The sequence below is a fragment of the Coenobita brevimanus genome, chromosome 105 (assembly GCF_032717465.1).
Source record: "Coenobita brevimanus isolate Jiangsu-jjx chromosome 105, ASM3271746v2, whole genome shotgun sequence".
Taxonomy (NCBI): Eukaryota; Metazoa; Arthropoda; class Malacostraca; order Decapoda; family Coenobitidae; genus Coenobita; species Coenobita brevimanus.
The window spans coordinates 26,160,143-26,302,644 of record NC_137058.1 but is presented as its reverse complement, the minus strand read 5'-3'; the positions used below and the strand labels follow the sequence as shown (position 1 = coordinate 26,302,644).

General features: G+C 41.3%; 4 protein-coding genes, 1 long non-coding RNA gene and 1 other non-coding gene across 6 annotated transcripts; 3 read left to right on the top strand and 3 right to left on the bottom strand.

The window, feature by feature from the left end:
- Window positions 1-1,075: 1,075 nt before the first annotated feature.
- LOC145416278 (glucose dehydrogenase [FAD, quinone]-like) lies at window positions 1,076-15,017 on the bottom strand. Its single transcript, XM_080285276.1, has 13 exons — window positions 14,873-15,017; window positions 13,684-13,889; window positions 13,113-13,302; window positions 12,588-12,725; window positions 11,540-11,661; window positions 10,937-10,993; window positions 10,189-10,302; window positions 9,445-9,601; window positions 8,190-8,350; window positions 4,386-4,563; window positions 3,797-3,870; window positions 1,949-2,100; window positions 1,076-1,250 (listed from the first exon to the last, which is right to left on the bottom strand). The coding sequence occupies exons 1-13, from the start codon at window positions 15,015-15,017 to the stop codon at window positions 1,076-1,078; spliced, it is 1,869 nt and encodes a 622-aa protein (XP_080141402.1).
- Window positions 15,018-50,132: 35,115 nt separating this feature from the next.
- LOC145416353 (uncharacterized) lies at window positions 50,133-63,653 on the top strand. The gene is made up of 3 exons (XR_013900244.1): window positions 50,133-50,265; window positions 55,905-56,037; window positions 63,518-63,653. It is a non-coding gene; the product is annotated as an uncharacterized LOC145416353 (long non-coding RNA).
- LOC145416352 (BLOC-2 complex member HPS3) lies at window positions 58,002-79,509 on the bottom strand. Its single transcript, XM_080285350.1, has 19 exons — window positions 79,447-79,509; window positions 77,587-77,807; window positions 76,279-76,880; window positions 75,254-75,441; window positions 74,507-74,694; window positions 73,267-73,407; window positions 72,712-72,881; window positions 71,553-71,665; window positions 70,498-70,737; window positions 69,703-69,868; window positions 68,749-68,847; window positions 67,346-67,450; window positions 66,597-66,713; window positions 65,131-65,334; window positions 64,688-64,777; window positions 63,563-63,784; window positions 62,754-62,930; window positions 60,476-60,590; window positions 58,002-58,183 (listed from the first exon to the last, which is right to left on the bottom strand). Exons 1-19 carry the CDS (start codon window positions 79,473-79,475, stop codon window positions 58,002-58,004), a joined length of 3,369 nt encoding a protein of 1,122 aa, XP_080141476.1. The 5' UTR covers window positions 79,476-79,509.
- Window positions 79,510-79,830: 321 nt separating this feature from the next.
- On the top strand, window positions 79,831-79,949 carry LOC145416355 (5S ribosomal RNA). Its single transcript, XR_013900247.1, has one exon. It is a non-coding gene; the product is annotated as a 5S ribosomal RNA (ribosomal RNA).
- Window positions 79,950-81,942: 1,993 nt separating this feature from the next.
- Window positions 81,943-91,297, top strand: LOC145416288 (tumor protein p63-regulated gene 1-like protein). Its single transcript, XM_080285286.1, has 7 exons — window positions 81,943-82,356; window positions 82,914-83,026; window positions 85,663-85,864; window positions 86,181-86,357; window positions 87,783-87,965; window positions 88,192-88,325; window positions 90,720-91,297. Exons 1-7 carry the CDS (start codon window positions 82,223-82,225, stop codon window positions 90,926-90,928), a joined length of 1,152 nt encoding a protein of 383 aa, XP_080141412.1. The 5' UTR covers window positions 81,943-82,222; the 3' UTR covers window positions 90,929-91,297.
- Window positions 91,298-94,328: 3,031 nt separating this feature from the next.
- On the bottom strand, window positions 94,329-141,807 carry hyd (E3 ubiquitin-protein ligase hyd). Its single transcript, XM_080285313.1, has 36 exons — window positions 141,684-141,807; window positions 138,425-138,625; window positions 137,838-138,081; window positions 136,640-136,857; window positions 132,839-133,017; window positions 128,422-128,627; window positions 127,288-127,473; window positions 126,715-126,891; window positions 124,554-124,672; window positions 124,167-124,349; window positions 123,540-123,712; window positions 122,752-122,918; window positions 122,097-122,277; window positions 121,578-121,732; window positions 120,880-121,159; window positions 119,138-120,080; window positions 117,157-117,433; window positions 116,697-116,852; window positions 116,249-116,374; window positions 115,027-115,173; window positions 113,162-114,276; window positions 112,468-112,796; window positions 110,990-111,225; window positions 110,526-110,685; window positions 109,635-109,828; window positions 106,260-106,481; window positions 105,738-105,937; window positions 104,253-104,469; window positions 103,661-103,894; window positions 102,969-103,208; window positions 102,385-102,550; window positions 99,451-99,586; window positions 98,209-98,418; window positions 97,316-97,463; window positions 96,631-96,861; window positions 94,329-95,000 (listed from the first exon to the last, which is right to left on the bottom strand). Exons 1-36 carry the CDS (start codon window positions 141,743-141,745, stop codon window positions 94,788-94,790), a joined length of 8,631 nt encoding a protein of 2,876 aa, XP_080141439.1. The 5' UTR covers window positions 141,746-141,807; the 3' UTR covers window positions 94,329-94,787.
- Window positions 141,808-142,502: the final 695 nt, after the last annotated feature.

Here is a 142,502-nt window from a genome sequence, read left to right as displayed (position 1 = left end):
CAGCCTTCCAGGCAGTGGAGGAGAGGGTGAGGATGAAAGGAGCGAGCATTTTATAGCTGGGTACTATAAGCCTATTGCACCAGTTAATATTCTCGAAGTTAGGGCATTATGGGGTCATATGCAGTGCCTTATGGATAAAAGAGCGTTATTTAAAGGTTCTCGGTACAGCATTCCCAACATAATTTACATTTTTTTCATTAAAAAATGTATGGTGTGTGTCATCCTTAAAATCTCCCACTTCGCAAGCTGTAAGGAAGCATGTTTCTGAATTTTCTTGCAAATGAGACAAACCAATTCGTTAATAAAATGGACATATTACAAGTGTTTCTGTAGCATAAAACCACACCACAGAATGAAGCTACATTATCAGTGACGAACTTGCGTCTTCAAAGTGTGATGAACGTCGCTAATACGTTGCGAGTGATTTGCTGTTTCGTACTTTTCAATATGAAAATAACCTTGATTACGTTTATATCAGATTTCAGAAAATGTATAATGAACATACTTCTCGTAACAATAATGTACAATGAAAGACACAACTATCTTCCCAGTTCTGTCCAAAGATAATTTACACCTGGCGAAATAAAGTGAAACCCCTATCTCTACTAGTGTATGTTGCAAATGGTTCGATTATTCCGCTATATATTCGTCAGACTTTGGGAAGACAGTTGTGTCTTTCACTACAATACACATCTTACTTGTGACAGGAGGTTTGAGTCCAATCAAGGGTCATTGGTAGACATCAGGAATGGCATCCGGTCATAAAGTGCTACACGCCCCAAAACCAAAAAGTCCTCTATCCAGAGGCAATGCCTTATAGCGGCGTAAAAAAAAAGAAGAAGAAGAAAAAAAAAGTTACTCTGCTTTGTGTTGCACCAGTTTGTGTTCGAGCCCCAGGGTTATAGCCCCGATAACCCTTCCTTTAATCCAGCCCTCCTCACACCGTGCACATTCGGTCATGATTAGGGAAATTCAGACTCAAACTTCAAAATATTTCAGGGATGCATCTGCTTTTTGTAGGCCAGGCGCCTGCAACAATGGTATTTCCAAAACCATCTAGAACCAGAATACAGTCCTAGGTGAGGTTTGTGTAGTGTGGCGTGTCCCCTGCAGCCGTCTGTGCCCAATCCTGTTTGATGAAGTCAGCAGCTCGTTCAGCGATCATGATAATGGCGGCCATTGGATTGCCAGACACCACCACAGGCATCACTGAAGCATCCACCACGCGTAGCCCACCTATACCACGTACTCTGCATATACGGAAAAGAGTTGATAGTTGTAGTAGTAGTAGTAGTAGTAGTAGTGGTAGTAGTAGTAGTAATGCCAGCAGAAGTAGTAGTAGTAGTAGTAGTAGTAGCAGTAGTAGTTGTAATTGTAGTAGTAGTAGTATCAGTAGCAGCAGCAGTAGCAGCAGCAGCAGTAGCAGCAGCAGCAACAACAGTGGTAGTTGTAGCAGTTGTTGTTATTGTTGTTGTTTTAGTTGTGGGTCCAGGTTCATCAGAACTGTCAACCCAGTAAACTTCAGGCTGAAGTTGCCCTGTTCCTGCAGCACACAATCCCCGTTTTGGAGGATAAGGAGGGAACTGGGAAATGTTTGTATTGCCAGGCAGCTCCACCTGCTCTATCAGTGCCACCCACAGACCTATACACAGGCATCCCTCTCCACCACCATCTTATGCAATACGGTGTACTAGTTTTACCTTGGCCCAGATTTTCGTCCTTTTTTCACCCTCTTGCACGTAGCTCAGTGGCAGAAAAAAGACAGTGTTACAGCTCTACATTTCCATGGCACTTTTCGTGATTAGCACCATTTTCTTGAGTTAATCAATTGGTACAACTCTGCATTCAAGATAGAGAGGTGGCAAGTTTGGGCCAACTTAGAGTAAAGTGATATATGAAGAGGAAAAGGAGTATAATGGGTAAATAGAGGAGAATGACAGTCCTTTACCTGAGTCTGTGATCAACGACACCTAGGGCATCGGATTCTGGGCCCATCTTACACGTGCCGGCGAAGTGGTAGAAGGTGGATGCCATGTGCCTGACGTAGCATCGCCAGTAGTCATCGCTGCCGGTAGAATGTCCCTCACAGTGTCGTAGAGGCTGCACAAAAACAAGGGGAGGAGCTCTGAAACTACTACATAAATGGATAACAAGGGCCCATAATCTCGTTGTTTATGGAAGCTCCCTCATACCTCTTCCTAAGCGATATATTTTGCTTATTACTCCTTACTCTCCTTTTCTGTCATTTAAGTCGCTGCAATACCACCACACTCAGCATATATAAATAACATACAAACTGATATCAACCACCCAAATCCAAAAACAAATCGCTAAGGAAGAGGTGCTAGGTAGCTTCCTTGACCGACAGGAATATTAACCTAGATCAGTAATTGGGGGGAAGCTAGGATGGGTGTTATGAGCAGAGGATTGTTGGGATGGAAGGCCTTAATCACAGCCGCCCGTGTGTTTCATATTTCAGGTGCACTTAGTCATCCAGTCATACGGGCAACATCGAATCGAGTTCAGTGATAAATGATTGGGCAACATCACACCTTCGCTCGGGAGTAGATGAAGCAGTTCGAGTAGTCAGTCCACAAAATCATCAGAAAAGCCGTGTTTTGACATTAAACCAACCTTTTCCTTACCAACTTAGGCCTAATTCAATGTTAACCTACCCTAATACCTTATTTTTGGGGGAAGGATGACGAAGGTACGTTGTTAATAACTAAGTGTACCCGAAGAAAAAAGTTGCCAGTCTCTCGCCATGACACTACTACAAGGGCGTGGGAATCTAATTGGCAGGGTGTCGCTTCCAGAACCTCCAACGTTTATGCTTCACCTTATATCGTGCATACAGTACTTGGGCTCATATTCTCGATGATTAAGGAAGCTCCCTAACACCTCCTCCTTAACAATTTAATTTTGGATATTGCTGGCTAATATCGTTTTGTGCGTTATTTCTGCTTAGTATAGCGATATTAGAATGTTTTAAATAACACAGAAGAGGATGGCAAGGTTACTTATAACGAAAATAAATTGCTTAGGAAAAGGTGTCAGGGAGCTTCTTAACTGACGAGAATACTGGCTTTGGTCATGTGTTTGAATCAGAAATTGCAAAGTGGAATGCAGACCCCGAATTTTTAATGATAATTTTTGAAGTCCGTGATGATGGCGTATCTGGCCTTCCCATACGTCTGCAGACTGCATTCTGTAATATGAGATGCACGCTGACCACACATAATAACAACAGGTCTTCCATAAATGACCCTCAGCAATTAGGGGTTTGAATTCCACTTTGCGTTTTCAGCATACGACCTTTAGCTTGAAATTCAAAAGTTTGCAGGGACAAGTTTTTGGCACATGCGTATTTTAGAAGCAAGTGACTGCAGTTACTGGAATTCACTGGGACGCTGACAATGAAGTGTGTCTGATGAAGAATGAAGTTTATGGACACTAGCAGACTGAAAACCGGCTCTTTCGATGAAACATGAGTGAGGGTGGTAGAGACTGAAGCAGAGAAAGAAAGCTCGAATGAAACTCGGTTCTGATTTTTCACTAAGCTCAAGGGAAACGCAGTCCTCGTCTCAAACACTTAACAGTTGGAAAATATGGAACGTTCTCAGAATACCCCCTCCCCCTCAGACCCTCGAGTTGTCCCCGGAATGCCCCTTAAATTTCCCTCAGATCCTGGCATGGAACCTTGCACCCAGAATCGTCCCCAGAATGTTCCTTCCCCTTCCCTTTCCCTTCTTCCCTCTTCCCCTTCCCTTCCCTTCCCTTCCCCTTCCCCTCTGACCTTGGCGTGGAACCTTGCACCCAGTGTCTTGAGGAAGGGTTGAGTCTTGCCCAGCCGCACTGCCAATTTCACACCTACGGGAAAAGAACTACATTACGACTCTCTCATTGAAGGTCGGGATTCAAATACTGTATAAACCAATGAATAAAGAAACAAACCAACAGGGATTCAAATACTGTATAAACCAATGAATAAAGAAACAAACCAACAGATAAAAAACAAAAATAAAACAAAACTTGCACCCAAATTTCTGTTATAGAGTGCACTGTTATCGGTAAGGACAAGGAGAGTGAAGAATGTTCCTGTGTCTCTTAGTCCTCTTGCAAAAATACATCCTATTCTCCATTTTGGTAGATTTCTGAGACCCGAAAATATCAGAATGGCGTTACCTACACTCATTTTACACTAACTTGGCCTAAAAATGTCCTCTTTTTATCTTGTATGCCGTGTTATACCAGTAGATTAACGCTCACATGAGGTGCCAGTCACGAAGAACTGCCGTGAAAAGACTGTAAGGGCATTATTGCACAGGAGATAAAGAGTGAGAGCGTGAGATATTGCAGAGAACAAAGCCAGGCCTTGCACAAACCGTTGACAAGCGTGTTGAGGTCGTCGGGGTGGGAGAGGTAGGCGGGGTCGATGATAGGGGCGTGGTGTGGGTGGCGGGAACGCAGCGTCACTCTCCCCTTACTCTTGGGACGCATTAGGTACGGCATGACGCTCACACCACCACGACCACCCAACGTCCAAAAGTGCTCGAAAAACGTCTGAAATGAGAGAGAGAGAGAGAGAATGTAAGTATATAATGTAAAGTCGCCGGCACAAATTCGCTTCAGTCTTCCCTGCATATGAGCCTGTGCAAACTGGTAACACTGTACGGTAAAGAGTTGATAGATGTGGTTTAAATATCTCTAACTATCTGTCTATCTACCTACGTATCTATCTATCTACCTACCTATCTATATCTACCCATTTACCTATCCATCTACCCATCTACATATATCTAACTCAAATTTCTTGCATGTAACTCACTATCAGGCCCATACCGTACAGAGATGTGTGGAGCGAATTTCTGCTGTCGATTGTACAATATAAAGTGAGTCCTCCATTAACACGCCTAGTTATTTCTGGCAGGTTTCAGTGTTAAAGAAAATCGCTTCCTAGAAAAATAAGAAAATCATTATAAAGGCCTGTTTGCTTCAGCTCTCTCTCTCTCTCTCTCATGCCTACACACCTTGCCAACACACAATTTCATAACACACACACACACACACACACATGGGAGACGACTACATCCGCCTGGAGTGACGTCAAACTCAACTTAGTCCCGTCACACCTGCTCCTCACTCTCTGTCTGTCTGTCTGTCTGTCTCTAGCCTAATGCATACAGGATGGTCCATATATTGCGCCTCTTTGTTGCTTGGCTGGAGAATTCTTGTGTGTTGCGGGAACAGCTCCATCAGCTAGGGCAGTGTCTGTCGTACTTAATTTTCTTCCCATAACAACTTCCATGCTTTGTGGTGTGTGTGTGTGTGTGAGAGAGAGAGAGAGAGAGAGAATTCGACGGGTGTGTGGCAAAGTGTGTGTGTGTGTGTATGTAATTCACCGGGTCGGTCAGGATCGCTTGATGGTCGTGATCGTCAGCATTTTACCCTCCCGGAAGGGAGCTGAGAGCTCATATAGTCCTATCTAAGGGCAAGGCTGTGACCTTCACACACTCACACACCCCTCAAGGGGGACAGTAACCACCCACTTCGTCAGTGAAACTTTTCGCAACCTGAGCGAGGCGCGAACTCCCGTCTACCAGATGGCAAGAGAGAGCGTTACCACTGCACCAGCGTGTGTGTGTTCTTACCTTACCTAATTGTTCTTACCTAATTGTATCTTTACAGGAATGAGTCAAGCTCGTATTGTCCCGTGTCTTAGACCATATTTATCGTACATATCCTTAAATTTGTGAATTGTTTTGGCACACACTATTTCATTCGGTAGTGCATTCCATTGATCAATTGCTCTGTTTGGGAAACTGAATTTCCTTACGTCTTTATCACCTCTCTTTTTATGCATTTTTTTGCAGTGTCCTCTTGCTGATGCTTCTCCATATGTTAAGTAATCATTTATGTCTATTTTCTCCTTTCCTGATATCCACTTATATAACATTATCATGTCACCTCTTTTCCTTCTCTCCTGTAGTGTTGGTAGATTCAGTTTATTTAGTCTTTCTTCATAGCTTAGGTCCCTTAAGCTTGGTATCCATCTTGTAGCGGCCCTTTGAACTTTTTCAATCTTGTCTATATGCTTTTTGAGATGAGGACTCCAGACTACTGATGCATATTCCAGGGCTGGTCTAATGAATGATGTTATTATCCTTTTTAGCATGTCTTCATTTATGTATGTGAATGCTATTCTCATATTTGCAAGCAGTGTATACATGTTCCGTACCTTCTCGCTGATGTGGTCAGCCGGAGATAGTCTGTTGTTGATAATCACACCTAGGTCTTTCTCTCTTTCTGATGTGTATAGGGTTTTATTTCCTAACTTATAATCCCAATCAGGTCTTTTTCCACTTTTACCAAACTTGATTACATGACACTTGTCCACATTGAATTCCATTTGCCATGTACTACTCCATTCATGAAGGTTATTTAATTCTTCTTGTAGCTCCCTGCAAGAGTCTGTGCTAGTAATTCTCCTTTGTATTTTTGCATCATCTGCAAACATATTCAGATAGCTCTCATTTCCAGTGTTATTGTTTATATCATTTATGCACACTAGAAACATGATTGGTGCCAGCACTGAACCCTGTGGTACTCCACTAGTCACTTCTTTCCATGATGAGTAGTTTCCTCTTAATACTGTCCTCATTTCTCTTTTTATGAGAAAGTCTTGCATCCAACAAAACAGTTTGCCTCGAATTCCTCCTTGATGGTACAGCTTCCATAAAAGTCTTTGGTGTGGTACTGTGTCAAAAGCTTTCTTGAAATCTAAATAGATACTGTCCACCCATCCTTCTCTTTCCTGTATTGTGTTTGTTACTCTGTCATAGTAGCTCAACAGATTAGTAACACATGATTTTCCTTTTCTGAAACCAAACTGTCTTTCTGTTATCATACTGTGTTTTTCTAGATGATTTACCCAAGCTTTTCTTATAAGTTTTTCTAATACCTTGCTTACAACACTAGTCAGTGATACTGGTCGGTAGTTGAGAGGATTTTGTCTATTTCCTTTCTTGAATAAGGGGACTATATTTGCTTTTTTCCAAATATCAGGTAGTTTCCCTTGACTCAAAGATTTCTTGAAAATTAAAAATAATGGTTTACTTAACTCCTTTGCACATTCTCGTAATACCCAACATGAAATTTCATCAGGACCACTTGCTTTTCCTCTGTCTAATCTACTTAACTCCTCTTGTATTACTTTTTCTGCTATTTGTATATCTGGTAGTATGTGTGGACATGCGTGTTCCACATAGTCCCTCTCAAAATTTTTTTCTTCTGTAAAAACTAATTGGAAATTCTTATTTAGTGCTTCACAAATATCTTTCTCTTGTGTATAAGTGATTCCCTCGTCCGTGATGGATTGTATTATATCTTTTACTTTGGTTTTGCTTCTGATATAGCTGTAAAACAGCTTTGGTTGATCACTACTTTTATGTGTGTGAGAGAGAGAGAGAGAGAGAGAGAGAAAATTCGACGGGTGTGTGGCAAAGTGTGGCGTAATATATGGACAACCTGCATCCTGTACACAGAAAATGAGTATACAGTATATTAAAGTGATTAAAAGAACGACAGACTAATTAACCCCTTTAGTCCAGGAATGTTTACGTTTATTAAAGCTAAAACCAGACACAGTATTCAGAAAAAAAAAAAAATCACTGGTTGAAAGGATTTATGTGAATTTTAATAACTCACTCGGCCCAAATATATCCTTCATTTTATTGTAGTTAATGTCAGATGATTTTTAAAGATTATTGGCACGATGTCCTCGGAGTGAAGGCATTAACCCCTTCAGATCGAGGACATACTCTATACATTATTCCGGCTGACACTAACGATTTTATTCAGCTTAGGAATGACCGCTCAGGGTGAAGGGGTTAAAACTCAAAATAAACGCTTGGAAGACTGTTTGGGACAACCGAGGTCACTTTACACTCATTCAGGTCATCTACAGCCATTTTGCTCTGGGACAGGTCGCTTCAGGCCAATTTAGGTTCATGCCAGTCATTTGCATCTACTTATATTCATTCAGGGCGTCAGGTTAGTTCATACCCCCATAATGATTCCATCAGGTCCAACCAGGAGGTAGAATTAGCATACTGAGGGTGAGGGAGATGGCAGAGAATGAGGGAAGAGATGGGGTGATGGTGAGGGATGGTGTTGGGGTGTGTGGTCACCTTAGAATTAATCCCGAGGGCGGTTGATGCGAAGGGTCCCTCCTGCGGCAGGCTGGTTGACAGGAAAAACAGCTGCACATCCGGCCACCGGGGGTCACCACCGTCACCATCCACCTTGGCCCACAGGTGCCCGAAGTCACCCAGCGGCGTGGTGAACGGACCTGGCAGACGAGGAGGACAAGGGGTTAGATTCTCCAACATATTTACGATCATCTACATGTCCTAACTTCTAACATGGTTTCTTCAGTCTCAAACTTACGGTCAGGCGCTGACATGGAGCCTACACATGATGGCACTGTGCACCCCGGATGGAGCTAAGTAGCTGCGGCGACTACTCAGCGGCCAAACCTCTTACTCTTTCCCTGTACCTCGCCTTGAGAATGACCTGGTCCGACCCTGGTGAGGTGCTGTCTACTGCAAGGGAGTACCGGATCCAAACACAGTGTGTGTACTGTACTGTACCTGTAGCACGGCCCTACAGAAGCAATCCCTTATCTATGGTCGATGGTCTGCTCGGTCAGACACACCGGGGTTAAGTAACAACAACAAGAACCTGCAGTTAAACAGAGGATGAAGAAAGCACGTAAGATGAGTTTCTTCAGTTTGGGGAAAACTCTTGAGGTGAAGGCGTTGTTGAGCCGTGTTTCTAGATCCTTCACTCTCAAACGTCTCCTAAGCTGAGTAACAGCGTTAGCGTTAGCTTCATTGAAAACAAAAAGACGTAACTGGGTTGAGAGGAAACAAGCGTAATGATGTTAGGACCTACAGTCGATCCAAAAAGTATCGGTGCAGACGTCATGAAAGTCTATCACACAGCGGCTATTGCAAAATCCCACATGATTCTACCTCACGTTAATACCTATGGCTGCGTTAGACTGTCACATGTATCACTTGCTTGACACTGGCGGTGCTGTACGTAATTGCTGACCATCACTACTACCACCACCACCACCGCCATCACCATCACCACCACCACCACCACCACCACCACCATCATCACCACTACTACTACTACTACTACTACTGCTCTGTATATATATTTATTAGCTGTCATCGACCGTTTACTGTATATGTATGTAAAATCGAAATAAAGATAAAGGAGTGACTGGCTACTTCTACTGCTACTACCACCACAACTTTTACTACTACTACTACTACCACTACTACTATCACCACAACTTTTACTACTACTACTACTACTATTATTGGTCACATTCCTTCTCTATACACAAACCAAGTACTGCTTATTACGAACCTTTGCGATGGTGTACGTAATCGCTGACCAATTTCGGATTAATGATGTCGGTGGCAGTCATGGGCAGGGAGGGAGGGAGGGACCAGGAGAGACCGTAGACACACATGTGGTCCTGTAGGTTCTCCCCAACGCCTGGTACTTCACTTACTACGTTAATCTGGAATAATAATAATAATAATAATAATAATAATAATAATAACAGTAATACGTAGAGCAAACTGTGGGAGAGCTTCCATTAACTTTTATTAGTACTAAACTGAATAAAAAAGTCTAGTAACCAAATAATAATAATAATAATAAGGCATAGAAAACGACACCTGGCTGAAGGGTAACTCAGAGAAATCTATAATGGGAAGGAATGAGGTATAAGATGTACAGCCTAAAACTGCCCTTTCCACATCTTGAACGCTGAGGTGGAGCATTAGATTAACGTTAAAATATGGTGCTAGTCACGAAGAAGCGCTATGAAAAGGATATAATGCAGCATCGCCTTTTTCTTTCTGTCATTGAGAAAAGAAACTTATGACAATTTTGTAGTCACTAAGATTTTTTTTTTTTTTTTTGTAGGAAGAACAAGGGGATGGGAAGAATGAGGTCTTTTCTCTTCTCGGTCATCCTGCATAAAAACCTAAAATCTAGCTTAACATAAGGGACGGGTCTTAAGTCTGTGAATTTGGGAGGGTAATATGTGTGTGTGTGTGTGTGTGTGTGTGTGTGTGTGTGTGTGTGTGTGTGTGTACTCACCCTGTGCTGATGCAGTACATGACTAGGGCCAATTCCGGACAACATCAGCAGGTGTGGGGAGAATATCGCACCTGCACTCAATATCACCTCCCTCGTGGCACGCACCTCACGTACCTGGCCAGTACACACACGTAATTGCATTGCGTTATACTTCCTTCATCTTTACACTCTCTGGCTCCTATGACTCACTCTGACATAGCAGGTGGGGGGAGAACACCGCACCATCATTCAGTATAACCTGCGCATCCCGCACCTCACGTATCTTTATACACAATATTTCCAGACTATTAACTCTAATGAATCAAGTAATCTAGGTCAGCTGTTTCGTAACGTGCTGTGGCAATGTAACCAACAATGAGCTTTAAAATGCCTAAAATATCATTAAATGAATGTCCATCACCTAGACACATGAGATTACCTAAACCAACATATCACTTTCCTTTACCACACATAGACATTCATGTTTATAGCACTAACACGCACATATACAGTATAATAATACATATAAATATATAACACAACCACAGTAATGACACGTATTATTTAATGTTACCCAACAATAAAATTAACCTGGCCACAAGATCTGTAATCATTTCATAATATACTAAAATTATATATCAATCTACAGTACATAAACTATACGCACTGTATTATAAACCAAGAGAATATTACAGACTGATCGAAAACACAGTTACAACAATTCAGAATGTTTCCGACTGTGGCTGTGGTTGGAGCCGTATCCTCTCACCTTGCCTTTGTGTTCGTACTGCACTCCCACCGCTCGTTTTCTCCTGTCGAAGATCACCTGAGAAAACAAAAAAATTTAGATATTTATACAGTATAGCTAGATATCAAGGCATTTATTCCCATACAGCTATATCTGGAGATCTATTATACGATTAATGATTATCTGTCTGTCAGTCTATCCATCTACCTATTACATTTTCTGTTATGTAAAGACCTTATCCAATTTTGGCGATGCGAATAATAATATCACTAGGCTTCATCGTCGAATGATTGTGCTTACATAATATTCTTAAATGTTTCTTAGGCTCGTAGGACTGCTTTCCTGAGTTCTGAAAGACACTGTTCTCTAACTCGTAATATACTATTACGTCGTGGATTTGTATTTAATATATTGAACAGCGCGGTCAGGAAATGCAACTACTTCACATATCACACTTAAGGCTTGTCCCTAACTTTCTCTCTGACGTATCTTATCAAAGACAATCATCTATGGCTAGAGAAACACCCCAAGCCTCTCTCAGCCTAGGAATATTAGCCAGGAGATGAGACTGAAGTAGAAGAGGTGAAATATTAGTCGGTCTTATGTCCATGCGTGTCCCCCTACCCTGCGGACGGTGGCATGTGAGAGGACGTGAAGGTTGGGTCTCCTCATGGCGGGGTGGAGGTAGGCCCGGGCTGCATGCCATCGTTCACCGCCCTTGATGGTGTAGTCCGTCCCCGCAACACCTGTAACACCATTACACCACATCATAATACCATATCACACCACACAGCATATACACCACTTTATAATCCAATATCACACCACACAACACTTTCTACATACCATACCATACCATTCAGCACTCTAAAACCACTACTTGTATGCACCAAGCCAGAATTCTCCACACAAATCTCACCATACCACATCGATACGTTACACATTACTTGTACCCATCACATCGCACTACATCAAAACTCTCACCACATCTCACCACACCACACACCAACACCATACACCCCTCGTATAACACTGCATATCACATCACCTCATATCAGCACTTTCTACACACCGGACCATTCGACACATCACACATCAAAATTCTCACCACACCTCACTATACCATATCATCCTTTTTTTTTTTTTTAATGCAAGGAAGAAGGAGCAAAAAGCCAGGAGTCAGCAAACCGTTCCTTCCAAGAAAAAAAAAAAAAGCAAAAACAATACAAAGGAGAGCCAAATTCAAGATCCTTCATTTCGAGATGACTGGACACACTGCGTTTCAAAGACTGGAGATCATAGGAAGTAGAAAATACAGACAGAGGGAGACAGTTCCAGTGTTGACCTGTTGCATAAATGAAGGACTGGAGGGAAGGTCTGATGTGTTGGCTAAACTGTGGAAGGCAATGTTAAAGATGGCGTGGTTGGAATGAGTGACGGAATGAGAGGCAGCAGAGAGAGGCGGAGGAATGACTGCGGGATAAAACGACTGACAGAAAATGTATGGTGGATTAACAGACAGACAGATGTAAGAATTAACCCGACTGAGGAATGCAGTGGTGAAGACGGCGCTGTTGGTATGAATGAAGGAACGAGTAGACTCATAAAGAATGACTGGAAAACTGAGTGCAGGATAAAAATAACTAAATAAATAACACAAGGAGACTCCAACCTATTTGCTCCGGTCCATTAGGGTCGATATGGTCAAAGCCTAGTGTATTTGCCGCCCTGATAAAAGCACTGGTGAAGATGGCGTTGTCTGCTCTCTGAGGCTCCACCGTCAGGGGGCCAGACCGACCGTGATAGGACTCTGGGGGAAAGGAGGAGTACAACCTATGAGAATGGACTTTATAAAATTGCCTGTAGGACGTAACAGTGATTTAATTCATGAAGGAGGAGGAGGAGGAGGAGGAGGAGTAGGGTAAGAAGAAGAAGAGGGGGAAGAAGGAGAAGAAGAAGAAAGCCAAGGATAAAGCTAAAAGCCACGGTGTGACGAATATACACACAATGCCGGAAATCGCTATGTTTATCAATAAAATCTCCTGCCTGTGTCCCAGTGGGCCTCTAATATAACCCACTGACTTCTTGAAGCGTTGCCCAGGGTTTTAATAAATACTAAATAAAAAGGACTATAATATCTACTAAATGATAATCAGTACTAATAAACAAGTAAATAAATAAAAAAAAACACCCTCACCTGTGTCGCCCAAAGGTCCTCCAGTATACCCCTCAGATTTTTTGAAGTAGGGCAGGACCGATTCGTAGTCCCACCCGGCGTTGCCCAGGGCGGCCCAGCTGTCGAAGTCCCGCCTGTTTCCACGCACGTACAGCATACCGTTGATGGAAGAGGACCCACCTAATACTTTTCCCTGCGGTACTGGGCTAGTCTGTGAGGGAGGGGGAAGAGAAGCAGGAGTAGAAGAGTGGGGGAAGAAGAGTGATGTAGGGAAAGATGGGTAGGGGTAGACAGGTGGAGGAAGAAATAGGGATGGGGAAAGAGGTGAGTGTGTGTGTGTGTGTGTGTGTGTGTGTGTGTGTGTGTGTGTGTGTGAGAGAGAGAGAGAGAGAGAGAGAGAGAGAGAGAGAGAGAGAGAGAGAGAATATGTTTTGTAAACTACTGAAATGCAATACTTATATCCATTCAATTATACCTTCAGTATCAAAGCCTGCGTTGCTCTATACAATACTGTCAAAAGCCAGAAGTAATAAACTGATACGTCACTGGTGTGTGTGTGTGTGTGTGTGTGTGTGTGTGTGTGTGTACTTACCCTATTATCATACGCCAACAGTGCATGCTTCTGTGGGTGGAGGGTAAGGTCCCAGGTGGTGTCGGTGGAGAAGTAAAAGACTCGACTGAATCCTGGCACCAGACTCTCGGGGGGCGGCGCTCCCCCCGCCTCCAGCACCAGCACACGCCACTCACCCACCTCAGATAGTCTACCCGCCAACACACTGCCTGCTGTACCTCCACCAACTGTATGTACAATAACACCATGAATACTACTACACTATACAAAAACAGTACCACAACACGCTACCACATCGCATAACACCACACTACATTACCACAATACGACACCAGCAGACCACACTACAGGATACCATAATATCACCACACAGCATAATCGTACCACAACATTACCTCACTCACCACACCATGCCACACCTCAGCACAAGCACTCTACAAATCCATACCGTCTCTGTACTAAAACAATACCACATTATCACCCTATAATTATCGCCACCACATCACCACCTCGCTTACCTCACCACAACACCACCACACCACACACTACAACATTAAACACTCCCATCTTAGTCAGTCGCCTCCCTCCCCCAACACTGCAAGCTTTACCACCACGAACTGTTTAAACAACATCATATTAACACACTTCATCACACCTAGTTACTCCACAATACAACATAACACCACACTCTCAACACTACAGTCCCTTTGCTTTCATCTGACGAAACTGGGACACTCTCACGCTTTGAATACCCAGTCGCAGTTGCCTGATATTCAATGAGCGTTAATTACGAAGTGTGAGTCTCCTTGGTTGCTATTCACTATTTGTTCTAACCTGACGAATATCCCTGGCCCCTTTCAACTTATTTAATGGCCAAGTATAGATCGTGCAGCCAGATTATTAGTAGATTTAACTATTAACCAAGGAGACTCATTCCGACTTCATGCACAACTAAAACTCACTGAATTTCATGCACTCACGGCTTTGCATTCAGGTTGTGGAAGTGGGTCGGTTCCGCCTGGTTAAAACACACCAACCAGGGCACATCACAGCACACTATAACACTACTGTACCCTGCCACACCACACCACACACCACCACACCACACCACACCACACACCACGCCACCACACCACACTACACCTTAGTACACACCATCACACCACACCACACTACACCACACCGCACCCCACCAAGCTCTTCATCTTACCTATAATGAAGTCGTACTGCGCTGAGACGACCTTTGGAGGGGGGTAGTTCTCTGGCTGTGGTCCTTCGGGAAATATAGTCAGCAATATCCGCACTACTGGCACTAACACCGCCACCACTAGACGAGGAGGCACAGTCTCAAACATACTTATACACACACACACACACACACACACACAACTCTCTCTCTCTCTCTGTCACACACACACACACACACACACACACACACACACACACACACACACACACACACACACACACACACGTTCTAGAGAAGAATATCCGTAGCTGAAGACGACACTGCAGACAGAAAAGATAAACATTAGTTATCCCAGATTTATTCCTATTTGCTATCCTTCCTAGCCCTACCCCGTGATGTAGTGGTTAGCAGATCCATCATTCAGCTGGAAGAACCCGAGTCTGATTATGTGAATTTCGTTAACAGACTTCACTGATCTTCCATTAATCCTAAATGAGAGTCCGGACACATGTTCAATATGGACAGTTGGTATTAGGACCGAATTGATGACATGTGAAGGTGTGTGGCAAGTAGGACAGCTGGACCTACGACAACGGTCCATCAAGACTGTCCTCCCTAAGCCGTGCACACCTACTGTACACCCACGCACCAAACACTGCCAAATGATGGCTGACTTATATAGAAAGTTTTAGAGCATGACTTTACATGCATACATACAGTACATCATCCAATCCTACGCTGCCCGATAAGAAGCGTAGAAGCCCGGGGCTAGGCAAGTTGGTCCTGATATTTTAGATGAGAGTGACCAGTCTCACTCATCCCTGAGTGTCACTGCGTGAGCAATAAACCCCAACCATCCCTTGGATATAAACCTTCACCGGCTCATTTCGACTGGAGCGCCGTAATTACCCGCTAAACCACCAGGCGCCAAAAATTTGGTTATATGGTTACCTCCCAACGTAGTAAATGGTTTCCTGGTATACAGGAAACCATTTGGCTTGTCACTCAGTGTACAGTCATCCACAGGCAGAAGGAAGAGGAAAGAATGAAGGAAAGAACAGAAGAGGGAGTGTAAAGTCACCCGTAGGCAGAAGGACGAGAAAAGAATGAAGGAAAGAAAGACAGAAGAGGATGGAAAGAAAGAAGGATGGAGGAGAGGACAGGGCATACACCTGAGAGCAGCACTACGCCAAGTGAGTGGATGATGAGCACCCCCACCTACCACAAAGCATGATTTTACAAACAGGGACATTCTAGTGATATAGGCTTCTTGAGAGATTTAGTGTGCATATTATGCGTTAACATTGTTCTATATGACATTTGTATCGTGTTAATACCTAGTTTGTGCATCCCACGTACAAGGGACAGTAAGAATGGTCATAATAAATCGCTAAGGAACACGTGTTACAGAATCCCCAAAACCACTTGCAATGCGACTCGTACACACACACACACACACACACACACACACACACACACACACACACACACACACACACACATATATATATATATATATATATATATATATATATATATATATATTTCCGGGATTTGCATCACAGTCTTCCCATCAGCAGTGCTCTTCATTACATAACCTCCCCCTCCAGCTGGGGTTTCACCAGGCACATGTTACACTTTGTTTGTGCACATTTTTACATCTGGCAGTTTCAGTTTAGTTATTATACAGACTCTGTAAATTACTTCATACTAGTGGGAAGTTCACTACGCTCATTCCTCCTCTATTACCACAACCTATTCTCTCTCTCTCTCTCTCTTCTGTGTCCCCGTCTATGCCTTGTATCTATCCTACCCTCCCCATCCCTCTTATAACTTATCCTCTACCCGCCCTTGTCCTTGTCCTTCCCTATCCTTGCCCACAACCTCCCTGCCCCCACTTCCCCCGCCGTTCCCCGTCTAGCGGTAACATCCACCAACTTCACTATAGTGTGTTTGTTTCAACCTGGCAAAGCTCTCTGGTCTCTTTTAGTTCAGGTGATGGCCAAGTGTCGTCAGAGTGGAGGATAAACATGACTATGCTGTTTTTTACTCCATCTTGGTCCAGATTATCGTCCTTTAGAAGTTGTTGTTGTTGTTGTTGTTTTTTCATGTAGTTCAGTGGCAGCAAGACGGTGATATATTTCCACGTACTATCCATTGCACTTTTTCGTGACTAGTACCACATTCTAGCGCTAATCTATTGTTAAGACTCAGCCTCCCATCTGGCGAAATCATATAAATTATAATGGTGTAAAGATTAAGAACTCTACTCACGCTGTGCAGTTCAACTACATGAGGGCTATTCACGCGAACAATTAATTTTTCCTGAGTCCCATTCTTCCCTTAGAACACAAGCCGCAGTAATCATGTTCCATCAAGGTCCCTAACTGTACTGCTGGGTGAAGAGGGTCAGTGAGAAACCAACATGTCCACCTGTCTGACCGGCACCAAAAATCAAACTTGGGTCTTTCCAGCTGTGAGTTGGACAAGCTTACCAATGCAGATTCGACCTCCCCCAGTTGCAATAGGAGGAATTAAATACTCTCCAGATCTTCTTAAATGCCTTCCTAATGTTGTTAAATACCTTCCTTATCCTTGTTAAATACATAAAAGTCAAACCATTAGAGAGACGCGTTACGCCAGTTAAACCCTTCAATCTGAGGACGCATTTTCTACCTGAAAGCGTTAGATACAGCGTCTAATAACTCTTTCCGTACTAGATACCTTTCCTAAGATACAGTAAATCGTCCGGGGGCAGCAAGAATAAAAAATGCGTCAAAGAAATGGAGGGGTTAAGACTGGTTGTGTTTCACTGCTTTACTAACATATGCTGTATTATGATTTGTTTATCATTTTCAGTGACGGTAGCATAACATCGTCTCCCTACTCCCTTTCACCAATGACTTCTTCGTCAGGAGTAAGATTATAGCAATACACGTCACCGTATTTAGGGCGCTGATTAAAAGCTGAGTGGCCTTCAAACAGACTAGCTTTTCCCTCTTCAAAAAAATTTTCTCCTCTTCCTCCCCTCCCTCCTATTTCACAGCTCTTATCTATTTTGTTGACTCCGCTGCTTTGAATTTTTTTCTTTCCTCACAGCCCTTCTTTAATCTTACCTTAAATCTGCCTAGTTCTGACTTTTCTCCTCTTTTTCACAGTTCTTTTCTATCCTGACGACTCTTCTGTTTTTGCTTCTGTTGCTCTATGTTCTTCTTTCTTAACAGCTCTTCTCAGTCCTTGGCTACTCTGCTGCTGTTGCTTCTGCTTTTGTCTTCTTTTTTTCACACCACTTTTTTACCTACCCGACTCTGCTTCTCTTCTTTTACCACTTTTTTTTTTTTCTCTCTCTCTAATTACAGTTCTTCTCAGCCCTGCCGACACTACTGATGCTTTCTTCTCCTTTTACAGTTCTCTATCTTGAAGAGTCTGCTGCTGTTGCTTCTGTTGTTTTTCCCCTCCAAACTCTTCTCTATCTAACAAACACCGTTACTAATGCTTCCTTTGTCAGCTCATAACGAACTCCACTACCGTTGCCCTTCTTGCTTTAAAACTCTTTTCTATCCTATTGACTCTGCTGCTGTTAATTTTGCTTCCCCGATCCTTCCACACAGACAGTACATACAAAACTGACTCTGCTCAGCTGCAACCCAGAGTCCCATACTCATTTTTTCCCGCGTGATCATGACCTCCACAGCGTGCATCCTTGTCGCTCATTGGCGCAGGAGTTTCTTTTTCGTGAGTCTCATTGGCCGAGCGGCGGAACGCGGGCGGGGATGCGTTTATAAAGGATCCTATTAGATTTAAGATAAACTAGTCCCTCTTCCTTTCAGTTTTAAGATTACCAGGTCTCCTTGCAACGCAGGCGGGGTGCATGTACAGTATGAAGGATCCTATTAGTTTAAGATAACCAAGTACCCATGAAAGTGATTTATAATGAAAAATTTTGCTTTTTCGTGTATCATCATATTAATATCAACTGTAGTTTGGTTCTGAGGCATTTCGTAGCCGTTGATTGTAGATAAATTTACAAAAAAAGCTCATCAGAGTTAATATATATAGTATGAGACATCTAACTTGCGTCTAAGATTGCTTGTTGCTGCTTTTCTGTTCTCCCAAAAATCTACTAAATGATTTTCAAACAAGTTAAAGTTAAAAATAAAAAATATCACCCACCACCACCATCATCATCATTATCAACATCATCATCATCCTCATCATCATCATCCTTCGAGCCTAACTTAATGATATATGAAAGTAATTACAAGATGTAGCCGAGTTCAACGAAGAAGAAATTAATTTATGAATACCTTCGCGGAGGCTCGCACAACAGCACGCGCCCTGCTCGCTTCCTGTGTCTGTTTACACGTGACGTCACTGGGTCTGCACGTGACAGCGCCATCAGCACGTGTCCTCCTTGCCTGCCTGTCTGTCTGTCAATCTGCCTGCATTCCTTCCTGGTTGTCGTCCTGCCTTGCTGTCTGCGTGCCTGCCTCTGTCTGCCTGCCTGCTGCCTCTCTGTCTGCCTGCCTGCCTGCCTCCCTACTTACCAGTCTGCCTATCTACTTCCCTCTCTGTCTACTTCCCTGCCTGCCTTCCTACCTCCCTCCCCTGCCTGCTTGCCTGCCTGCCTGCCTGCCCATACATGACACTGCCCTCACCACGCCTGTCCGTTGTGGTGTAGGTCATGTCTCTGTCATTCTACCGGTGATGATGATGATGATGATGATACGAAAACCACGCTGTCACCACCACATCATACCAGCACTCTCTCTCCCTCCCTCTCTCTCTCTCTCTCTCACACACACACACACACACACACACACACACTACCGTACGCTATCACCTACACCACATGTTGATACCAGCACTGACTCTCTCTCTCTCTCTCACTACGGTATCACCTACACTACATGTTGATACCAGCACTGACCCCCCCCCCTCTCTCTCTCAGCCTAGAAAAATATCATCTGTCAGTCTAAAAAATGAATGTTGAGCATAGAAACGTGCTAGATTCTATATATGGAGAGGTACAAAGAAATAATTATACAAAGGGTACAAAATAGTAACAATGATAATAATAATAATAATAATAATAATAATAATAATAATAATAATAATAATAATAATAACCAATACTTTCCGCTCCGTGATTATCTGTACAGGGTCCAAATCCTTTCATGTGTCATCTTTTTGCAGTTAGTACTTGAAATCATTCTCTCCTCCTTCCTGGTATATCCTATAAAAACACGAAGCGGTGCCCTGGCACAGTAGACCCGTCCCCAGCCGTCATTTTAGTGCTGACGTATAAACACAACAGGATCTCTAGTCAAAGATGTCACACAACAAATATGGTGTAAAGCGGGTGAAAAGTGGCGATCTTATGCCGATCTGAAATGTTAGGCCCGACCCACCCACCTGACATTGACCCCCCTACCGTCAACTAGGGGGTGATCCCCCTGATGTTATGAAACGTGTTATAGGATGCAGATTTGAAAGATGCACCTTTAGGTGTTGGTGTCAAGTCGATATGACGAATTTGAAAGGAGTTATGGCGAAAAAAACGATAAAATAAGAAATGAGGGGCCTACAGCCTGGGCCTTGGCCCAGTTTGGTCCAAAATTTAATCAAGTGATCAGATGGTCATAGCCCATCATCCCTGTATTTTCAGTGAAAATCGCACCTGTAGCTTTCGCGTAATTTTGTTAACAGACAGACAGGCAGATAGACAGACAAACCAAGCCCCTCCGGGGCGGGGAAGGGTAAAACAGTCATAGTTACGAGAAAACCAGTTTGTGAACTGAAATATAAGGAGAAGACTTTCTTATGCAGGAAGAAGTAGAGACAAAGGAAGCTTAACCACTATACTTTCCTTGCTATTCCTGAAAAAAAAAGTAACAAAGATTTTTTTTAAATATGAAGAACAAGAGATATGGGTAACCTGTGTGCTTTAATTCCCTCGTCCCTCCTGCAATAACCTGGGATATTTTTCCCCTCGTACCTAAAACTTGTTTTTGCAGGATGAACGAGAAATGGGAAGGTCCTATACCCTCCTTGTCCTTCCTGCAAAAAACAGTTAGACCTGTAATACCCCCTCACTTTCTTCCTCCCTCCTTCTCCCTCTCTGGTAACTAAAGATTTTATTTGCAAAGCAAGAGCTACAGAAATTTTCCATATTCTCCCTTCCTGGAATAAACAAAAACAAATACCATTAAACAAGTCTTCATCTCACCTCACGACCGACCTTCATTGCCCCCTCCCCCTCTCTTCCCTCCCTCCCTCCCCCATCACCCACACCCTTCCCTTCTCCCTCCCCCTTGACGTCATCATCATCATCATCATTATCGCCATCGTCACCATCTTTCCTAGAACTAACTATCATCATCATCATCATGATCATCATCATCATCATCTTTCCCAGAACTAATCATCATCATCATCATCATCATCAGCAGCAGCAGCAGCAGCAGCATCAGCATCATTCCCAGAACTAATCATCATTATCATCATCATCATCATCATCACCATCATCATCTTTGCCACCACTAAAACGGATACTGAAGAACTACAGTAGCACCAGCCATAATATGACCATATGGCACTAAGGCTGAAGGAAGTGAGATAAATAATTATATTAATGTATGACGTGAGGAGCAATAAGAAAAGTGATATTATGGAAACAGAAACCGTGGGAGAGTCTCACAGGAAATCATTAAGTTGTGGGGGGGACAGACAGAAAAAAGAAATTATCAAGGCGAAGGAAGAAGTAGGCACAAAAGTTGGTTCAGACAACATCGACTTTACAGTATAGTACCCTGTGCTTTTAAAATAATTTCTGTATTTTATGCATAATAATATTAGTACACTGCATAATGATTACGCATTAAAATGAGCATGGCAATTTATGTAGTTACGTACATCATTAGCATATATATGACCCCCCACTATTGCTGGATATCCTTCGTGTTCAGACGGAAACCACTGTCTGCCAATCTTTCCTAAATAACTGCCCTGAAACTGTGCAGTCTTCATATATAGAGCAAAACAGCAATTCACGAAAGAAGAATGAATCGAAAAATGCTTGTGTGACCACGGCTTTAGTTTATTCTTGCTGTTTCTATCGATTTTTTTTTTTAAGTTTATTTTTTTCGAACTGGGGGGGGGGGATTATACATAGCCTTCATTAACCTGTCAGTGCGAGAGGTTCTTCTTAAACTGAAATAAACTGAACTGTCTGAACGTACAAGACTTCACTAACGACATCATCCAGCCCAGTAATCCACCAACGCCAGTAATCCACCAATGCCAGTAATCCACCAACACCAGTAATCCACCAACGCCAGTAATCCACCAACGCCAGTAATCCACCAACACCAGTAATCCACCAACGCCAGTAATCCACCAACGCCAGTAACCCACAACGCCTGTAATCTACCAAAGCCAGTAATCCACCAACACCAGTAATCCACAACACCAGTAATCCACCAACACCAGTAATCCCAGTAATCCGTCCCAACCAAACAAGCACAACAGAAGGGCGTGACGGAGGGACAGGAAAGAACCGTAACAGGGAAGTAGTTACGGAGGAAGCGAGAGTAATTAAAGGGAGATTCCGTAACGCCTCTACATTACCGATTTAATCTGCACATTGCGCCTCAGTATGTCTTGCGTGTTACTGATGCACACTGATGTTACCATCAAAACGATATAAGTGGCTGAGATGACGATGTTAAGGTGTATTATGCAAAATAAATCGCTAAGGAAAATGTGCCACGAAGCCTCTTTTGCTACCCCTGGCGAAAAAGAATTACTGGGAAATGCTCCATAGACGCCTTCCTACGGGTAAAATAAATAGGCAAATAAATAAATGAGGGCTATGAGGTAGGAATGAGGCTCCTTGGTTACTAGTGAAATCAACCTTCCAATCAGTTATGAGGTACGAACGAGTCTCCTTGGTTACTATACTCATTTCACTCTAATTGATCTTGATTTAGTCCTTTTGCAGCTTTTATCACGTAGTTTTGTGGCAGGGAAAGACAACAGTACGTCTCTACATCCTTTAAATCGCACTTCTTCGTGACTAGCACCATTCTCTAGTGTTAACCCTCTACAATAGCTCAGCATTAGCGAGGGCGAGATGGCGTTTTTAGGTCATGTTATGAATAAAAAGAATATAGTGAAATCAACTCCAGTCTGACTACACTTGGCCACCCACTGAGCTGAAAGGGGTTAGGGATCTATGTCGGGTCAGAGACATGGCGGAACAGAGAATCCCTTTAAATGAAAAAAATCGGGCTTTTAATAATGAGTCCCTTTAAATGATCAAAACCGGGCTTTAAATACCGAGTCCTTTTAACGAAAACCAGACTTTGAATAGAGACCCTTTAAATGACGAGAACCGGGCTTTGAATAGTGAGTCTCTTTAAATGACAAAAACCGGGCTTTGAATAGTGAGTCTCTTTAAATGACAAAAACCGGACTTTAAATAGTGAGTCCCTTTAAATGACAAAAACCGGGCTTTAAATAGTGAGCCTCTTTAAATGACAAAAATCGGACTTTAAATAGAGTCTCTTTAAATGACAAAAACCGGGCTTTGAATAGCGAGCCTCTTTAAATGACAAAAACCGGGCTTTGAATAGTGAGTCTCTTTAAATGACGGCAACCGGGACTGAAAGGGAAAGTGTAGGGTGAGGAAACCATTGGAGTGGAGTTGGTACTGACGGTCTGACTTAACAAGCAGGAAGCCACAAAATAACGAAGGCAACCACAATACACTCCATCCCCTCCACTTAGCAACACGCTCTCTCTCATTCCCCCTCTCTACCCCCCCTTCCCTCACCCCTTCCCTCCTCTCTCCCTTCCCTCCCTCACTCTTATCACTCCCTTTCCCCTCAACCCCCCTTATTCCCATCTTACCCACCTCCTCTCTCTTTCTCTCTGCGTCCAGTTCCCCCCTTCTCTCACCCTCTTTACACACACACACACACACACACACACACACACACACACACACACACACACTCTCTCTCTCTACTTTCTTGGGTAAAAATTTCACAAGACTCATGTACTATCAATGTCCTTAAGTAGAGTACTGTACTGCTTTTACTTCCTGCAGTGGTGGTGGTGGTGGGGGGAACTGACAGAAAATGCTCTCTTGCAAGGAAAAGAGTATTATTATTATCATCATCATCAATAATAATAATAATAATAATAATAATATTATTATTATTATTATTATTATCATTATTATTATTATTATTATTATTACCCTTCTCCGCCCCGAAGGGGCTCGAGAACGGGTATTATTTTCACTCGGTTTGTATCTGTTTGTTTGTCTGTCAGTATGTTTCCAGCAACTTTACGCGAAAACTACAGGTGCAGTTTTGACTAAACTATGACCTTCTGATCACCTGATTAAATTTTGGGCCAAATTGGGCAAAGGCCCAGGCTGTAGGTGCCCCCCCCCAAAAAAAAAAAGTCCTTTCGCCATAACTCCTTGCAAAATCGTCATATTATCATGAAACCAAAACCTGAAGGTGCAGCTTTCAAATCTGCATCCTATAACATGCCTCATTACATCAGGGGAGTCGCCCCTCAGTTAGCGGTAGGGGTCAATGTCAGGTGGGTCGGAACTAAATTTCAATTGGGCATAAAATCGTCAATTTTCTCCCGATTTTCTCCAAATTTGATATGTGTAATCTTTGACTAGATATTCTGTTGTATTTATACGTCAGCACTAAAGTGACTGCCAGGGCCGGGTTTGCTGTGTCTTGGCACCGCTTCTTGTTATTATATCGAGATGACACAGATACGATACAGTGTGGTAGACATGACTGAGCTGAGCATCATTTGGGTTCTCTCCTCCCTCCTCACTGCTGAGAAACTATATTTGAAACTGCCTCTTGGCTATACGCTGGAGGCCGTACTGTAGCGTTCTCAGCGTGGACGGGTTTTATTCTTTTTTTCACGCTTACTCATTCACTCGGCCCTCTCTTGCAACACACACACACACACACACACACACACACACACACACACACACACACACACACACACACACACACACACACACACACACACACACAAGAAAGTAAGTTAAGCCACAATTCTATATGCAGCGGTCAACCACAGCCAACCCACATTGTTAAAGACCCGTAAGTGTGTGAATGAGGAAATTCATTGTAACAGTCTACCCTCTCCCGTTTACAATGCTCTCTCTCTCTCTCTCTCTCTCTCTCTCTCTCTCTCTCTCTCTCTCTCAGTAAACAGTCTAATCTCTCCTGTTTTATGATCCACGAATTTTTCATTTTTTATAATTTTTAATCAAGCCCCTTCCAGACAATTTTATGAAGTACAACTGCAGTGATGAGCAGTAATAGTAGTAGTAGTAGTAGCTGTGGTGGTGGTGGTGGTAATAGTAGTGTAGTAGTAGTGGTGGTGGTGGTGGTGATGGTGGTAATAGTAGTAGTAGTAGTAGTAGTAGTAGTAGTAATAGTAGTAGTAGTAATAGTAGTAGTTGTAATAGTAGTAGTAGTAGTAGCAGTGGTAGTGGTGGTGGTGGTGGTAATAGTATTAGTAGTAATAATAGTAGAGGTGGTGGTGGTAATAGTAGCAGTAATAGTAGTAGTAGTCTAGCACTACCACCCAGGATGGCAGGCCTTGGCATTATAAATCCAGCAGCCGTGGCAAGCTGTGAACACAGAAATTCACCCAGGCTCACCGAATCCTTGTCACAGAAGATCTGCGCCCAGGTTGAGACGAGTGAAATCGACCACCAAAGGCAGAAAGACATAAAGACGCAGATAAGCAAGGAGAGTGAAGCAAGACAAAAAGACCAGTTGCAGCACATAATTGAACATCTAACACCAGACCAGTGCAGAAGAGCTGAAATTGCACAGGAGGTTGGGGCATCGAACTGGCTCACAACCCTGCCTCTCAAGGCAAAAGGCTTTCACTTCAACAAACAAGAATTTATTGACGCCGTAGCCTTAATTGAGATATGGGTGGCCAGTAGAGAACCTACCTCAACACTGTGCCTGTGGCACTGCCTTTGATGCAAACCATGCAATGTTATGCAAGAAGGGAGGCTTTGTTTGCATCCGACACGATGAAGTACGCGACCTAACTGCCAAAATGCTACAGGAAATATGCCATGATGTCACAATTGAGCCAGCTCTGCTACCCTGGACAGAGAGCTCTTCACCCACAGAACAGCAAACACATCAAATGATGCAAGAGTGGATGTCAGTGCTCGAGGTTTCTGGACATGAGGGCAGAGGGCATTCTTCGACATCAGGATATTCGATCCCATGGCAGCGTGTCATCGTAAACTGTCTCTCGAAGCTGCACACAAAAGGAATGAACGAGAAAAAAATAGAAATTATCAAGAAAGGGTCGAACATGTGGACCACGTTCGATTCACTGCCCTTGTGTTCACGACATCAGGTGGGATGGGTCCAGAGGCAGTGAGATTCTACTCGAGACTGGCAGAGGTTCTTTCTGAGAAGAAACGTCAACCGCAGAGTTCTGTTATGGCCTGGATGAGATGTCGACTGTCATTCTCCCTCGTGAGGTCTGCTCTGCTATGTCTCAGGGGCACAAGATCATCAGCCCTCAGGTCTGTCTCTCTGGCGGGTATGGATTACGAAGCTACAGTGGTCGATAGTCGCATAGACCAGCGACTCCAATAGTTTAATGTCTTTATTTACACTGAAATATCACTAAATATAAAATAAAAATAATAATAGTAATAGTAGATGGATGGTAACCACAGCCGTTGGCGTGCTTGGCGCCAACGGATTGTAATATGAGGGTGTGTTAACCTTCACATTACAACTCCAAATGGTGGACTGTATTAGCAAGGTTGGCTTTGATCTTCACAATATAATTCCCCGATGGATGAAGGTGATTTTGTAAAAAAAAAAAAAAAAAAAAAGTAGTAGTAGTAGTAGTAGTAGTACCAGTAGCAGTGGTGGTGGTGGTGGTGATAGTAGTAGCAGTAGTAGTAGTAGTAGTAGTAGTGGTGGTGGTGGTGGTGGTCGTGATAGTAGTAATGTAGTAGTAGTAGTAGTAGTAGTAGTGGTGGTGGTGGTGGTGGTGATAGTAGTAGTAGTAGTAGTGGTGGTGGTGGTGGTAGTGGTGGTAGCAGTAGTTACAATCGCAGGCTCATCTACATCTGGACCCAACGGACTGACAGAATAAGCTCCTCTTCTCTCCACTCCAACCCACTGGGGGACGGGGGGGGGGAGTAAGTAAAGTAAAAATTAAAGTAAAAAATAAGTAAAGTAAAAGTACATCGCTGAGGAAGAGGTATTAGGGAGCTTCCTTAATCGACAAAAATACGAACACTTATGTATATTTCATAGCTAAGATGCAGGGAAGTATAAGCAAACAGCTGAAATAAATCGCTAGGGAAGATGTGCTGCGGAACTTTCTTAACCGACGAGAATAACACTTAGCGAAGATGCTGGGAATTATACGCAAACAACTAAAATAAATCGCTAAGGAAGACGTCTTAGGGAGCTTCCTCAACCATTCTAAAAAAAAAAAAATAAAATAAAATATTATACATCGTCACGCGGCAGCCAACCCACTGGACTTCCCACACCTTGAGGCAAAGACACTCCCGTCGGTCAAGGAAGCTCCCTCATACCTTTTCCTTAGCGACTTATTCTCCATACAACGCCTTCCTGCTCTCTTGTGTGTTGTTTTTATTCTTTAGACACAGACATGGAGGGCAAAAATAAAAGACACGGGATTATTAATGAGCTGTATGCAAAAGTAAACCGGTAAGGAAAATGTGTTAGGGAGCTTCCTTAACTGACCGTGAAGCGGGCGGGTAGCTTCCGTTCCGATTTATTCCTAATTTTGCTCCGTGACTCTATTCTGGCGTTAATGCATGTAATTTATGTCTATATTAAACAGATATACGAAGCAGAAAGGATGATATTAATAGGAAGTTTGGATAATAAATCGTTAAGGAAGAGGTGTTAGGGATCTTCGTTACCGATTTATTTTTTAATCTGCTTCGATACTATATTCTGTGTTAGGCATGCAAATCTATCTCTATTTTAAAAAGATATAAGATGCAAAAAATCAGAACATTATTGGGTAGTTTGGAAAACATATCGTTAAGAAAAAAGTATAAGGGAGCTTCTTTAATTGACGAGACGATGGACGCAAGACCTTATGAGGGTGCACAGTGTGGGCTTAGAAATCTTGGGAGAGATGGTGGACACAAATAAAATACAAAATAAAGAAGGTTTGCAACATTGGTAAGGGGGAAATTAACTCTGTTGAAAGATGAGGGAAATGCAGTGATCTGTGTTGTTTGTTTGATGATGATGTTGGTGATGACGATGATGATGATGATATTGATGATGTTGTTGATGATGTTGTTGTTGGTGGTGGTGGTGATGAGTCTGTCACGGAACAGAATGAGACCTCCATCAATAACAAGCTTTTGACAAGGTGCAAAGAAGGAGCGAATACGCTCTTTTATCTAACACTGGACGAACCTTCCAAAGACGGTCATCAATACTGGGGTGGTTGTTGTCTATGAAATGAATAAACCGCATGAGCAGTTGGTAACTGTCCCTGGATATGTACTTGGGAAATAATAGGGAATAAATCTGAGGATCTCGAGTCCAGTAGTCACGAATATTTTGCTTCTTCACATGATTATGGCATCATAAGAGTGCAAGTAATGGGTACATTTCTGGTACACTGGTATCATACCAGCGTTTCATTTTATTGTGTGGAGAAAGAGGATGTTTGTCCTTCATGAACTGATAGTATCTACCGGTTTCTTGTAGGCTACCAAATAATTAAGAATTTCACCATCAAAAAACAGAAGAAAATACTCCATTTCAGAACTGTTTATGTCTACACCAACAGCCCTTGTCATTCCATTTTGAGTTGCATCAAATCTATAGCAATTTGGTATGAATCTATCACCATTTGTCCATATAAACCCATATCTATCAACACCACCAGTACCACCAGGCCTAACGGGAGAGTTACTAGGGTCCCACACCCTAAGGTCATCTTCATCATCATCATTTAGGTCTAAGTCATCATCACTCTCATCAGTCATGGCAATAAATCCAGGTATACCATCCCCTCACTGTCACTACCACTCACCTGGTCATCACTATCGTAGTCCAAACTAAAGGATAACGTACGTTTTACGCCAACACTACTCACTGATACCTCAGAGGTTAATGGACTCGGTATATCACTGGCTGAAATTTCTTCGAAATCGATGGTGTTATCCTCTCCCTTCTCTTCACTGAGTCTACCAGTCACTTCAGAGTTCTCCAAGCTGCTGTCCACTTCTTCCGTCTCATCTGAAGCCGATAAATGAAGACTTCCTCTCGACTCCATGGTAAACAGTAAGTGCGCGTCCATACGTGTACTCAAACAAGTGTTGGCAACATGTAAGCAACACAATAACGAATACGCTGCAAACATGTTGGGAATTTCAGCGTCCAGTTCATGTTGGCAACATCATGAAGTCTCAGCTGCTTTGTATGGACACACTTGTCCCATCACATCTGCTGCCAGTGTTCGAAGCTGCACTGAAACATGTTTGCATACATCTGGCCAAATACTGCTGGAAACATGTTCCCGAACATGTTGCCAGCCGTGTTGCCAACATATGTTTGAGTACACGTAGGTAAACACTATCACGCTGTCGAAGCCCTACATGTGTGCAGACGTGAAAAATGACTCGACCACATGTACTGTTATTATAGCTTGTTTTTGAAGCATTTTAGGCATATATTAGTTTATAGAAATTTATGCTATGATTTATAAGTCATTGTTAGTTAATTACTCGAGCGCAAAATGTGAAAATTTAAAAAAATAAAATCCACCCCAAAACCCGGGACATTTGTACCAGCAGGTTTGTTTACATATGACTTCAGATTCAGAGTCCAGACCACTCTCAGTGCAACCTCAGTGAGTGCAATACGAGCGTTGGGTGATTGTGAGTATCAAATGATATCACACGTCGCCTGAGGCTCTTTTTAATCATATGATCTAACCCAGTATCCATCAAGAGAACTCTTCATATGATCCTACTCGAATTTTAAGTGTTAAAGTGAACAGAGTGTAGGCTACATTTGCTGCGGCAGCCGTAACGTGAAATACCCAATGTTGGTTCCGCCTGTGAGATTAGTGCCGGCCTTAAGGTTATTACCAAGCATCCCAAAGAGTTTCATCTCTTCCAACAGGGTGAGACAGTCTATCTCTCTGTCTGTCTATCTATCTACCTATCTACATCTATGTCTGTCAGTGCCAAGGAACCAACGATTAACTCAAATCACTCATCACATCCTGCAAGGTGAGACTATGTGTTTATTTGTTTATTTTTCTGTCTATCTATATATACCGGTATATATATATATATATATATATATATATATATATATATATATATATATATATATATATATATATATATATATTCCACCGATCACAGTGTATCATCGCTTCCTCCAAGGTGAAACGGTCTGGCTTTGTATACCTATGTACCTATCTTTCTGTCTATTAGTGTATCCAAACTTGACCCAGATTTTCTTTTTGCAGCTTATTTCATGGCCCTTAATAGAGTAAGACAATAGTAGGCCTATGTCCTTCCCGTAGCACTTCTTCGTGACTAGCATTACATTCTTGCCACTCAGAATTACAGATGGGGAGATTGCAATTTTAGGCCAAGTTAAAGTAACAGTCCCACGGCTCTACATCCTTTCCACAACTCTTCTTCATGACTAGCATCATATTCTGGGGTTAATCTATTGCTACAACTCGGTGTTCAGGATGGAGAGATGGCAGTTTTAGGCCAATTTAGAGTAAAACGAGTGTAGTTACTTCTGAGGGTTGAATGTTGTTAGGCCTGTACAAAATTTAACACTTACTACTACTACTGCTTTCACCACCATCACCACCACCACCACTACTACTACTACAACTACTACTATTACTACTACTACTACCACCACCACCACCACTACTACTGCCACCACCACCACCATCACTTCTAGTCTACTACTATTACTATTACTACCACTGCTAATACTACACGTACTATCACCACCGCTGCCATAACTACTACTAGGACTACTAATACTAATATTAATAATACCTTTTCTACTACTACCATTACTACTACTACTACCATACTACTACTACTACTACTGCTACTACTACTAATAATAATAATAATGATAACTAGAACGACGTAAAACTGTCCAAGGACAATTTTGATCAAGAAAAACTTACCACAGCCATTGCCTACTAGAAGCTGAGCTGTAAAGAGTCCTTGAAGTCAAAGTCACTGATCTTGTGCATGTCACCTTAAGTCATCAAGATCTATAAGTCCATCAAGTTTGGTGGCTCTAGCTTTGTTCTTTCATGTAAAATCAGGTGACTTCTCTGTCTTCCGGAGTCTTAAAATTTTTTGAACCATAGGCGATCTCAGAGAACAATGATCTGATCTGGACTATATTAAACACTGCATTCTGGCCATGGCCCAGGTATATCCCATCAAAATGTCATCCTTGTAACTAAGTGGTTCTTGAGCTTTATGGTCACTTTTGTTCTGGATGCTATCCGGGTTCCGAAAGTGGGATCAGTATGATACTTGGTCAGATGAAGCGGCCAATCAGTACTATAATATGGCAAAGAAAGAAGGCTGTAGCTCAAACGTAATGCCAATGGCAGCGATTTACATCTTCCCTAGAAGAAGAATAATAATGAAAAAACATTAAAAATTCCCTCAGGGATGTGGGAAGCTTTAATAATGATGCTAGTCAGGTTACCCTAAAAGTATCTTTCAAAATGGAGTTTTTATTTATTTTTTATTTATTATCTTTATTTATTTTACTATTAATAACATATTTTTCCCTGACCCAGAGTTTTGTGCTGCTTTTGGTGATGAAGGTTTGTGGGAATCGACGCCATTTTCCTGTTATTGCTCGATTGTTAATTATTATCCATTCACACTTCGTTCTCTCTCTCTCTCTCTCTCTCTCTCTCTCTCTCTCTCTCTCTCTCTCTAGCCATACTGATGGTTTAGTTAATGGATATAATGAGTAACTCAGGAACAAATGAACTCCTCCATGACGGTTATTGAATTATTTAGGTTATTCTTGCTACCTCCAGACGATTTTGTTTATCTTTGGAAGGATCAGTTGTAGAGACGGGGTTAAAATGGGTTTAGAATGAGTCTCCATTATTCACTAGCTGGTGTCTCTTCCTAACCACGCCATCTAACAGGAAAAAAGAAAAAGAAAATGCGTCATAGGACTGAAGAGGCTAATGCATACGCGAACTCGCCCAGCCAACAGACTAAACCTAACACGACCTACGTGGAATTAACACAGAAGGACGTAATACTAGGTCATCTTAAGGTAAAAAGAATATAGGCGTTGATTGAAGTCCTTTGTCTGCTTTTTTTTCCCCCTAGCTGAGTGGCGATATAAGGCAGTACTACGGCTGAGTGTCCTTTGCATAGAACTTCTTCGCGACTAGCGCCGTGCTCTAGTGTTCTTGTTACAACTCATTGTTCATGATGGTGAGAGAGCAAATTTACGCCTAGTTAAACTGAATAGACTCTAGTTCACAGACTAACTTAACCCAGCCTAGCCTTGCCTAACCGAACGTATTCTTGGATAGATTTGGTTAGGGTGTTAGAAAGTGAACAAGGTCATGTTGTTTGATTAGGGTGTTAGACCGTGAACAAGGTTAGGTTGTTTGACTAAGTTATTTTCGATGTGTTTACATGATGTGATTAAACAAGTCAGTGTGCTAACAAAAATTCCGGTATATTTCGATTCAGTACTTAATCACAGGCATAAAGTTCTTGATTTAATGGAAAAATAAAGGCGAATGTTAAAGTTCTACCAGTATTAAATCAAACAAGCATGACCAGGAAGGTATGGAGAGGTGGCCTATAAACTAAGCCCCATCCTTGTTGTTGATGGCATGTGTGTGTAAGGAATGAAAGTGTTGGCCTTGTGTGGGAGTGTGTACCAGCATCACAGGATAATGTCAAGATTAACAGTCAGTGTACAGGATATATACGTATCGTAAAAACTGAATATTTTATATGTTGATGTGTGCTACTTGGTTTGGATGGGTGTCCTCTCTCTCTCTCTCTCTCTCCCTCTCTCTCTCTCTCATATATATATATATATATATATATATATTTTATTTATTTATTTATTTATTAATGCAATTAAATCACTTAATAACACATGATTCACAGATATGATAATATCCACAAGGAAATGGGAACACGAAATATCCCGAGCGCTTTTGTGTATTCACGTCTTCAGGGGAGAGCACTCGTATATGTGCGTGTGTGGAGGGTGGAGGGGCGGGGACTTGCACACGTATAATCATGCTCAGGATTTGTGTGTGTGTGTGTGTGTGTGTGTGTGTGTGTGTGTGTGTAGATTTGCACACGTATATTTTGTAATCGGTATTTCTACGTGACATCTTCATAGTGTTAGAACTCTGAAGAAGTATAACATATATCTGTTTTCTTCACCAATAAAGAGAACATATTCTTGATATTACACAGATTTCGCTGGTCAGGTATTTTTTTCAAGAATGGTGGTAGGTGGTGGCGACCATCATCCACTCACTTGATGTAGTGCTGCCTACTTCCTTAGCTTTTATCATTCTTTTTCTGTGCCTGCCCTCCTCTCTTCCTATTTCTCCTATCTTTCCTGCCACTTCTTATTCCTTTTCTTTCCTTTACAGGTGGCTTTACATTGAGTGACAAGCCAAATGGTTTCCTGTAAGCCAAGAAACCATTTACAACGTTGGGTGGTAGCCATATAACCAAGCCATACGTGCTCCCTACGTGTCAACAAGTGGGTTGGTGGAAGGTTGGTGCCCCTCCCTGTAAAACAACTAACTCAGTGTCAAATGGCCACCCTTTGCGGGATTGTGGTGTCTGGCAATAGATAGATAGATAGATAGTAATTGTTTTCATCATCCAGACACGCGAAACAAAATTGTTCCGAATGATGATGATGATGACGATGATGGTGGTGATGGTATTGGTGATGGTGTTGGTAGTGATAATGATAGTTGTGATGATGCTGTTGATGATGATAATTGTGGTGGTGATGATGATGATGATGATGGTGGTGGTGGTGGTGGTTGTGATGGTGATGGTGATGATGATAATGATGGTGGTGGTGATGATGGTGGTGGTAGTGATGATAGTTATGATGATGATGGGTACGAACGTCTGATCTTCATTCCTACTGTAGGGTGATGTAGATGCGTAAATTAGGACAAGAATTAGTGCTGATCGGTATTGCCCGTGACCCCTCATCCCCTTTTTTCATTTAGGCTTAATAAACACAAATTCATACAAAGATTTAAAGCCAGTGTTTCTCTCGGCTTTGGTCTAAAAATGTACCCTTCATACAGATTGCATGCAAAATTGAATACCTTTTGACTGGTATGAATTAGTGCATGAAACTTATACTTGTTACTCTAGCATGGCCCAAAATTCTCAGCTCTCCATCCAGAATTTTGACTCCTAACAGTATATCACTAGTAGAGTGTAATGCCAGTCACGAAGAAGTGCTCAGAAAAGGTTGTAGAGCCATATCACTGTCTTTTCTTGCTACCACTGAGCGTCATGAAATAATCTCCAAAAGCATGAAAATTTGGGCCAAGTTAAGGTGAAAGAACTACAGACTAAACAGAAGCAGAGAAGTGGAAAGAATCTTAACTCTTCAAGGTAGTTCTGGCTCGCACTTAGTCGGTCACTATTGCGTGGCCTTTGTTAGAATAGAGCACTAGAGTTGTCCCGAATATTAGAGGGTTATTGTCTCCACACCTTGCCCAGCTGTGGTAGTACTTGCAAGGTCACTCAAGTTATTAACACAGACAGAAGGCGACATTCCCGCACTGGATGTTATTAGTCAGTGTTGCACGAGCAATTGTCTGCACATATCCTTACCAGCACAACAGATCAGTAATAAATGCAACCTCAGGCTCACATGAATGTGAACTCAGTGGACTGCAGGCCCCTTGCCCAGGATAGTTACCATTCTGCAAACCACCATCTTATCTTTGGGGGATAGGGAGTGAGTTAAGCGACGTTTGTACAATCAGGCAGTGAAGCCACCCGGCTATATGGGTGCCACCACGTGAAGGCGTCCCTCTCCATCACCTTTCAGTACTCCATAGATAACACATATCATAATGCCCAGTGTTTGTTACGGATGTAGTTAGTGTTAATGGCAGTGTATTAGCAGTATGAGTAGATAATTGTGAAATCGTGTTAGATAAAACACATAACAGATAAGCCAATCAGTGGGTGTGTTGCAGGTGAAACATCAGAGACAAAGGACAGGTATGTGACCTTCGCATCCCCCTCACTCCTTTCCTACCCTCTCACCCCCACCCCCTCACCTTTCCCTACCTCCCTCCCTCTCTCTCTCTCTCTCTCTCTCTCTCTCCTTTTCTCTTTCTCCCATTGTTCCTTCTCTCCCTCTCATTCCTCCTTCTGTCGTTCCCTCCCTCCCACTCATCCCTCTCTCTCTCGCTCTCTCCCCCTTCCACTCCCTGCCACTCGTCCCCCTCCCTTTCTTTCCCCCACTCTTCTCCCTCCCTTTCTCTCTCCCATTCCTCTCCTCCCTTTCTCTCCCCCACTCCTCCCCCTCCCTTTCACCCACCCCACCCTCTTCCTTTCTCTCCTCCATCTCTCTTTCTCTCCCTCCCATTTCTCCCCCTCCCCCTGTCTATCCCTCCCACATCACCCTCTGCCTTTCTCCCTCGCACTCTCCTCTTTTCTCTTATTTCCCCCCCCTCTCTCTCTCTCTCTCCACTCTTCCCTCCTCCTTCCTATCCCCTCAGTCAACCCTCTCCCTTTCTCTCCCTCTCACTCTTCCCTCCCTCTCACTCTTCCCTCCCCCTTTCTCTTCCTCTCCCTTCCCTCCCCCTCCTCTCCTACCCCTCCCCTCCCCACCCCTTCCCCTTCCCCTCCCTTTCCCTCCCCCCTCCCCCCCTACGTGCAGACATACCCGGTGGAAATCCCGATGCTTAACCGACCTTCGTACCGGCCATGACCCCTTCACACACACACACACACACACACACACACACACAACAGGCATCATAGCAAGTATTGAAAATCTTTAGCCTCGCGCGCACACACCACACACACACACACACACACACACACACACACACACACACACACACACACACACACACACAGGGATGGATTCTACACTACTTTCACTCTAAGCTGGCCTATATCTGTCCAAAATACGACCCTAAATATATAAATAAATAAAGCATTAGAGGAAGTGTTCACAATAGTCTTGTACTTGACATTTCTGAACACCTCCTCCTCAGTGATTTATTCTGTACATTTCACGATAAAAGATACCACACATGAGATACTTTTTTTATGCAAAGAAGAAGGAACCAAAGGCCGGGAGCCCGCAAACCGTTCCTTCCAAGGAAAAAAAAAAATACGAAAGAGATAACCAGTACCATACAGTCTTAGTCAAAATTTTCAGTTAAAAAGAAAGTTCCATAGGCGTTAATAATAAAAAAAATATACTGATTATTACCAAGTTAACTTGGCCCAGATTTTCGTCCTTATTGCATCTTATTTCGCGTAGGTCAGTGACAGAAGACAGTACTATGGTTCTACATCCTTTCCACAGCACTTCTTCGTGACTAGTATCATCTTAATGTCTGCAACTGTACACCCTTTTCATAGCACTCCTTCGTGACTAGCATCATAGATCATCTGTACGTCCTTTTCATAGCACTTCTTCGTGACTAGCATCATATTAAACTCTGTAGCTCTACATCCTTTCCAAAGCACTTCTTCGTGACTAGCATCATATTTAAGTGTTTACTGTCTCGACTCAGAATTAAGGGTGAAAAGATGGCAACTTTAGGCCAAGTTAGAGTAAATGGGCATTAAAAAATTTATTATCTAGTACAAGGCGGTCTATTGTAATTTTGTTTTCATTTCTTATTGTATTGATATTTCTTTATTTTTTACTGCTATTTATTTATTAATTTTCCGTGGGTAGTTACAGTATATATGATAAAACTCAACTACAGCACTTCCTTCATTTAAACTGGTGGCCAGGAAGTGTTTAAAAAATGCACACACACACACACACACACACACACACACACACACACACACACACACACACACACACACACACACACACATAGTATGCGGCTGGACAAGAGGCCCACCAGATATAAGGTAACTTGGTGGTGGGATGAGGATGTACAAGCTTCAGTTAAGGAGAAAAGAAGGCTTTTCCGGGAATGGAAGATGAGTGGTAACAGAGAGGAATACTTGGCTGCCAAGCGTAGAGCTAGAAGAGAGGTATACAGGGCGAAGTCTGAGTCACAGAGACTCTTGATAACCTAAATCGTGTGGAAGGGAAGAATATGACATTTAAGGTGGCAAATCAGGTTAAGAGGGATAATCGGGATATTATAGATGAGCAATGTGAGAAGAATGATGAAGGAAGGGTAGTGGTGAATGGGGATATTAAAGACGCATGGAGAGAGCATTACAGCCAGTTGTTGTGTAAAGAGTTTGACTGGAACAGGGAAGGTTTGGAGCCAGCAGATACAATGTTTGGCCCTTGGCCATTGATTGATGCTGCTACTGTGAGTGAGGTAATAGGCAGGATAGAGGTGAGGAAGGCAGCAGGTGTGACTGGGTTGACTGCTGAAATGTTAAAGTCCTCAGGAGATATAGGAGAGAGGTTAGTCACTGACCTGATAAACATGATTATATATGAGTGTGTTGTCACAGTTGATTGGCTGAAGAGTGTAATTGTAAAAGGGTACGAGGGGATGGATGATGCCCTGGAAAGAGGAAATTATAGAGGTATAAAGCTTTTAGATCAGATAATGAAGGTAATGGAGTGAGTTCTAGAAGAAGTGATTAGAGAAAGAGTGAATACTGATGAGATGCAGTTTGGGTTTATGCCAGTCAGGGGGACCACTGATGCCATATTCCTTGTTGGACAGCTTCAGGAAAAATATTTTGGGAAGAAAGTGGAACCGTACTTTGATTTCTTGATTTGGAGAAGGCCATTGACAGAGTCCTTAGAGAGGTGGTGAAGTAGGCAATGAAAAAGCTTGGGATCGAGGAGTGGCTGGTTAGGATGGTTATGGCCATGTATGTGGGTGCTCGCATCCAGGTAAGTGTGAATGGAGATTTGAGTGATTAGTTTTCCGTGAATGTTGGTATGCATAAGGGGTCAGTTTTGAGCCCCTTGTTGTTTATCATGATACTTGAGGCCCTCTCACGTGACTTCAGAAATGGACTCTCGTGGGAGATGTCGTACAGTATGCTGATGATTTGGTGTTGATTGCAGAGAATGAAAGGGAGGCGGAGGAAGGATTTAGGAAGTGGAGTGATGGTATGGGGCACAAGGGCTTAGGAGTAAATGCAGATAAAACAAAAGTGATGGTATCTAGGGTTGCTGGCGGTACGTCAAAGAAGACGGAGAGTGGCCATGTGCAGTTTGCCACAAGGGTTAGGGAAGTAACTCCATCTTGTGATAAGTGACGGCATAAGAGATGTAGTGGTATCAGAGGTAGACTGCGAGATAATGCTGATTTCATGTGTGCGGTGTGTCGGGGAGAGCAGGTGGAAATTGTCAGGCGTGATAGGACTGAACTTGCTGGTGAGTCTCTTGAGTGTGTAGAAGAGTTTTGTTATTTAGGAGACATGTGGTGGGGGTGGTGCTGGAGCTACCTGTATGGCTAGGGTGGGGAGTGGTTGGAAGAAGTTCAGGGAGCTGTTGCCTCTATTGACATTGAGATGTAAGCAACATGTGTTAGGAATGTAATGCTGTACTGTAGTGAGACCTGGCAGTAAAGGAAGAGAGTATTCGCAGGCTCAAACATACAGAAATGACAATGATTAGGTGGATGTGCAGTGAGTCCCTGAGTGCGAGGACTAGGGCGGCTGGGTTTACGATGGAAGAGTTGAGAGTAGGATGAGGTGGCATGTTCGAGCCTTCAAAAACGATATATATATATATATATATATATATACAGTATACTGTACACACACACACACGTTAATATGAAATGACTGGACGCTTGTATTTTTATGAAGACTATGCATAGTTTTTTTTTTTTTTTTTTAATGATTTATGCCAGTATTTTCGTCAAGTAAGAAAACTTCCTAGCACCTCCTCCTTAACGACTTATTTTGGGTTATGGCTGGTTTATACCCTTTTGTATGTTATCTATGCAGAGTATGGCGGTATTGGAAGGATTTATAGGACAAAGAATAGGACAGCAAGGTGTAATAAGCAAAATAAGTCACTTTGGAAAAGGTGTTAGGAGCTTCCTTAACCGACTAAAATACAGGCCTTGAGAATTGGAAAATGTGAGTACGTTTAAGTACTTGGGTAGTGTGATGAGTAAGGATGGAGGTTTGGAGGGTGAAGTGCGTGAAAGGGTACAGCAGGGAAGAAAGGTTGCTGGTGATAAGAAACAGGGAAGTGAGCATGGAAGTGAAAAAGTTACTACATGACAGTATTGTGATACCAACTCTAACGTACGGAAGTGAAGCTTGAACGTTGTTGGAAGGACACAAGTCAAGAGTGAGAGCAGTGGAAATGAGTTATTTAAGAGGAGCCTGTGGAGTCATATAGAGAGACAGGCTGACGAATGAGGATATAAAGGAACGTTGTGGTGTGGATGTGGATGTGATAGGAAGCGTTATGAGGAACACACTGAGGTGGTTTGGCCATGTGGAGAGGATGGAGGGTGAAAGACTGACGAAGAGAGTGTATGTGAGTGAGGTGGAGGGGGGAAGAGAAAGGGGGAGGCCGAGGATGAGATGGAGGGATGGGGTGGAGAGGTATACGAGAGAGGGGGGTGTGAGTTGGGAACAGGGCAGTGAAATGGCGGGGGACAGGGTGACTTGGAGGCGATTTGATTGTGGCCACCCCAAACGGGATTGAAGCGTCTGGCAATAGATAGATAGATAGAACTGGGTCCGATTCTCGTTGTTTAAGAAAGCTTCCACACATCTTTTCCTAAGCGATTTATTTTGATTATTACACCTCGTCCTGTTCAGTGTTACATAAATCCTTCTAGCATTGCCACACCCAGCTTAAATAACATACAGAAAAATATTAACTTGTCATATCCAAAAATAAATTGCAAAGGAAATGGTGCTAGGGAGTTTCCTTAACCGTCGAGAATACGGGATCCAGAGGAATTGTATTAAAAAGAACATACAATTTAAAAAAACATATATTGTCCTAATTCTTTCCATTAATTAACTAAAGCCAGTTTTACTCAGTTATTATTTTGTTATATATTCATATTAAATATAGCCCCTAAATCTATCTTTCTTTTTCATTTTCAAAAACACAGTGCTGAAAAATGTGTTTCTTCTAAATTGGATACATTTTTTGACTAAAAATTGTACACTCCTTGGTTTCGAGGTCTGTCCTAACACCGCTTCCCATTCGATTTAGTTTGCTGTCGCACTATATTATCCAGTTTTATATTGCTGATAACAACTATGCTGATATTAATGGGATATAAATAATGTACAAGGGAATGGTAAGGTGTAATGTGCAAAATAAATCGCTAAGGATGAGGTGTAACGAAGCCTACCACGCCATACAGAAAATGACGTTAAGGTAGAAGTCGTGGTAGTGAATGTGTGTGTGTGTGTGTGTGTGTGTGTGTGTGTGTGTGTGTGTGTAAGGATAAGTGAGTCCGGGGCAGGTGTGTGTGTGTGTGTGTGTGTGTGTGTGTGTGTGTGTGTGTGTGTGTGTGCGTGTGTGTGTGTGTGTGTGTGTGTGTGTGTGTGTGTGTGTGTGTGTATAGGTAAGGATAAGTGAGTCCGGGGTAGGTGTGTGTGTGTGTTCGCGTGTGTAAGGATAAGTGAATCCGGGGCAGGTGTGTGTGTGTGTGTGTGTGTGTGTGTGTGTGTGTGTGTGTGTGTGTGTGTGTGTGTGTGTGTGTGTGTGTGTGTGCAGGAAGTAAAGTCTTGGATCCTGATTGGCACGTAAAATTCAAGAACTCTTGCAATTCATGTTTTTGTGTGGGGCATGGGAAGTTGTTGCAATAGCACTTCGTCCTTCATGCAATACTAGTATTTGTGGTGGTGATGGTGGTAGTAGTAGTAGTTACGAGCGAGGGCGAAGCCCTCTCGAGTCTCTCAAGTAGTGACATTTTCTCACATATGAGCTGCCCTATCCGGCCCGGCCGTAACGCTTGAGAAGCTTATATCTCAGCAACCACAGGGCCGATCACTGCGTCGTTTGCACCATACGATAGCCCAGTTCTTTAAGATTTGTTTTTGACAGGTTTCATCACACCCCTGTGATGCACGTGGCACGTGACACGCGCCAAGTGCAGCATGTCGAAAATCTTCCAAAGAGGGCCACAGGCCAGACAGTTTGTCGTAAAGGCATGAAACTTGGTAGGTAGACAGCCATTAATATACTCTAGGCATCCTCGGGGTGTAAGGCCACATTTCAATGCTTTTCTTTCGCCGCTAAAGGCGTTTTATTGGGAGTAGTGGTGGTGGTGGGTGGTAGCAGCAGTAGTAGTAGTGGTGGTGATGGTGATGGGTGATGGTGGTGGTAGTAGTAGCGGCAGTAGTAGTAGTAGCAACAGCAACAATCATTCTCTCCTATCATCCTCTCGTTACTGATACTCTTTAATAGAAATACCAAGACACAGGGGGAAACTTCTCCCTTTCTCTCTCTCTCTCTCTCTCTCTCTCTCTCTCTCTCTCTCTCTCTCTCTCTCTCTCTCTCTCTCTCTCTCTCTCTCTCTCTCTCTCTCTCTCTCTCTCTCTCTCTCTCTCTCTCTCTCAGCGTCTTTAAGGCAGGTAATTACTATGGGGTCAGGTGATGTGTAGGGAGGATGTCTGATTTCCACCTTCCTTCACCCTAAAATTATTGACACGCAGGGACTTTTATTTATTTATATATCGGGTTGTTTTTATATTTATTTTGATTGATTTATTTGCATATTTGTTTATCGGGTTTATTTTATTTTATTTATTTTATTTATTGGGTTTTTATTTGTTTATTTTTATTTTTTATTTATTTCTAGGGTTTTGTTGATTTTTATTTATTTATTTATTTATCGGATTTCTTATTCATTTTATTTATTTTTATTTTATATATTTTATTATCTGTATTTATTTATTTATCGGTTTGTTTTATTTCTGTTTTTCTTTATTATGTACAGTATTTATTTATTTTTTTGTTGATGTATATTTTTATTTATGTATTTTATATATCCATTTTATTTTACTGGTTCTTTATTATTTATTTATTCATTTTATTATTAATTGTTCTTCTTTATTCTTATGTATATTTATTTACTTATTTCTTTGTATTTATTTATTTATTCATGTATTTATCTATTTAATTGTGTATCGTGTGAATCCCGTGCTGGTGGCTCAGGGTGGCAGGGCAGGGTGGGTAAGGCGGCACATGCACCGGGCTGGACCACTTTCACTGCCTGTCCCACGTAGGGCCAGGCTAAGACGCGGGACACGTCATGACGCCACCCTTCCTGCCTCATACAGATGGTTCCTGGAGGGCCTGGTGGGTGGGGGAGAGCCTTCTTTTTGTTATCCTTGTCTTATTCTTCTTTACTATCCTTGTCTTATTCTTTACAATCCATGTATCCTTTACTATCCTTGTCTTATTTTTTACTACCCTTGTCTTATTCTTTACTATCCTCTTATTCTTTACTATCCCTGTATTATTTACTATCCTTGTCTTATTCTTATGTACTATCCTTGCCTTTATCTTGTGCTATCCTTGTCTTATTCTTTGCTATCCTCGTCTTATTCTTTTATTATCTACTTATTCTTCTGTACTATCTTTGTCTTATTCTTTACTAACCTTGTCTTATATGTACTCTCCTTATCTTATTCTTTAATATCCTCTTATTCTTCTTTACTATCCTCATATTCTTTACTATCCTTGTCTTATTTTTACTATCCTTTTCTTATTCATTATTATCCTTGTCTTATTCTTCTTTACTATCCTTGTCTTATTATTTACTATCATCGTATTCTTCTTTACTGTCCTTGTCTTAGTCTTCTTTACTATCCATGTCTCATTCTTATTTACCATCCATGTCTTATCCTATTCTTTACTATCCGTCTTATTTGTCTTTTCTGTACTTGTCTCACTCTCTTATCTTTGTCTTATCCTTTACTGTCCTCATTACTATCCTTGTCTTATTCTGGTAGTGTGTGTGTGTGTGTGTGTGTGTGTGTGTGTGTGTGTGTGTGTGTGTGTGTGTGTGTGTGTGTGCGTGTGCGCCAAAGCCACACGAGGTATCACATAAACTCAGAATGTCGTGAAGGCGATTCGTTTGTGGCCACTTCTTCCGGGGTTAAGGTTTTAGGCGATCGATCGATAGATAGGTAGCAAGTGGCGCCTACTCACGTCATTATAATAAACCCGTCCCCTGCTTCAGTGACACAGGAGTTCCATCAACACTCCCCTGACCTTCTGTGTGTTAGAACCGTGCTGGATGTTGGTGTGGACACTGCCGGTGCTGTAGTATATATATATATATATATATATATATATATATATATATATATATATATATATATATATATATATATATATATCGGGTCAGGCATTAGCATTGTGACTATATATATATATATATATATATATATATATATATATATATATATATATATATATATATATCGGGGTCAGGCATTAGCATTGTGACTATATATATATATATATATATATATATATATATATATAGTCACAATGCTAATGCCTGACCCGATTACAGTACAACTGGCACATACATTATGTGTGGGTCTGGGAAGTGATTCCGTTTTGGTGGATATCTATAAGAGGCCGAGGTCTCTGAGGAAGACCTTAGTTCGGGCTTAAGGTTGCTTTCACCTGTGAGCACATTTTTTTTTTTCTCCCATGGTTGTGGTAGTCCTGATGTGTGATGGAGAGGCTGACGACACTAACCAATGCATCACCCTGTACCCCAGACAGCAGGGAGGCAGGTGTGGGGAGGGGGGCACAGAGGACCAAGGAATGGAGGGAAGTACTGTAGGAGAGAGGGAGAGGGAGGGAGGAAGGGAGGGAAATAGGAACAAAGGAGGGAGGGAGGGAGAGATATTGGAACAAGGAAGGCAGGGAGGGACGGAGGGAGGGAAGTAAGAGCGAGGGAAAGAGGAAAGGGAGAGAAGGAGGGAGGGAAGCAGGAGCGAAGATAGGTATGTAGGGCATTTCCTGGGAGTGGTTGCCCTCACTCCTTCCACCTCCTCTCATTACTCCCGTTCTTTCCTCCCCCTCTACCTGTCTCCCATCCCCCCTCCCTCTCGCCCTCTTACCTCTCTGTCCCTCCCCTTGCCTTTCCTTTCTCTTTCCCACTCCTCCCCATCTCTTCTCCAGATCTTCCCTCTCTCCCTCTCACCCCCCAGCTCTTCCTCCTCCATTCTTTTAACTCACAGAATTAGCTCATTCTTCACCTCCCTCTCCCTCCCACAGCCCCTCTCCCTCTCCCTCCTTGCACTCTAACCTTTCCTTCTTTCCTCCTTCCTCTTCCCCCTCCCTCCTTCGCTTCTCTCACACTTTCTCCTTCTCCTGTCACTTCCTTATGTTTTCAATGATCTTCCGCTTCCTATTATTTTCTTATATTTGGTATTGTGTGGAGACCTGTTTGCTGTATATCATCTCTCTCTCTCTCTCTCTCTCTCTCTCTCTCTCATATAACCAAATGACGCCAGGAGGTTTAGTGGGTTACGGAGCTCTAATCGGGTGGATCTTGAATGGGTTCTGTGTGAGGGGTGATTGAGGTTTCTTTCTCATGTAATGCTACTCAGAGGTTCGTGAGGCTGGTCACTATTGTATTAAGGGTCAGGGCTGAGTAATATAGCCTCGGGTCCCTACGCTCCTGTTTATATATGGCAAATTGGGACTGCATGATGATGATGATTATGATGATGGTGATAATGATGATGGTGATAATGATGATGGTGATAGTGATGATGGTGATGATGATGATGATGGTAATGATGATGATGGTGATAATGATGATGGTGATAATGATGATGATCATGATGTGATGATGGTAATGATGATGATGGTGATAATAATGATGATGGTGATGATGTTGATGATGATGATGATGAAGATGGTGATGATGATGATGATGATGATTTCCAACAGGAGAGAGAGCGGTTGACTATGCACTTCTCACTTTACCTTGGCCTAAAATTGCCATCTCCCTGTCTTGAATAAAGAGTTCTAACAATAAATTAATACAAGAATACGATGCTAGTCACGAAGAAGTGATATGGAGAGGATGTAGAGAAGTGTTGTCTTGTTCTGCCACTGAGCGACGTGAAATGAGCCACTTAAGGACGAAAATCTGGACCAAATTAAATACAACATGGTCCATATGTAACGCTCCACTTCCACTCCACCGGTCTCCTGTGCTGTTGGGACGGCCTAGTGCTACCAATATCTACCCCAAATCTACTTCTTTCTTTCTCCCACGTCCACACCCACGCCCACACCAGCAGACTGAGCATTTACGGACCACCCTGTTTACCACTGGCTCGGGATTCTTCAGCATGTTACTGTATTTTAGTTAGGGTTTACTGTATCTTCCTTTATATCTGCCAGACTGTCATTCTTTCGTTACATCTGTGTTCGCGATGGAGTGGTGTGTGTGTGTGTGTGTGTGTGTGTGTGTGTGTGTGTGTGTGTGTGTGTGTGTGTGTGTGTGTGTGTGCGCGCGTGTGTGCGTGTGCGTGTGTGTGATCAGTGGCTACCAGCGTCAGGGTGATGTTTCGAGTACCAAAAATAAAAATCCTTTGTTGCACACTCATACACCTTTGCCTGATGCACCTAGCAATCATTTTTACGTGCCTTAAGTCACTCCTTATGACAGTAGGAGAGGAAAAACGCCCTGAGAGAACACACCTCTGTTGTTTTATCAATGGTGAGAGTCTAATGTCTGAGTGGGCCACGATTATTGTGTTGCCTATAATCTTTTTTTTTTTTTACTCCTCCTTGGTCTCAGATTGCCATCTTTCCGTCTTGAATGCTGAAATGTTACGATGGATTAACACTAGAATATGATTAGAATATGATGCTGGTCAGGAAGTGCTGTTGAAAGGATGTAGACCTGTAGTACTCTCTTTTTCTGCCATTGAGATATGTAAAATAATCTGCAAAAGGACGAAAATCTGGGTCAGATAGGGCATAATGTCTTGTACTATCGTCATAAGCTGTGTGTTGTTTTTATGACGTGTGCTGAATTGTTATCTGCAGCCCTAAGCACATGGCGTCAGTCGCTATCTCTGGCACTTGACAGATTAGCTGAGGTGGCAGGTGGTGGTGACCATCATCCACTCACTTGGTACACAGTAGCGCTGCCTATTTCTTCCTTCACTTGTATCATTTTTTTTCTGTCTGCTTTCCAGTCTTCCTGTTTCTCTCATCCTTCCTGTCAGTTTTAATTATTCTTCTCTCCATGTCTTGACTGACAAGCCTAATGGATTCCTGTAACCGAGGAAATAATTTACAACGCTGGGTGGTAAACATATAACCAAATAATGGAGTAATGTTGAGCCTGCTATGGTGCCTTGTTAACTTGGTGGATAGGCGCAAATGCGGCGTCAGTCCAGGAGCCAAGCCCCCACTCTCCTCCCCGCTCTTCGCTGTGGCGAGGCCCTGTTCACCGCAAAGGAACATCCGTTCACTGCACGGGACGGTCGCTTGCCTGCGGTTGATGGGCCTTCCCGGTCAGACAGATTTGTGTTAGCAACACAATAACATGGTAAATGATATAGGAAGAAGATAAAGTTGTAATTTAGTTATCGTATTTGAATACATTTTATTCTAATCGACAATATATATATATATATATATATATATATATATATATATATATATATATATATATATATATATATATATATATATATGGTTGAGAATATTAGAAGAAATACACTGAGGTGGTTTGGACATGTGAAGAGAATGGAGAATGAAAGACTGACTAAGAGGGTGTATGTAGGTGAGGTGGAGGGAGAGAGAGGGAGAGGTAGACCGAGGATGAAGTGGAGGGATGGAGTTGAGAGGTTGTTGTTGATGATTCTCTCCTCATTATCGAGGAGACCGGGCCTTGCTGTAGCCCTGTTGGTGGTGGTTGTCTTGAGTAAGGTAAGGGGGGAAGACAGGGCCTGGGGAATGCCCAGCACACACGCCCTGTCTCCTGGCTGAGTTGCGGTGTGTGTGCCCACTTGAGAGGTATATGAGGGAGGGGGGGGTAAGTTGGGGGGAGGGTAGTCAAATGGTAGGTGACAGAGCGACTTGGAGGCGTTTTGTCTGCGGCCACCCTTTGCGGGATTAGGACGTCGGGCTATAGATAGATAGATAGATAGATAGATATATACTGAATATGTTTATATATACTGCCCAAAGCCCCGTTTTTATTTTTTTTTTTATTTTTTTTTTTTTCATAAAGAAAGGCAGCCGTGGCGGGGAAGTGGGTACATACCCTGTAAAGTACCCGGTACAATCCCACAACCACGTAAGGGTTAACAGTATTTACTGGTGAAGGTCTGATCTGATAGACACATCAGCCCCATCACCACCCTGCCCGCCGCCACCTATATAACAGACCACAGGCACCCAGGTAATGACACACCACTACCATATTTTGTTTCGTTTTACTTTATTTTATTATTATTATTTTTTTTAGTTTTGATATTTCCAGACGATTTTATTTAAGATGGGAAACACCTGTCATATTGAAGCGCACTTGAAAACAATGAACTGCAGTCTCAAATTGCCCTCTTGCAATCTACCATCTTCCTTTCTCCTTTCGGTGTCACTCATAATGAAAAATAAAATACTGGATGGAAAATACACTTTCTTCATCTAACTCAACGTTCACATATGGATATTGATCGTTCATCTCTGCAGCTCGCCCTGAGGCTGTTTTTATTACTCACTCCCCGCATCATTGTGTACCTCTTTTACCAAGAATTTTGAAACAGACGAAGACATCACCCTTCTTTCTCCCTCACCCCTGCCCTCACCTCCCCCTCCTCTCTCTTCCACCCACAGTGTAGAGATCAAACAGTGTGCTCATCTCTGGACCAAAATAAGGTCGGTTTTGCGCAGGTCATCTATGATTGGTGGCCTTGACCCGTGACGTCACTTGGATGGCTGTCTCGCTCACAGGAGCAGGACAACAGTATATTTTTACCAGCCATTTGTGACGCATAGCCTGGTTTATTTTATAAGTTTCATCAAGTTAAAATATTTTTCACGATGTGCAGTGTGTTTGGGTGTTCAGGGAAGACATCTGATGGCAAGTTTCTGAGACGCTTTCGCATGCCAAATGATAAAATCAACAGGCAAAAGTGGATACATTTGTGTGGACGGAAGGACAAGGTTTCTCCCACTGGCCGTGTCTGTGAAAGGCATTTCAGCTCGCAACAGTATGCAAAAGATCTGCAAAGCATGTTGCTGGGGACACCACCACCAATCGGAAAAAGACTGCTAAAGTCTGGAGCAGTCCCTGATCAAAATCTGCCTAATAAACAAGGTACGCAGTGAGTGAATAGTTTTATGGTGAAAAATAACTGACTACAGTAAGATTAATAATTGTTAGGGGATTTAGGATTTTCTTGTCCCTACGCAATGCATTATCACCAAGAACCCTAGGGGTGTGTGTAACAAGCTAAATAAATGAATGTGGACCCAGTCATGACAAACGTATCTCTAGGGCTTTATCAGTGCACCATAACTATATTTTCATTTAACATACAATTATACAATTTTCATGATGAATTGGTGATAGGTTCATTGTATTATGAGTAAGCGGTTAGGTATAACGAAACAATTTGTGAATGCAACGAAATATTAATGCTACAGACCTATATATTTGACAATAATTCTTGTAATAACTTTAAATTAATTGGCACCCGTGTAAATACCGACGGATAAAAAAGGAATGTTAGAAAATTAGAGAGAGAGAGAGAGAGAGAGGGAGGGAGGGAGAGAGAGAGTATTCCCCTGAGACAATCATGGTAAATACCCGCAGGTAAAACAGATGCAGCCTCTCTCTCTCTCTCTCTCTCTCTCTCTCTCTCTCTCTCTCTCTCTCTCTCACGCATGCATGCAAACATAGCTTTACACACACACACACACACACACACACACACACACACAAGATATGGAGACAGGACAACACGAGCTAAGCTCAATACCTGTATACTACAAATTGGTAAATACATACTGTACACACACACACACACACACACACACACACACACAAATATATATATATATATATATATATATATATATATATATATATATATATATATATAGCTAGAACTATAAGAGAGTGGGAGGAGGCGGAATGTCACGTGAGACCGTGAGACAGGATCAGTTTCCAAGTGACGTAGACACTAAGAAAAGTAGGAGGAGCCATATTCTGGGGGCGGAGTAAGCTGCGTTTGAGCACGCTGTTTGAGTCTCTACACTGTGCTTCCACCACTGTCTCCAGCCAACTCCCCCTCCTCTCTCCCCTACCACTACCCCCACCTCTCCCTCCTCCTCCCTCTTCTTCTATAGGTTTTGTGTGAACAAGTGCAGTTGCTTAGTGTAATCAAATATTGTAGTAATCCTTACCATCTTTTCTTAACAAACTCATCCTGTTATAATTACATATAACTAAAAATCATATATAACTGAGCCGTGAAAATTGGCTCATAGATTGTAATTAGTCGTGCTTTAAATCGGACTGGTAGCAACTGCAGGTGAGGTAGTGCGTCTTGCATGTGTACCAATACTTCAGATGCACTCAGAGATCGAGAGGTGATATTATCTCATTTTATTTTCTAAGATTTGTTGTCTCGGCATGCGAACCCTCAGAAGCAGTTTATATTAAGCCCAAGATGCTGACAGATTAGCTAGTACCCTGTGTGGTTGTGTTTGATGCTTATGGATTACGTAGCACTTGGTGTGTGGCAGGTGGGGTCAGTGACTCGTTGACACAGGACGATTGGCACACCTGCCATGCCCAGCACCTGCCATCTGCCCTGCTCTCACACACTTGCCTGCCGTGTCTCTCCCCAGTAAGCATCGCAGAAGTAAGTCTTCTTTATTTCTGTGCGTGATTTGCGTCTGTGTGGGGTCTTGGAGGACACGCGTGACTGTGGACGCTGATAGCCTGGCGCTGGTGTGGGTGTCAAGGTGTGGAGGAGAGATGGGGCCAGAGGCAGGTCCAGCAAAACGCGAGGTGGACTGCCCGGCCACCCCGACGCGACGCCACTGGCAAGATCAGCCATTTTGATCTTCGTCCTCTAGTTTGTGAGTGCAGGGTTTTTGATAATTACCTCTTACTGTAACTGCCTTATCGGTTTAAGCTCATTTCCTTAACCTGGTAATTATCTAGATGTTATATGGAGTAGGGAAGCTATTATCATTGTACAGTTAAAGCTTCAATGACGATAGTAGGCTTACCTACCTGTCGGCTTGTGTCGTGCATGTCATTTTCTAAACATGATGATGACGATGTGGAGATAATTAGCTGAGTATATGATGTAGTGTGTGGTTAGGTCGGTGGAGTGATGTGGTGCTAGGCGAGGGACGCGACTCACACAGCTCATTAGGCCGCGTGTGTGCATATCATTATCAATAGCATAGTTCTCGTATATTTATAGTCAAAGCATTTTTTGTTGGTATTTAAAAACTTTGACGCACTATGGGTTAGTGTAAGATATATTTATTAAGATATAAAGGAACGAGTACTAATTGCCGGATAGACGTGCTGGGTAGTTTATGCTTACACGCAGTTACCCTCCTCTTTCCTCCTTGGTTATTCCTCCTCCTCCTCCATCATCATCATCATCTCTTCCTCTTCCAGATCCATTTCTTTTCTCTTTCTTCCTCTCCCTCCTCCATCCCTCCTCTTCCTTTCAGTTTCCTCCCTCCATCCTCCTCTTCCTCCTCCCTCGTCTTCTCCCCCTTTCTCTCCCCACTTCCTCCTTCCCTGCTTCTCCTCCCCTCTTCTTCCTCCTCCTCCTTCTCCACTTTTTCGTTTTTCTCTTCTTCCTTCTCTTCCTCTTACCCTCCCTTCTCTTCATCTTCTTATTCTTTCTTCTTCCTCATATTCTTCCTCATCCTCTTCATCTTCTTCCTCTTCCTCAACTTGTTCTTCTTCCTCCTCTTCCTTTTCCGCTTCGCCGTCTTCCTTTTCATTTTTCTTTTTTTTCTCTTCATCTTCTTTTTCTTCTTCCTCTTTCATCCTGTTTTTTATCCTCCTCATCTATTTCCTCTTCCTCATACTTGTTCCTCTTATTTCTCCTCCTTTTACTCTTCCTCCTTTTCCTCTTGACCCTCCTCTTCTTCCTCTTCCCGTTCATCTTCTTCCTCTTCCCGTTCATCTTCTTCCTCTTCCCGTTCATCTTCTTCCTGTTCCATTTCCTCTTCCTTTTCCTCTTCCTCTTCATCATCCCCATTTCCATTTTTCTCTTCCTCTTCGCTTTCTTTCTCTTCCTAGCCTTTCTCTTCCTGTTTTTCCTTCTTCTTTCTTTTCCTGTGCCTCTTCCCTTTCCTCTTCCATATTCTCTTCTTTTTCTTCCTCTTCCTCTTTTCTTCCTCATTCCCCGTTTTCCTCTTCCTCTTTTTGTACCTCCCTTTCCTCTTCTCTCTTCCCTATGTTCTCCCTCTTCCCGTTCTTCCCCTTATTACTCTTCCTCTTCCCCTTCCTCCTCTTCCTTTGCCTTCTCTTCTTCCTCTTCTTCCGCTTCCTCCTTTTTCTCTTCATCCACTTCCTTTTTCATTTCCTCGTTTCTTCCTCTTCCACTTCTCTTGTTCTTCTTCTCTTCCTCTTTGCCCTTATCTGCCCCTTCCTTTTCTTTCTTTTACCTCCTTCCCCTTCCCCCTCTTCTTTTCCCCTTCCTCTACGTCCCCTTCTTCGTCTGCCTTTTCTTCCTCTTTCACTTTCCCTTCTTCGTCTTCATTTTCTTCTTCTTCTCCCTCTTCCTCCTTACTTTCTGTCTTCTTGCTTCAATCTTGCATTTCTTTAATTAAGTACAAACTTTAGTATTAATGAATTTAAAGGTGTGCAACATAAACAATGCCGAAACGTGTAAATTTAAAAGCATAACTATGAATGAACGTAACGTAAACAGAGTGAGAAAACATGAATGCGTGACAACAAAATCTCTTTATTTGTAGCCTAAATCATTTCAGAATCACATTTAACTCATCTCAGAAGCATTTATACTGTACTGTATATGTCTTACCACATCATTACACACTGTAGACGCGTTAACGTACAGTAATCAAGCCAAAATATGTTAACCCCTTAGCGCGGATAAGTTTCATAAGTTTTATGTTCTACGCCGTAGGCAGAAGGACAAGGAAAGAATGAAGGAAAGAAAGACAGAAGAGAATGGAAGGAAAGAAGGATGGAGAGGAAAGGGCAGACATCCGAGAGCAGCACTACATTGAGTGAGTGGATGGTGAGCACCCCCACCTACCACATATAAAATAACTATCACACAGAGGCAGCTTTAGGACACACGTCATAGTCACTTGGATCCCTTTCAGATTCAGACAACTGCAGTTCCCAAATGCACATTATCATCCTGCCCTCTTTCCTCATCGAAGAATGGGGTGAGGTAGGTTCCAGAGAGCAAGAAAAAAACTGAGGAAGACCTATAGAAAGTCTACCTAGTTCAAAGGGCCACAGTCTCATTCACTCAGCATTCAAGCCCCCAGAATCCTGACAATAAAAATAAAGGGAAAAACTTACCCAGTGAACTAAGCACCCTCAGTGATTGAGAGGGAACCCAAGAAGTACTATGGCAAAAGGAGTACCAGTAGTCGTTGTTGCTGTGGTTCCATTCTCATCATGACGTAAGCCCAGTTTACTGCAGGGGCCCGGCAACTTCAGGCCAACACTCCCAGAAATCTTTTGTTGAGGTTATGCTGAAAATTTGTCTGTGTTGTGAGAAAGTGATGCATGAGGTGTGTGTGTTGTGGTGGTGAGGTAAGCTTACTGCCACAAAGTTTTTTATTTTCAACTTAGGACACCTAGCATCTCTTCCTTAGCGATTTATTTTGCATACCACACCTTACCACTCCCTTGCATGGTATTTGTCATTGTAATTTTGACATAAATGGCATAAACAACACTCATGATAATATCATATTCCTTATAGTCTAACATGGCCTAAAACTGCCATCTCTTCACCTTTAATGCTGACAGATAACAAAGGAATAACACTAGAGTAAGATATTAGTCATGAAGATGTGCTTGTGGAATGGATGTGGAGACATATCATTGTCTTTTTCTGCCACTGATCTACATGAAATAAGCTGCAAAAGGACAAAAATCTGGGCCAGGTTAGAGTTAAAATAGAATACTGTCATATGAAGAATTAACAGGCAAGGAAGAGGTGCCTGGAGGTCCTTAACTGAATACATGAGCCAAACAGTGGACACCTGTTGCACCCCATACAGGATGCAAAGGAGGCACATCACAGAACACCTATTCTGAATGAGAAGACAGTATATCAACAGCCCTGGGGTAAGGTTGTTTGAACTGGACACAAGAAGCAACTTACCCTCTACTCAGCTACACTGATCTGGAATTATTATTCTCACAGTCATTTACTGTACAAATAAATTTCTACATGTTCTTCTCACCCAAAACTTTACAGGCTTCCACACATATACTACTGCAGTACATACACACGTACCATTTAAGATGGATGAGTGGTATCATACAATAGCCGAAAGACTCTTCCTCGGGGAGCATTCAGAAAGGGAGTGGATAGTGAAAAAATATCTGCTTTTGTGATTTACTTTCACTAAAGCCAGACAATTATACGAGTATTTAGCTTCACTAAAGCCAGACAATTATACAAGTATTTAGCTTAGGAAAGGCCCCTCACTTTAAGATATTATACACAATGGCACACTTACAGGCCTGACAAAAAGGACCAGCTTCAAAATGGTACCCTTGGATGTTAAAGGTTATAAAAAGAAAAAAAGGCTTACATATATATTTCTATATATTTTAACTTTAAACTCCCCCTTAGGTGGGTACATATAACTTCTAGACATAGCACATGAAGGTGAATAAACGATAAAGCCTGTAAGTATGAATGGCACATTTAATATACGGTTTTCCTAAGAAAATTTCATTTAAACGAAGGTGGGTTGTGAACAGGTACATTATTAAGAAAGAAGAGAATACTGGTACTGTACTAAATGCACTCAGCGTATCTATTTATAATACACAAACTGAATTTAAATGCTTTCGTTACTTCCATTTTGCTATAAGTTTAGAAAGTGTCTATACTGCTTTCACCTTAACTTGGCCCAGATTTTGTCTTTTGCAGCTTGTTTCACATAGCTCAAAGTAGAAATCAGGCAGTGCTATGGTCCGATATCCTTTCCTAAGGATTTCTTCATGACTAGCATCATATTCTAGTCTTGATCAACTGTTACGGCTCAGCATTCAAGATTGGGATATGGCAATTCTAGGCCCAGTTAGAGTAAAAACATCATAGCAGTAAGATGATAATTATTATTATATGGGTATATAACGTTTGAGCATTATATACAAGCATTAACTACTACTGGTAATGCAGATTAGAAACAATCTCAATTAACTTCATTCCAAAGACATCATTTACATTCTCTTCCACCTACCACACCACCAGACAAATCTATTCAGCTCTGGACAAATCCTTCACAGCAAAGGAGTTGGAAACAAAATCTACCAACCCCTTTTCAACCCAAGAAAAACAATAATAATAACCCATAGTCCTTGTGCAGGAATGAAAGGGAAATTTTGATGATAAAAAACAAAGATTCTTCTTGGTTACTAACTCATCCTACATTTTGTTTTCAATCTAAACCCTCTAGACATTCTTGAGGGTGGTGTTGCATGAAGAAGACTGAGAATGACTTGGAACAAGGTCATATAGTGACCCCATGGAAAGGCTGCTAGAAATTAAGCAGCGTGGATTGCCACCATTCGGTGTAACTAAGGCCAGTGCTTGCAAGCATGCTGGAGCCTTTATAAAAGAAAATGAAACAATAGGAACTTCACAGCCATAGGCACAGTCCATCATTCCCTGGGCGAAAAGGTATCTGCTCCAGTCTTCAAAGATCAGATAAGAGAGCTGGAACCAGACACCAAAATCAGGGTTCATGGAACACAAATATTAAGAGATCCTGGTACTACTGTTCCACATGGATGTACTGTACATGAACTCTCAGGCATCAGCAACTAGAGAGACACTAATACATCCTGCTATAAGTGGTACAGTACTGCAACTCTCCCATGATCAGAGCTCTCATGGGTCTACTAATTCATGTTCCAGACCCTGGTGATACTTCCCTCAAAATGGATGCCCTTATCATTTACTCAAGACCAAGCTGTTTTAATGCTGTGAGGGCACTTGCTCTGACACATTTTCCATGGAGACAGATGGGGTGAAGTGGTTGAGATCTCCAAGAAATTATGATAGTGACATGATTCACCATGTGAGACTTTTCCACCTGAGTTACTGAGTTAGTCAAAAAGTCCTAAATGATATCAGGATGTACAGATTCCAAGCAAGATACACTACCTCATGCTATGGTAGCATCTATTCTGGTCAAGCACTTCCTCAAAAAAAAAAATAAATAAAAAAAAATAAATAAATAAATAAATGAAAGATTTTGCTACAGCAGTTTTAGCCCACTCAGCCTGGAAACATCTTTCCTCATATTTTTCTTGGTATCTCTAAATGATCTGATTCAGCTTAGGATAAAGTTTTTAAACTGGAAGTGTTAGATATACCCTATAATACCCCTTTAATATGAAAGTTATTTCCTAACTTAAATTTAAATAACAAGAAGTGGTAAGAATAAACTAAAAAAAAAAAATATACGTCAACAGACTGAAGAGTTAGCAATCTCATACATAATTTTTCACTTTCCAGGCAATGACTACCTGGACCTGCTTAACCTACTATGAACGTAGTACTGCATACTGGTACATACACGGATAAGGTTGAGTTATGACATTAATCCACAAGAATGTTTACAGCACAGTGTGTAGACCAATGAAAGCAGGTGCAGTATTAAAATGCTTAAGAAGTATCTAACTTCTTCCAGTATAAGATTTACTTCAGAAGACGTTAAAACTATCATTCACTAGCCCATGGTGTCACAATGAACCATACATAACAAAATAATGATTCTCTTATTTATCAACCAATTATCCCCTTATCATTCTATCAGAAGTGTAATGAGATTACTAACATTCACTGCAGATTATTAAACAGGTACAGGTTATGTATCTGTGCCACCAACTTCCCTGATCTAGTGATGTCTTGACACTATATTTGCAGAAACTGCCCTATGAAGCTTTGGTATTATTTATAAAGCCATTACAGTATCACCCACACAGGTAGATAACTAGGTCTGGTTAGTGCCAGCCCTGGATCAAACCCTTCTACAGCCAGGAATACTGGCAGATACATGTTTAAGAGGTAAGAAAATAAAAGATACAAGGTAAACATTACTAGGAAAGCACTGTTTACAACTGACAAGTTAACTGCCTTACATATAAACGTGGCAAATGCAATACCAGCAACCAACGTATATTAACCTTTTGTCTGGCAGGAGTCTCCTCTATTGACTAGAATCATCAGGAGGTAGCCAAAATAAAACACCTGTGTGACTTCCTACCCTACAAAGGGTTGTGAGATTATTTCATCACTCTCATCAAGGAAGGTTCCCCCTCATATGACTAGAATCATCCAGCAGTAGCCAGGATAAAATACTACAGGAGAAATGCTTCCCATATACTGTAAATGGTTAAACACAGACATGGGACAAAGCAGGTACAAGATACTGTGGTGGAGATCATTAACTAGACTTTTTTGTTTGATGCATACTGGCTGCCAGTTTTTGCTAAGCCATATCACAAATTCAAATGACATGATGTTCTAAAACATCACCAGGAGCTGCATTTTAACTCTTAAACTTAATTTGTGTATAAGTTTGCCTGCATATATGTCTGTCTTCATTCCTACATCTGCCAAATACTTCAACCTCAAATCACACTGACCATAAAAGCAAAAACAGGGAAGAAAAAAAAAAGGGTAATACTGTAAATAACCAGTGCGGAGACTTGTTCATCTTGTACATTAGATAACATCCTTTATAAATACTTCTCCAGCTATGTGGGTATATATGCCAGTGGCAAAACAAATACACACAGCTGCAAGAGATACTGTAAATACCAGTGGGGCAGACTTTACAACGTGATTATTTAACCCCTTCACCACCAGGATACAAGTTTCATTATATTCTTTCTAGTGTTAGGCACTTGTATTTAACTTATGGAAATTTAAGGATTACCTGTATTGGTGAAGGAGTTAATGAAGGCTATATCTCACACATGCAGTTTCAAAAGCCTTCCTTATACTGAATAAATCATTAGGAAGTACAGTAGCACAAATAAAATTAAAAGTACATCATCATGTTGATGAGGTATTAAAATCTCAGGCTTTTTGGAAGGATGAGCCTTACATAGAAAAATGTATGTCTTACATACATAAAACACTGTGCTTTACTTTCACTGAAATATATGGCACTCAATAGAAGGTCATACTACCACAATCAACAGTTTGCTGACAATCCACTTAGTTCTCATTCCTCCCTGAACTCAGACAGTTTCCTCCCTTTTCATTCTCCTTGTTTTGTGCATCATATCATCATCATACAAAAAGGTTTCATGGAACACCTTCCATTGTTACAGGTGGCAGGGAAGTGTCAGACTGCATTTGATTGCGATAATACAGGCAGCTGTCATTTCAAGTGAAGGATATATCAGACTACTTTTCCCATACAACTTATGCTGTAAACTAGAAAATACTTGCAAATCAGCCTTATTGGAAGCAATGGAAGCTTTGACTGGGAATTACTTTGTAATATATTTCCACTTTAAAGCAAAATTGCTGAAGAAACACAACGCTTTATAATGAGGACTGCCTGCTTTACATTCTAGCCTATTATGACATCGTCATCATCTATTTCGACATTTGTGCCAGTACATTGTGCGCATAAGTCATAAATGAATTCTGGAGGTGAGCTGCAAGGGCTGCTGAATGGCATTGGCGGATATGGCCCCTAAACTCCTCATGCCGAGCGCTGGGCACCACGCGCAGGAACACATCCAATGGAGCCGTCAGTACCAGCTCACCCAGCACATCTAAAACATTTCATACATTCACAAAACGTGTAGCATACCCAATTCTTGTGTGTTGCGGGGACAGCTCAGTTTGCTGATGTGCGGACAGCACACATTTTGGGCTCATTTGTTAACGTTCTAGTCAACTGTGCAATCAATAAACATATAAAAGCAAACACTACAATACATGAAAAGGCTTATGGGAGTAGATAATGGTGAGAAAACAACGGTAGAACTGACTGAGCCATCCCTGCAACACATAATAATCTGTTTGCATAATATATGAACCACCCTGTACAATAATGCTAAAATACCCTTACATCAGAAAGACCCACTATAAAAGGAAACAAATATAACAATAACAGGAAATCTGCAAGCCCAAAAACCTACTTTTCATGTAATGAGTGCATCTGCAGGCACTCATGAGGAAGGGACTTTTCAGCCATCTTCCAACACCATCCAGGCAAAGTGATAAGGTCTTGTGCTGTTCCCATAGTGGTGTGAGTGGCAAAATGTAGTAATGCATTACATGAGGTGAAGGGAGGTGGATGCTTCATTTGGTCTTGGTGAAGTCATCGGATGGTGTGTCGGTTGTTTAATTAAATGTGCTGGAGAATGATATCCTCTTGTGGTAGCAACAAAACGGCCAGATGGCAGATGTAACTGAATATATAAATGCCTCTTAACTTCCCTACCCTAAGTGAAGGATGGTTAGCAACCTCAATGGCACAAAGCCTTGCTACCACGGAATACATTTTTACATAATTTATCCTGAGGGTATATCACAGCCTGCCAATCCCCATAGTCCTCTTAGCTAGAGATACTGTATAAAGAACAACCCAGGCCCAAACAAACACTAACAAATTAGCCAAACATACACGATAATCATTACCAGTACCGTACGTCCAGACAACGGTCAATCGATCGTAGCTGCTGCAGAGTGGTTACATCCTGGCTATACCTGTATGCCAACATACTCACATAGCAACTCATAGTGGCTATATGGATACTGGTGAGTACACACGCACGCATGCATGTACTGTTGGCCCCAATCACGGTCTTGATACAAGGTATATATAAATGACATGCTTGAAGGGTTGAGTACTGGGTATGAGTTTATTTGCTAATGATGCAAAAATTATGAAACATGTTAAAGGAGTAAATTGTTATAAAGAATAGAAAAAAGATCAAGACAAACTCTACAGGAGGAGTCAAACATGGAAAATGGAATTCATTAGTAATACATGTCATGTACTGGAAATGGGAGTCAGTGATGAGACCAAGGTATGTGCATAAGATGGGAGATGACATACAGTAATAAGAAGGGCAAAAGAAGAAAAGCACCTTGGCATGACTATACAGGATAAGCTTTTGCCAGAGAAAAATATAAACAGGATTACTGGAGGACCTTCCAGGCTACTGACTAACATGAAAGTGGCATTTTATTACATGGATGAAGAGATGCCGAGAGAGTTAATAGTGACCATGACAAGGCCGAGATTGGAATATGCAGCAGTGATGTGGTCACCACACTTGAAAAAGCATACCAGTAAACTAGAAAGAATACAAAGGGTGGCCACAAAATTGACACCAAACTTGAAGGAGTTGTCTTATGAGGAGAGACTGGAAAAGCTGAAACTGCCAACCCTGAGAGAGAGGAGAGAAGGGAGATTTGATTACAGCGTGAGGACAGAGATGACCTCTTTGTGAAAGATGATGGAAGAACACGAGGACATGAATTCAAGCTGAGGATGAGTCGATGCCTCAGTGATGTAATGAAATTTAGTTTTCCAAACAGAACTACAGACAAATGAAATAATTTAGAGGGAGAAGTGGCATGAGCAGAGAGCATCCATGTGTTTAAATACAGATTGGATAATATATACTTGTGCAAAAGAGATGGGACAACACGAGCTTAGCTCAAATCCTGTATAACACAATTAGGTAAAAAAAACACACACACACACACACACACACACACACACACACACACACACACACACACACACACACACACACACACACACACACACACACACACAGAGGACTTTCATTACAGAACATATATAACAGATGGAGTGGAAAGATATATAAGGGAGGGGAGTGCAAATTGTGGGATGGACAGCCAAATGGCAGAGGACAGAGCAACATGGTGGAAATTTGTTTGTGGCCGTCTCTTATGGGATACGGCATTAGGCAACAGACAGATGGACATACATATACCACAGATAGATAGATAGACACAGACATAGATAGACAGACAACTAAAAGGTCTCCAACTGTACCAACACCAACAGATTGCTGTTAACTTACCATTAAGTACATTTGTGTACACCTGAAGGCTGGGGTCTGATTCTGGCAGGCTGGATTTATGGCTGATCAACTTAGCCACCAACTCCTCCCACTCCAGGGGTGTTTCATACATGTCCTAGAAGTGTAAGTTTTGGGGAGAGATTAGATATTTATGAAAACAGAACACTCTACATAATGAGATATCAATTGACTCCTCAGGCTACTGTATTTTATGACTTTTTCATTCCACTCTTGTTGGCATCAGATGAATTTAATCAATTAAAGAAAGTGCCCTAGTACTTGAAGAGGATAGTGAAGGCACATCAAACCTCTCCTTGCTCAAGGTCCAATCTATTAAAAAAAGAAAAAAAAAGGGTAGATAAAGTAGCATGAATACTGCAAAACATAGGGCACCTGGAATACTTTCACCACCATTTTGTAATACATAGGTGAAGTTACTATTGTGTTGGAACTTCAACAAGATACATTAAACTCTCAATTATTCGTCATCGCACTATCCAGCCTAATGCAATATCTGGTGCTGCTGGCTCAGTTCTATTAACCCCTAGATGCCGGGCATATTTCAGTGCAGCCATTCTCTCCCTATGGGCATTTTTCCCCAAATACCCTGTTTTCAAACCTTAATATCTCGGAAACTATAACAGTTTGGGAAATAAAGACCATATTACTCAACAACTCTTCTTCTTGCAAATGAAAGCACCCCCAGGTCTGCAGGTGGTCACAATGATGAATAAAGATGTGAAAAAAATGAGTAACTTTCGATGCTTGATATGGGATGTATTTGTGCATGTGCGCACGGCCCTGACTCTGGTTTTGCTCACAACGTGATAACTTCTCCACTACTAGATAAACTAGACACAGTGGCATTCAAGGCACGCCCTATGGCACTATCACAGAGCCCTTTCCTAGTATCCTTGGAAAAAGGCTTGGCAGGGGTGGATGAGGCAAGGGGTCGGCGTGAGACGGAATCAGAAGAGGTTTCAGACTGGCAAAGTGACAAAGAAGACTGAGGTACCCGTGCATCAGGTGGCGGGAGTCTCTCTCTACCCTTTGGTGACAAATCAAATGGCAGCCACTTCAAACTGTGGTGCTAAAAACAATTGTGACTATTACCAACACCTGGCGGCCTCTGTCCAACCCTTTTGCGTTGGTCCATACCGACATCTGGTGCGTAGGGGTTGAAGCAATATCCAGTGGAGAAACAGAATGTAAATGGCGGTCTATGAAATATCCGGCGTTAAGGAGTAACAACCGGGTAGTAAACAGTAGCCAACCGGCACTGTAATGCTGTACTATTTCATTATTTCATGCTATTTTATGCTTCACTTACATATTCTACTCATGGGAAAGTTTTCAGGATAAAGGTATGAGACAGTAACACAATATCCGGCTCGACACCAAATACTGACCCGATGGGGGATACTATGCAATATCCAGCATTTTGCTTTAACCCGTACCATCCCAGGCATTTTTGCAATTTTATACCCACCCAATTCCAGACCAAAAACAGAAAAAAATTTTATTGCATAAAACAATCCAAAAGGACATATAAATCAAGGAAAAGCAAAAAAGGTACTCCTTATAGGAGAAATAAGAGCAGGATGACCGTCCGTCGTGTTTTCAGCCCAGTTTCCCAAGCCATGAGCAATGTTTTCCCACCCAGCTGGGCGGGATGAGAGAGAACGGGGGAAAAGAATGGGGGATTCCCCTTTTCAGTGTCCTCTGCTGGCTCATATTCCTCCCCAGAATAGTCATTCATATCTTTCTCTGTTGAAGAATCACTAAATGAAGGGACAGAAGGGTCCATGTGACAATTTCAGGAGCCTCCTCCAGCCCAATGAGGCGGAAAAATGGCGTGATTTTCACGACATCCTAACGCTATGATGGCCAGTGGCACACTGATGTTGCCCACCCACGCAGAACCAAACTCAGTACTACAACTGCTTGGACACAGTGTTGCCAATAAATAAAGCTACTCCTTAGCAAAAAATTAGTTAGATTAAAGCAGTTTGAGACGTGCTACAGTGCTCGAATTTTGCTGTCGGCACCATCACATCACTGGCATTAATCGAGACATTTTGTACTGTCGGCACCATGCCAACGGCAGGATTGTACGGGTTATCCGGTGTAGGGCTTGGCTGAATTAAGCTGGATAATTCAGAGGTTATTGTACCATAACTCATTATCATCATATCTTCTCCATCTCTTTTTCCCACCTAGGGATTGGATAAAGCAGAGTCCACTAAAATCAAAACTAGGCTAGATGACATGCAAATACCTTGCCAAATTGTAGAAGTGCATGTGGGTACTCCTGCATGACATAATCCAGCTGCTGTGAAGGCTCGAGGCACAACACACGCAAGGACTGTGCACCAATGGCAGTGGGGTTGGATGTGGCAAACTTGAGTACATTCACTCTATCATCAGCAGATGGCAGGTCAGAGCTTAACAAAGACTGAAAAGAAATTAAATAAATATACCTTAAACCTTTCAATGAGATAATGTTCATTCTCTTAATTTTAGTCTGGCTACTAGCAAATAATTTTTTCAAGAATCAGGAGCCACTTTCATACTCAAAGGATATAAGATGCTAAAGTATCTCCATTAACCCCTCAAAATTAGTTCCAAAATTGGTCTTCTCAGTTTAGAAGACCCTTATTTGTAGTAATGGATTAATACAATGCTGTCTTCACTACAGTATCTACTTACAAATCACCATGAAAAAAAAAAAAATGCTCTATGTATATCTGCCACAAGTTGACATCACTGCCTTCAATTTCCGGTTTCGCTCTTAGATGCAGGAGGAAGAACTGGCCCTCCCTTTCTGCTTCAGGGAGAATATTACCCTTAGAGGCCCCACCCTCCCCATATGGCCTCTTGGTACTTAATCAACCACAAACTCACAATCTTTTCATCCAATTTTCATTCTCCATTCTCTCCACATGTCCAAACCACCTCAATGTCCCTCTTTGAATGATATCACTAATAGCCACATTTTATTTGCGGCACATCTCTCACTGCTGATTCATAACTAATTTACAGCTCTGTCCTGACACAAGACAATAAACAAAAGAGAGACTGACCAACCTGAAGGACAACTAGATGCAGGAGGGATGATGAAAGGCTGCGGCCCACCTCCTCTGCTTCAGGTGGAGTCTTCCCGTCTGCAGTACCATCCTCCCCACATGGCCCTTGCAACCCCAGCTGCTCCTGGCTGAAGGGTGGCAGGAGGCCCAGGAAGGTGGGACGTGGGGCGTATAGTTCCTTGAGTGCCACACGCTGGTCACTCCAGTTGGGGTCTTCCTTGGACTAAAAAATAGAGGGAGAAGTAATGGCCAGGTGGTCAGAAAAGGGATCTGCTCTTTATAAGACTGTAGGTCTCATCCAAGGTTGGGAAAAGAAACAGTACAATGATTTGAATTAAAATAAAATACTTTACTGATCTTCCACAATAGCCACCAACATCTGAGACATTCCTAGCAAGTATACAATATGGACAGAGAAGCACTACTGCCACGGTGGCGACATGAAGTTGTGACGCATGTAAGACGGTTGCTGGGCCTCAAGTCTATACCCAAAGTCAGGCACATAAGAAAAATAAATAATAAAAAATTATTAGACAAAACTCCATTTCCTCTGTGAGGGTAGCTTCTGGAAACATGCATTAACTCCTTTCCTAAGATGATGCATTGTATCCTGTCTAACGCCACATGACTCGATATAGAATGAGATCTCCCATCATGAAAGGGTTCAAAAGTACAGAGTGTCATCCTTATCAAGATGATATACCACTGTAAAACAGCTGTTTTTGCTAAAGAGGCACCCAAACCATTCTAGAACACTGTGCAGTATTCTGGGGCTTGTTTTCCAAGTAGTTACAGGAATCTGAAGTGCTACCAAACCAGTACACTCAAATCCCTGCAAATATTGTCATTCTCTTCATCGTCAGCACACACTTTGCATGCACCACATTTGATAGGCCAGCGGTGAGCTCTGCAACTGGGAGGAGGAGTTCACCTCTCAGGCCAGAATCCTTTGTCATATGTTTTCATAAAATATCCTCAAGGGAAAAATGGTTTTATACATGACTGCCTACACTCCTACCTGGTGAAGTGAATGGCACATGTTACTACAGGTACATCTGCCACAAGTATTTCATTAACACAAACTTTTCTGGGGTGAATAGCATGCAGCAGTCTACTCAGTGCTCACCTTATCTCCAAAGGCACCCATGAGACTAGCCAGGTAGAGGCTGACTAGGACTGTAATAGCACGATCATAGCGGTCACGTTGTTCTGTGATCTGCCAAAATAACATGAATTTACAGGACAACTTTGTTTCCAGTATTTACCGTATCATTATATTAGGGTAGCAGAGCTGACTACTGGTCTAACATGACTACCACTTCAGATTGGCCTGGACTAGTTCAAAGTGGCTCTGGGAAATATGTCTAACAGTTAGTGGTGGCTGTACACTCCACTGTATGACAGAATGGAAAAAAATAGTAACATTTTCTCAGTTTCATTCTGTCACGGTCATCATTAATAGTTACAACACCTATTATCTATTACAACACTCAGTACTTAAGATACTACTTGAAATACAAGGCTTTCTGTAACACACTGTAAATGATACAGTCTTAAAACAACTCTCACCTCTGGATTGTGGGCATATTCTAAGAAGAACTTCTCTAGAAAGTCTCTCAGCCACAATGAGTGAGTGTTGCATTCAGGACCACAGGATACAATGGGGTACACGGCAACAAATGCATCCACAAATTCATTCAGTGACAGTGTACCTTCACCAATGAGAGACACAAACACTTCAGTAAACACCTCTTTTTTGTGCTCCACCAAAACCTGCGGAAAATAAATTATATTAACTTGCAATATCATTCTTACACTACTTGTCACAAACATTCTGGTTGCATCTGTTCAGCAAGGAATAGCTGAACTGTACATAACACTCTGACATACAGCTAATAATAATAAGACCAGTATAAACAGCTGCCTCCAAAGATACTTTGACTGTATCCATGAAGTTTTAATATGCCTGAACAGAGCAGATCTGCCTGCCATCATGGCCATTTGTTCCACTGCTGGTAACTGAGGATGGAAGCAACTGGTCACATAAGTCCGTAGGAAGCATTGAACTATACTCTCTGTACAGTACGCTATCTCATAAATGGCTGGCTGAGAAGGCATGTGTGCATGCATATATGCATGTATTTACCTATTTGTAGTATACAGGAATTGAGCAATGCTCGTGTTGTCCTGTCTCCATATCTACATTTATCAAGTCTACCTTTACACACATGAATGTTTTTCTCATGCACCACCTCTTTGTCTAAGTCGTTCCAAATATTTAAGTATACCTAATATACCTAATTGTGATATACACGGAATGTACTATGCTCGTGGGTTTCCGTCGCTGTTTCTCAGTAAGTCGAATTTAACTTTAAACTCGTTTAAGTTTCTAGACTGGACGATCTCTTTGTCCAGGCTATTCCATAAGTCTATACTTCTGTAAGGAAAGCTATATTTCTTGATATCCTTCAAGCAGCTTGACTTTTTCAATTTCATTCCATGTCCTCTTGTTGCTCTCTTATCCCATATAAACAGATCTTCTCTGTCAATTTTATCTACTCCCACAATGGTCCTGAACACCGCAATCATGTCTCCCCTCTTTCTCCTTTCCTCTAAGGAAGGCAAATCCAGTTTTTCCAGCCTCTCTCTGTATGACAGGTCTGTCAGACTGGGGACCATCTTGGTTGCTGTTCTTTGTATTCTCTCAATCTTGTTTATATCTTTCTTTTTGTGTGGGGACCACACTACCGCTGCATATTCTAACCTGAGGCGGATCATGGCCACTATCAATTTTTTCATCATTTCCTCATCCATATAATGAAATGCTACTCTTATGTTAGTCAAGAGTTTATAAGTCTCTCCAACTATCTTGTTAATGTGCTTTTCTGGTATGCATACATGCATGTGCACACTTGCATATATGCATGCATGCATGCATACAAATGTGCACAGTAACCCATGAACTCACATACTAAAATGAAAATACCATACAAAACTCCTACAAGTACCGGTACTGAAAAGTGACAATACTGTACCTGTGCAAGAGGTGAAAGACGAGTGGCACCTTCCTGAGTAGTGAGGAGGAGTTCAGAATGCTGTAACAACACCACCACCAACTGATATGCTCGCAGGGATGCCACCACTGTTGACACCTGAATCAAACAGTATCATGGGATTAGCTTTGCACAGCAATTAATATAAAGTACTGTATAGGTAGTCCTTGTTTCAGGTTAGGTACTTATTCAGAATATCACAACTTTTTACATACTATCAGCACTACACGTTACAGGAAAACTGGTAAGTCGGCTTTACAGATAGCAATGGCACTACTAGAAACATTTTTTCTTCATTTACTGCAGACCTGAAAGGAAAACGAATGTCAAAACAGGGTTTAACTTAACAAAGACTGACTCCAAACAAACTCCAATGTTCATTAATTCCCTACAGCAATGAAGTTTCAAGAAATCCTTATGCTGATAATGTCTGAGTGCTGGGAAAATGCAAGTTCGAGAATTTTGGGACACTCTGCTAATGGAAGTCATTGGTTAAAGAGGGTGACCTACTCCTCCTGAGCGGAGGGGGAGAGGTCGAACTTATTCTTCCCCTTTACAGGTGCTGGGGACCAAAGCCGAGCTACAGTACGCCAGTAATATTAGGTCAGATGATGGCATTAAATGGTTGAAGAGTCTCCAATTACCTCTTAATACGGAAGACTGTCACTCTGACTGGGACATTCTAACTACTGGACCACTGGGTAATACTAAATGATAAGATGGTCCCTAACCTGTTCTGAAGAGCCTCTGTCCAGGAACACAAGAGCCAGAGCCAGGACATCAGTGGGCCGTGGTTCAGTACTCTTTGACAGTTCCTGCTTGATGATTGCCAACACCTGCAATGTCACAAAATATGCAACAGTAACAGTAGTAGTTGTAGTCCTAGGTTCATCTGAAACAATAATCTAGAGGACTGCAAGCTGAAGTTGCCTTCATCTTACAGTCTACCATCAACCTTTCAGAGAACAGGAATGGAGCTGGGGGACATTTGTATAACTTGGTGGAGGAGTTACTCAGTTATATCAGTACCAACATGTGAAGGTATCTCTCTCCAGCACCACATGTTATGCATTATGTGCAAACAGGGTCATATGTTTAATGCTTAAATTTCAAAGTGGAATGCAAACCCTCAATTTCTTTACGATCATTTCCAAGCATATGACAAAGATTAAATATGCTTGGTCTTCCTATGTTATTACAGACTGCCTTCAGGGTGACAGGATGCAGGCTGACCATATCCAATAGGCATGCCCATTTCATTATGACTAAAAAAAATAATAGGGGCTTGCATTCCACTGTGCAATTTAATGTTCAATCATGGCCCACAGTACCAGATAAGTGACATAAAAATAAACTAAAATTAAGTCTACAACTGCACTGATAGAACAACCATATGACAGACTAATGGAGGTTTTAGCTTTGTTAGAAGTCCAAGTTGTAGCCAAGGATGATGACACAGACTGGAGGAGTTATGGACATAACCTGTTTAATCATCCATTAGCTTATAAATATTCATCTGTATGTGCCCTGTAATACATTTCACAGTGCCGTAGTAACTAAAACTACTGTGAGCAGTGCAACATACACTTTGATACTTATTCCTAATTCAGTTTATGAGGTTTTACAGGGCTCTTGCTAACTGCCGATGGTTGCGAGCCATTTGGCTCCTAAGGTTTCAGATTTACAAGCTAAATAAATTTTTAGTAGCCAAACTGATTACAAGCCGAAATATTTTACGAGCAATAAATATATTTATCTATTTACTTACACACTGTCTACTTTTAAACATTCACAGTGACGACATTGAAACACTTGCAGTAATAATCAATCTTTTGTTCATTTAAGTGAGATTTACTTATTTTGTAGTTTACTGGGTTTTAAAGTGGATGTCTTTTCTCCTCGCCAAAAGGCGACTTGCATGTAAAATTTGTTTGCCGAAGGGAAAATATACTCGCATTTGCGAGCTGTGGCTCGCCAAACAAGAGCCCTGTTTAAGCCAAAGCTGAATTATTATGAGATTATTATATTTTGCAACATTTTATGACACAAAAAGCCAGTTACTGAGAATCATCTGTAATAATATCAAGATTGCAGAACAATACTGTAACAGCAGAATGATTGATCATCTACCTACCTTATCCTTCTTATATTCCTTAAAGCAAGTAGATTTGAGAATAATGGTGGACACTTTCTCTGGAGCAACCTTCTCTAGTGTCTCCAATACACAGTTGGCCTGCAACACAAAGTGTACACTAAACACAAGCATCACAAGCAGGCATCACAACTTCACTTGCAACATTACAGTTTATTTTTAGTATTTTCTATCTTCTTTCATTCAGTGGAGACACCTATAAGGAAGAGAGGTAATCCTTCTCTTTTACCACTGATGTTTTGTGGAGCTCAGGAAGGCTCATCTGAGGAAGGCCCTTCCGCTATTTGCAGCCTATTCTCATGAAGGCACTGCTGTGGGGAGGCACCTGATGAGTCACTGTGCTCACTAGTGATAGTCAGATTGCCGACTTTGATTAACATTCTTCGTGGTAAATATCACAGCAACTTTTTGGGTCACAAATCTTTATGTCTTAGTTGGCTGGCATTAGTAAGAATTAGCTGTGGATCTTGCACTGTGTTAGCCTGACCAGAGCTACACCCATGAGGAGAAACGGGCTCAAAGTCCACTACACTTGTGAAAAGCTAACTTTGTAATATTCAAATGCTGTGCCATGGTAGGGGATCAGTCAGAGATAACCACAGCATTGGCCATACTCTGGTCAAATCTACTTCCACTTCCTTTACACACATACCACTCTTTTCTGTCATTTCATGTAAGCACTTTAAATCTTCCACAATGTCTAAGTCTCTCTTTAACAAGCACACCACATAATGAATCACCATCTCTCAACAACCATCACTTTAAAATTATCAAGAGCCATGCCATAATGTACATATGCTACATTCAACCTTCCCACATCCCTCCATATTAACCTCGTTAAACACCTTTCAAAACCAATAAATACCATAAACATCTTACAGTCCCTAGTCACATCCCTTCTGATCATGTATAAGAAAAGGTCAATGGCAGTATTACCTGTGCTGGTGTGAGAGGTGGTGTTGTGGGGTGGAGCAGGAGTGAGGTAAGCACAGGTACCAAGCCGGGACACTGGGAATCAAGGCGCTCAACAACAGCATCAGGACTAAGGCTTGAAACTTGGTAGTACTGGGTTGCCTGCTTCCACTCCTGCTCTGTTTCACATCTGTTGCACATAAAGTCAGCATCATCATCATAATCATCATACTAACTATTTTTTCCCCATCTAAGGATGAGGTAAGGTACTATGCAAGGACAATGAATGAGATACAGTATATGAACGTTGGAAAACTATCATCACCATCCCACTGAAATGGAGCTACACACTCACTCACACATCTTTCAAGGCTTGGCATGCTGACCCAGTGACCCCACCTCACAGGACTAACCATCTTCACATACTTCTGGCGTATTCCTTTATAGATGCACTTCAAATACACATGCTAAAAAGAGTATACAGTATTGCTAAATACACCAAACAGTCATTGGGTGTTGCCTGGCCAGCCTCCTCTTAAGTTACCAGAAGAGGCTGGACGACTCCATCATTGATGCGTGTCCAAAATGTAACACAGCACCCCATACTATTAAGCCCATTATGGAAGACTGCATTGCACACAATCACCTACGGCAACAACACAACATACACTCCTTGAGAGCTCTGTGGGAGGGCCCGGTCTCGGCTATGGCCTTCCTTAGGGACTCGGGGCTGTTCAGCCAGACTGCCTAGGGAACAACTACTACTACTACACCAAACAGTCTTCATTAAGAGACACCAAGGGTGTGTAATTAACTTACGCAGCATAATAGTCCCCAAGAAGAGCTGATGAGTCTTGCAGGAGAGAATACAGGTCCTCCTCTGTTGGCAGATTATGATGCAGTGCAGTGGTAAGCACCAGATGAGCCTCCAGCAGCAGATGGAGGTACGTAGATGGTGATGCAGAGCGGTGGGTGCGACCTACACGAACCATTTCCTTGTACAAACTTCCTGCACTGGGAAGGTGCAGCGAATACACTGTGTGCGCCTTATCACCACCCCTGGAACAATAACACAAATCAGTCTGATATCAGTAATATTTATTATTCATTACAGTGTGTGCAAACTCACAGAGGACTAACTATAGCAACACAAGTAAAGTCACATGCTTCTTAACACCTTTAGCTCAAGAACATTTTTTTTTTAATTCTTGCTGTTACCACTGTATTTTATTCAGCTTTGGCAAGCCCTCTACAAAAGAAAAAGTTACTGAAGGCAATATGTAACCTTCTCAAGTCTGAAAAGTCTATCCTAAGGTAAACAGAAATGCTGTATCTGAAAACAGCAAGTACAGTAAAAAATAGAAAAATGTGCCACGGGATTAAAGGGGGAAAAAAATTATGACAACAATGGCACAGTATCAATACAATATACTTACTGCCTGAGGTGTTGGAGGGGATGCCAGGTATAAAAAATGAGGTTGAGGGGAAATACCATGAATATTAGGTGAGGTCAGGTACTGTGCATTACAGTACACGTATTACCAACTGAAAATATACTCCATCATTACTGTTTTCCACTGGCTATCACCAAACTGTTTAGTGTAACAGTACTGTAGACAGAACTCTGAACTTACTAAGTTGGCACTGTGAGTGTCGATTTTCCATTAACCGACAACCAAGATGTTCTCCCATAACCCCAAAATGCAAAACAGACAATTCTACTGCTTCAGTGCTTGAAAGGCATTCACATGAGTAAACAGCAAAAATAATTAAAAAAACAGATAATTTTGTATCACCATGAGGGAAGCCAGTAAAGAATAACTTTGCTCTTCAAGGCATTTTTTCCTTCATTCAAGGCTGATGTGGTAACTCACTCATTATTAGCAGCAAGGAGTGCCAGGCAGGAGTCAGTAAGGGTGAGGCTTTCCACGTTGAGGAATGGTCGCAGTCCTACCAGGCACACTGTCTCCTCCCAGTGAGGTGGTACCTGCAACAGATTCAAGTAACATTCAAACCAGGCTCACTGTACTGCACCAGTCCAGAGTCTACACCTTCATATGTATTACAGTATTAATCTACCTGACTGACTCCATCCATCTGTCATTAAATGGTGAACACAGAATAAACAGGATCACTTTTGCCTTTTCCAACATAAACTTTACATGCATTTACCACAAAGAAAATCAAGCCTTGTTCCTGTAATACTGCATCCTGTGGTGGCTCAGCAACAACAACAAAAACACAACATCAAACTTTTTTGTTCTGTAGCACTGAAAAGGTACCAAAATTCTGTGATATCCAGCTATATTCAGGAACACCTTCCCTCTCACCATATGGCAGTAAGCCTACAATTATGACGCCTGATCTTGCAAGACAGACGACCCTAATTCTTTTTCTTACTGGTCTCTGCCACACTTCACAGTAGTATAAAATCCCATCCAATTTTGTTGCAGAAAAAGCAAAAGTTCTCACTTTTGATGAAATCCTGGGACAGTTTTCCTTCTTCACCATGCAAGATCTTAATTCTTTCATTATCTTAACTTTTTCTATTTATTCTGGCTACAGCAACACAACTGTCTTTAACTAATGGGAAACAGCCAGTATCCACATAGTATTTTCCTTATTGTGTCCTTGCATATTGTATATATTTCAGAATGTAAAATTTTCATTAACAGTGCTGGGAAATCTAAAAAACAGTAGGTAGTAAAAGACCTTGCAAATACAGAATTTTACTACTTCAATCAGATGACATACTTTACTACCATACTTTTGTAATTTTCAGATGATTTTATTCAACTCAGACACCTCTAGCAGTGAATGGGTTAATGAGGGCTATTTTTAACCTCTCCATTTCAAAAGTCTCCCCTAAGCTGAGTAAAACTGTCTGCAGAAAGCATGATTATGGCTAATTATAAAGTCTGATCAAAGAGTTTAAAAACTGACTAAATCATCAAGATAAGTCCTAATTACTGTGGTATAAGTATGCTGAGTGTTGTAGCCAAGTGAAGAGATACACAAGATAAAGTAACTTACTATCATATTCAGATCCTCGGGCAGGTGAGAGACTACAACAACAGGGTGTGGTCTAAGTGTGTATGTTTCTAAGCCAGTCAGGGTGAGGGCATGAAGCAGTGATGGTTCTAATGCCACCGAGTACACAGGTGCGGTATATGAGAACACTCCTCCACGCACCACACTGCTTGCTGAAATATCGTAATACACCACCATGCATATGTATCACTAAGCATAATACATGCAAACAAAGGGTCAAGATGACACACACAGAAACTGCGGTCATCATCATCATTATCACGTATGTTTTATATAAAAATGGATTTCTTTAGCAAGGATGTGCTCCAAAACAGTAATATCGCATTACAGAGATGACAGTATAGCAAAATGCAGTTATTTTACATTTTATGATTCCAGGTTGTTGCCCATATTCCACTCCATCTTTTTATGAGCTTTATACTAATATACAGTGAGCATTTCACAAATTCATGAACTTTCTCACCAATACTTAGTAACATGCTATTATGCCACTGAGCTGAATGCAACAAACTTTTAAATCCCTAGGGGTGTATTTACCATATGCATGATGAGCCAGGGTAATGTGATACAGCTGTCCGACATGAGGCGTGGTGAAGAATACCGACGCACCCACACGGCCACGTGAAGAACTGCTTACCAGTGGATGGGATGGACGCCGGGGAGTGCTTGGACAGTTTTCTGAACCATAAGTATAAAATGAGAAACACAAAATAAAACCAAACAATGCACCATGCACTATCCTTTACCTGGCACCATCATCAACATCCTTGCCCTATTCCAAATATCTGCAAGAAGTGGGGAGATCTACAGCAAGGTTCTTTGATTTCTTTGGACATGAATTGGAAGAAGAGAGCCAAAATAAAATCGTTAACCCATCATATGCCTCAATATGTACAAAGCTGCTTGCAACACACAGTGACTCTGATGCTGTTGTTCACACACAGCCTCATTCACTGTTTTGACTGAGCACACCTGTGACACTGGAGATAGCTCAGTAACTCTACTAGGGTGGGTCACAGGTCTACCACATCTGTGTGGCTGTGTGATTTTTTGTTTTCATCATGGCAATAAGTGAAGAGAGAACCTGTATTTTTTTCACAGGAAAAATCATCAGAGAAATTACCAATATGCCGGGAATCGAACCAGGGACTCTCAGGTGAGAGCCAGGCAGCATACCACTACACCACGACCAGGTAAAAGTTAACTCACGTTGTCACAATCTTGTAACCAACGTCCCTCCGCCCCCACTGTGGGCATCAAGAGGATGAGTTAACGTGAGTTAACTTTTACCTGGTCGTGGTGTAGTGGTATGCTGCCTGGCTCTCACCTGAGAGTCCCTGGTTCGATTCCTGGCATATTGGTAATTTCTCTGATGGCAATAAGTGCCGCATGATGTGGGGCACAGCTGTCATGTGTATGTATCCAGAATATAGGCTAATGTATCTAGTCAGTGTCTGTAGAATAACAGAGATAGGTAATATCCACAACATAATTTACCAACATCCACCCTACCTGATCTTATTCATTTTATTTTTTTTTTCTGAGTTACTTGTGGGGGCTTTGCTCTGTTTGAGGTTTTATGCCACGAACAATGATGGCAAGGCTGGTGATAAAAAATGAAAGGTTCTTGCTTGCATATACATTAACTGCATTTGCTGCGTGAAATGATCAAGAGTGAATGGGTCGAAACTGGATGAGACCCCTTTAACTTTTTTTTCTTCTTTTTTTAATGGTACTTTACTTGTAAAATGTAAAAATAGTTTCAAATTATACTAACCTTTTTTAGTAGCCTTAGTATCATACACAGCAGTGAGCTTGAGATTTGAGAAGGGAATGTCAGGGTCGGTGTTGTGGTCAGCCCGGCGGTGGATCAATGTTACTGCCTCAAACACACCTGCTGGCAGCTTCCCTGGTGTTGATGCACTACCCACCACCTTTACACGCACACTAGACCACCGAGATGAACTGAAACGAAACAAAAATTAATGGAAACATTATACTCGAAATCCTGGGACAATATATGGATAAATTTAGTTAGTTAGTTTGTAGGGAACTGCACTATGTATATCATAAAGTACTCATATATCAGTATAGCAACTTCTAACATCAATGCTGTATTGTAAAATATGATTACTTGGAACTTTAAAATAACAAATGTTAGCATTGTTAAAATTCTATTTCTCAGTTCATACTTAAGTGGTTCCTTATCACATTCTAAAAGACACTCAGCATCCAAGCTAGTGCGCTCAAGAGGGACACTTTAACATGGTGGCAACAATAAAATTGAGTGGAGCTGCCCAGTTATACAAACATCTCTCAAACGCCTTCATATCCTCTAAAAGGTGAATGGTACACTACAGAAGAGAGACCTTCATCCTGCACTCCACTGGGTTCACCTTCAGGTGAGCCTAGGGTCACAACTACTACTACTATCCAATCCAGTATTACTCCATCAGAAGCAAAGGGTTAAGATATCCACAGGCTCAATGGGTTAAAGGTCATCACAGATAGCTGAATATAGTACCTGACAGGTCCTATGATTTCGCCTGGTTCAGCCACAGGGCCACACTGAGCTGCACCCACCAATGATGGGAACAACAGGAAGCGACTGTCATCGTTGTGACGCTTCCTCCCATACGACAAAGTGGGTATCCATGTCATCTCACTCAAGTCAACATAATCATCAGCATCTCTAATACACACACAAGATTCCTGCAGATACAATACATACCGTACTGATTATGATTTCTTTTTTCTTCTTAAATTCATATATCATTTTTTCTATCTAATTTTCACTGGACTATATATATACACACACACGCACAAACACATACTGTAAAAACAATGTCTCCAACAGGTTCCAACAGTTATTTTTATTTTTTTTCCATTTATACTTTGAAACAGGGCATGAAGTTTTCAAATTATTCACTAATAATTCTTATGCTGTGTATGTGTATGCAGCACCTGCCATTCCTTTTCCTATAACATACAAATGGAACTTTACACAACACATAAAATCTGTACATCCAGGAATATGTAAAAAAAAAAAAAAAAAAAAAAAAAAAAAAAAAAAGCACAGTATAGCACCTACCGTAAAACCAAGTAAGGATATTTTTTGAAAGCACCATTCAGCTGCAAAAAATAATACAATGCAGCTCCACTTTTTGCCTAAACAATTATGAAACTCTTGAAAAATATTCTGAAAATTCTGTTGGAGTCTGAAAATTGCATCACTGGGTTACAAAAGTTACTATAGTCTCATTATACTGTACATCATTATGAACTTTTTTTTTTTTTTTTTTTTTTCCCCCTGCAACTGTATTTCAGTATCAGTCTATCTATAGCTAGATCCCTTAATCCTAGAAGTGGTGGCCACATACAAATCAATTCCATGTCACGCTGTCCTCTGTCATCAGACCCCCCTCCTCCAACTCACACCTCCCTCACTCATACACCTCTTCCGTATCTTTATTTCATTTCTTTGTGTCCCTTTCCCCCCTCCACTCTACTCTATATAAGGTAGCATAAAAGTGCGCATTAAATACTTACTTCCTGCTGATTAAGGTTTTGGTTCCTAAGGCCACCCACTGAACTAAGAGAGTCGATGCTCCGGCCAGGTGAGCGAGATGATGACCGGGTTTTGGACTTGGATCGGGATTTGCTGCGTTTCTCTTCTACCTTCAAATCTTTTTCTTCAGATGTACCTTTTAAAAGACTTGAGTTTATGGTAATTTGGAATATATGTGCTTCAGACTCAGAAACACAGCCAATAAGATCTTCGGATATCGCTACTTCCTTAACAATGAATGACATGTCTAACTCCATGAACTCCTCAAAATCAATAAACTTAATTTTTGATATATCGTGTGTCTTGTGACAGAATCTAAAAATTGTAACATTAATGCCGCAAGCAACAGCCACGTTTCCCGTACTCTGGCAGCAGGTTACAAATTCTGCCGGTTTACGTAGAGGGATTTCCACCATTTCCAGATTGGTTATGTTGGACTGGCTACTTGGTGTCACTCTGCCGGCAATACGTGCTCGCATGGGCTGGTTGGTGTTGTCCTGATCCCAGTGTAGATATATTCGCACATACTTGTGGTCCCCTCCATGACGTGCTGGCTTGGTTTCCAGTGTCACCACAAAGTTACCTAAGGAATAATTAGTGGATATTTGTGGTACCATACCTTGTAACTCATTACACAAATATCTGTCATTTCAAGTAGATCTCTAACAGAATAAATTTTCTGGAGGAGAGCTATAATAATAATTAAAAAAAAGATTTTAGTTAAATTAATGAAAGCAAATCATCATACAAAAATCTGTAATTTCAAAAGATCTCTGACTAACTAAGAATGATTTACTGGTAAAAAAAAAAAAAAAAAAAAAAAAAAAAAAAGTATAGAAACAGCTAAATAAAAACTCCTTTATATCTGTCATTCATATATATATATATATATATATATATAGTACAAACTTCCAAATCCAAACATCTGATTTAAAAAAAACCTTCACTTTCCAAAATATGTTTTTAGCACATACAGTATTACAGTGACATGTTGATAGCACATGTCTCAGTGCATATGTAAAGATGCTGTTTTGTAGACAACTTAAGAGCAGATGATAAATTACTAATGCAAATTACTTCAATCTATTTACTGTTCATGACACTCTACACTTTTTATCATACGACTTTTCTCACAGTTATCATTATGATTCCACTTTCCTGAATAATCCATTTTCCATTATGCCTTTGGAACCAAGTATTTCTGATTTGCGAGTTTGTACTGTACAGTATTATACAGAACATAAATGTACTAGTTTTACAATAATTATATAATATAGTACAGTACTAACCAGTCTCACAATAAACAAGTTGCTGCACCAAATCAACTGTGGGGAAGCTGCCCTGTAATGCTCCTCCCTGCTTGAGATTCCTGATGTCAACAGTGTGCTCTCCCCCAACTAGTAATATATCACCTTTGCCCCGGGTCACTCCCCGCCCCCCTGAACGCTCCAACCCTGCCACATCTTGCCGTGTGAAGTGATGTACGGATATCACACGAACCATCTTACTACTGCAAGGCAAAGGTTTAGTCAGTAAAGTAAACTCTCATCATAAGTTACCCTTTTTTTCATGTTTTTTTTCCTATTATGTATATACAGTATCAATTTACATAATACAGTACGTCCCCACAGAACGTGAGTTCCGAGTACGCAATCCCCCTTGTATATGAGGACCTTTTTTTTAAATATTAGTACTGTATATTTTTTAGCAGTACGTGAATTGAACTTGTAAGCGAGACGGGCAGCGAAGAGTGGCCCAAATCTGGGGTTACCCCGAGTACGCGACATTGCCCCCCCAAGAAGCGATAACGGGTAAAGGTGAGCAGCCATATTCTTATCGGTTTAGTTAAGCCATATCCTCGTTGATTTACCTAGTAAAGCCATAATCTGGTTGGTTTACTTTATCTTAGGTAATATGTCTTAGATAGTTTCCCTGTAGAGTACAGTACAATATTTAGGTCTGAAAGGCATCTCATGGGTTGCCCATGAAGGGGGGTGCCGCCCATATGAAATTTTTCCCATAAGTTTATGTATTCACAGTACGTGAATTCCTAGTATGCGACATCCTCTGCCGCCCATATGGGCGCGTACTAGGGGGATGTACTGTAATTACATACCTGCTGAAGTTCCATTTCTACTTTCAACCTCTTTAGTCCAGCAATATTCTTTTACATTATTCATACTACTACCAATTTTAATAAACTCAGGAACGCTATCTAGTAGTGAAGAAGGTTAATTAGGACTACTGGTACATATCATCCCTCCAGTTTGAAGAGCCTCCCCTATGCTGACTAAAACTGTCTGGACTTGCCAAGAATAAAATAATATGTATATACTGTATATGCCATCACAGTCAAGAGATAATAGTTGTTTTGTTTTCAAGTTGCTGATGATTTGCCACCTATCACTATTCTTCACTTCAGACAGTTCATTCACTTATAAAGCTGTTTTGAAGTGAGATATTAATTTTTTTTTCTTTGGTACTTTCAATTATTATATCTCATTTGAGTGTTTCAATTAGCTAAGTTACTAGCATTTTGCCTGCACACCATCTAGACTGTAAGTGAGGACTCTCTGTTCTGTAATACAACATGCAGGCAATCAAATCTAACGTTTGCATACTTGTACATTTCTATCATAGTACGGTATACATTTCAAGATGGCTATAACAACCACTGAACTGTTGCCATTCTCTAATTTTCATAATGCCATATGATTGTCAAAATTTGGTCTAACAAAAGATTACTGACTTTGTAACACAGTGGGAAAACAAATGTACAATCTGAAGAGCCTTTACATGAACTCAATCACCCTCTGACATCACAGCCTACATTGATATCTTCAACAACAGCTGGGATACTACTCCCTTCCAGCCCAGGAACATGCAGGAATAAGGACTGCTGAGGATGCAAATGTAAATTACAAGGATAACAACTAACATGCACTGGACAGGGACACCTTAATGTGGTGGCATCATTATAAACACACATTCCTCAACTCCCTCTTTATCCCCAAAAAGGAGGTTGGTGGACTAGAGGAAAAGGGTAGCTTCAGCTTGCAGGCCACAAGGTTTACACCCAAATGAGCTGAGGTCAAAGTAACAAACATCCCACACACTATGACACACTACTGACACTGTACAACTCCAACCCCCAATGGCACTTCAGTTCTAGGTGCATACAGACTAAGCTAAAAAGACCATGCCCAACAGTTTGTGAGTCAGGCATGGGGAAAAAAGAAAAATCACATCTATATTAATGACAGATTCTTCTAGCACAGCAATTTAAGAAGTCCAGTTTCAGAAGGCTATTTTACTGCAGCCAGCAATACTGTACAGCCAAAAATATCTCAATGCATTACGGCAAAGTAACTGGTAATATTCTTATTTCAGCCCATACGCGACTTGATGATAAATCTCTAGTTTCCTTTGGTTTATTATGCAACATTAATTTTTACCTTTACTTCCAGTAAAACTTGCTAGTTTCTGAGATATGATCCCCTTTTTGAAATAAATGTACAAGTCATTTTTGGCATGCCAACGGCCATACCACGTTGAGTACACCACTTCCCGTCCGATCAGCGAAGTTAAGCAACGTTGGGTCTGGTTAGTACTTGGATGGGTGACCGCCTGGGAACACCAGATGCTGTTGGCATCCCTACGTGTCAAGTGGGGTTGGTGGAGGATTAGTGCCCCTCCCTGTAAAACAATTAACTCTAAGCCCTTGGCCACCCCGTCTGGGATACATGGCGTCTGGCAATGAATGAATGAATGATTTTTGGCATTAACCAAACCTGATGCCACATTATCAATCCTAGACCCCAGGCAATTCAGTCCTAACCAAAATAAATCCCAACTTGAACCAAACCATACGTGCTCCCTACGTGTCAGCAAGTGGGTTGGTGGAGTGTTAGTGCCCCTCTCCATAAAACAAATAACTCAAAGTCAAATGGCCACCCCTTACGGGATTGTGGTGTCTGGCAATAGATAGATAGACCTTAGTTATCGGCCTCACATTCCTGAAAAAACAAGAGCATGACTGGGAGAGTGTCTGTTCTGGTACTTTCCCAGAGGCAATAGCAAAACTGAGTACAAGTAGCCAGGCAACAATTTAGCCAGTGATTTATTGAGTAAATGATATGACTTGTTCTGGCTGTCAACTGGCTAGATTAAATATTATTATATCTCCTTTCCAATGGAAGTAATATACAAGGAAAGATGTTGCTACGGGTGAAATATAACTACAGAACACCTGAAAATAACCAGATCCAATATGTACTGAATGGAGAATACCATATTACCCAGTAATCGATTACAAATGGCACGACAGCATATAATTTATTATTATTGTGAAGAATGGCTTAATCATTCAACTTTATTCAAAATGCATTGAAAAATATTGTACTTTAAAGTGGCACAGAGGGACAGACATTGACTATTCTAGTACTAAATTACCCTAGCCATAAGTAAATATCTATTAAAAACCCCTCCACCCACATTTTTGCTTAAAACCAAAAAATTTATACATGAAATACATAAGGTACATACTGAAATATGTTAATTGCCAGCATCCTTGCCCAATGTACCCTACGGTAACTACTGTCAGGTTAAGTTTGGTTCAGTTAGGTTAGGTTAAGTTACCATTCACAATAAGTTGAGTTTGTAGGATAGATTAGGTTAAGTTAACCTGCTGGCAAATGTACACTTATTATAGAATAGCACTAATTTCATCCATAATTGTGTTACTTTCAATAAAATCAATAAGACTTTTCCTTCAAGTATTATACCCACATTAGATTTTAATAAGCATTAACACTTGTGTCACACTATAAAAAAGTGACAACTAAAGAAAAAAATTTATACTAAAAAAAAAAAAAAATAAAAAATAAAAGGGTTTCATATGTAACCACCAATTTGCGGTGGTCTTGTTCACTCATATTAATGAGAGGCTTATGCAGTTTAGTCTAATATTTTACATTCACTCAAAAAAGATCAAGAGTTATATGAATAAACAAAACATAAAGAGGTGTGTGTGGAGTTGTTATTCACCTAAAAGATGTGCTGGTACCCGCCATTACCTTCCCTACAGTAGTCAGGATGGGAGTCGGGATTTATAAAGGGGATCGGCTAATTTTGACAGGCTCCATTATGGTGAAATTATTATAAGAATGGATGTGTTCGGGTGTATTGTTTTACCTCTGTTTACTCTGATCTGGCTATGAAGTATCTGGTAGATGTATGAGTTAAAACAGAAGAAAAAAATGCCATTATGCTCTACTAGTTTTTCGAGAAACTTTATGAATATTCAGCTTCTTGGAGGATAAATTTACGCACATAAACAGTAAAAGAAAAAAAAATACCACGGTACAAAAACGGAAGCTTTTGCTTTACTAAGAGTTTAGCTATTTTTTACTTGTCTTTATTACCTCATTACTACTACTGGGATGGCATGATAAGTTCAATAAAATTGTCTGGTGATGAAAAAAAAAGCGACCTAAAGCTGAGGGGTTTGAGATGTGAAAAAAAAAAACGCTACATATTAAAGAAAAGAAACGTTTTTAAAACAATGAACTTTGTGGATAAACAAATATAATCCATTAAACTCAATCAGCTGATATTATAGTCAGCTGAGATTGACGTTCGCAGGAGCCAGGTGTCATTTGCCATTTTTGATCCAATTTACCGTATTTCCCACATTATAAATAATGTACTTTAAACGGAAAGGGTGGCGCATCAGTCAGTATATTATAACTCTCTTACTACATGTGATTTGAAGCTGAATATCGTGAAAATCTAGGTAGAAAAGGCAGTTCGTATTTTGGGAGACGTCTGCTTAATTAAGCGACGAGTGGCGATAGAAGAAATAGAAGACCGAGGTGAGAGTTTGTTTACTAGTCACGAGGAAGTATATTACCAGTTGTTCCTACCATGGCCTCTCCACTAGGCGAGGAGAACCTTGAAGACGCCCCCATTGAGTTTCAAGGTGCCACGCTCCGCCTTGACCCCTCCTCGACCCAGCCCTCAAGGAGTGTCAGTCCTAATGGTGACTCCACAACGGTCAGGTACTTGTATTTACTTACTTACTTTCTGATTTATTTAGGTTTTTGTTGTTCTTGCTGTGGTCCCAAGTTATCTGAATTGTGAACTCAGTGGGCTACAGGCTGAAGTTGCCATATTCTTGCAGCCCACTCCTCCAAGGCCAGGTACAGTACTGTTCAAGGCAAGTTAGTCGAAACTGCCCAAGGGAATAGATTGTGTAAAAGAGATATTTATAGTAATTTCAGCCTGGACTCAGACTTTGCAAGATGTGATGAGTTCTTTGCTTGTGAGTGTTGTGCAGGGTCAGCTAATAGGCTTTTGGCCCAGCACCACTTACATGGTTGTACCTCCCAGTGATGATTGGTAACCATGTACATCCTACCACATTACAGTTGAATGGAAATCTGTGGGAGCTCCCACTCTTATGATACAAGTTAATGCCAGATAATTTTATTCAGTTGAAAATGACTAAACGAACCTGGGAATTACCCACAACAACTGTAGTAAAGTGCAGAGCGGTATTATAAAAGTAAGTTTCTGAAATACTAATAAGTTTTGTACCCTACCATCATCTTGTCAGACTTCAAGATGAGCGAAATCGGCCAGTGCTTCGCACAGCCATCAGTGATCCCACCACTGATATTGTCACACCACCAACCCCTGACCAGTCCAACAACTTCTATTGTGGCCAAGGTGGGTAACAAACACTTCACTTGCCTTATATATTTCAGAGCCAATGCCTGCTTTTGCAAACTACATTTACAGTATTCCTTATTTTTTTTTTTTTTCTTTACCGGTATTTTTTTGTGTCCAACAGATTCCCCAAGGTCCAGCAGCCCTCTTAAGTACCTCACACTTTCATGTCACCATTTCATCACTAATACCCACCACTGGTTTTGACGACATGGTAGAGCTGTCTCATTTGGGACTGGTATTAATGGGATGTTTTGACGGGTTATGTTTTGTGGATCAGTAAATTGTGTTTTAATGAAAATAAATCATCATACTTTCCCTACCCCACCTTAGAATCAGACCCACATCCTCTTGAGCAGCAGATCACTTCTCTTGCCACCTCTCCACCACCTCCCTGATGTTGATATTCAGTTTTGTTGCCAACTTTTGCAAACCATTCATATTGCATTCTTTGTCATACGGGTGACAGGAGAGCATGTGGGAATACTGGAGAATTCAATCAATAGAATTACAGTACATTCATTCCTGACTTAGTATGCTTTCACATAGCACGTTTTCTTTTGTTATGGTGTTGTGGCTGAAGCTGTGAACCTGGTTGACTGCAGGAAATTGGCCACTTCAACCAAGCAATCCCAGAGATCTTTAGTTAAGGTTATGTTGAAGGATGGCTGTTTTGAGCGTGAGGTGGATGAGGTGAGTATGGTATATGTTGTGGTGTGAGGGGTTTCATAATGGTAAAGTAGTTGCTTTTTTGTGAGTTGTATTTTGTGTTGTGACTGAAGTAGGGATGGGTGATGGCCTCAGTGTAGTCTGGCTGATGTAGTTGTTTCTCCCTCGGATGACCAGTTTCTGTAAGATGAATGTCTGCTGAGGGTTTATTAAGGGTGCTGTTTAAGCTGGAGGTTTTGGAATACTGTAGTGGGTTTGTGTTTGTGTATATGTTTGTGAAGTGCAGTGTTGGGAAGGGAGGGAGGTTTGTGTGTGTGTTTGTGAAGTGCAGTGTTGGGAAGAGAGGGAGGTTTGTGTGTGTGTTTGTGAAGTGCAGTGTTGGGAAGAGGGGGAGGTTTGTGTGTGTGTTTGTGAAGTGCAGTGTTGGGAAGGGAGGGAGGTTTGTGTGTGTGTTTGCGAAGTGTAGTGTTGGGAAGAGAGGGAGGTTTGTGTGTGTGTTTGTGAAGTGTAGTGTTGGGAAGAGAGGGAGGTTTGTGTGTGTGTTTGTGAAGTGCAGTGTTGGGAAGAGAGGGAGGTTTGTGTGTGTGTTTGTGAAGTGTAGTGTTGGGAAGAGAGGGAGGTTTGTGTGTGTGTTTGTGAAGTGTAGTGTTGGGAAGAGAGGGAGGTTTGTGTGTGTGTTTGTGAAGTGCAGTGTTGGGAAGAGAGGGAGGTTTGTGTGTGTGTTTGTGAAGTGTAGTGTTGGGAAGAGAGGGAGGTTTGTGTGTGTGTTTGTGAAGTGCAGTGTTGGGAAGAGAGGGAGGTTTGTGTGTGTGTTTGTGAAGTGCAGTGTTGGGAAGAGAGGGAGGTTTGTGTGTGTGTTTGTGAAGTGTAGTGTTGGGAAGAGAGGGAGGTTTGTGTGTGTGTTTGTGAAGTGTAGTGTTGGGAAGAGGGGGAGGTTTGTATGTGTATTTGTGAAGTGCAGTGTTGGGAAGAGGGGAAGGTTTGTGTGTGTGTTTGTGAAGTGCAGTTTTGGGAAGAGAAGAAGGGATGTTGAAGCATTTTGTGTAGTGTTGGGAAGTTGCTCATTTTTTGTTTCATTGTGGTGGGTGTGGCACAATATAAACTTACATGAGTGGGATGGATCTGAAGCAATGAATCATTTACCGGTATCTACCATATTAATGTGGTCATTGATTGGGAGTGCGTCAGTGTCTTGGTGCAAGTGATCTATCGGGTATGACCATAATTCTGATCTTTGTACGTCTTTTTATTTATTTATTTATTTATTTATTTTTGATAAAGTTTGTGGATGCCATTGTGGAGTCCTAGCTTGGGCTAATTTAAGAAGTAAAGGAACAGATTCCGTATAACATGTCATTGTTCATTATTAACCCATTCATTTTTTGTTTTGCTCTGGCTAACATCAGACTACTTTATTCAGTTTAGGTGACCCACCTAATTGATGGGATTACTGAAGGATACAGACACAGTATATTGGCCCCCTTTAGTTCAAAAAATCACTTCTGAGCTCAGTAAAATTGTCAGCAGATTACATAGTGAAGGGGTTAAATATTCAAGATCTGCAGTGAAGGGTCAGTTTAAACAACTCATACTAGTACTTATCTCAATAAATCATTATTTTTTTCTTATTGTTGAATCTTACAGTCTCTATTCACCAGGCTCTGATGAAGTACTTCATATTTCATTCATGCTATTTTCAGGTGCTTTCATTTAGCTGAGGAGAAAGTTTTCAGAGTGAAGGCGTCACATATAGCCCTCACATTTAGCAGTCCTTAAACTTTTCTGGTAGCACTGTTAAATATATTAACATTTACTTGGCAGTATTGAAATTTGATTATATTTAATTTACTGTTGGTCACCTAATAATAATAATGTTTTCTGAGATTTCCTTACAGATTGCTATGGCACCATAGAGTACCATTTTATTTTGCATACAGATTGTGTGAAGTAAAAATTAATCATTTCAGGGTTGAGTCGGTCATTCTATCAGCAGCCTCCTATTGGGCGAACCCGTCGAGCCTCCTGGCATGCAGACACAGGGCATGAGCCAGGCATAGATGAGTTTTTCTCAGTGAGGGTGGGTGCACTGGAACAGGCTGTGGAGGATTGCCGTCATCTCACCCAGCCAGACACTGATGGACCTATTAAAGGAGCCTGGCTTCTTACAGAGTAAGTTACTTTAAGATCTTAACTTATCAGGTATTGATCACAGCACCCACAGCTGGATCAGATGAAGACTAGATGACTAGGCCCTTTCAAGAGAGAATATTCTGGAGTGGTGTTTGAAGTAGAAAGGTTTATTGCTTAACCAAAAGCTTATATTTCCCCCAGTAAAGAAATGGTGTCAGCACCTGTTAAGAAATTAGATCAGAGTCACAACCACCACCAAGCACTGTCTATTGCAGCATTATCATAAAGGCCAGTCATCTAAATCTTACAATTTTAGCCCTAATCCAGGTCCCATTTTTGCTGTACTGTATTTCAGGATCAACCACTGGGACATAGAGAAGGAGCGTGTGGTGGTATTGTGTGAGATGTCACTGCTGGTGGTTAAATATGACTTTATTGCCCTGCGTTCTGTGGACTTCACACGCATCCACCTCAGTGACCTCAAGAACCTGCAGATTGGGGAGCTGACCTACCCTAGCCATTCACTTGTTCCGTTAGTACCTTGCACTCTCCTTGGCACCTACTGGCTATGTATGCCTGATAATTGTGATACAAACAACTAGCATATTTACAAGCAAGTTGTACAGGGCAAGAAACACAATTTTTTCTCCCTCATGCTCAGAGGAAAGGGGACACTAATAAGGAGAGAGATAACAGCCCTCTTTTACGGGAGCTCACCATTCACTCACTTGATATAGTGCTGCTTTAGGTGTCTGCCCTTTCTTTCCTTCCTTTCTCTTCTGTCATTCTTTCCTTCATTCCTCTTCCTTCTGCCTACGGGTGACTTTACATTCCCTCTTCTGTCTTTCTTTCCTACATTCTTTTTGCCTGTGGGTGACTGTACACTGATTGACAAACCAAATGGTTTCCTGTACACCAGGAAACCATTTACTATGCTGGGTGGTGACCATATAACCACATTTTGGCACCTGGGGGTGTAGTGGGTAATTAAGGTGCTCCAGGCTGATTGAGCCGGTGCAGGGTTATATCCTAGGGGTGGTCGGGGTTAATCGTTCGCGTAATGTCACTTAGGGATGAGTGAGACTGGTTACTTTCATCTTAAATGTCAGGACCAACTTGCCTAGCCCCAGGCTCCTGGGATCCTCATGGGACGACACTGGATTAGATGATGAATGAATGAAGAATGAATGTGTGTGTGTGTGTGTGTGTGCGCTCGTGCGCACGTGCACGCATTTGCAGTTATCGACATGTTAATATTATCATCATATTAACCTATCATCATTAACTGTTTATATCTCCCCTGATTCATGGGAAGAATGCCTCTCAGATTAACCTTTTCACCTCAGTGATAAATATTGGTTTTGTTTGCTTTTACTCCTACAGAAAGTTTTTTGTGGTGAGAAAGACCTCTTTTATTGAAGAAGTTAATGAAGACTTTGTCTAACCCTTCTTGTATTTAAAAAAAAAAAAAAAAAACTAAATGGAATAAAATCATCTGGAGATAAGAGAAATAGAAGATCATACCAGTACTCATCCTTTGACTGAAGGGGATAAGAATCACTGCACTGCTTAGTTGGATGTAGATGAACTGCTTAAATTTAGCTTAATTTACATTATACTTAGATATTCCTCATCTAAAGGAGTTTAATTGTTATGCTCCAGATGAAATAACACTATCTCTTCACATAAAGTTGCCTTTTGTCAGTTATAAAGTTGTTTTGAAATTGAGATTTTTTTTCTTTACTGCTCAGTCATGAACCAGAAGAATTATTAACAACGTTATTTCAAACACAAGTTAGGAACAAAATTTTTGCCCTTGAAGATTTTTACCAATTCATCTAACGTAGCTCATCAGCTAAAGTAGATGGGAATTTAGAAAAAGCTTCAATTACAGTAACATTTTACCTCACACATAGTAGACACAAAGTGAGGTTTGACTGCAGTGGTGTATCTACAGGAGGATTAGTGGCATCGCAGGTGGTGTTGTGACAGTGATCCGCAGCTGCCTTCTTAGCCGGTTACAGAGCACCCTGGCCACCATTAGTTCTAAGGCAACTGGCTCCACACCTGACAAGTTTAAGGAGACACAGTCAGCTATGCCAAACCAGTTCTCATTATCAGCAGTCAGCTTTGAACCAAGGTACAGTTTATATTGGAACATAGTTAAAACCAAATATTTAGAGGTGGAATGTACCGTTACTCATCATGGGATAATACCAGTAATGTATTAATGAAATATAAAAATGCATAAAGCCATGATTGCTGAAGTTGATCATTTGCATAGTATAAATCTCTCCACAGTATAACACACTAACCATTAATATCATGCAAGCAAATGATGATAATGATTATGGTTTGTTTGCCAGGTCAAGAAATATGCAAGGATTTCGTGTCACTTGGAATAATGGTCATCAGATATCCTTTGCCCAGAAGTGGAACCCATGGAGCAGGGACATTCCATACACAACATTTACCTCACATCCTTTGTACTGGTATACAGGTGGGTTTATCATAACTGTATCTAGAACACTGCAATAATTTGTAAAGATACGGGGTTGACTGTAATTAGCACTCCAATAAAGACTCACTTGGCTGTATCTTATGTGTTGAGGGGATGGCTCAGTCTGTTTGTATGGGCCAGGGGGTGGCAGTTGTAGTAGGAAGCGAATAAATGATGCAGTACATTACCAATAATACTGACTAAGCTGTCCTCACAACACACAAGAAATCACCCAGCTGATTGGAAGTGGAGCATTATACAGTATATGGGCCACCCCATGTAAGTGAAAGAAATACTTAACTGTCAGGACTGCACCTTGGGCCCCTGTGCTCCTGTTCATATTGGGCAATTTGGGATTGGATGCTGATGCTGATGAAAGAATGTCCTCTGCTACAGATTATTTTATGCTAACTCAATCCTTCTCCCAGTTTGCCCTCCAAAATCCCCATCACCACATAACCCATGATCCCAATATTATTACCTGTACTGTAAAGTTCTTGGCAATTACATTAAAATTTCTTCAGTTGGTGTATTTTCTGCCATCACTGGCCTCAATACTGACAAGGCATAATGGGCCAGATGGGGTTCCTCCTGTTGTCCTCAAGAACTGGGCTTCTGTTCTTACACCTGCCTAGGCAAACTCTTTTGTCGTTGTCTGTCAACTTGCACCTTTCCTTCTTGCTGGAAGTTTGGTCTCATTCAGCCTGTCCCAAAGAAGGGTGACCATTCCCAGCCCTCTAACTATTGCCCAACTGCTTTAACATCCTGTATTTCAAAAGTTTTACAGTCTATACTTAACAAAAAGCTTTAATGCATCTTTCCTATCACAACCTTCTTTCTGATCGTCAGTATGGGTTCCTTCAGGGATGCTCCACTGGCAATCTTCTAACCTACCTCTCAGAGTCCTGGTCATCCTCCTTTCGGGACTTTGGGGAAAGCTTTGCCATTGCACTTGACATCTCAAAGGCTTTTGATCGAGTCTGTCTTAAATCTTTAATTTCCAAACTGCCCTCTTACGGTTTCTATCCTTCTATCTGTGCCTTCATCTCTAACTTCGTTTCTGGTCGTTCTGTAGCTGCTGTTGTAGATGGCCACCTTTCTTCTGCTAGAGCTGTCAGTAGTGGTGTCCTCAGGGCTCTGTCCTATCACCAGCTCTCTTCCTTTTATTCATCAATGACCCTCTAAGCTGTACATCTAACCCTATCCACTCAAACATTGATGATTCCACTCTTCACCTTTCCTTTCGCGTCCCGCAGTGTCCATCTCAGCAGTTGCTTCAACAAACAAGGGATGAGGTTGTGGCACACCTATTGTCTGACTTGGCTCGTATCTCTTACCGGGGTAAAAATAGCCTTGTTGTTTTTAATGCATTAAAAATCAGTTTTTACATCTGTCAGCCTGACAAAATCTTCCACAGAAGTACCCTCTGATTTTTAACAATGTGCAGGTCAATCTTGCATCATCTTTAAACATACTTGGGGTTTCATTCTCTAGGAATTAATCTTGGGAAGAACATATTATCTCTCGTAAAATCTGTTTCCAAGAGATTGGGTGTGCTAAACTGACTCCATACCTTCATTACCCCTGTGCAGTTGTTGACTTTATACATGGGTTTTATTTGCCCCTGTGTAGAGTACAGCTCTTATGTGTGGGTGGCTTCCCACACATACACAGCTCTTCTCAACAAGGTGGAGTCAGAGGCTTTTTGTCTCACTAACTCTCTTCCTCTTACTGGCTCGTCTCTTTGCCGCACTGTTACATCTTTATCTCTTTTCAGTCACTGCTTCAGTGGTCACTGCTCCTCTGAACTGTCTGCCTGCATCCCTCCACCACCACGGTGGGCATGTAGCACCTGTCTAGCAACCAACTCTCATCCCTTTTCTGTCCAACTCTCTAATGCAAGAGTTAACCGCTACTCCAAGTTGTTCATGTATGCGACAGGTCATCTCTGAAACTGTCTCCTAATGTCTGTTTTTCCAGCTGCCAGCGATCTCCAGTCTTTCAGATGCAGTATGTCCAGGCATCTTGAAATGAATGGATCTTGAATTTCGCTCTCTATTATCATGTTTTTGTTTTTTCTTGGAGGGAGCAATTTCCGGGCCCCTGGCCTTTGGTTCCTTCATTCTTGCATTAAAAAAATAAATCCTGTACTGTATTAGCATAGGTCCCCAGTTTTGATAATGAGTAGAAGAATAGTGTAGGTTTTTAGATGAACAAGCTGGCCGGCACAAGGGCAGACAACTATATGGACAAACAGATGCAGAAAGTGAGATGTTCAGAATAGCTTGACAGTGCTGCCTCACACAAGCACAAAACACTACTTTTCACAGTATGTGGATAGTTCAGCATGTATGTAATGCAAATAGTTACAGCCTGTGATTAATTTCATTACAGGTTGTGAAAACACCATTTATGATGCAAAGACATTATCTAAGGAACTAAAAGATGCAATAGAGAAAGTGGAGAAGCAGTCAGCCTCCACCACCACCTGCAGTGTGTGCCAAGGTCCCATTGTCATTGAAAACTATGTTGGCATTGCTTCACTTCTTCATAATGCTACTGAGCTGGGCTTCTTCAAGCTTCGAGGAAGAGTAAGCTTTTGAGAAGATACAGTAGTTGGTGTGTTCAACTGTACCTCCATAACTCATATACACTGTCAGAATATCATTCTTGTGAAAACTATACAGTATAACTTGGATATTCTGTGTTCACATGTTTCCTTGTAGAGTAGAACATATATAGTAGGTTATCAGATGGAGGATTTGTCCTGCTATAAATAGTGTTTTGCACTTTAACCTTTTATTAACAAGATAATACTGTAATATATCCAGGACAGAATACCTTTCTCTGCACCAAGCCAAAGATATGGATCACCGTGTGAACAGTGATGAGCTAAGTGTTCGATGTGTTCCAAGAGTTAAGGTCAGTATATGGCCACACTTCCTATTAGAGTACAGAATAAAGACAGTATACTCAGGATTTTAGATAAGTTTTATTTTTCTTCTCATTTACTCCTTTACTTGATAATGTATTTATTTTTGTAATCATACAGTCACCATACCAAATGTTTAACTTAGGAGAGTCACCTATACCCTTTTAATCTAATTTTGCCCAGATTTTCATTCTTGTGCAGCATTTTTATTCAGTGACAGGTTGAGGCAATACTGACTCCACATCCTTTCCACAACTTTTCTTCGTATCATATTCTTGTGCTAATCTCTTATAACAACTCAGCATTCAACATGGAGAGATGGCAATTTCAGGCCCTGTTAGAAATGAAGAGTACAGTATAGTAGAAAGGAAGTTAAGGAAGATTATATCTAATCCTTCCAGTTCAGACATCCATTGCTAAGTTGAATAAAATTGTCTGGCCATAACAAAAGTAACTCCTCACCCTGCCCTTGGGTGGGAAAGGAGGTCCAGTTGATGATGATGATGATTGGGGATTCATCTAGATGTGCACGTAGCCAATGGAAGCTCTCGCGTGGGCCATAGTTTCTTCTGGACTCCTTTTAATCTCACCTGGCCTAATATTGTCATCTCTTCCCCTTGAATGCCGAGTTGCAGCAAAAGATTAACATTAGAATATGATGCTAGTGATGAAGAAGTGCTGTGGAAAGGATGTGGAGCCACAGTATTGTCCTTTTCTGCCTCCATGAAAAGAGCTGTAAAAGGGCAAAATGGGCCAAGTTAGAGTGGAAATAGTATAACTTCCAATTCTATCTTTGGCTGGAGAGAACACACAGTTAGGATTCCAAATAGAATAAAAACCTGTTGTCTAGCATTAAGATGGTATTTCCAAGCTTTGTTTGACAGCACAAGTAACAGTTTGCAGTGACACTTATGCTTGTGCAGTGTAAAATAAAGATTTGGCCTATACAGTAGATCCTCGCTATAATGGACCCAGGTATAGCAGATACGGTACTGGATTTAACAGGCATTACAAAGGCCACCGAATTTCACCTAGCCATAGTGAACAATGTCCGTTAAAGGAGTCACAACACGTGTTTCCTACCCTTTTTACTCCAACCTGACCTGAATTTATCCTCTCCCCATCACGATTGCTGAGTTGTAATAACAGGCTGTAATACTGTAATAGTGGTAGGTGGGGACGCTCACCATCCACTCATTCAATGTAGTACTGCTCTCGGGTGGTTCACAGTCAGATAAGGTTGGGGCTGCAACTATTACACCAGGGTTGTGATGACTGGTGATAATGGGATTCAAATGAAAAAAGGCTGTAATTTTTGTAATAATTTTATTCAATATCATATTAATACATAAATGAACAAGGTAACTCCTCCATCTACAGTTGCACATGAAATGCAATTCATTACAAAACAATTAAGACTGATGAGCATTATATATATACTGATTTAAGTTCCCAAGCTTTCAACCAGCAAGGGATATCGTTATTATTACAATGCTCATATAGGATCCCGTGTTACTTATACGATGTTAAAATGATTTTAATTACAGTATTTTTAACCCCAACACCTTGATGTATTTTTTTATATCAGTATTTTTCTTGACTACCAATTTTATTCAGCTTGAGAGACTTTTCGAGCAGGAGGAGTCAGATAGGGCCTTCATTAACCCCTTCAGAAAGTTAGATAAAGCCTTCAATAACTCCTTTAGTTCAAAGTCATCCTTGAGTTGAATAAAACTGCCTTATAGTTGCAAGAAACACTAAAAAAGACATCATCAAAAGAGGCTAAGAAATTCCACCATCCTCGAGCATATCCCAATCTTGTCAGCTGCTAAAAATGCCCCTTGAACAGAAACCGGATTAAAAGTGTAATAATAGACTTGATTTGTGCAAACTGTTGGTCATATTCTCGTGGCACTTAGAGACTGTGTAGCACATCTTCCTTATCAGTTAATTTCTACAGGCAGTTTGTTAGTAATCTCTAGTATGTGGTGGCATTTGACAGGTATGGGAAGGTGGTGGAAGAAAATATGGGAATAAAGCTCAACTCTTACTTCATCTGCTTGCTTCCACCTCCTTCCCAATTTCTTGTACATTACTTACCATTTTCCTGTATGTAATTTACACTTTAAGACTGAAGAAACATTTACCTATCTATCTATCATCTTACCTCTCATATATTGATGGAAGAAAGGAAGAGGTGCTATAATATCCTATGCCAAGAAGAATATGGCTGAAATTGATAGGTAAGTTAGGGTAATCTAGTAGTAGGGATAACTGACATATCAGTTAACTGAATTTTAAGATATTTATGTTGGCTTCTGAGGCTTTGTAACACCTCTTTCATACCAGTTCTGCATACAGCAAGTTACCATTTTCTTCATTGTCATTCCTCTGCCGTGCTGATACTGAAAAACTGTTATTTTTTATTTGTTCATATTTTTTTTACAGTACACTTTTACTCTCCCATCAGTGGTGTATGGGCCCAGGGTGAGACTACTCAGTCCAGACATTTATAGCAAGAATGATCAGTTGCTTAACCCCAAGTTGTAGTATATGAGCAATAAAACCCAAGCATCCTTGACTTTAAATCCTATTGGGCCACAACCAGTTGGGGCATCTAAATCCACTACACCATTAAGTATCTATTTCTTGGTTATATGATTACCACCCAACACAGCAGAAAATAATTGTTAGCACTATACGGTGTCTCATAACCCAGAAAATCATTCATTAAGCTGGGTGGGAATCAAATAACCAACAAATGGATGCCTGGTGATCTAGTGGGTAAAGGACCTCCAACTGGATTTGGTTAATAAAAATTTCAGTCCAAGAGTTGGTTGGGGTTTACTGCTCACATAACTTCAGTCTGGGGAACGCAACTGCTCACTCTTGCTTTTAATTATTTGGACCAAATAGTCTAGCCTCAAGTCCTTACACTCCTGATGGGGCAATAAAGGAGTAGATGACAGGTACAGCAAAATAATAATCAGGAAAGGGATGTAAGAAAGCCTCTTGAAGTCATTAAGAATAAAGACCTACAAGACTGAATATTACTGAGGCATCTAGAAGGCATTTTTGTATTCATGAAAAAAAAAAAAAAAAAAAAAAAAAAAAAAAAAAAAGGCTGATGTACCATTTTATTTCAATTTTGATATTTTGTACACAAGAAATTGCAGTACACAGCCTTACATATAAACACAAATGATGTTTAACAATATAGGAGCATAACTTTAAAATAAGTTAATATAAATATTTTTTATTCCGTGACTAATGGTAGACAAAAAAATATGTTTTCTATGAACACAGCAGCAGCCTCATGTTATAAATACCACGATGGGGAAAAAAATACATATGGTACTGCATATATGTAAGATTATAAAAGGAAAACCCTATTAATTTTCCAGTACTCAAATATCATTTTTACACAGGCTGCTCTGTTCCAACTCCAAAATTATTCTTGCATCACTTGTCACTAGTATCAATGTGTTCCAAATAGATAAAACTGAATAATTACACCCACACTTTTAAATTCAAACAAAGCCGAAGTTCTTTGTTTTAATGGCCAACAGCAGCTTGGATCGTAGAATTGCCCGTGTAGAGTACAGAGGGATGTACAGACGACTAATACATGTGTTGGCTGTGGGGAGGTGTGAGTCATCTGCGGGTCGGATGGTGACTGATGGCATTGGTTGAAACCCTTCCTCTGATGCAGGCAAAGCTGGGGATCCTGTCCAGAAGTACACCTGCAAACCAGGAAACTTCATTATATTTCACCTTTTAGATGTACAGTAATAATTATCACCATCACTACCGTTAAATATACAGTACATGGATGGGGTTGTAATGGAGGAGCAAGGGAGGGCAGTGGATGTGGGGGTGGCTCTAATGAATGAGGGTGAGATTTGGAAGATTCTGGTGTTGCTGTTTGCTGATGATACAGTATTTCTGGGTGAAGATGAATGGGAGTTGCAAGGTTGGTGAATGAATTTAGGACAGTGTGTAGGAAGACTAATCTGAGAGTTAATGTAAACAAGAGTAAAGCTATGGTGTTTGAGAGGAATAAAGTCACAGAATGCACAGTGAGGTTGGATGGTGATGATATGGAGAATGTGAGTGCATTCAAGTACTTGGGTTGTGTGATGAGTAAGGATGGAACGTTGGGGGATGAAGTGCTTGAAAGGGTACAGCAGGGAAGGAAGGTTGTTGGTTCACTGAAAGCAGTGATGAGAAATGGGGAGGTGAGTATGGAAGTTAAGAAGTCACTGCATGATGGTACTGTGATCCCTACCCTGACGTATGGAAGCAAGGCATGGACCTTGCAAGAGGGGAACAAGTCAAGAGTGAGAGCAGTGGAAATGAGTTACTTGAGAGGAGCATGTGGAGTGACATGGAGGGACAGGTTGACAAATGAAGAATTGAGAGAACGTTGTGGGGTGGATGTGGATGTGGTTGAGAAGATTAGGAGAAATACACTGAGGTGGTTTGGACATGTGGGGAGAATGGAGAATGAAAGACTGACTAAGAGGGTGTATGTAGGTGAGGTGGAGGGAGGGAGAGGGAGGGGAAGACTGAGGATGAGGTGAAGGGATGGAGTTGAGAGGTATATGAGAGAGGGGAGGTAGTTGGGGGGAGGGTAGTCAAATGGTGGGTGACAGAGTGACTTGGAGGCGTTTTGTCTGCGGCCACCCTTTGCGGGATTAGGGCGTCGGACTATAGATAGATCGATGGACTACCATTATTATCCTGACCCAGTTTCCGACCAATGGATGGGCTGGGGTAGAATTCAGAAATGAGGAAAGCACTTAATGGGGAAAACTATCAACAGTATACCCAGTAAAATCAACTACACAATCATTCACACATCAATTAACTCCCAAGAATTCGGACTCCACCTTACAAGCCTAACCATCTGGACATACTGTATAATCCTGCAGAAAGTGACATCAGTGGACTAGGGCACTAGAAAATATGTAAAGGTACATTGCCCTTTACCTGCTAACCTTGGAAACTAAGGCTCCCAAGTTAGACAAATAAGGATATTCCAGACTTTGAGATTCAAAGCAGTACATATACTGTAGTACAGTATTTATACCAACAAAGCATAAGAAGTTAACTTCTTCACTACAAAAATGCCCTTTTTTACACTATCCTTGTCAATTCTGTGTGTGTGTGTGTGTGTGTGTTTATTAAATCTGGGAAAGACATTTTATAGCTGAAAGGATAAGAGAAGGCAACAACCTCCAGTTCAAAAAGTCTACCCAAAGCTGAATAAAATAAACTGTGGATGGTGGTAATAATATAAAATTCAATCAAATGGTCTAAAGAGGTTAAACTAAGGAACTAAAACTAACACAACTCTGGCTTATTACATACCAGATCCTGCTTTTCCTGATTTGTCATTTTCTCCACAATGGACCACAGCCAGCGCTTGAATTTGTTGAGGCGGTCATTGGTCTCAGCACTCTCATCGTTGAAGGAGGTGTAGGAGATGAGGGTGGCCACATTGATGTCACCCACACCATTTAGTAACAGCCGCAGGTCCTCTGCCGTTAGTGAGTCAAGTGACCCACCAGGAATGACATCAAATACTCCATCTCGTATGTTCTGACAAAAAGGAAGAGTGCTAAATGAGAATTTTGTCCATTGTCATCATCACCATCCTCCTCTCACCAACATCATCATCATCATCATCACCTCTCATCTAAGGACAGGGAGAAGTAGGATCTAGACACAAGTAATTGAAAAGTAAATAATGTCAACAGAAAACCCAGTGAAATAAGTCTGACAATCAGACACCATTCAAGCCCCGGAAATCTGGCTCTATATCACAAGCCTAATTATCTGTAAATAACTTATCTGCAATCATTATGGATGCTCTTTGCTTAATGATACACCTGCCAGAAAAGTCAATCCATTCACTGTACCAGCCCTTGTTATGTGATACGTTGAACATACAGTACTTCATTCAACAGATACGATCCCTTGTAAATTCCCCAGCCTCATCAACTTCCATATTTCTCTTTTTCATACACACTAATGTAACACTAACTTAATTTACCTGTAATGTCTTCTCCTGCGATTTTACCATGCGGTATTCAGCATACTTGCGGACATAGTCATACACATTGCTTGTTGTTACTTCTACACTGCGTCCACCACTGATCAGCTCTACATTGGTACCACCTTCCTCTGGTATCACATCAATACTGTGGAATGAGTACAATTCAGCTGACCATTTGAAGCATGGACGCCTCACAATACTGTACATCAGAACAACAAAATAACAACAATAGCTATCATTATTATTATCCTAATCCACTTTTCCATTTACAGTACATGGAGATTCACTGCATGACTTTTTTACACTTGGGACATAAGAAACAAAAGGAAGCCCTGACGACAATTCATGCCCCAGGCAATCAACTAAATGTCTTAATAACGGCTCATGTTACTTAATAGTGTACTGAGGTTATGTCATGAATTAAATTAATCTGTTCTTATAAACAGAGGATTCAAATACATACTAATGTTAAATACAGCATACTCTGCCAATGGCAGTTCCTGATATGCCATATCCATGGACATAATGCTAAGCAGTAAATTTTTCCCTATTATTCTCTGAATGAAGCAGCTTCCAACTGTACACAGTTTGTGGAAATATGAAGTGGATGTTCTGTGTTAACTTGCCTATAAAAGCACTTAGTATTACAGTCAGTCTAGGATGAGTTTTGGTGAAATACTTCTTTATGTAATATAAGTCTGAGACATGCTTTTCATTCAGAAGTTATTTATTAAAAAAAAAAAAAAAATGACCTCACAACAATTATATGAGGGCATTATGAACAAATTTAAGTGAAAACTAGATGTTAAATCACCAACACTTTAACAATACCGGTAACTTCAAACAAAGACTACCTGTATCATCGATAATGTACAAATACAGCACAATACCTGAATGTTAAGTCTAGAGCCTTGAATACATCTGTGCCTGTGTCCTTGTTTTCAGCATCCAACACAAGCTTGCGTAGACTCTCGTACATCACTGGGTCAAAGAACGCCAGGTCATGGAATCGGATAGGTCGACCCAGGATGTACTTCAAGACGTGACGATTTAAATAGATTGGGCACAATTCATTTTGTAACAAACACAGTCCAAGTAGTCTGTGGAGAGAAGAAAATAATTAAGTTCAACAGTGACAAAAATATTTCATAAAACACTCACATTACTTCTTGGGCACTGCTCATAAACTCTGTCACAAATGCATACATTTAGTGTAATGAAACTTCCATCCATTATTTGTATCCATGTAAAACTAAAAAAAAAATTCTACTTCCAACAGTAACACTGGTTCAGTCAGGGACAGAAGGTGGTCTTCTATTCCACTGCATCTACTTCACAATTAGGGCATGTCTCACCTTCCTTCCTGATACACCACATCAAAAGAGAATCACCTAAAGCAGAGAAACACACCCAGCCTCTCTCAGCTTGGGACTACAGTACTACCCAGCAGAGGCAACAGAGGTAAAAGGAGACCAAGGACGAGATGAAGAGATGGGATGTGGGGGCATAGGGTGTCTGTTGGCAGACAGGGTGACATGGAGGTAATTCATCTGTTGCCACCCCTTCCAAAAATGAGGCATTTAGTCCACTCATTCATTCATCATATAATCCAGTGTTGCCCCATGAGGAGTGTAGGAGCCTGGGACTAGGCAACTTGGTCCTGACATTTAAGATAAAGAGTAATGAGCCTTACTCACCCCTGAGTGGCATTATGTGAGCAACAGACCCCAACCATCCCTTGGATGAAACCTGCCCTGGCTCAGTCTGACTGGAGTCCCTTAATTACCCACTAAACCACCAAGTGCCATAATCTGGTTATATGGTTACCACCCAGCATGGCCAAAGGTTTCTTGGTGTACAGGAAACCACTTGGCTTGTCACTCAGTGCAGAGTCACCCACAGACAGAAGGAAAAGGAAAGAAAGACAGAATAGGAGGGAATGAAGGAAGAGAGGAAAAGGCAGGCACCTGAGAGCAGCATTACACTGAGTGAGAGGATGGTGAGCACCCCCAACTACCACCATGAGGTATACAATGATAGACAAAACAACAAATGGTTAGACAGATGGAAACAAGAAGTGAAATTACTAGACAACCTTTCATGCAAAAAGCACAATAAACATCATCATTTACCTGCCAACATTTCGGAAAGCATTTATCCTTTCAAGGGTTGGTCGTCCCTGTCTTGGAGAGTAGAAGCCTCTCTTGCCTGGCTGGTAGAACAATGGCGCACTGGCATCCTCAGGTTCATCTCCACCCTCATCAGTGTCTAAAGCAACAAAAATTGAGTTGTCATCATCATCCTCATGACTTTTTGTCCAACTTAAAGATGACATAAGGTAAGATCCACAAAACAAGAGAAAGAAACAGTATGAAGGAAAAAACTATCAACAACATACCCAATGAAGTATCAGACAATCATTCACGTTCCTACAATCCTAGCTCTAAGTCACAGGCTTAATCAACAACATATACTGTGTGTGTGTGTGTGTGTGTGTGTGTGTGTATACATATACATATATATATATATATATATATATATATATACACACTCGACCCTCAATTTGGCGGACCCCTATTTCCTGGATTTCGGATTTCCCGGACACGGGCTGAGGCTGGAAAATTTTATCAAATGCCAGACAAATACCCGTACAAGTCCGGGATTCTCAACAAAAGTCCGGCCATTATTCTCACATATAAAACTATAAGCAGTCTGCTGTACAACACAGTATAATTTTAGCAAGGTTTTGACTCAATAAAGGCCATTTGTAACACACACAAGGAATTATTTTCATTTATGAAACGCATCTTGGCCACCAACCTGCTTGACACCACCAGCTCCTAACTTGTGGCAATATCCCATTTGCCTCTTATCTTTCTCAAATGCCACTATAAATAGTTTATTGCATAACACAGTACAGTTTAAGGAAGGCTTGGACACAATAATATTCATAGGTAATAAAAAAATATTTTCTTACGGACAAAGTCAATGGGATCCAATCGTACTCACTCAGCTCACCCGACTCGATGTGACTAAATACCCGAATTGGCACTTTTCACTGGAAAATATTTTAATTTTTTTTGCCACAGTAGCTCATACACACCTAATTATCTGAAATCTACTTAAAAATTTTTACTTAATACTGTATAACTTAATTTAAAAATTAGGTTTCAGGGCTAAAATGCACGAAAGTTAGCAGATATTTCCCCTTCAGATCGTCAGCACATCTTGACAGACTTGTTTTGCATAATTATCCGGTATTTATTTTGAGTACAAAAAATATGTATCTGAATTGTAAATCGATAATTATTCAAAACAAAAGTCCGTCAAGGTGAGTTGTTAGGCTAGGGGCAAAACACTTCTGCTAATTTTAATAAATTTTCACTCTGAATCCTGATTTTCTATTAATAATTAAATTAAGCACAAACTTTTGACTGAATTTCAAATAATTAGGTGTGCAAACCTATATGGTGATTAAGATTAAAATATTTTCCAATTAAAATTGAAGATTCTGTCCACGGTCAAGATCATATTTGATGATTGTTTGTATCTCAATCAGCTGATTAGTGATTGGCCAATGTTAGCAGATATTTCCCCTTCAGATCATCAGGGCGCCTTCACAGACTTCTGTTTTGCATAAATATTTACTTTGAGTACAAAAAAATGTATCTGCATTGTAAATCGATATTTATCACAAAACAAAAGTCCGTTATGGTGAGTTGTTAGGCTAGAGGCAAAACACTTACGCTAACTTTAAGCAGTTTTCGCTCTGAATCCTGATTTTCTATTAGAGTAATAATTCAATTAAGCACAAAATTTTGACTGTAATTTCAAATAATTAGGTGTGCAAACCTATATGGTGATAAAGATTAAAATATTTTCCGATTAAAATTGCTGATTCGGTCCAAGATTGCATGTTTGTATCTCAGGCAGCTGATAAGTGGTTGGCTGACCTTGTGGTGGCATGGTGCTCCATGCCTTGCTCATTTTCCTCTTTATCCTCAGCTTTCTGATCTTCTATCATACTCTCCACATTCTTGTCAACAACTGTCTAAACAATCATTCTTAGGGTTGTAGCTAGCAAAATACAGCTATTGTGTCAGTTTATTATTATTGTTATTGCGTCAGTGTTATTATTTTATGTACTGTGTATGTTAGTTATGTTGGTATAGGTAGACTACATTCCAGAATGCTCTAGATTATCAGAATAATTGCCAAACAATATTGTAGAATTCTGACAAAGTATGGTAATAGTCCGCGGAATGGTATTTGGGACCAGACTTTTGCCATTCCCGGACTGGTCTAACCCCCTTTTAGTCCGGCAAATCGAGGGTCGAGTGCATATATATATATATATATATATATATATATACACACACACACACACATAAAAAGTACAATTGTGGGAGCTTCAGGATCCTTTCATTAACCCCCTGATGGTGGTTCATGTCTGAGGACATGTGGTCGACAGGTGCCAGTTCACGTCTAAGGACATTTTCATATTTCATGGACATGTTTCAACTTAAAAGTGCGCCAAACTCACTGAAAGTGGTGTAGCGGCCTCTCTCATGCGCCTGAGGGTGCAGGAGCTGGGAGAGGCTAGCCTAGGACAGAGTTGGGGTGGGGGACCACCCAGGTCACCTGAAGTATGGGGGAGAGGCAGGAAAGGACAGAATAGGGTGGGAGAGAGGAACCTGGAGGGGAAGAGTACATGTGTACTGACTGAGGTCAGCCACCCACACAAAAGTAGAGATATACACATTTGTGGAGAAAAAAAAAAATAATAATAAAAATAAAAATAAATAATGCCTGGTTGTGGGAAGGAGATACGGTGCAGGGGGCCCAGCAGCAGGGAGTAAATTGTCCTGGCATGGCGTGGTGGGAGAGGGTGGTGGGATGCAGCATGCTGTGTGGTGTTCTGTGCCTATGTTATTCACTAAAGTCTATGGGAGCAAAGCACCCTGTGCCCAAAAATCATTAGTGAGCGACAGACACGGCCACTCCTAAAGATGGTCCCATATTTAAAAATATATCAACAACCTGGAGGGGTTAACACTGATACTTACCTTGGTGTGATGGTGAGTACTCTGGTGTGTGGTCTCTGCCCTGTGCCAGTATGAGGTCAACAGCTTCATCAACTCTCTGCCGTAATGCATCCTCACTTGCCGACAACAGCAGAAGTTGAGCAGTTGTCAGCTCCAGCAGCATTCCGGTGATCTTACTGGCTAGTGACTGTGCAAGAGAAATAAATGTATAGTACTATGTCCATCATCATCACCACTGCCACCCTGAATTTTTTCCCATCTAAGCTTTTACCAAATTCATAAAATATAGCTAAACCAAACAGTTATATTCATCATAATTCCCTAAAAAACAACTTCCTAGCTAACTATACTGGTTATATGCTTAAACCTTTTATCTGAATAGGGATGAGATGCCCCCAATTTTAGACAATTATTTCTAAAGGAAGTGACAAAATTTATATCTGGCCTCCATATACTGTTCCTGACAGCACTCTGCAATGTGCCACGCAGGCTGAGCAATACTAATAACCAGAGACATTCCATAAGCATACATCAGAATTAATGTGCTTCCCTTCTACTTTGCTTTGTAAGTTTAAGCATTCAGCCAACATACAACTGTCACCTACCGGCCTGAGACTCTGAACTTTAGGGTAGAGTGCTTCCCCCAGCTGGAGCATGTTGGAGGGCAGATGCTCATTACTGGTACCCTCTCCAGTCATGTAGAATGGCCGGGCATCTACAGAGAGTGTTTTACGTGACTCTCTTCTCTGCAGGGGACGAGAGGATGACGAGGCACCTTGTCGACGATCACGGTCCCGGCCTTTGTACTGACCATATAAGCTGTACCTCACCACTGACAACCCAACCTGAAAGTAGAGACAGGAAATTATTTGTTAAGACAGTTTCACAGATCTCTGAGGGAAACAAACATTCATATTTTATATACAGCACTATACACTGTACATACAGAATTCCATGGCAACTAATACACTGCAGATCCCAAGTCCACCAATTCATAGTAGCAACTGTATGAAAAACCTGCAATATTCTGGAACACATCCATGCTTGACAATAAGGACTGCCTGTGTATGAAGATAAACCTGTTCACTTTAATCTACACTAAAACTGCCAGCATCAATCTTGAATGATGCATGGTGAAAAGAGTAATACAAGAATATAATGCTTGTCACAAAGAAATGGAAAGAATGTTGAGCTACAGTACTAGCACATTCAGCCACTGAGCTATGTGAAATACCTGTAAACTGCAAAAAGACAAAAATCTCCACCATGTTTAGTGGATGATCTACATGCATCTTACCTGGCACGGTTCCAAACTGGGCAATTTTTCACCCGATAAGAGAGCTTCAGCAATAGCAGTATAGAAGGACCTGGCCACTCCCGACCCTTCCCCTGGCTCGTCCCTGAATGTCACCTTTACACGGTTGACGGCCAGGGGTGGATTTGACTGTGTGCCTCGCCGGTGGTAGTTGTTGTACTGGGTGTTGAGTTCCTTGAATGTCTGAGTGATTAACTGCCCTCTCTCACGGTCAATCTGAAAGTTGGATACAGAGTTACTAGCAACACATCAGGTTTACTAATCTGTTAGGGAATCAATCAAAATACTGCACTAATGGCTGACAACATCACAGTTTTATTACAATTCTTATGACCTTACATTTCTTCCCGTGTATGGATGGTATCATAATGAAGTATAAAACCTTAGATGGGGAAAAAAAAAAAAAAAAAAAAAAAAAAATCTGGATGATGGTGACAGGACAAAGAAGAAAAGAAAAAGCTGACAAAATGTTTTCTTACAGCAAAGTTTAATTTTAAAAAGGCAGCTTGTTCTATGGTCTGCATTTAAATATCCCCCAAACATGACAACTTGTATTAAGTTCACATAAACTGACCTTGGTGAGATTCAGATCCCGCTGTTGACAGTTTCGTAGCTTCTCCATCTCTCTCCTAAATTTGGCTTCCTTGACGGGGAAACCACCAAGTTGGGCAATAATGGATCCTGGTTCAGCACCCACATCATCGATAAATACCCGGCCAAACAGTTCTAGGGTCAATCTCCAACGTCCCAGCAACAGGTCTTGAGACACTCCATTCCTTAATAACGCTGGCCTGAAAAATAAGTATTCAGTAACACAACAGTAATAAAAAACTTTAATGTTATTACAGCCAAGCCATTTAGAAGAATATTTTGATTTGTATATACTGCCCAAACAGCGATCCAGTAAAGGGTTTGATATTCAGAAATTTAAATTCAACTGGTACACACACAGGCTAGTTCAGACACACATCCTGTCTCAGTGTTGGCTACTAAATCTTGTTAATTATAGAAGGATTACTCAGCAATACTCCTCAGCTTGAAGAAGATGCTTTGGATTTTATTCAAACCTACAGTATATTGTGCCCTCAAGTAACGTATGAAAATGTCTGTATCATGTATCAAATAAGCCAGAACTATAAATGGCAATCTGTTATACACTAATCTGCATTTATTGTTTCATCATCATCATCATCATCACTATCCGGACCTCCTTTCCCACCCTAGGGCAAGAGTGAGTAATAACGTTCAGACAGCCTAAGTTTGCTCAGTTCGGTGGGCCATGCTTCCATTCACTCATCTTTCAAGCCCACAAAATCCTGGCTCCATCAGATAAGTCCCTCCAAATTTCACCAGATTCTGTAGCTTCACATACACCTGAGTCAATCCAAACACTGTCATATTAAAATGGGGTACCAAATCCCTGGTTATGCACTTCTCTGCACAAAAATCATCTAGCCAGCTCAGTCCCTTGCCAGTCTCTTAGCATCACCAACTACCATACCTCTCTTCCTCACACACTCATCCCCCACATCCCTCCACCTTCTTCTTGGCCTACCTCACCTCCTCCCTCCTGCAAATTCGCTCAGATATACCTTTTTCACCATTCTATTGTCATCCATTCTCTCCATATGACCAAAGCATCTCAGTACACTGTCTTCGATTCTGGTGTGTCTGTCTTCCACGTACTGTACAGTATCTCGTTCCTCCATAAACAGCAGACAGTGTCATTCCTTCTCATTTTTTGTTGTGAGCTTCATACTGTTATCACATAAAAATGGTTCATGTATGGGCACGGACACACTTGTCCCCAGACATGTGATCGTCAAGAGGAAACGAGGCTCAGGGGTCCGTCCAACGTTCAGACTTGAATACTGAAGCAGCTCTAACCCGGTCATTCATTTTATCTTGTCGATCACATGTTTGGGGGAAAGTATGTCTGGGTCCTAACACGTTCCGCTGCCACAGCTGACAGAGGAGTGTCAGTGAACCTTTGCTCATGGCCATACATCCTCAGGCTGAAGGGGTTATGGCCTTTCAAGATTAATTTTTGTTTACTAACTTCATCTGGTCGTGTGTGGTGTCAATGGTGACATTGGCAGAGACATCGTGTGGCGCATGTAGTCCAACCTCCGATGTCCTGCTGGTGCGACCCTCCAGCGGCACCACCAGCAGGTCTGCACCACTGCGAGACCCAAGGTTACCTGACCCAGGGTACCCTGGGCTGGTGCCAGAACCACCCAACCCAGATGAACCTCCACCCTTTGGTAAAAAAATAAAATATATATATTAACTGTCAATAAAAGTAGTTAGAAGTACAGACATGCACTATCAAATACATTGTGGCTGTAAAATTGTACCTTACACACAATATACAATACATCACATGACACAATCATATCATATTTATAAAGGCTCAAGCACGTTTGCATGCATTGGCCCTGGTCACTTAACGTCGGCTTTCCACGCTGCTTGATATCTGGAAGTCTCCCTGTTCGGTCCCCTATCCCAAAGGTCACAACTGTAATTCTTCCATCTAAACAACTTGTGGTAATGAGAAAACAGGACAACCTGTTTCACTTACCTCTGGCTTAAATGCAGAGGTTACAGGTGATGATCCCACTCTGACAATGACACTCTTGATGCTGGCTCTGGTGGGTGTGGAGTCAGTGGTGTAGGCAGAACCCACACCACCCCCGTGGTCACTCAAGCCATCACTCACACTGCTGCTGCTGCGTCTTGGTGACACAATGATGGGTGCCCTCTCCTGTGATGTCTCACCATTATCCTCACTCACATCATCGTCCTGAGTATTAAAAAAAAAAAAGGTCATATTTTAGAACGTTTAAATGTTTAAACCCTTTTGTTACTGGACGATGCAAGCTACATCCAACCGCAGGCGAGTACTCAGGATATGAGCCCCCTCAGCCTTGCCCGAGTGCTGGGAGAATCCCTCATTTCCGCACTCATGGTACCTCTTAAACATTTTATCCTCACACCCTTAGTTTTGCTTCAATCTCCATGATTTTTTTTTCCCTTGTCTCTATCTATCTATCTATCTATCTATAGCCAGACGCCCTAATCCCACAAAGGGTGGCCGCAGACAAAACGCCTCCAAGTCACTTTGTCCCCCACCAATTGACTACCCTCCCCCAACTCACTCCTCCCTCCCTCATATACCTCTCAACTCCATCCCTCCACCTCATCCTTGGTCTGCCCCTCCCTCTCCCTCCCTCCACCTCACCTACATACACCCTCTTAGTCAGTCTTTCATTCCCCATTCTCCCCACATGTCCAAACCACCTCAGTGTATTTCTCCTAATCTTTTCAATCACATCCACATCTACCCCACAACGTTCCTTCACTTCTTCATTCGTCAACCTGTCCCTCCACGTCACTCCACATGCTCCTCTCAAGTAACTCATTTCCACTGCTCTCACTCTTGACTTGTTCCCCTCTTGCAAGGTCCACGCCTCGCTTCCATACGTTAGGGTAGGGATCACAATACCATCATGCAGTGACTTTTTAACTTCCATACTCACCTCCCTATTTCTCATCACGGCTTTCAGTGTACCAACAACCTTTCTTCCCTGCTGTACCCTTTCACGTACTTCATCCCCCAAAGTTCCATCCTTACTCATCACACTACCCAAGTACTTGAATGCACTCACATTCTCCATATCCTCACCATCCAACCTCACTGCACACTCTGTGACTTCATTCCTCTCAAACACCATAACTTTACTTTTGTTTACATTAACTTTCAGCTTCCTCCTCCTAATCTTGTAATCTTGAATAATTGTACTTGCTTCTGGTACTGATAAAAACGTTTGGCGAATATAAATTATACTCTAAGTTATGATGTTTTTTCTTTCCTTCTTGTTTTCTCATAGAAATATATGTTTTATGGTAATTGTTACTGAGAAAGAGTTTTAGGAAATTTCATTAGCTACATTTTCGTATATAAACATTTACTGTAGGACAATTCGGGATTCTTTATGTACCGCAAAAGGAAATTATCTTACAATTGTGTTGCAGTGCCTGAGCAGTGTTTTGTTAAATTATTTTTTCCCCCTGCCTTTATTTATGTCTCTATCTGCCTCATTTTTTATTCATGTAATTTTGAATAGTTGTACTTGCTTATGGTGTTAATAAAAACGTTTGGCGAATATAAATTATGCACTACAGTATTTTACGTTTTTTTTTTCCCTTTTTGTTTCCTCACAGAAATATATGTTTTATGGCAATTGTTACTGAAAAAGAGTTTTAGGAAATTTCATTAGCTACATTTTAGTATACAAACATTTACTGTAGGACAATTCAGGTCAGTTTTACGTACAGTACCTCAAAAGGAAATTATCTTACGATCGCGCACAGTGCGGAAGCAGTGTTTCGCACAGCCAAAGGTGTTGCTAAATTATTCCCCTGTCTTTATTTATGCCTCTATCTGCCTGATTTTTTATTCACGTAATCTTGAATATTTGTACTTGCTTATGGTGTTGATAAAAATGTTCGGCGAATATAAATTGTGCTAATTTACGATGTTTTTTCTTTCCGTCAAGGGACGATTTTGTTGGACACAGCTTGTGTCGTCCAGTAATGAGCGAGTGGGATTAGGTTTGACACAGCCTGCGTCGTCCAATAACAAGCAGGTGACTTTTGCACCGCTACCCTAAGTAACGAAAGGGTTAATACTGTAAGGTATCTTCTTGTATATTTACAATGAAAATTAATACTGTACATTCATGGTAGTCCGTGTATGATGTGCTAATCAAGTATACCCATCTAGTAAACATAGGGCAACTGTCTGGATTCAATCATATAAAATGAAAAATTACAAAGTTTTATATCAATGACCTACACTTCCTGATCTCTTTAATCTATAAAGGTACAATATTAGCAAAAGCTTGCCAACAATCTTTAGCCCGCATCATGTCCTGCCTTCTATTTTCTCATTCTTCCCTAAACTCAAAACTTATCCTTCCTTCTGCTCTTTTGCTATATGCATCATATTTCTATCATATCGTATCACTTATAAAGGCTCCAACATGCTTACATGCATTGGCCTTGATCACCTTATGGCTGCTCTCCACACTGCTCGATCTCTGGCAGCCTCCCTATTCAGTTCCTTGTACCTGAGGTCAGACTATGACCTTGTTCCAAGTCTGTTTCGGTCTGCCTCTCGCATCCCTACCCTCGATGTTCACACTTCTCACTTTCCATACCCAAATGTCATCCTCCATCCTCTCCACATACCCAATCATCTCAATCTACCCCTCCTCATTACAACAACAATACACTTCAGTCCATCTTCCTCTCAACTCTTCATCATATACATAGCCCTCCCAGACCTCACATTCAAGGACGCACTACATATCCATCTAATTGTTGTCACTTCTGTACATTTGAGTTTACAAATATCCTCTTCCTCTACTGCCAGGCCTCACTACCATACAGTATTAAACCCCTATAACATGCTGCACAAAAAGATCCCTTAGCATATAGGGAAAGCTCTTTGAATGTCTGGAGAGGCAACAGCTCCCTGAACATCCTCTAACCACTCCTTACCTTGGTGACAGAGCTAACTCTAGCCCCACCTTCAGCATGTAACATGTCCCCCAAATAACAAAACTCTTCCACACTCACAAGACTCACCAGCAAGACCAATCCTTTCACACCTGACAATCTCTTCATGTTCTCCCCACCACACTGCACACAAGAAATTAGCATTACCTTGCTGTCTAATTCTAATACCACTACATCTGCACAAGATGGAGCTACTTCCCACACCCTTGTGGCAAACCGCACATGACCACTCTCCCTCTGCTTTGACAATACACAATAATTCTCAAAGCAACCTTTTTCACTATCACAATTGGTAAGGAAACATTGGCAAACTTTTTATCATGATAACACATTTCATTCATACACGAAGTTAATAATGCTAATGACACTTTACCTTTATATCTCGCATGTGTCCAGTGGAATAAACTGACAAATCTGTGGGCTGGTTGTCTGCTGCGCGAGATGCCGACCCCAACATGTGTGCATAAGACTGCTGCTGGGTGGGAGGGTATGGCCCAACCATGTGTAGGTTCTCTAATACACCCAGGCGGTATAGAGGCATGTCAAGAGGAGTTCTAGTGCCGTGACCTGTGCATAAAAAATTAAGTCCATTATCAGCATCACCCTGACCCTTTTTTTTCATGTAAAGAGGCAGTGAAGTAAGGTATAGAAATCAAGGAGAGAAAGTACCAACATGGGACAACTATCAACAGTATGGCTAGTGAAATGAACTACTGTACATATTCATTAACCATTCAATCCCCTGGAATCCTGTCTTTACCTTACAGGCCTGAACATGTACACTTTTAATCTCTATTATTTCTTAATAAAAAACATTCATATATACCTGCCCAAGAGTCAATCATTCAACTATCAAGTTAGGCAAACCCATGTCATGTGTTCCATTATACAAACTTCATACAACCAACTCATTCCCATTAATTCTCACCTCATTAACTTCAACATCTTGCTTTCTCAAACACTCAATTACCTTACCCATCCACCTTCATAGCCTACATACCCCTTCTTACCTTAGAACTCACATATATATCTTTTATCGGCAAAGGAGAAGGTCACCTTCACATGGTGGCACCAATATGACTAGGTAGTGATGCCCATTTATACAAAATGTCCCTCACTTCCCTCACTATCCCTTGAAAGAAGGATGGTGAACTGCAGAGAGGCAACTTAAGCCTGCAATGCACTGTATTAACTGTCACATGAACCTAGGGTTGCAAATACTACTACCACCTGTCTCAAAAGTGACTTCCCTAGTGATTTTTACCTGAATTATATGTATGAGCACGAGGGATGCCAAACAACTCTTCTCTGCGAGCATTTGGCTGGAGTAGGTGAGGCTTATCTGCTAGTGGCAACACCTCTTGTATACTGCTACTGAACACATCTGCACTCACTGACCCTAGGCAAAGTGTTGACTGAGATCTCTGCAAAAATAAAACACAAAGTTAGGTTACCTTGTAGAGCAACTTACATCTTTATATGCACAATGATGATAACAACACAACTGATACACTACTTATGCTTCTTGTTGTTATTATTATCACTGTTGTTGTTTGGTAACCAGAGTGGCTCTGGAAAGAAAGGTGGTTGGTGGTACGAGGGCCCTGATACTAAAACGGGGGTCTGTAAGTATATGTATCTTGATAACAGTCTTGAAGATGTGGAATAAGGAAGTCTGTTGAAAAAAAAGTGCTCTGATGTTATATAAATAACTTAGAGAGTATTTACCTGGAAGAATGAGTGTTTCCTGCCACGAGAGTTTGACAAGTTTGAATCCTCATCAGCAGACTCACTATCACCGGCAGAAGGTGTGATGGAAGGTAGATCATCCATGTCATCCTCGTTTTCATTCTCATCACGCTCCCAGGAGAACCCAGTGCACTCTGCCCCTCCTGAATCTATGTGAGCGCTGCTCTCACTCTCACAACACCGCAGGTAACTTATTAGTGCATCAAACACATATGCTGTGAAAAGGCACAAAATACACTATTAAAATTTCTTGTTACATCACCTTCTTGATGTTCTGTGCATAACTTTCACAGTTAAAAGGCTTCAGGAAACTTATTAATGCACTGTAAAAAAAAAAAAAAAAAGTTGAAAAAAATATATAATTACAGAATATATGAATTAAGATCTTGTTGTATGCCACCTATCTTTCAGTTTATTTTGATGCTATCATCCTCATCCCCCAGACCATTTCTCTACCTATGCCCACAGTAAATTATAATAATATTGCCTACTAAAAGATCATTGTTACCAATAAAGCTGGTCTGCCTGTTTCTCTCACGTCACAGCACCAGCAGTATTGGAAGTTGTGATTTTTCTGGAATACATCCCTGGCATATAACAAGGACTGCTTTTGTTTACTATTCTAAATCATACTCTGATGACATAAAAACTTTACTATTAGTACAAAAAAAGGAATTTAAGATTCACTTACACCATTCAATAGTTCTTCACTCATATTTAACATTCTCCACAATCTATCCATAACCTTACTATCTGTATATGTGTATGGCTAGGTATTAAATCTCGAAAGAGGTAGCCCTGAACAAACTCACTCCATGCAGTGTTAAACTTCTCATGTTTTCTCTAAACCCTTTCACATTTTTATCCATATTCATCCTAAATTTTCACACCTTTTTTCAAAATAGTTTTATGGTTTTTAAAGCTGGCATTAATCTTCCACTGAAATCCATCATTCATCTACTGTCTATTTCTCTTTTCTCTTTACCAGCCTGGTTAAGTACATCATCATCATGATTTTTATATTCTCACCTATGATGGAATGGGGTGGAATCCAGAAACAAGGAGAAAGTATGAAATTGTGAGAACTAACAGCTGCATGATCAATGAAATGGCCCAGCAATCATTCATGTACAATTCAGGCCTCTGGAATCTTAGCACCATAATCATGTGAGTGAATGACACCTACGTACCATATAACAAAGACCATATGGCACTATAACCTATATCATGTGCTTCTCCATATATAATCCATCCAACTCATCTGGTCTCATCAGCTTCTGTACCCTGCTTTCTCACACTTAATTAACCATATCCATCCACTGTCTTCTTAGCCTAACACATCTTTCATCTTCAATTTTACTCACATATACCCTTTACACCATGTTATCTATATCCATTCCCTCCTCACCCCTCTATACTGGCAGACACAGTACAGTAAAAACAAACATGTGCCTCACCTATATGTTTAAGAGAGCCAACATCAATGTCAGGCAATGTATCACAGTGTTCGTTTTTATGGGCCCTAAGAAGAGACACAACATAGGAAAGGGTATCTCTTCTTGCATTCTGTGGGTCAGCAGTGGTTGTGGATGGCCGGGTGCCGCGCCGTGCGCTCTGGTACCTCGACAAAGGTCCAGTCAACGGGTCCCTGATGAACGGCATCCCAGTGCGGCCAGCAGTGCGTTCACGTGGCCGACTGGCAGGCAGGCCTGAGGGCGTGGAGGAGGTGCATGCACTCCCACCAACACTGTTACCCTCTATTAGCTGATTTAATTCCCTCCCAAACCTGAAAAACAACATTACATAAGGAAGCCATTCTCATCTCTCAAAAATATTCCACTTTATAAAGGATGTACCTTGCAATGGTAACTACTTCTTCTTAAAGTATCTTTGTTTACTTTTTTTTAGCAACTTTATGAGAGCCTCTAGATCACAACAGTTTTCCTTAAGAAAAGGTTTGCATTTAGTTCAGTCCACATTTAATGATGGTTTCCAAAATCATCATGAGCTGTATAGTACAACACCAATTCAATACTGTATGACAGTCTCTTATTTTATTCTGGTTTATGCCACATAACTGCATACAGTTTCACAGAGAGATCTCTAACAAAAGAGTTACATGGCTGAATGACTACGGTATTAGTTACATACCTAAGTTGAGCTTCTGTTGAATCCATAAGACTTAATAACCAGTCCCAAGTTGGCTGAAGACGTGCATCCACCTGCTTAAGAAGAGCTGCAATGATGCTGGCATTAAGTGATATTTGTGTGGTGGTGTTATTGCCCCCATTACTACCAGGGATGCCACCACCACCACCACCACCACCACCTGTCCTGGAACTAAGCCCACCATCCCTCACAACATCACACGCCAGGCTAAGCAAAGAACTCATCTGTCTCACTACAATTGTGAATGCTCTGGCTAGTGTGTTATTTGTGGTGGCCAAGCTGACTGGTTCATGGGATGACGGGGTAACAGAGGAACTAGACGTTGGTCCATGCCTCAGTGATGTGGGGTCAATGTATATCAAACCACTGGATGTTGTACTTGAGGAGCCGGTAGCCGCAGGTCCACCGGTAGTTCCTCCCGACCGAGAGCTGGTGTCACGAGGGTTCCGCACAGCCCATTGTAAGTTGTGCGGGGCAATGTTTCGTGCTGTTGATGATGTATTGCCTCGCCTTTCCAACTGTTCATCAGTAAAGAGCTCCCCAGAATCAAACTCATCTGTTTCAGCTGCTTCACTTTCATCATCTTCATCCTCTCCTGGTGATGATTCTCCAGAGTCATCTTCGCCATCACTACCAGCAGTGGCTCCAGTTTGAACTGATCTTTGTGCTGAGGTGTTGTCAACAGCTGACTGGTTATCATCACTATCACTGTCTGACTCTGCCAAAAGGTCCAATTCCATGTCTGACTCTCCTGCCTCCACCTCAGCCCCAGCATCAGCATCCTGCTCTGATCTATCATTTGGTTCATCCCTCTCACTGGATGCCTCTTGGTCCTGATCATCCACTGGTGGCTGAAGGATGTGGTCAGGTCGGGAACGTCGTGTGCGTGCCCCTGGGGTGGGACCCGGCCGGGATATGCTGGGAGCCACCTCATCCTCACCACCCTCCTCCACTTCCTCCCCACCACCACCACCACCACTCAGCCCACCAACAACTCTATTATTGCTGGCGCTGTTGCTGGAAGTGGATGGCTGCTCACTGCTGACTCCACCATATCTATGATGATACCTCTGTAGTGGCTCCACCTCAAACATCTCCTGAGAAACATTTTGAAAAATTTAATATCACCATCATCATCACAGCAATTTTCCCACCTATGACTGGGGTAAGGTACAATCCAGAAAACAAGAAAAAACCACAGAAGAAGAATTATCACCAGTAAGCCAAGTGAAGTGGTCCTAACACTCATTCACATGTCTTTTAACCCCATAATCCTGGATCCACCTAACAGACCAAACCATCTGTACATGTATTCTTGGTAAGTTTCTTAACAGATTCATTTCACATATACCTAAGAGACAGTCAATTTGTCTACCTCCAATTAAAAACGGGTGCCAAAACCTTATCACAGGCTCCTCTGTACTGTATGCAATTTATCCACAAGATTCAATTCCCTGTCAATTAAACAGCTTCATCAAACTCCACGATTCACTTTCTCAAACTGTATCATTCAATCAATGAATCAAATGATGCCATACTTCCTCTTGATGGAATTCCTATACCAAGGTTGGTCATGGTAGCTATAGTTGATGTTTTCCATGGACTGGAAGCTGCACCAAGTGCCATAACCTGCAAACTGCTTCCCACCAGATGCTGACGACAGCAATAAGACTTGTAACAATAGGAGATTCTCAGCCTAAACATTGTTTTGATGTACTTGTGGCTGAATGTTTCATACTTAAGAGGGATGACTGTGTGGCCAGCTACCACTCTTAAAGCCACATTTCACTCTCATAGTAATGCCATCCACAGTCAATGTACAGTGCTATCAAAATGCTTGTGCTTACTTTGCACCCGTGATTGGCATCAACATGCGTAGACGACAGAGGGAATGGAGCGGTGGGCTTGACGTAGTTGAGACGTACTGGCAGCATAAGGGCATCAGCAGCATCACACAACTCTGTCACTGCTACTGGAATCAGTGATTCAAACACCTGCAAACAAAATTTTCAATGCTTAGGAATATCTATCTATCTATCTATTGCCAGACGCCTCAATCCCGTTTGGGGTGGCCACAAACAAATCGCCTCCAAGTCGCCCTGTCCCCCGCCATTTCACTGCCCTGCTCCCAACTCACACCCCCCTCTCTCATATACCTCTCCACCCCATCCCTCCATCTCATCCTCGGCCTCCCCCTCCCTCTTCCCCCCTCCACCTCACTCACATACACTCTCTTCGTCAGTCTTTCACCCTCCATCCTCTCCACATGGCCAAACCACCTCAGTGTGTTCCTCATAACGCTTCCTATCACATCCACATCCACACCACAACGCTCCTTTATATCCTCATTCGTCAGCCTATCACTCCACGTGACTCCACAGACTCCTCGTAAATAACTCATTTCCACTGCTCTCACTCTTGACTTGTGTCCTTCCAACAATGTCCAAGCTTCACTTCCGTACGTTAGAGTTGGTATCACAATACTGTCATGTAGTAACTTTTTCACTTCCATGCTCACTTCCCTGTTTCTTATCATTGCTTTCAAGGAACCAGCAACCTTTCTTCCCTGCTGTACCCTTTCAAGCACTTCACCCTCCAAACCTCCATCCTTACTCATCACACTACCCAAATACTTAAACGTACTCACATTTTCCAATTCCTCACCATCTAACCTCGCTGTACATTCACTAACTTCACCTCTCTCAAAGACCATCACTTTACTCTTCCCTACATTCACCTTTAGGTTCCGTTTCTTACACACTCTCTCAAACTCATCCACCAAGCCTTGCAGCTCCCCTTCGTCTTCACTCAACAACACAGTATCATCTGCAAACAACAGTACAGGGAGTTTCCAAACACTATCCTCTCTCACCAGGGCCACTCCAACATATGCCAGTACCAAATGAAAGTCCAGGAATCTGATCTAAATATTGATTTTAAAATAAACTATTAACTATATTGGGCAATACATTTCATTACCAGGTGATACTCATAACCGGCTAAGGGAAAACTCTTGCCATTCTTGAAAGAAATGTTTACCATGCATTACGAGGATATATAAAAGATTACCTTTATGCATTTAGCCAGTGGTTGTGTATAGGAGCTGCCAGGTTTCTTTTTGCTTACATTGGGTATCATTTCTATTGCTAAGATGACAAAGATACGAACAACAGATGCCATGAATCTGCGAGCCACCTGATGAAAGAAATTTGCCTTGAGTTAATGGAATTACAAAATAAATGGAAACTTCTAATAACACCAGGAACTGTGAATACAGTGTTCATGAGAAACATGAGGTATGAAGTTTCATTTACGACAAAAAAAGAAAGCTATCATACACTGGCACACAGCATTGCTGTCCACATATAAATGAGAATAAATATTAATTCAGTGAAAGTTTACAAACTGTAAAAAAATATTAACAATTTTGGTGCCATTTTAATCATAAATCAATTAAAGCTTTGGGAAAAAAAAATCTATGACAATAAATGGATTTGCTACACTATACTGGACTTACATTTTCAGCTTCTTGTTTTCTGCCAGGAATGGAATCATTATGAAGTTCCCTGATAAGTGTATTAATAAGGGCTGTCACCATGGTATCTGCTATCATCTTGCGCTCATCATCATCACTATTTATCAGCTGCTTTAGTTTGAGGTTACGATGCTCCACCTTTAAAAACACATACGTAAGGTCATCATTATTAATTTTCCTTTTGGACACAGTTTTTGAATTAAGTTCACAGTAATTTATGGCAAAATGCCTTTAAATATTCCACAGCTACTTACAAAGCAGATCTGCCAGTTCCTCCAGTTTACAGTACCATACCAAATGCATGAAAAAAATGTGACGTTACATGGAGAACTGTTTATAATCTACAATAATTTTCAACATTCAACAATAAAAAACAATCACTTCCATTATTAACACTTAGCACAGTATCAGCTTAACATAAATAAATACACATGGGGTTTACCTGAGTTGCCAACTTAACAAGGAGACAATATGTGAATTTATCAAGGTGAGTGGTATGACCCTGATATTGCATAAAGTTAATTTCATCGGTCGAGGCGCTGGATGGTGGAGTTTCCTCCTTGTGCCCTGTCATTATCATGGCCCTCACAGCAGCCCAGTCATTCAGCAAACGCTCCAAGGCCCGACGGCTGAACTTGGGAGGCTCCAGGTCATGATCCGGAACTTCCATGTTTACATCTGATAGTGTGTTCTTGCGTGTTGATGAGGTAGACCGACTCCTATTGGATACACAAGAAAACATTTTTTTTTTTTTTCTCACATGATGTGCAGAAGAGGGAAATAAAAAAAAAAGAGATAAAATACAGTACCCTGCCATGCACTCGTGCCATGGGAGTCCCCCCCCGACCAACTTACCAACCATGAAATTAACAGTGAAACAATGATGCATGTCACTGAGGTAAAGTTTGCCCAATACCCAGTACATGGCATAGGCCCTCCTGTATGGTAGCCAGGGCTACCTAAGCCTAGTTATAATCAATTTCCAATGTCACTAACTAAGGAAAAACTGCCACTTTTCACCACATTATTTAATTTTCGACATCAAAGTCGGTCTACTAAACTCCGTTCATTTTATGTGCCCTCTGTGTCACTAAAAGGGAGGGAGAAATTATAACAACATTATTTTAGTCACTGCTACAAGGAAGAGAGGCTGTATTATAGTCAAAGAAAATAAAGAAATGGTGGGCGGAGTCTACCATCTCGGTTTGGGGACGGTTATCATTCTTTCCTTCCTTAAATATTGATATGCTTTATTTTACATCCATTTCATGTATGTGTCATTCAAAACAAAAATAAACAGTGTTATGAGAAACATATAACGATTCTTTATTAAGAAATATTAGCACGACACGGCTGAAGATCGTACATTAGGATTATAAACAATAACAAACTCACGTGTGTCTACTGCCCCGCTGGACCCGCTGTACAAAGATCATGGAAAACCGTTACAAAAAAAAATGGACAGTGCCTAGACTGAAGTATTTCCTGAAGTCTAGTGGAATACCCTGTTCAGGGTACACAACTGGCGTGTTGTTTTGACTTTTTGTACGGTATTTTGGAGCCCTCGGCATCGTCGGATTTCGGCCGGCGGTCTCACCTCTGCACGATTTCGGCTTGAAACATTGTACAATTTTCTTATGAAAAACTTTGAAGATTTTCTTCAGCATTTTGGAGATGAATCATTGTTCTTTTAGAAAGCTAAATTATATGGGTTTCAAACAAAATTTGCACCTACAAACTTGTAAATATGTGATGAATGCTGTCACACCCGGTGTGCTTTCACGGCTTCTATAGTAACGTTTTCCTGCATTAACCACATTAAAGCATAACTAGGATATTAGTATAGCTACTAAAGAATAGTATCATGAAGAGCTTACGTACAGTATATCATTAAATATCAAGGGAGAGATTTTTAAAGATATGCAATTTCTGTGGTCTCTGCATGAGTAGCCCGACTTCCATATTGAACTAGCTGGCGATCAATGGCAACTCTTGAGTTAGTGACGGTGGGAAGTGTGTATATGTGGTGTGGTATGGTAACAATAATAACATTAAATATTATAACAATAATAACAACAAACAGGTTGTGGCGAAACTACCCTGTTGGGCTGAGTAACTTCGCCATGAGACACTTTTTATTTTTTTTGACTCTGTGGTGTGGGCTGATTCCCCTGCTCCCCCCCCTTTTTTTTTTTTACAAAAGTGATTATGGGTATCTTTAGCAGAAGGGCTGAATGTATAGATAAAGCAATAAAAATGTCAATACTCCATATGTGGTGGATTACATTTAGCAAAAACCAACGTTCGCGGCAAAATTACCCCGGTTTACCCCAATATTTATGCATGACATGAAGTTATCATATAAGACTACATGTTAAGTATTTTCTAACTTAGTTTTTATAAAAACATCCATTCTTTCTCACCTTGACCACTGCTTCTGTTCCGTCACTTGTCGACCAACCGTCTGTACCAGAAACAGCAGCAGATTTTCTCCCCTTCCATTTGCAATATTAACCAAGTCCGTCTCCGTTATCAGTCGAGACAAGAGGTCAAATCGAGCAGTCTGATGACCTGCTTTTAACGCTTTGCATTTACATTTTTCCCAACAATCACAGTAAGCAGTGGGTGAGGTTTTCTTTAGCTTACAATCATGCCCCTTGTGACACACTCGAGCACACTCCGTACAGCAGCACAAAGAACCAACTAATCCACATGTCCTACACTCAAATATATCCTGATTGATATGTTCAGCACCTGTCCATGTGAAGGAACAGGTATCATTATAACACAACACATGCAAAGGGGAGTCGTCTGGGTTGCTGCTACGAGGGAATATCATCTGTGTCACAGCTCGACGCTCACTCTCACTGTCCAATGCACTGTCATGGGCAACTCGATGGATCACATCAAACAACACCAAGGCAGCCTGGTAGGCCCGCCCTGACACAGCCAACATAAACGGTGTAAAGCCATTGGAGTCTCGAGCTGTTAATAAATTCCTCAGGTGTGGGGCAAGGGCTGGGCTTTCACATATTGTTCGCAGTATCGTTATGGAAAACGATTTGCGTTCAGATGGGTCAGCTGTTCCTAAATTTGGCATACTTGGCCCTGGTGTGGTCTTGGAGGAAGAGGGTGTCATTATATCATCATCTGGCCCAGCACCTCCACTTGTGTCACTAAGTGTGTCAGATGAACTGGGGGGCCACGCAAAACTACCCAAGATGGGGTCTTTTTCTAACACTGACTCTCCTTCAGCTTCTTTGCTTGTGACTGGGCAGCAAGTGGAAATACACGCATGTAGTATATTGCGATTTCCATCACACTTTTCTTCCACAATTGATTCTGCTGTTAGGCTGTTTACATCATCTGAAGGATACAAATATACACTTTAGAAATCTGATAATTCATGTGAAATATAAATCTCACTTTATTTATTCAATGACAGCTGTTGTCACTCAAGAATAATCAACTAACATATATATCCTAACACTTAGGTTAAGCTGGAAGACAAAATACTTAAAGTTTAACTAAGAACATTCAGCTAAAGGATGGACAGACTAAGCTGCTGAATAGTCACTAATACACATGCATTATACTGTTATCACTACCTTGGCAACTAACACTGTATGTGCTCCTCATACACTGACTATACATTTATACCGGTACATCATCTAATCCTGTGTTGCCCTATGAGAAGCATAAAAGCCCGGGGCTAGGCAAGATGGTCCTGACATTTAAGATGAAGGCGACCACCCTCACACATCACTGAATGGCATTATGTGAGCAATAAACCCTAACCACCCCTTGGATATAAACCTACACAGGTTCAATCCAGTTGAAGCGCATTAACTACCCACTAAACCACCAGGCGTCATAGTTTGGTAACAGTGAAAAAAAAAAAGGGAAAATGCAAGAGATTTGGGATTTATAGTCTGCTGGAAAAGAAAAAGCATCATGTCAATAGATGATAAAAGAGCAACAAGCTGAAATTGCAATCCCATAGGCCTACTCAACTGACATGACACAAAAACTAGGGATTTGATGTTAATGAAAAAGTATACCATAATTTCCCATGTTCCCTTGGGATGCAGAGAGGCCTATAGATTAAGTTCTAGGGCCTTTACGTCTAGTGCAAATGCCCTCTTAAAAGTGTGCAAAGACCTACCTGGGCTATCATTGTCAAGGAGTGCCAACACCTGCCTCACGCCTTCAGGGTCACACCTCAGAATCTTGGGCATCAGAGTCTGAGTTTTAAGGGCCAGAACCAAGAGTGCCACACGGTTTTTCTGATGAGCGCCTGCCCCATGGAGGAAGTGTGTAGCCACTCCCAGGCATGAGACTGGTGGCAGGTCAGGCCAGTGAGGGTCCTTAATAGAGTCCACACAGTCCTTGCTCAGTGGATAGATGGTGTTGTTGCCGTCACGCAGTATGCCCACATTTTCACTCTGCATTGAAAGGAAAAAACATGACATTAATGTTTAGTTATCTAACAATACATCTATTCAAACTGATATATCCATCTACTTTAACTAACAATATACAATATCAATTTCCCTATTAACTGCACTGGTCATCTGAAGCATGGATCAAGTGCCACAGGTTGAGAAGTGGTATTAGTGATTTGGCTCAATTATATAAAGCAAATTTGTTGCTGGATTATGCCAATATCTTACATGCCACTTGCTTTTGGCATTACTGCTTCAACAGCAGCTTAAATCAATAAAGCTACTGTATACAAGTTGCCTTAGTTGACAGTGTTTGTACCGTATAGCCAAACAGTATTTACCATGAATGAAATAACTTTTCTTGTCAAAATACACAGGAAGAATTGGAAAAATTAAAATATTCAGTTACTAGTCTTACCTCGCCTGAGATGGTGAGGGATATTCCAGATGGTTCAGACCCCATAAATGCTGTGCTATCAGTGGGAAACACACACTCTTGCTCAGCTTTGCCAGAACTCAGGTTATAGATGACATATGTCAAGCGACTACCATTTCTGACAATGGCATGAACACCTAGAAGAAAGAAATACATTTAAATTTTTAGGATATATCATCTATAAATAGTAATTATTGTAACTTCCAGTATGTCACAATTTATTCATACAATTGGTACAGTAAAATAATGGGTAGGGGGCCCAGCATATCAGCTTTATTGATAGTAATAAAGCTCTAATTGGGAATAATCTTTATTCTTGGACTTAAATAAATATAAAAACAGCAATTTATAGGGAGGAAAACACCTTAAACAATAAATAAGTTCCTGTCTTTATAAAAACTATAGTATACTCTGTCCATATTAGTCTGAGCCATGTGAAATAAGCTGCATGATGCTGATTCTCTTCCATGTTAGGACAGGCAAACTTTAAAAGACCCTTACCTTTACCATCCACAGCCACTGTTAATATTTGCCCCTGCTCGGTCACAGGGATACGCTTGGGGGTCTTCTGGTAGCAGTCGGGTACTCGTGGGTTGCCCCCAGAGCGTATCACCTGCAGCTGGTCTCGATGGATGACACGCAGATTTCCCTTACCTTCTTTAGTCTGAGGCACTACAACCACCTGTGTGGAGAGGAAAATACCCAGTTACAGTATAAGTGATTAATAATGCATCCTCCTTTTCTAACTTAACCCCTTCACTACACTCAGACTTTATAGGCAATCTTTCTGTAAGTTGCTGTGAAATCAACTGCAAAAAAAACAACAAAAAAGATTTAAACTGAGGACTTACAGCTGTACAATTTTAACTAGGTGCATAATGATGTAAGCAAGCCTCTGATTTTCAACAGTCATTTATGGAGCGCCTGTAACTGTTACATGTTATGAAGCTGCACCCCACAATACAAAGTGAAGTCAGCAATGATACAAAAATGTCAGACATGCTGTTTCACCATCAATTGCAACAGAAATTACTGTCAAAATATGAGAGTTTGTCCACGCCTTCAGTCTTAGCTTTAATGCTACAGCTTCATAATACTGTAGTCTATAATGCAGCTACTGTTGTATTTGGATATACAGTGTGGTGTTAAACTGTACCTGATTTCCATCTACAGCGAGCACTTCTCCAATGGGCACTGGTCTAGTATCCTCCACAAATATAACATCACGCAGGGGCCACTCCTCCTCATCAAACCTCTCTATTTCATCTCTGGGAGCTGGACGCTTTCCACCTCGCTTGTAAGAGGCTGGGGATGTGATGGAGCCTGAGGGAATAAGTGAAAATAATTTATTATATGGGTGACTCTACACTGAGTGACAAGCCAAATGGTTTCCTGAACACCAGGAAACCATTTACTACGCTGGGTGGTAACCATATTATCAAGTTTTGGCACCTGGTGGTTTAGTGGGTAATTATTGCATTTCAATCGGACTGAGCTGGTGAAGGTTTATATCCAAAGGATGGTTGGGGTTGATTGCTCATATAATGCCACTCAAGGATGAGTGAGGCTGGTCACTCTCATCTTAAATGTCAGGACCAACTGCCTAGCCCCGGGCTCCTACGTTCCTCATGGGGCAATGTAGGATTGGATGATGGATGGATGGATATATAACATACGGTAACACTCTTAATTTACAATCTGTGTGCCAGTCTCAGTCTAATATTCCCATAAACACTGTATTGAGATTAGACTGTAATAAACTAACGAAAAGATCCCTCTAACTGACAATATTACTGAACAATTAAAATAAAAGGATTATCAACTTTCTGGCCTGTTCAAAACTATTACCCTGAACCTGTCAATATATTGTACTCAGCATACTGATTACCAGTAGATGAATGCTCTCTAAGGCAAGAACATCCTGCATGAGAACTGTAATGTTACCAGTGTCAGAGCAGGTACTGGAGGCTGGTGATGGAGGTGGAGGCATGTCCAGCTTGTCAGAAGTCTCCTTGCTGTCACCACACTTTAGGGCTTTTGCAGCAGACCCAACCACTTCTGAACTGCTACTCTTCTTTTCACCACCACCACTACTGCTGCTGCCACTGCTGTTGTTGCTAATTGGAGAAGAAAAAAAAAAATCACATTTAGTACTGTATCCTACCCTACCAAATACAACAATTATGGTACTTTTTTTTTTTTTTTAAATAAAAAAACAAAGAACAAATGATGAAGTTTACTACAATTCCAAGTATAAGTAAAGTAAAGCAGCATCCAAAAATGAAAGCTGTATTCCTTGGCAGGGTAGGCAGGATGTAACCTACTCATCAACCAACGCTACAGGCAAACAAAAATTAGAAAAAAAGTAATTCAGTGCCCCAGTTGGAAAGAATCAAGTATGGAAATTGTCTGAACCTTAACACTGTCATAACAATTTTCCTCCCATTTTTTAAAAGCTGAAAACCTGTAAGAATCACACCTGCCACGTAACAAAATACTCCGATGTTAGTTACAACAACAAGAAACAAACATTCACAGGATGACGAGGTAACTATGCTACAAGAAACCTACCCCTGAGATACCGATGATCCACTATTCCCTGACTGGAAGGTGTTGGGCGTTGTAGATGTCGAGTTACTAGAGTTGCTGCCACTACCACCAATACCACTGCTGCTACTGCAGGTGTTGTTTGTACTCCCACACCCACCACTACTTCCTCCACTCATTACACCACCAGGAGGTAGAATTTTAAACCTGGAAAGGGTGAGAAGGGAGAGAAAAATCATCACTCTGACACATTTCTCCACCTATAGACAGGATGACAAACGATCCAGCAATAGGGTATGAGAAAGAATCTAAAAGAAGCTAAAAAATAGAGAACTATCACCACCAGGTCCAATGAAATGTACAACATATATTTTTTTTCCATTTTTTAGTACAGATTTACAACCCAAGTACCTGCATGTGTCACTTAGATTCCAAGCAGCATTGAGCATCTGGCCAATTTTTGGAACACCACCAGTTGTTGAAAATGCCAATGCTCCAGGATGATACATTGGAGATGATCGCATTCCCACCTGCAACATGGAAGAGAAAAAAATCTTATAAGTTTGTTTGTGTGTGTATGTGTGGCTTTTTCCAGTTTAACCCCTTTGCCACAATGACGCTTATACGTCATAATAACTCCCCATGGCACACATACTGACGCCCCTATGTTGTCATATATCAATGCAACCAAAGAAGACAGCAGGTGGGTTTTTTTATTGTCCTAGGACTGCGTTTCCCAACCCAGGATGCACGCCCCCCCTGGGGAATCATTTGAGATTGCTAGGGGGGCAATGGGTTAATCAAAGTTCAACATAGGGCTAATCCATTCAAATACATACAGGGTATTCCCAATGATATGTATGAATAACAAACTTTGATAGGAAAACTTCACAACTGTCATTTCGAGCAACCACATGTCGTGTTGCCATCTAGCATCTTAAGCATCCATATGGAACAGATAAAAACATCGTTGTTTAGGTGTCAGAGGGGTGGGGGGCATCATGAATATAGTCCTGACCAAAGGGGGGCGCAGTGCTAAAAAGGTTAGGAACCCATGTCCTAGAGCCTTTCATACTGGCTAGTAAATGGTACTGAGGATACAATAAGCTCCACTCACTTCCTTTTTATTTCAGCCAATTCCAATATACAGTATATGGGAGGTCACATGATTACTGGCATACTGAATAATAACACTGAATTCTGCCAAGACCAGTCTTGGCTGTGAATCATAGCAGAATGTTTTGTTGCTCCCTCCACAGTGAATTATGGCTGAATCACAGACTGTTCTTGAGGAATCTCATGATTCCTCAAGTGATGAGTATCAGCCATCAGAGCAAGACTCAGATATCGATGACTCATCCAGTGAAGAACTACAGAGTAATGAATCTGATGACACTGAAGAAAAAAAAAGTTGATGGTGACTGATAAGCGATATATTTGGTGACTCGTGTCCCAACCATGTGCCTGAATTTACGAGTGATTATTTCGGGCTGAACACATCAGTGAATCTGAGATTAAGTTATCTTTGGATTCTTTCAAACTAATTCTTGATGCTGATGTGGTAAAGAAAATATGAGTGGCCAAATCAGAGGGCAGATAAATTTTTCAGTGAAGACCCACAGAAAAAGGATAAAGTAAATACAGTAGCATTATTTGGTGACCAGTTTCAGAAGATGCTAAGTACACTTTTATCAGCCTATTGTTAGCCATGGGAATAACAAAACTGCCCTGCATTTACATGTACTGGAGCAAAAGTATGTTGCATGGTGGCCCAGCAGTATTCTGTTCTGAAGTAATGAAGTAGAGACCGGTTTGTCAGCATGATGAAATTCCTATGTTTTTGACACCGTCAGTGACACAGCCAAGATACACCACAGCCTGGGCCAAGCAGGGGCCAGAAGGCCAAGAAAATGTAGGCCTGGATGTGAGTTCCGAGGCAACATTTCTAATAAGTACATTAACTTATAATCTTTCACTGCACTTATTATTTATGATAAATCTACTCAAAAATATATTTCCATTTAAATTATTTTTATTACAATCACAAACAGTGACAGATTCAGTCTTACACACATAAACACATAGGCCTATACTCACATAAACACATACAGTATACACAAACATAAGAAAAACAATGGCTATTTTTGCAAGATGGCAGCTTTTCCCCAGAAAAGCAGTGTGGGGGACGCCTTGTACAGGGTACCACGTGAGACTGACAAGTATAGCCACAAGCGTCTTCCCGCCACCCTTTGAATTTTAACTTACCGGTATCCTTATTCATTGACGGGACCACCTGGAGACGTGGGTATATTTACATTTGAAAGAGGAAGGGTTGGTGAGTCTTGAGTATCTTTAATTTTTTCTCTAGTTGTCTGGCAGATATTAGGGTTGAAGTAAGGGTATTTTTTCCAAAATCACGGAAATCTCCCATAGGAAGCAGCGTGTTACATCAGAAAACCCCCAGTTCGTAGGGGTTAGAGTGGTTGCTGTGGCAAGGAACAAATTTTTATTTTTTTTTATTTTTTTAAACAGACAGTGATGGATGTGGAAACAGCAAGAAAAGTCCACTGACCTGAACCCCTTCTGTGATTTCCGAGCGCTGTTTACGGCTTTTACTGCGGAACTTCTCCCAAAGTTTTATTCGCTGATAGAATGGCAGGACACCCCACCAGAATAGAGACCCTGATTCACACCAAGCACAAGTGTACAGCTGACAGGTGTGTAGTGACAGGATACGCTCATTCTGCAGCTGCAAAGGAAATTGTAACAAGAATGAAAACATACAAATTTAATCAATCTACCCAGGTTTTGGAGTACTGTATTGGAGAAAATAAAAATCTATCGAGTATATAAATCAATATAAAATAATTCAGGATATTTGTAAAAAAAAAAAAAAAAAAAAAAAAAAAAAAAAAATCAACCTCAAAATGTGCTCTACTTTTCCCATACCAACAATTTTTGGTCTACAAAATAAAGGTTTTGGAGAATACACTGCTCATCTTAATTCTGGACATGCTAGTGTTTACCTGACTATTCCGACGGACACCTCAGTTGTCATAGCTAAATACAGTACATCACATTTTTAACTCCTGGGTATGAATAACTATTATTAGAGTAGACTGGTATTAGCAAAGTGAAAGTATACCTCAGGAAAAGCTTGTGCAGGCTGCTCTAACTTTGTGGCCACCTCTGCCAGTGTCTCATCAAGCCATGTTGCAACACGGCCAGACTCTGTGGCAACGCTGCACCTCACACCGGCAGCACTGATACACACCACCCTCTCACCAACCAGACCAAGTGGCACTGTCTTAGGGTGGTGCACATTTCCCATCTGGTAAAAAAGACAAAAACAAACCATCATCATACACCTCCTCTTCTTCCTGCTCCTCCTCCTCTTCATCATCACTACCACTACCACCTAGCCTTTTTCTCTCCCTAAGGATGGAGAGGTAGGGTTCAGAAATAAGGAAAAGAGAAGTAATAAGTAGGACCATTCTAGACAGCATGCCAAGTGAAATGGATCTCTCTTATTCTTGCAGCACAACACACAGCTTTAGTTTTTCTATCTAAATATTCCTTACATGCACTCCACATGAATTCAAAATTACTTCCTCCATATTTGCCCCTAATTTTCCTTTTTTTTTTTTTTTTTTCCCCATACTCATCTGCTATAGCTTTCTTTTTCAGGATCTTCACCTTCAATTTTTCACTTCAATACTCTCTAACGGGTAAAAATTTGCCAAACACTCCACTGTCTACTTCATTCTAAGAGGATTTCTGTCACATCCCTCCCTGATGCACTATATCAGATAATATTATCTAACGGTACGGAAATACACCATGCCCCTCTCACTTTATGATTATTAGCCAGCAGTGGTGAGTGACGGTGATATATTTGTTTTGATTCAATGTGCTTGTATGCGTCAGCCTTGGTCATCTAATGGTGGCTCTACATTCTGCTCAATATCCAGCTGCCTCCCTCTGCAGTCACGTATCCCTGAGATCACACTCTATGACCTTGTCCCAGGTCTCTTTTCATCTGCATCTCAAAATCCTACCCTCAATGTTCAGGAGCTTTTTATATACTGAGAGAAAAGCATACCAAAACTCTCTCAGTTTAGGAATATTAGTCAGTAGAGGAAACTGAGAAGAGATGAAATGCTAAGCAAACTCTTACATTTATGGACACAAATATACCAAGCCTCTCCTGTGGAGTATGAGCAAAAAAAAAAAAAAAAAAAAAAAAAAAAAAAAAAAATTTAAATATTATTCAACTTACCTCAGGATGAACATAAGGCTCCTTATCTGCCCAACGCCACTGGTACAGCTGCCCAGATGTTGACACAGCCACCAGCTCAGAATGTAGTGCAACAATGTGGGTGAAACGTGGTGCTGGTGACCCACTCTGACGCTCTGGCCAATACTGCAGGTTGTCAGCTACATCAATGGCGTCTGGTAGCAATGAGTCCTTCTTCTTACCAGTTTCTGCATCATATACAAAAAACGCAAGAAGTTAGTTAAGTAAATCATGACGTCCTCTATACTTTTTTTTCTTCAGAGCTCTGATATCAGATGTCTGAAGGCCTCTTGACCAATGAAGACTGCTGATCCATCTCAATAATTTTGATGTGTAAAGGCCTTGCATGTGTTGTGAAAAATGTATTACAGCACTCTTAGAATTCTGTTCTCATTTACACAGTATTTCGAAATCCTGTGTTTGTGTTCATGACAGCCTGCATCAACAATGAATTTCATAAACAGCAAAAAATAATGTTATCTTTGTATACTATGCACACAGTCCGATATACTTTGCTAACATCAATGAATAAAGGTATCCAGTCCAGTAATACACAGAGATATGCTTAAACTATTAAAATGTTAGTATCTTTCCTTCATTCTTTTCTCTTCCTTCTGCCTGTGGGTGACTCTACATTAAGCGACATGCCAAATGGTTTACTGTACACCAGGAAACCATTTACTACGCTGGGTGGTAACCATACAGCCAAATTTTGGCGCCTGGTGGTTTAGTGGGTAATAATTGCGCTCCAATTGGACTGAGCCAGTGAAGGTTTATATCCAAGTGGTGATTGGGGTTGATTGCTCACGTAATGCCACTCAGGGATGAGTGAGGCTGGTCACTCCCATCTTAAATGTCGGGATCAACTGCCTAGCCCCGGGCTCCTACGCTCCTCATAGGGAAGTGTAGGATTGGATGATGGATGGATGAATGAACTACTGACAGTAAAATATAAATCACTAATGAATGAAAATGATTAAGTCCATGGATTAATTTGATGGTACTTGAAAAAGTGAGTCTCACAAACTAAGTACTGAAATAAGGTCAATGGGAAAAAATTCCTAAAATATCTACTTTTATTAAAAGGTCTCATTAACTAGGAAAGTTTTTAAACAGAGTACCACTTTCACTAATGAGGGGTATGCTACACAGTTCATGTCCCATACACACCAAGTTACCAGTATCAAGGATGGAAATAAATGAAGCTGTATCATATCACTGCGTATTGTTTATAATGCCCCCAACATATATGCATGTGTTGGCCTTGGTCACCTAACAGCATCTTTCCATGCTGCCATCACTCAATACACCATTCAATGTGAAAAACAGCAGGATTTTGCAAGTCCAAAAACCCAATTTCCAATTAAAGTGATTGATTTGGTGTGTGTGATAAATGGGTGCATAAGAGATGTAGTGGTATCAGAGGTAGACTGCGAGATAATGCTGATTTTATGTGTACGGCGTGCCGGGGTGAGCAGGTGGAGATCGTCAGACGTGAAAGAATTGAACTTGCTCGTGAATCTCTTGAGTGTGTGGAAGAGTTTTGTTATTTAGGAGACATGTTGTGTGCTGGAGGTGGGGCTGGAGCTAGCTCTGTGGCTAGGGTGAGAAGTGGTTGGAAGAAGTTCAGGGAGCTCTTGCCTCTCCTGACATTGAGGGGGCTCTCCCTACGTGCTAAGGGGTCTTTGTATGCAGCGTGTGTTAGGAGTGTAATGCTGTATGGCAGTGAGACCTGGGCAGTGAAGGAGGAAGACATTCGCCGGCTCAGACGTACAGAAATGACAATGATTAGGTGGATGTGCAGTGCGTCCCTGCGTCCAAGGCCTGGAGGGGCTGGGTTTACAATGGAAGAGTTGAGAGGTAGGATGGGACTGGAGTGTATTGGTGTTGTGATGAGGAGAGGTAGATTGAGGTGGTTTGGACATGTGGAGAGGACGGGGGATGATAGTTGGGTGAGGAAGGTGAGAAGTGTTAATATTGGGGGTGGGGTTATGAGGGGTAGACCGAGAAAGACATGGGACGAGGTCATTAAGTGTGACCTTAGGGTTAAGGGACTGAACAGGGAGGCTGCAATGGATCGTGCAGCATGGAGAGCCGCCATTAGGTGACCAAGGCCGACACATGCAAGCATGTTGGAGCCTTTAAAAACGAAAACGATTTGGAGACACCACGAGGAAGAGGATTTTAGCCATCTTATGACACTACCTGGGCATTTAACACAGTGACATCAGAAACTGCCTAAAACTCAAAGATCTAAACAGAAGGTACATTTCATCTTGTCCCTTAAATGAAATGCTTCTCTATGCATGGTGACCTAATCCTCACAAGGGATGTCTACTTCCTGTTGTCTTCCTTCCTCTTTTATGACTTCAGTCACATGATCATTGCACCATCATGATACATTTATACCAAGGTGTGGTCTTTCCAGCTGCAGACAAACCCTGTTGCTTCTAGGTGATGTTTTAGTTTGTTCTATTGGGCCCTTACACCTACAATATTGCTGCCTACAACCTCCTTTACTCCATGTCTCACCATGAAATGCATCATTACTGATCATTCCTGAACTTCCATATTGTTCTCATGACATTCATCCTCTTCTTTTCCTACCTGTCAAAAAATGAACAAACAAACAAATAATAATAATGTAGGGAACATTATTCCACAATGAACATGTTCACATCTTTGCCATACTTCCATCTGGGCTTTGTAATTGGAAAATAATCAATCTGACTTCTAGCATTTACAAAACAGCTTCTCCTCATGCAACTTCCTTTGCATGCCATGGTGTTATACAATTGCCTAAAAGTTCTCTCTCTTCATCTCATGTGAAATATGAGCTAGTGTGATATGATTTAAATATGCAAAAAATTATTTCAAGGTACAACTTCAAACCATGCACTACATAAGTCATGATGTGCATCATGTTATTTTTGGCCTCTGGCATCCCAGGTGGGTGTTCACACATGCACATTGCTCTCCCGTTGTACTGAATGTCAATATTCCTCTGCATTTTGTTACTGACATAGGAATCAAGAAAAATCCTAGAGCTTTCCCTGATGATAGAGCTGCTCCCAAGAAGAGGAAGTGTCTTATACCAGGGAAGAAATTCAAGACATCAAGAAGGACTGAAAAAGACAGCAGACATATTTTTTGGCTCATTCCTTGTGTGAACAAGTAGACAATTTGAGATATTATGCCAAACGCTAGCAAGACTGAAGATGTTATGAGTTTGGGCATAAGCAAAGCCTGCAAGTCAATTATGCTTGCCTTATCAAGTACTACTGAAGATGGAATTACTCTTGCTACTTTACATTAAGCACCAGACTCAGTCATCTACACATCACAATCAGTTTATCAAGAGTAAATCTTTCCAATTAAGGAGCAGAGATGCTTGTGGGGTGCAAGTGATGCAGCTAGAACTACCAAAGTAACTGAACTTTTTGCCGAGTAGGGAGGAAGCTGGGAAAACTGCAGAGCTAGTTGACAGGAGCCTCGTCAGTCTATTGTATTAGAACCTGAAGCTTTTATGCCAGCTTCAAACAATGTATTTCCAAATAAAGTACAGGTACAGTGAAGCTGGTGCACCTCACACCCAACTCCTTTAATCTTGTGACCATAGTCGATATACTCTTGCTACTACCAGATTATATTCACCGTAAGAAGCACTTTGCAAACTCTACTTGCAATCATAGTAAATCTATCTATTGCCAGATGCCTTAATCTCATAAGGAGTGGCCACAAACATAGCCAGGTCACTCTGTCTTCTGTCATTTGGCTGTCTTCCCTCCCTCCATCTCATCCCTGGTCTCCCCCTCCTTCTCTCCCCTCCACCTCTCACATACTCTCTTCCTGGTCAATCTCTCTCTCCAAAAACTGAATCAAAGCAAAGCATATATTTAATAAAATGTCACTGGTCAACTCTGTGGGCGTGTTGAGATGGTCCCTCACCCAACTGAGCCTAGTGGTGGTTACTTTTCTCGAGTGCATGAAAACCGCACAAAGATGTAGGGGGATTATTAAATAAGCATAAATGATTGACTGTTTTACCTCACTATGAACCTGAGCTCAACAACCCTGCATGGAGTTGCATGACATACAAAACAATAATCAAGTTACATTTGTGATTACATGCTTTACCTCAACATGAACAGAGTGCTATGATATAAACAATCCTACATGGGGGTTGTATACTTTAACCAAATATAAATAAATACACAAATATATAAAATAAAATAAAATAAAGGAATGAGTATACCATTTACCTCAATATGATCCTGAGCTATGCTATAAACAAACCTACATGGGGGATACATTACTTTAAAAAAAATCACAAACGATAAACAAGTGCTTATGTGGTTTTCCTCAACATGAACCTGAACTCATGTTGCTATAAACAAACCTGCATGGGGTTGGGTGACTCTAACCGACAGCAGCGCGTTTGAGAGCCACTTACGGGGTCCCGAGTAATGTCGGTCTCGCCACCTTAGTTCTCGATCAGTCCGATGCTCTGAGCCCGTTGAGCAACCCGAACCCTCACGCTCTCGTTCACCTGCACGTCCTCGGCTACCACCAGAACGACTGGAAATACAGATAATCTTCTTTTCAAACTATTTCCTTTTAAAGCTGTTTCAATATTCAGCTACAGAAGTGTTTTACTTACCTGACAGTCAACCCACCAACTATCAAGTTAAAAGAGAAAACAAACATACCGGTACATGGAACACAGATACCGATGAATGTTAAAAGATGTCACAACTGATTATTTTCTTTTGGAGAAAAGGAAGCCTCATCCATGACCCAAAATGAGCCCCTTACTCTTATACTTTATTCATATTCTACAGGTACAGCAGTTCATATTTTTGAAGGTCTTGGCCATGCATGCAAGTATAGGCTTTTTTTCTACCACTGATGATGTGCCACTAATAAGTTGTGTGGGCACATTTTTTAATGGCTGTATGACTAGTATTGGTGGTGTACAGAAAAGGAATGCAGGTCCAGGAAACGTGATACTCGCAGAGGTGAAGAATGCCGTGAAGCGGATGTGAAATGGGAAAGCAGCTGGGGCTGATGAGATGTATGCAGAGAAAATTAAGTGTAGTGGAGAGAGTGGAATGAAGTGCTTGTTGGAGACATGTAAAAAGGCATGGATGAGTGAAACGGTGCCAGCAGGGCGGAAAAAGACAGTGATTGTACCCCTACACAAAATTAAAGGAGAGCAAAGTGAGCGCAAGAATAATCGTGGAAGATTTATTATAGAGAAAGTCTATGGAAGAATTATCGTAAGTATGAGAGATATCAGAAGTCCTAGTGAGTGACAAACAGGGTGGCTTTAGGGATGGCAGAGGATGTGTAGATCAAATATTGTATCTGCAGTGAGATAGATAGTTAAGAAGGTTTGTGAGAAGAACTATAAGGTGTTTATGGCACTTAAGGATCTGGAACAAGCATACAACAAAGTGGGCAAAGAAGGACTGTGGAAGGTTTTGCACAAGTATGGTGTAGATAGTAAGGTGCTGAGTGCTGTCAAGAGTTTTTATGACGGTAGTGAGGTATGTGTAAGGGTAAATGGCCATCTAAGTGAATGGTTCACGATCAACGTGGGTGTGCGACATAGTTTTGTGATGTCTCCATGGTCGTTCAATATATATATATATATATATATATATATATATATATATGTATATATATATATATATATATAAATATATATATATATATATATATGGATAGGGTGATGAGAGATGTAAAAACACAAGAAATGTAGAGAGGGATGGTGTTGGTAATGAATGGAATATCTCAAATTTGTTGTATGCTGATGATGCAGTGCTACTTGCAAATACCAGACAAGATCTTCGTAGGCTAGTGCTGAGTTTTGCTGATATTTGTGAGCGTCATGTCTTGACAGTATGTGTAGAAAAGAGTAAAGTGATGGTTACTGTGAGACAGGATGACTCCCAATGTGATATTACAGTAAATGGAGAGAGACTGGAACTGGTGAGAGAGCTCATATACAGTAAAAGTCCTGTAATCTGCATCGCAGGGGATCAAGAGTCTTTCAGACTCTTGAGAGGGACTTTTGAAAACATTAGAAAAATGTACATGATCATTAAATAAACACTTAACCCGAGGCGTCCCGACAACGTATGGATACGTTCCCATGTTTTGTCACGGTGACACCCGACGAAGTATCCATACGTTTTGCAACTGCAAGGTCCATCATTTGCACATTTTCCGAGTTTCGCGGGTGATTTTTGGTAGGAATATGTGGGAGAGCTTCCTCTACCCCTCGTCAGGCAGGGATACTGCCTAGCCCTGCCTAACCCCCCCCTTCCCCCCCGCATGCCATTTTCTCGGCAACTCACCTGTCAGTAGTGACCTAGCTAGTAAAGACATGTCGTGCCCCAGTCTCTCCAATGACGAAATTCAAGGTGAAAATTATTCCTGAGGTGAAGGACAAAGGAAGAAACAAGCCAGAGGAAGAAAGAAGCAGCAGTGATGAGGCGGTAACACTGTAAAGGAAGGGGAGGTGTGCTGATGTGTATGGCGAGTGAAACAACGCTTATATCGCCTATATTATTGTCTGAAAACCAATATACTCCTGTACTATGTATAAATTCGTATGAAATAAATTAACATGTAACCTTTTATGAGTGGTTTGGAATAGTTACTCCTCCCATAGAAATCATTTTCTTTGGAGCATGGCCCACGGAAGACAGTACCAGGTATTCAAAGGGATATCTGTATAATGCGATTATAACCCCCGCTGAGCACTTTTATGGGCATTTTCCAATGTTTCTCATAAAAAGCGGAGGGTTTGGGGGGGGGGGAAACAGGATGGGGGGGGGAGTGGTGAAAAATCACTCAGGACGCGGCTGGTTAAAATGACATGGGTTCTTGTTTAATTCACCTGAAATGCATAGGCGTGTAGATGAATAGTTGCTGGTAGGTACTTCCAAGTCCAAGGGTAAGTCCGAGCCAGATAAACCCTTACATAAAGCTCAGAACATTTTTGAAAAAAGACCCGAAAAATTTTGCCTTGAAAAATTCAGAGTATTGGGATATTCAGAATACTGGTGGTTGGACTGGAGGACTTTTACTGTACCTGGGTACTGCGATAGAAAAGAGAGGAACATCTACAAAAGAAGTGGAAAGTTGAGTGAAACAAGGAAGGAAAGTACCGGTATCTGGTGCTAAGAAGGCCTGGATATGGAACAGCTGCTTGAGTGTTGCAGCTGCATGAGGCTTACAAGAAGGAGTGTTGGTACCAACTTTAACATATGGATGTGAGACTATGGTGGCATGAAAATGAAAAGTCAAGAGTAAGAGCAGCGGAGATGGGACTGCCGATGAATGTATGTGAGTGCAGAGAGTGGATAGGATATGGAATAATGTGATTCATGAAACATGCGGAGTAAGGAAGTATGTGGACACCAGAATCGAAGAGAGAATACTGAGAAGGTAAGGTCATATGGAGAGAACGGATGACAACAGAGTAGTGAAAAAGTTGTATCCGAGCGAACTGAAGGAGGAAGGAGGCGAAAAAGGCCAAGAAGAAGATGAAGGGATATGGTGGGTGAGTGTGTGGGGAAGAGAGGTATAGAAGTTGGCAAGGCTGAGGGACTGACAAGAGATTGAGTTGGCTGGGTGAATTTTGTGTGAAGAAGAGCATGACCAGGGATTTGGCATCCCTTTTATATATGACAGCGTTCGGACTGGCTCTATCAAACAGGTGTATGCTGAAGCTAAAGAACATGGTGAAATTTTTTGTGGCCTATGCGATGGAGTCAGGATTTCGAGGGCTTGAATGATGGGTGAATGGAAGCATGGCCCACCGAATTGGGCAAACTTTGGCTGTCTGGACGTTGCTACTCCTCATCCTGCCCTAGGGTGGGAAACGAGGTCCAAATGATGATAATGACACTTTTCTGAAGGCCAATTCTAATCCAAGGCACTGCATTTGAATTCAGAGTTTTCCTCCTCCTAGGTCAGCTACCATCCAAATCTAACAAGTCCAGAATACTCCAGTGAACAGATTGTAGCTGTGTAAGGTACATGATATAAGAACTGTCTCCATCAGGACTCTGCATAAATGTCCCCCACTGGGAAGTGTTGTGCAAGGAAGGCCACCGGGCTTGTGTTGCAGAGGAAGAACCTACGTAACCTAAAATATTCATGAATATACCAGTGATGATATTATTACCTTCGAACAGAGGAATATCCAAACATATCGTCGGAGAACATGGCATCAGCATCAATTATCACAGAAGGGTGGTCTGCAGCAACAGAGATCCCAGCATCCAAGAGTGAGATCAGGTCCTCTGGGACGTAGGAATCCCCACTCTCCTCAGGCTCTTCTACATCTTCATCATCCCGAGACAGCAGGTTATTAACAGCCAGGTTAACATCAAGGTTTGTTCTCTGGAATTCAGGACAGTGATATGTTAACTCCTTGGACCCAGGTACCGGTAATGTCTTCTTATTCTTGCTACTTCAAGATTATCTTAATCGGCCTTATCCATCCATCTATCATCCAATCCTATGTTGCCCCATGTGGAGTGTAGGAGGCCAGGGTTAGGTAAGTTGGTCCTGACATTTAAGATGTGAGTGACCGTCCTCACTCATCCCTGAGTGGCATTACGTGAGCAATAACCCCAACCACCCCTTGGATATAAACCTTCACTGGCTTAATCCGATCGGAGCACCGTAATTACCCACTAAACCACCAGGCACCATAATTTGGTTATATGGTTACCACCCAGCATAGTGAATGGTTTCCTGGTGCACAGGAAACCATTCAGCTCGTCACTCAGTGTTGAGTCAACAGTAGGCAGAAGGACGTGGAAAGAATGAAGGAAAGAAAGATAGAAGAGGAAGGAAGGAATGGAGGGAGGAGAGGAAAGGGCATAGAAGGTCTATTATAAGGAAGAGGTTTATAAAGTCTATATTTAATCACTCTAGTTCAAAATGTCCTGGCTCAGTGGGTCAATATCATCCTCAAAACATTCTATTAAACACACGACATGAGTGGGTAGGATCCAGGCATAGCAGGAATGAGTGAAATTAAAAAATTATCAACAAAGTAGGCTTTCCAAACACTACTTCCCCTACTTTTCCACTGCTCTTTTGATCACCATACAACTTATTCTAAGTGGCACTGTAGAAATCATGGCATCTTTTTCTAAGTTATTTACTGTACCTATTACAGCCTCCTACTTTCTTCTTTTTGAACTGACAGACTGTCCTAGTAACATACAGAGGGATGAAAAGGTGTAAGATGCATAATAAACTGCTATGGATGAGGTGTTATGAAATCTCTAAAATCACTGTCAATATGGCTAAAGACATAGCTTACAAGTAATATAATAATAATGTATAATAAATACAAGAAACAAACTGACCTGGAGCTCCCTGATGATAAGGTTGCGGCTCCTCCCCTGCAGCACCACCTGTGCCTGCGATATAAGCTCCTCCGGGACGTACTGGGCTGGCAGCATGGGGCGAGATGAACCCATGATCACCCCTCCACCCCGCCCCCTCACTCCACCAGACCCAGATGTGGTGCGAACAATTCTACGTCCACCAGTGGACATGCGGGCTGTCAACTTGGTGCTGCTCTGGCTACTGCTTTTATTACAGTTACCACTGAAATTATGAAATGGCACTTGTGGCTGAAGACATATGTTACTCTACTCAGTTTTATCTCATCACCCCAAATTTATCTTGTTTACATAGGATTCTCTCCTATACATAGCTGCTTACAGTACACACACACACACACACACAAATTGTCAGGAATGTGACCATATGAAAACAAACAGAACATTAATGTCTCATCATCATTCTGAACAAAGTTTTCTCATTTACATAAGGTCATCTCCTGTACAAAGCCAGAGGACTAACAATACTGTGTGTTTACAGTTCAAATGAAACATATATGACACCAGAATACTGTAGCTGTACTGCAAATCGTTTCGATTTTGCTTACCTTTGCTTATGATCAGCTTTGTTAAGATCAAGTGCATCAGTGTTGATGGAAAACACCAGTCTGGCAACACGTCCATCTTCAGTCAGCACCGCAATATGAGAGGGTCCAATGGCCACCTGCCTGATGTTTTCCCGCAGCCCTGCCACTGCACTCACACCAACACCACCAGACCAGTTCAGACGCAGCCCAAGTTCACGCAACCTACAAGGGACACAAGTTTTAGCAAGTTCATTACTACCATTACCATAATCATCATCTCTAACTTACCCACCTTTAAAAGAGTGCACACACACACACACACACACGCACACACAATCAACTGCATGCACCATGAAATGGGCCAGACACTCATGCACATCTTTTCATGTTGCCATATTCATGGATCATAATTATAATCATCATCTCTAGCCTGTGGAGTCACATGGAGAGACAGGCTGACGAATGAGGATATAAAGGAGCGTTGTGGTGTGGATGTGGATGTGATAGGAAGCGTTATGAGGAACACACTGAGGTGGTTTGGCCATGTGGAGAGAATGGAGGGTGAAAGACTGATGAAGAGAGTGTGTGTGAGTGAGGTGGAGGGGGGAAGAAGAAGGGGGAGGCCGAGGATGAGATGGAGGGATGGGGTGGAGAGGTATATGAAAGAGGGGAGTGTGAGTTGGAAGCAGGGCAGTGAAATGGTGGGGGACAGGGCGACTTGGAGGTGATTTGTTTGTGGCCACCCCAAACGGGATTGAGGCATCTGGCAATAGATAGATAGATAGATCTCTAGCACTCCTTTATGATGAGCATCATATTACATTGCTTATCTCCTACTATATCTCAGCATTTATGACAGATATGTAAATTTCATGCGAGGATACAGTGCAGAGAGTACAGGGTTATATTTTCCTATTCCTGATGTGGAGAACACAGAGGGTAACAATTCGGTGCAGAGAGTGGGAAGTGCCAACATCGAGGATAGAGTTGTGGGAGACAAACAAAAAATCATCAGTATCTAGCAGATAGTTTACCAATAACTCCAAATTCTTCCGTGCAACCGTAACTGTTATGGGATATTACACGAATCAAACTTAGCAAGTCCTAACTAACCATCTGTCACATCCACTGGTATTAACTTTCATAAACAAAGAAAGAAAAGGAATGTGGCTTTCACAGTTACATCAGACCTTGTTAGATTTAGTCTGTGTTGCTGCTGTTGTGGTTTAGCCCCAGTCTGGCTGGCTGCGCAGACCCAATGGCCAGAGGCAAGCAACTGCTTTTATAGGGGCTGTCCTGCAGGTACAGCACAGTAAACACACTGTGTTGCGATCCAGCACCCCCTTGCGATACAAAGTGCCTCACCAGGTTCCTTCCCTAGGCAAGATCCAAGAAAATTTGACAAAGATTGGCTCCTGGGTGGATGCCATTGCAGCTCCACCCTCGGTGTACAGTACCACCACATGTTTAGCTACTCTTGTCAGTGCCTGTACTGCTGTAAACCCTAAATATGGCTATGCTACTAAACCTACTGATTAAACATATGCCACTGGTAAGAGCAGGAAGGTGCAAATATCCAAACCACATCACGCCCTCCTTACTCATGTTACGTGGCGCACTTCAGTACTATCACATGAACAACACCAGGCTCTCCGTAGAAACTACACACAAAGACCTAGGTATCTTGGTTGACAGTTCACTAAAATTTCATTCGCACATAAGAAATACGGTAAAAAAGGCAGCAGGCCTGTCAAATAATTTACTTAGGTCCACCCTCTGTCGAGACCGAGATTTTATGTTGACTTTATACAAATCCCACATCAGACCCATCATGGAGTTTGGCTCCACTGTATGGAACACAGGCTACCACGGAGATCAGAGGCTCCTGGAGTCTGTACAGCGCAGATGGACTAAGCAAATCAATGGCCTGTCTGAACTCAGCTATGCTGACCGTCTGAAAAACCTGGGCCTGTATTCTGTAAAAGGGAGACTGATCAGAGCTGACCTCATTAAATGCTGGAAAATCTTCCATCGCCAGTCCCCAATTGCACCGCCTGAGCTCTTTTCTCTTCCTCCATTAACTCACACCAGGGGCCATAGATTCAAGGTGGCCAAGTCCCGCACTTCAGTTGAGTGTAGACGCAGGTTTTTCAGCATCAGATGTATAGACCTCTGGAACTCTGCTTTCAGATGATGCTGATAGTGCAGACACAGTAGCATCATTTAAAAAGTCCCTCCACACACAACTAGGTCACATAAAGCGCTCTGTTCGACTATATAGACATAACTACGACTGGTAAAAGTCCTTCAAGTAGTGCAACTACCGTGCATATGGCACAAAACTCAGCCTCTAATCAATAGTCTATTCTGATGATGATGTATATAGGAAACGAGGCTGGCGTGCCAGCAGGTATGGGCTGCCCTACTTCTTGTAATGCAGATTCCTACCGAGCCATACTGTTAATTGTAGTGGGGTAGCCAACCAGGTGAGTAAACCAGGTGAGTAAACTTATACAATAATTTTCCTCTGATCTTCTAATGGCTATGTTATTAAAACTATAAACCCGTAAAAGATCTGAAATCAAACTCTGTTTTTTACGTTGATTTTGTGAAGCATGAGATGGCAATTAAATATCTCTGACCTTTCTATACGTCAAAACTAGCAACTAACATTACACTCTAGGCAACAGGCCTATATGATGCATCCTGATCATAGCCTATCTATTAAATACAGGGGCTCTATAAATGACCCCAAATGTGTTAGTGACTTGCTTACACCTTTCCTCACAAAATTCTTTGCACACAGCTGTAAGGTTTGGTCAGGCAAATGCAACAATTTATCCATTTCTGACTAAGCACATCCTTTGCAGCTATTCATCCCTGTGCCCTGTGATTTTTTGTTCAGCTTAGGGGAATACCCAAGCAGTGATGGAGTTAGAAAAGGCTATATCTAACTCTTCAAGTTCGAAAATTCTATCCTGGGTTGAGCAAAATCCCTCAGAGGTGACAAAAAGTATGTGGAGAAAACGTCTTCGTACTGAAGGGGCCGCAGCCACATTAGTTCCGAAACTGATGCATCCATATTCCTCTAAAAATCTACAATCAGCACCATGCTACGCTCAATATAAAACACCTAAATAATAACGAAATGCTTTACTAACAAAGATATCAATTACTCTTCTTTATCCCAGTACGAATAACAAAGAAAATGGCGAACTAAGCGTACTTGTGTCAAAAGCAGAATACGTTTGCTGAACCCCATGTTTATCTTTCGCCTCACCTTTCATTTAGCTGGTCCTCAGTGCCTGGCAGAGGGTGAATAACACAGTGTAACGACGTCATTTTGATCCGCTGTGATAATTCCAATTATGGTGGAAAGAAATCGAGGTCAGGATCAAAACATCTTTGCAAGTGTGGAGACCAGCATCAAGACCTAGCCGCCATGTTGTTCTGACTGGTTTTCTCGGATCTTGTGTGTGAAAAGACTTACAGGCACCATAGAAACATTTATTTACTTGGAAAAGTATATGTATGCACGTGTATAGCTTTTAATATACATCTCTCAGTAGTTTGTAACAAAACATTCTGGATGAAATATTATTACTTATTTACTAATCTTTTATGAAGGTAACTGTAATTTCCCATATGTTTACTCACATTAGAAAATTAAATGGTTATATGCATGAATAATATTATCGTTATTTTATTTAATTCACCATCTGCTTTAGTCGGATTTTTTTTTTTACAAAAACTAAAAAAAAAAAAAATAACGTGATCGTACTCAAAAGAAATTGATTCAGATCTGATATTACGTAGGATGTGCTTTATCCTATTTAAAAATCAACATCTATAATCAAACAGCTCAAGGCAGATAATAAATATTCATCTGAAAGAGGATGCATACACGAACGAAAAACAACTCCACTGATTTCCAACTCATCCGAATACCATCTTGACCGAAGAGTACACTTGCTCTGCGATTGTGATTGAAAAGTTTATTGTTGTAATTGCCTAAAAATATTATAGTGACGATAAAATGGCCTAAGCAATGAGGTTTATATGTGCGTTCATTGGTTACTCTATCAAAATATTTCCTTTG

What these genes read in the sequence shown, in the direction of transcription:
- hyd (XM_080285313.1), bottom strand. Translation starts at nt 141,745, where the DNA reads ATGACGTCGTTACACTGTGTTATTCACCCTCTGCCAGGCACTGAGGAC. An exon ending in GGATATTCCTCTGTTCGAAG is followed by an intron (nt 133,018 to 136,639) that starts GTAATAATATCA and finishes CTGTATTTCCAG; the next exon opens with TCGTTCTGGTGGTAGCCGAG. An exon ending in TTGTTAAGTTGGCAACTCAG is followed by an intron (nt 116,853 to 117,156) that starts GTAAACCCCATG and finishes GTGTTTTTAAAG; the next exon opens with GTGGAGCATCGTAACCTCAA.
- LOC145416278 (XM_080285276.1), bottom strand. Translation starts at nt 15,017, where the DNA reads ATGTTTGAGACTGTGCCTCCTCGTCTAGTGGTGGCGGTGTTAGTGCCA. An exon ending in CACATGCCACCGTCCGCAGG is followed by an intron (nt 10,994 to 11,539) that starts GTAGGGGGACAC and finishes TTGTTTTCTCAG; the next exon opens with GTGATCTTCGACAGGAGAAA. An exon ending in TTACGTACACCATCGCAAAG is followed by an intron (nt 8,351 to 9,444) that starts GTTCGTAATAAG and finishes CTCGTCTGCCAG; the next exon opens with GTCCGTTCACCACGCCGCTG.
- LOC145416288 (XM_080285286.1), top strand. Translation starts at nt 82,223, where the DNA reads ATGGCCTCTCCACTAGGCGAGGAGAACCTTGAAGACGCCCCCATTGAG. An exon ending in CAACTTCTATTGTGGCCAAG is followed by an intron (nt 83,027 to 85,662) that starts GTGGGTAACAAA and finishes TAATCATTTCAG; the next exon opens with GGTTGAGTCGGTCATTCTAT. An exon ending in GCAGTCAGCTTTGAACCAAG is followed by an intron (nt 87,966 to 88,191) that starts GTACAGTTTATA and finishes TTTGTTTGCCAG; the next exon opens with GTCAAGAAATATGCAAGGAT.
- LOC145416352 (XM_080285350.1), bottom strand. Translation starts at nt 79,475, where the DNA reads ATGCACCTAGAACTGAAGTGCCATTGGGG. An exon ending in ACTTGTTTATTGTGAGACTG is followed by an intron (nt 76,881 to 77,586) that starts GTTAGTACTGTA and finishes ATTATTCCTTAG; the next exon opens with GTAACTTTGTGGTGACACTG. An exon ending in GAAATCATAGGACCTGTCAG is followed by an intron (nt 74,695 to 75,253) that starts GTACTATATTCA and finishes GTTTCGTTTCAG; the next exon opens with TTCATCTCGGTGGTCTAGTG.